Source organism: Anser cygnoides, chromosome 13, assembly GCF_040182565.1.
Source record: "Anser cygnoides isolate HZ-2024a breed goose chromosome 13, Taihu_goose_T2T_genome, whole genome shotgun sequence".
Classification (NCBI taxonomy): Eukaryota; Metazoa; Chordata; class Aves; order Anseriformes; family Anatidae; genus Anser; species Anser cygnoides.
The window spans coordinates 18,476,965-18,621,143 of record NC_089885.1 but is presented as its reverse complement, the minus strand read 5'-3'; the positions used below and the strand labels follow the sequence as shown (position 1 = coordinate 18,621,143).

Below are 144,179 nucleotides of genomic sequence, written 5' to 3'. Positions count from 1 at the left end.
GTTCCTGCACTGTGCTGGTATTACTGGTGGTAATTTCAAGCTCCACGAGAAACAAGACAACAAATCAATGTTTATCAAACATGAAAAAAGCAAAAAGAAGCAGAGTTAGTGATCAGCCTTCAAAAGTATATTAGAGACGGAGAGAATCACTAATAGTTATTTGGCAACACCAGGAAGCACAGGAAAATGCCCCCATGAAGAGCAGTGGCTGCTGTAGTACCAGCGGCAGCACCTGCGTCCTCTCTGACCTCCTCTGTCTGCGCTGGTAGGGGATTTCTGGGGCTAATCCTGGCAAGGCAGCAGCAGAGGCAGCTTGAAACTTAGTTCTCCACAAGGCTGGAACAATTAGGACAACGATAATGGCCAGAACTGGGTTTTATCACTTTAAGAGTAAATTACCACAGGGATCAGAAGTTAATAGGCAATTCAGCAGCGGATGCGTTTTGCTGTGGTTGTAGACACCCTGAGCTAGGCTTGGGAGGCAGTGCTTCATTCTTTAGTGCAAAATCACCTGTTTAGATAGCTAAATACAGTAAAGCATACAGGCAGATATCAATACCAAACAAATATGGAAGCTTGGGCTTTAGCTAGGGTGAACATATTCTCATCACCATCCACTTGTGTCACTTCCACAAAATACCAGTAAAGTACACGGGTTTGTTTTTTGATTTTAAAAATACTTTTACAGTGCTTAAGATGACATTTACTTTTTAAGTGCAGGGCTAAAGAATTCCTATCCATGCATGACTAAAGATTAAAAATTGCTGAGGATTCTTCCTCTCAGAAAAAGATAGCTATTAGAAGCCAGATTTCCAAGTCAGTTATCAGGCCAAGTAAAACACTCATCTTGGCCTTAGTAAACGTGTTACGATAAAATCAAGAAGTCCTTCAGTACTTTTGAGTTTTCAAAACTATCAGGAAAAAATCTTATTTGCCTGGTTAAAAACCCAAACTAATGCCTGCATTTGTGAAGAAAATAGAATTGTCTTTTCCTTGCAGCATTTGATGGAGGCCATATGTATCACTGCTGCAGCATTGCCCTACCTTAGGAAACAAGGAGCAAAAGGGATTTTATTACATAGGTATTAAATTACAGTTTTAGTCTGTAATAATGAATGCAGAGATGCAGAACCTGTTACTCTTAAGGCATAAGCATCCTCTAGGGATTTTAAAAAGACATGAAGAATTCCTTGGCTTGCAGGGGTAAGCGCAGCCCTGGTCAGATGGGATGGCGTTGCATTGGGGGAGCACTATGCAAACGGGTCGCTGTGCTGACAACAAATGAGACAGCTTTCCTTTTCTTGGTGCCTCCCTGCTCTCTTATGTCCCCTGCTAGTAAATCCAGGGCTGACATGTTTAAAGTAACTCAGAGCAGAAGAACAAAAATCAGTAGTTTTTATGCTGCACAACACTTAAAGAAATCCCTAACCGACTTGGTATTTACAGGAGAGTGAATCGTTAAAACTTTCAGAATTACAAATAGAGCACCTTTCCATACGGTGCTACTTTTCAAGTAACTTTCCTGTAAATCCCAAACAACCCAAGACTGATGTGTTAGCAATGCCACTAACCCTGTCCGGCGGGTGCGCGTGCTCCTCACAGAACTGCCATCAAGGACAGATGGGACCGTTCAGGATCACATACTGCAGCAGTTCACAAAACCTATGATCAGGCCTCAGGGAGCTTCATTTCATGACCTCAGATTTCCCCTTTTCTGAGAAGATTGCTTCTCTTCTGGGGCACCTAGACAGAAATTTCCCTGTACATACGTACTGTACTCCTTCAGCCATTCTGAATATCCCTCCCCACAGTTTCAAGTTTGCTCTGCATAAGCTTTGCACCTACAGACTTCTAGCAACAATAGTACGAAAATCAAAATTTCAGCCTCACCAGTAACAAGCTCCCATTTGCTGTACGTGGAGTGACCTCCCAAGTTAGCTCCCAGATCCAAATAGAGAGGCCTTTCCTTTGTTAGGAAACCTCTTGGGTTTTGCTATTCCAACACATGAACATTAATTAGATGCATTGTGTCTGGACAATATTATATCTGTGATTATTTAGCTTTTGAAAATATGACACCTTTTCAAGAAGGGCAGACTAAAATATGACTATTTGCAATATTTCTGTGTATTAGCTAACATTTACCGTACAGCAGGACGTCAGCTTTGAACACCACTATCATATTACGATGTAATGAATGGGAGAATGCACACAACTCACTCCTGAGGTTATTTCACTGCCATCTGAAGCGCGTATGGAGAGACAGGGCCCGCTCTAATTACAATATTGTAGTTTTGACTGACAGACAATATGTCTACAATCAACTCATTTGAAAGCCATGTGTTGCAACAGTTCCTTGTCCGACTCCAAAGTGCACAGAATCAAGACAAATCAATGCCTTGTTACTATACACTAATTCCAAAGGAAAAAAAAATATAAATCCTGGAAAACACATGTCTACAAAGAACAGCAACATGGGCCAAGAGATACCCCATTTTTTTGGTATCTTTTCCTAATTGTTAAAATCTATTGACTTCTAAGGCATAGCCAGAATATTAAAGAGTAATGCTTAAAAACATATATTCCCCAAACAAAACTGCTCGCTCCAAACTTCCTGAACTTCATGTTTGTTATTCTAAAGCAAAGTACATTTGAATATTAAAATTTGAAAAATTCCATTTTTGAGATCGCAAGAAAAACAACTTTGGTATTATTACACATATTTCTAATGCACACAAATATATAGCTGACACTGAAACAATGTTTTTAGTCTGACCTCACACAGGCCTGCGTAAGTATAATTATTATGCAGCATAATATGACAGAGATATCTGTCATTAGTAGAATTTCTGGAATTTTGAACATACATTTCAATAGCCTAAGTGGACCTAGCTTGGCAATTTAGCTGACCCTGGAAAAGAGTGCCTTATGTTCATCTTGTGCAATCTGTCCACTAACAGATGTACACCATTAAGATGTAAAGTGAGGTGGAGGAGGAGGGGAACAGCAGGAGAAGAGTCAGGCCATTTAGCAGAAGAGCCACGAGTTTCAGTAGGCCAGCGTGAAGGAAGCACAGTAACGTACGGATCACTCCAAACAGGTTTCATGTAAACCTGTGATAAACAAATTACTATTTTTAAAGCATTGCATTTACTTTATGTTAAATGATATGTAAACATTAAAAAAAAAATGTATCTGCACTGTGTTTATGGTGAGAGCACAAGATGGGAAGGGACTGCAATGAAATTTAGGCATTACAGGGGGTACCGCTGCTGCCGAAGGGCAGCAAATGCAGCCAGTTTACAAAGATCCCTTGGTGCGGGGGGAGCAGCCTTCCTCAGCATCACAGACCTGGCTCGCCAGGAAGCATGAAGCCTACCAGTGGCAAAGTTCTCGGATTAACGGGTTGTGTAGGTGCCACGTTCAGATGTTGGAGTTACTTCGCCATAGCAACAGACACAACCTGACATATTATAAACTCATCTTCCTTATTGCTGCAATAAATACACTCAAAGAGTTTTACCGGATTTAAGCCCTGTGTTGCCTACTGGTTTCTGTGAAATTTTCTCACCTGTGCTTATTCAGTTACTACCAGAAATGTGCAAAAGCAGACAAGACTTGCGATTAATTATTTTTGAAAATGTTGAAAGTGCCACTTACCAGGATTGTCGCAACATAAAAATATTCATCATATCTGCCCACACCAAATGTTGATATAAATTATTAATTTAAGGCAAATGTGACAATTAAGCAGATTTATTAGCCTTAATACATCATACAATTACTAAGTGACTTCTTTTTAAAGCTCATCTTGCCTTCTCTCTGCAATTAACACTTCTTTTCTTTTAGGTCCTATATTTTATTTATCGATGCATATCATTTTGAGAATGAGTTATCCAAGTTAAATTTTGTAGCGACAGCACATAATTAGTGCACAAAGTACATACAGATACATTATTAGCATCACAATAGCAGTCTCAAGGAAAAAAGTCTCTTACAAACAGAGATTTCAGTAAATCATTAACAGACAAAAAAATGATTTCCATAACTGTTGCTAACACGCACCTTTATTTGTAGTCTCAGTATATGGACCAGTAATTAACTGAGGTTGGACTGCTCTCACCTGAAAGCTCTATCTTTTGCCTCATGGCTGATACCACAGATGGAAGAATAATGGCCATATTCATATTTTCCTGCCTACCGTGTGACGTCTGCCCTGCAAATAACCCAACAGTAGTTTTCAGGATTGTCTGGTATCAAAATTATATGACTTTCATGTTTTTAGAGATACAGGAGCTAGCAATGTATGTGAAATATGGCTAGGAAATTTTAAAATCTACTTTTTAAAATAAAGAGATATAAAACATGTCTCATTGGACAAAACCAGTGTTTACCAGAAACACTGCCTATTCACTACATATTCCTTTGGGTGTTCTTTATAGAAACATATATATATATGCACACTTTTTTTTTTTTTTTTTTTTTTTGCCTTGCACATTACTTATTGCTCTGGGAGCTTTGATATTGTTTTCAGCTGAGCAAAAGGAAATGTCAGAGATAATTTTGATAAATGTGAGCTATCTCATACTTTCTGTTAACAAGTGCTTTGTGTGTCTAATAACATGCACCTGTGAAGCTGATTTTTCTTCCTCTTGCGACCTCAAAGAACTGAGCAGAGACTGTGCAGTAAAAAGAGACTATACCTACTGCTAGGTCAGTAGCATTGATGAAAAGACTTAATCAATGCAGAGATAAAATAAGGCCTTCTGACCCCCATCCCACCCCACCTGCTGTCCCTCACTTCGGCAGTGTGCTTCTTCTCAGTAATTTTCTTTGCTTGTCGTGGTTTGCCAGGTAAGTACAAACCTGGGCCCACAGGTGTTGTGCTGTGAGGAACATGCCAAGGCACAGCACTCGAGTGAGCGCATCTTGATAGCAGCTGCTAGTGATAGGTGCAAAACATTTAAATCAATATAAGCCCTTTAAACTGTACTTTTACCAGTTTTCAAAAGGAACGTACTCTCTTCAGAATAACTAAACTACTATGATAACCAATGCTTCCTTCTTCCTAACAGACCCTTACTAGGAAGTGACAAATTCTACAGCATATAATAAGCACGTGTAATAACCTGTTTGATATTTTGTGTGCTATAGTAATTTTACACTTTATTATTCCTTATAGCTAAATGCCTATATTTGTCTAAGTATGTATTTGCAAATCCAGAAAAATTCACTGTGGTTCCAATCCTCTTCGGTTTTCATCAAACATTTTTTACCATCAACTCACTACATCATTTTTTCCCTATAAGCCATTGGTATTGTTTCCCCTTGGGTGAACTGTGGGGCTTTTAAAGTTTCCTGATACAGACTGTGAAAATTTCCTAGGTCTACCTTTTTGAAGATGATTAAGAAACCGCACGTTTTTTCTTGTTTTGCATATTTGGTTCTGGTTTGGTTCTGTTGTTTGGGGGTTAAAACATTAGAAAGGAATAACTATAACCTGATCTGGAGTCTAACAAAATGAGAATATAACAATTTATTTAAAAACTCATATTTTTATGCCTACCTTCATCACAAGTGAACAGCTTCAGAGTTTCTATTTTGAAAAGGTGTTTCTTTCTTTTCTTTCTTTTTTTTTTTTTTTTTTTAATACTGTAAAGGCTGCTGTGAATCTAGGGAAGGAGTAATGAGTTTCTTTCAACCATTTGACAAATAAAAAAAAAATTGACTGTACACTGGCTAATATGAATTAAAAAAGAAAATTATAGTCAATCTGGTTTCCTGTAAAAGATTTTCTGAACTAGATCAGTAGAATCCCAACTGACAAAATATTTTTGCTTTAGACGAGACAACTTTCTCAGCTTTAAAGGAGTTCTTTAGAAAAGTTAAACATATTTGATATACATGTTCTCCCATACAGATCCTAATGTTAAAATACTTCCCAGATAAAAGAAATATATTCTGTACTATATTAATTTGCACAGACATAATGTTAGTCTATCAACCTAGGCAAAGATTCAATGCATCTGTGAAGCCTGACTGAATAGAAATCTGCTTTTTAAACCAAGTGGCTTGAAGTCAAACTTTATTTTTATTCAATGTCTGCTTCTGGAATCCTCTAAGCAAGATTGTTTTATTTCAGGAATGCTCATTTAGTCAATTATTTAGATTGAAAAGCCGTACAATGGGATATAGTCTGTGGGGATTTGTTATGTACAGATGGGTCATTTATTTATGAAATTTTTGAGCTCTGTTCCTGTTACAATATTGATGTTCTTCCCCTTTGCTCCTTCTTCTGATTTAAGTAAAATGATAGATATTGAATTGAATTAATTTACAGATTAGCCATTATAATGAAGTCTTATTTAATCATTAAGACAAGTCAAAAGAGGGGGAACGCACAGAAATCTGGCTGATGGAGTTTCTGGAGAAATATAGCTATTCAGCAGTCAAGAACAAAACTTCACTAAAGTCTCTTCCACATGTTGGCTTAAGCATTGTCTTCCTAGGTTACTTTTTCTTATGAAGGAAATGTCAGTGTCATCTGCATCACTCACTCTCCATCTCCCCCAAGCAGGTGACGCACAGTTTATAGCCTACCCTTACAGATGCATTTGATTTAGGTGCTGTAGTAAAGTGGAAGTGTCAAGGTGATTCATCTGTCTGCCACCGCTGACAGCTGTGTTACACAAAGTGCCCGTGTGGAGCACATTGATTGGGCTACAGAAGTGGGTATTCCAATATCAAAGGGAAAGGCTTTCTTTGTCATTACAAACGCAGCACTGGCTTTTGACCAGTGTAACAGAATGGCCTGCATGAATAGTTTGCTGCATATTCTGGATATGTTTCCAGGATTCTCGCCCTGTGACAGGGACCAACAGCAAACTTGCTAGAAAAAGAAATTGTGTTGCCATGACTAAATTAAAAGAGGGGAAGAAAATGTACTAACTTCTTAAAGAAAAATAAGAACACTTGAGCATTATACCCTTGATTTGTCACGTGTTAAAACAACATCCACTATTAGCTAAAAATGTTATTTATTTTTGCTACAAATCCTGCAAAAAAGCTATTTTTCTTCCAGTGTATTCCTGAAGTTCCTCAGCATTGTCCCATACTTTTATGGAAAATTATCACCCATTATCTATTTTGTGAATTGTCACCATTACTTTTACCAGACGACTACTTTTACAAGGTTCTCATATTAGTAAAACATTTCCTAGATACTGCCATTTTGCAATCTAATTCCTGTCTTTTCATCCATTCGTGAGAAATGAACCTTGCTGGCCAAGTTGAATGATAGGTATGTATACATATATGTAGTCTGAGGTGTCATTTGTAGAAGAATGAATTAGGAGAGTTAATGGCAGCACCCTATGATGATACAGTATCAACTAAAGCTATTTATCCATCATAATTCCTATCTTTATGGATTAAAAATAGTTGTATATTCAAAAGTAATCCGCCATTCAGTGCATCAGTTGTTGATGTGTCAGTAATTTATCTAAAATAGGCCATATTTTAATCACAATATCCCCAAAATATTGCAAGTTCATTTAATAGTGTGCTGTGTTTCAGGAAAACATGTTCCATTTCACAAAAAAAAAAAAAAGTTACATTCAAACTCTTCTTGGTGCCCTTGCTATTCTGAAAAAGACAAGAGACTTTGAAATTCTGTTTCAGTCTTCTACCTGTAAAACCACACTTCCCTTACATAAGGTTATAACCAAAGAAGAAACATCAACCTCAAACTGTAGGACTTACTGTGAACCATGAAATCCTAATTACTGAGCTGTTTGCCAGGAGACAAAAGGCTGGCTGACAACGCAGTATACTAATGCAGTTTGATCAGTACAGTAATATACCAGGAGCCATCAAATGATTTCAGAATACTCCTTCGGTTTTTAACTGAGAATTTTTTAACTGAGAATCAGAAGCATTAAGATACTATCTAAAGTATCTATTTCTTTCTTGACAAATGAAACCTCCTAAAACTGATGCAAAATGAGGGACAAGTGGACTGATGAAAGGACAGACCTCGCAGGACACAAGCAGGAAAGTACATGGCATAGGAAATGTTTAAGAATCTGCATGACTTTGGGAGCCAGGTCAAAAGTTTCCTCTGAATACCACACGACCTCATGGCACATCACTATAGCAGGCACCTAACATAAGTCTACTGATGTAAAAGCATTAGAGTATCTTATTACATCTCCACCATACTTGAAGAGTAATGATTAGCAAGTTCAGACAGTCTTTCTCTTCATATTTACCAGTTGTTCTACAACTTCAATCCAAAATACACCATGATTTCTTTTACCATTAAAAAAAAAGTTTGTAAACAAAAAATGTAGATGATGACTGGAAAGAAATATTTCCTACTACTATATTATAACACTCTTTTGGTAGCAGCATGAAACCTTATAAATTGTGCGTTAGCTCTTTCAATGAACATTAGATTCCATTTAAGCAATTAGAATGCTTATATCATTAATCAGAATTTGCACCTTAATGCAAATAGCAATATATAATATGATGAAAAATTCTAATGCTAAGTTAGAAAAATAAGGCTGCCATTGCATTTCTAAAACAATGCTGATCAGGAACCTGGGCATGTGCCATGCTGTGGAAATTTGATGTTGGTGTAATCCTGCATCTGACACAGTCAGCTTCCAGCATGCCTGCATCTCCATCAGTTATCTCTTAAAGTGAGTTTACACAGAAGTGAAGCTATCAGGGACATCAGAGTCAGGTTTTGCTCTCCGGACACAACAAATGACTGTGGTACCAAGGTATCCACTTGCTAGGTACCAACTAGCAGGTAGGTACCTTTCACTAGTTGGCCCTGACCAACTGGTAGATTACACTGTACTATCATGCGCTAAGATCTCATGACTGGAGTGAGACAGAACTTGCCACGGTCAATTGAGGAACCCTAACAAGTTCATGGAGGAGAAATCCATTAAAGGTTATATATATAAAAAAAAAAAAGGCAAATGAAGTCTTGGAGTTGCAAAATGCTGACAGGTGGGAAAATATTCTGGAGAAGTATCAGTCTGGGCTTGCTCATCTCATTATAAACATTGGCCTAATCTTAAGAAATGTCCTCTCATAACATGTCGTTCACTTGCCAATAACAAACCTGTTCTGAAATGAGAAAATGTTAAGGGAAATTGGAAATTTTAGTGATAAACAATGATCATGAGAAAGTTACTCTTAACTAAGAGACTCACCATCTCTGAACACTAACTTCGAAGGCAGATAAAAGGTATTTGTCCACTATTGTTAGTATTTTCACTGTGACTATTAGCCATCTTGCTGGCACTCCTCCTTGCGGTGGTTAGTTTTTTTCTGAGTGAACCCGAGCTCTTACATTAAGCACCCCTTTGTTGTTCTGGTCTTCAGGGGAAAAGCCTGGTGTTAGACCTCCAAAGATAAAGTATTTCCACAACTGCTTACAAATTAGTAGAAAAAAAAATATATTTGTTCATATCCTCTTAAAAAATATTTTCCCTGTGCAAAACCGTTTAGCCCCAACGTTTCAGGAAAACAAGCATTTCTTAGCGAGAATCCTTCTGATTTGAATTCTTACATTCAAGGCATTCTTGGACTATATCCTTTGAAGAGGCTCAGTTTCTTAACTACTGCCTATCTTTTTTATATTAAATTGTATTTTACCTTTCATTTTTTAATTTTTATTATTTTTTTTAAATGCATGAATATTCACCTATTTTGTAAAACTGGCTGTTTTTCTCTGGATGTCTTTTCCTTTACTGTTGGAGTTGTAACAATTCGTACACATATTTTTTATTTTATTCAATTTCTTACGTCCCTATAGCTTGGTTAATAAACTGTGGTTCAGAAATGAGAAATTCTAGTTTTCTCTTTTTTTAATGCAAGAAATCAAATCCAACATCTGGTGTACAGAAATAGCATGCATGTATATCTTTCATATTTTCAGTAAGGAAAGCTATTCTGATAACCATCCTTCACATAGTATGGCTGTTCAAGGAATTTAGGTAACTAAAAATCACTAAGAGAGTGAAAATATTGTATTCGTAAAAAAAATAAAAAAAGTAACTGACTTCAGTTCAGAGTGATATATTTAGACTGAAAATATATTAAAATATTTCTGAAACACTTTTCTTTAACTTATAATCCAACAACATTTCCACTGTGCAATGTGCATTGCATTGAACTTTACTCAGAATCTTTTTACAAAGCACCTTTGATTCTAAGCCACAAATTGTCATTGAGACCAGGGAAAGAAATATAATTCGAAAAGACATTGTTAGAAGTGAAAAATTACATGACACTGTATTGATACAGTATTACTAAATTCACAATTTATTATGCATTTATTTAAAGTCTTAAGCATATTTAAATTTGGCCATAAAGTTTCAGCACAAATACACTGAAGTATTATTTCTCCATGATCAAAGTACATGAAGATAATGTTTCAGTAGGCTGATTATAAATGTTATGTATTAATTCTGTAATATTTTTATAGCGACAGCATTAGGCTTGTTTTATGGAAGATGCATTGCAACTTGGCATGTGAAATGGAGATTGCACAACACACACATACACACATGCATGAAAAGAAAATTAAACTGTGATGTCTTGTTCAAAAACACATTGCCACCCCAGATGTCTTACTACAAAATCCTCTGGCCAACAAAAATAATTTCAAATAAACCGCACACAGCTTATTTGCACAGAAATTAAAAACTGATCAGAATATTACTGAAAAATTCTACAAATGTTTTTCAAACTTCATTAGTCTAATACAGTTCAGTTCTTTAGTTTTGTTCCCCAATAGTTATATGCTTATCATAATACCGTATCATAAACCATACACAGTCACTTGGAATAAGTGTACTTCATCCTGTTCTCTAGTTTGTGGGTATTTTTATATTTACATTGTTGGAATGAGAAGCATGTCCCATATTCCTCATGAGGATCTAAGGGATGCTCATGCAGTTTTTTTTCACATTATCAACAGTAGTTAAAATGAGTAAATGATAGAGGAAATGCTTCGTCAAGCTATAGAAACATGAAAGAGGTAAAAAAAATTCTTTCATGTCTGTTTTGCACATTAAAATACCTTTGTCTGTTTCAAATTTAAAGGCAAGTAATAGCCAATATATGCATTAAGTTCTCTCAGATAGAAGGCAGTACTGACTATTGGAGACCATCCATATAGACTACTGGTACTTTTCTAAGCTGAGCACTTAGGGGCCTGAATCCCTTGGGTGACTCTGAAAATGTTACACATCATCACGTCAATGCCAAATCAAACTACTGCAAATGTATATTTCATACTGTTTGCACATATATTAGACCAATCCTTTTGAGGACAGAGATGTGTTTCCTTGGATCTCTGCACTTTGCTGCGTAAATCCTCAACATTCAGCAGCACCAAAAAACTGTTTCCTTTATTTCAAACTGATATCAGAGGGACAATTTTTGCTTTGATTAAAAAACAAAAAAGCTTTAGCCTTTAAACTTGAGACTGCATTAATTACAAAAGTAAAAATTCCACTGAAGCAAAAGGTATTCTGCTTGTATACAGACTGAGTTGTAGTCAATAGAATATTTTTTACAAATCTGGAAGAACTTTAATGAGATGATACTGGTTAAAGTAAGTGACATTTTTCTAGAATTAAAAAGTAGTAAATCTGAAATTTCAGCATAAAAGAATCCACATTAAATGTCATTGAGAGGAACTCTTTGTTCAGTAATAGTTCAGTTAACTGAATGTTATAACCAAGACAGATTTTGCTTTTTTCTTAAATTATGAGAATTAGCTTTGTAAAAACACAGCTTTACTTTGATATAAGGTGCCCTTCTGAAACAGGCAATTGTGATTTAAGACTACAGTGTTGTAACTTCAAAATGAAGCTCCAACATCAATTTTTTTTTTTTAAATAAATGAAACAACTAAATAGAGCATCTCAAATCATACTGCAGGGACATCTATACTCATCTCAAAGCATACTGCAGCATTATTCATAGGAAATATTAAACAAATATTCATTTTCAATGTTTAGTGTGCAAAAGTACATTTCATCCTAACTGGTTTTGCATCTGTGTAATAGCACAATTAATATGTTTTCCATGGATTACTTCATGGAAGATAACACTTTCAAGAAAAATTAAATATGGATATAACCTTCTGGCTCAAGATGTCCCTAAACTGCAGATTGCTAGAAGTGTCTCTGGGGAAAAAGGCAGGATGTCTGTGTGCTTGCTTTGCTCTTATTCAATATTTTCAGACGAGCTCTACAATCCGGTGCTATAGTGAAAGGCTGGTCTGAGAGCAAGGCAGTGGCTGTGGACACCAGTCACTTACCTTCTCACCAAGGTGACACTGGAACATTTCTGTGCAATAGTTTTGTTCTTGAGAAAGGGAAAGGACTGAGAATGGCCTTCAGTAAAGGGACACAGATGTTTGTGTTTATTGCACCACCTGAGCTAATTAAAATTCTTACCTTTTAAAAAAAGAAAAAAAGCTTCCCATGGGAATGAAAAGTGGCTTTAAAAAATTACAGATGGGATAATGAAAAAAGATTATTTTCAAAGCAAATTATTTGGTTTAGCATTTTTGAGGAAAACAAAATATTGTTACCCTGCTGTCCAATATTTAAGGTTTCTTTGTTTGGATTAGGACATAAGGAAATCGGTTCATTAGACAAGCTTATCAACTTTGTCTGAAGTTACATGCTAGCTTTGTAGCACCTTACATTGAGCAAGTTTTTTTTGCTTAGCATTTAAGAGAGAAAAAAATGAAGAAAGTATCCTATCCATCTTGAACACTTATGGGTGATAAGCTTTGTCAGATTAACATTTCCATGATAGTACATGGTATTACTTTTGTACTAAAAAAAAGATGAAAATCTTATTAAGTATTTCACAGGTTTTACTGAGCTTTGCATTATGCAGAGGGATTTCTAAGTGGGACCTACAAGAAGATACTAGTCTCCCTTAAGAGATTTATACATACACATATTCATATTTTGGTTGGAGGTGAACCCACCCCACATTATTTATTAATTTATTTTATTTTCAAGGACTAAATTGTTTTCGTAGTGAAATAGTTAATGACTATAAATTGGAAAAAAAAAAAAAACACCCCCAAAACACTTATTTCAGTGAACTGCTATTTAAACAATATTGTCAGACAAAAGCAGAAAAAAAAAGCTTTAATCTGAATTAGTTTTAGACTCAAATACTTTTGTTGAGATAAAAGATATCTCTTCGCAGATACGTTTCTGTGTTTTCCTAACAACTAACAAATATTTTCTAAAGGTCTGAGAATTTTCCATACCATCTTGATACAATTGAATAGAAGACCCATTTAGTCTAATGAGCATTAAGATTAAATCATTTACTAACAGATCAAAGGAGATTTTAATTATGTAAACGAGTTGTTCAGAAACACAAAATGTTCCATTAAGCTTCACAATTAATACATACAATATTTATGAGTTCAGACTTTTTTCCTTGTTAAAAATTGATTGTTACATCAAAAAAAGTTTCCCTAGATGCACTGATTGAAGGAAAAATATTTTAAGTCATAAAAGTAGCAGGCATGCAAAAGATTTTACGGCCTTTTGCTTTTCTTTCTCCTCTTCTTTTTTTTCCCTTTCTTTTTTTGTTGTTGTTGCTCTGAGCGTCTTGTCACCAGATGTTCATTATGTGTACAAAAATATTGAGTTCATATAAGTAAGTACTCACAGCATGGTCGTACCATACAGAATGCATGTCACTGGGATCTCTAAATGGAAATAGTGCAAAATAAAGCACTTCTAAAAAAATAATCTTAAAAGTTTCACTGCTTTCTATTTACTAGAATATAAAACAATGGAATAAATAACATGGTGCAAACTTGAAACTGAGCTTTGGTTCACTGCTGTGTATCCCTATTATTATTTTTTTTTTTTTTCAAACAATGCCTTTTTTTTTTTTAATGGAACAACCTTAAATGTAACAAAGCATAAAGCAACTACTCCAAACAAGGGTGTCATGCTGTTCCCATATTCAGACAGACATTACCTTTGAGTGGCACAAGAAAACCCTGACATGATATATCATTAAATCACTATATTATTTTTAACAGGCAAGATTAAAATAAATGCAAAGGAAAAAAATGATGGAAAGAATGCTGATAAAATATGCAAGTAGGATTAGTTATAGAGTAATTTATTTCTACTAGAAGTTCTACTTAGGAAAGCAAATCAACAGAATGGAAGTCTGCTGACACTAAATAATCCTGAAAAGCAGAGAACAGTTGTAGGAAAACTGATTACTACTTGAGAGGGAATAAAAATACATTCAAATTCTCAAGGCCTGCAGTATGCATTAGCAAAACTTTCTACAAGATTATTTTCTACAATTAAAAGAACCTAGAAAGTACATTAAAAAAAAAAAAAGATAATGGATCTAGTAGATACACTGGGGAAAAATTCCACCCTCAGTTACACAGTGTGCTCCAATAGAGTACGATAGATTACTGCAGTTTATGAAGATGCATCTGAGAACACAGACTGCTTTTAATGTTCATCAGAGTTAGCAGCTCGGTTATTAAGGCTACTCAGAGGCACTGACAAATGTGTAAATTTGTCCTGAATAGTAAATTGCTGATGCCTCTATGTTAGATTTACAAGGAAAAAAATATTTAAATATTTTCCGAAATCTGTACCATTGTGTCAGTGAAAAATTCCAACACCTTCAATATTCTGTCTTAGCAGAGCAGCTGAAGCTTTTTTTTTTTTTTTTCCTCCATATATTAGGAACTCAGCATACTTTAGGTCTTTCACTCAATATCATGATCTTATGATTGATCTTATTTATTTTTGGTTTGTGTGCAACTTGAAGTTGATGCCAGAGTTCTTCTAATTATAACACAGTCAACATAATGACAGAAATCTTATGTCCTGGAACTCCATAAATAATTCAATGGAACTCAATAGTTTATATTCATTGCGATCCTAATATATCTGCAAACTTATGGTCATTTTTCAGGTATTTTCTATGATTTTACCTTTCTATTGAATTACAATTCTACCCCAAAACAGAGTAATTTGCAATGCTCCTATTGCTTTTGGATACAGATGGCTAGTGATAAAAAGTTGAATTCACTATCAATCTATTCACTGTCTATCAAAATAAGTGTGAACGTAAATTATCCCAATCACTTTCATGCATGGCATATGAGAAATGATAAATTTGAGTGTCTATTTTTCCTTTTGGTAGAAGAAAGGAACAACTGATAATACTTTCAGTAATTTCTCGTTACTTATTTTTCCATCCACAGTACTGTCATTTTTCAGTAAGCTCTCCTGTTCTCCAGTCTACACAGAAACAAACAAACTGTCACAACAGACAAAGCAGTAACTCTGCAGCACATTCTCCCTTTCCTCATAAAAGCAACGTAAACCCTTTGGGTGGAGGTAATGGGGGAAATGCATGTTGTAGGGTGTTTATCACATAGAGCAAATTATCACTTGTGGATTCGTATCTCCTGTATACAGGTTCTTTTCAGGAGAAAGGAAAGTGCGCTGAAGCAGAAAGGATCTGTGCCATTAAGGCAGGTGATGCTATGGGCTGGGGTCGATCCAGCTGGTGAAGATTTTCTGAGTGTACTTCAGCCGACAGTATCCAAGACACGATCCCTTTCTGCACGCTTTGTGAAACTAGGCACACGTTCATTATTCCATCGGTTTCATTTTGGTGGGCAGCATGTTACTCACAGACAAAATATGCATCTCCATCTATCTTTTGCCATATGCTCAACAATTATAAACACATTGAGTCTGGTTAAGTCAACGTAGTTAAGCATATAAGCTAGGTGGAAAAGGGTAGAAAAGGGGGAGGTTTTGAATCACTTTGGAAACATTTAAGAGATCCGAATTTCCTGCGTGTCTGGCAGACGTGAGAAAGCAGAAATGGGAAGGTTAGGTAGACGAGACTCTAACAGGCCTTTCAATTGCCTTAGGGCTGCCTAATGTACCAGAGAGACAGGACAAAATATGCCATCAGTGCTGCCTCATGGACTAGGTACGTCACCTTTGAAGTGCTGATGTTCAAAAACATGCCTTACACAGTGTTTTTCCAGTTCACAAAGAATTAAGAGGAAGCAGCTTGCAAAGTTCTTGTGAGTTTTTTTTTTTTTCGTATATATTTATAAAAGGTAGAAACAGTCTTTCTTTCAAAAGTATCACTTCATGTTTTTTGGGGACAGGTACGTCATTTTTAGAGGTATATATTATCATCTAGCAACATCCACTGTAAATGTTAATGCAAAAAAGAGCACTGATTATATACACGTCGTGGTTATTTCTACAAAGTTATGTCTTTCTCAACCCAAAAAATCACCTGAGGACTTAAATGAAGCCAAATGCCTCTTTCAGAACTTATGAATAGCATTATTCAGAAATACGGAGAGCCTCAGGAAGAGATACCACCTGATAGCAAAAGGTGTAATGGTCTTTTCTTTCAATTCAAATACCTTCTCACGTTTCTGCAGGATGCTGCAGTAGCATGCCGGCTGTATGCAGGGTACTGCTGGCCTAGGAACACCGCCAGTCTCTTCGCATCCCACATTTGGTATATGGGGACTAAAACAATGGTACACTTCCTGGTACAGAAGCAAGTGTCTCTTTCAAGCACTCACAAAACCTGCCGACAGCCCCAAACTGAAACAAAGACTATCACAGCCATCTTTCTGACAGGCCCAAAATTAATTTCCTATTTTTAATATCTATCATTTACATATTCCAGTTAAGTGTCAGAAGAAGGAAGAGATCAGAGCAAGAAATACGATGATTGTGCCTCTCTCTTGCTGCCACTGCAAGATTATTTTCTGCAATACATTGTTTAGAGCTTTTCTGTCCACTCCTAAATGACTCCAAAAAAGGGCATCCTTCACTTTTATTGCAAAATGACTCCATAGTTCAGCAGCTGACAACCACAAAAAAAAAAAGGTTTAATTTTTTCAAAAATTTAAGCCCATTAGTCCAGAAGAAATTTTGTGCCATCTCAGATGCTTGCTCTTTTTCTTTGTGAACATACTCTCCTTATATTATTAGCATATGTTATGTTATACAAACCATGTATTTGTTTTTAGTGCACTTCGTAATGAAACTGTGTTTTCTTCTTGGGGGAGCAAATACAATTAAGGGGATACGGAATTTAATAATATATAAAATATAAAAAACAATGAACATATTCTTTAATTCAAGGTCCTTCTGTAACAAAGATACTATTAAAAATTAAAATATATCAAAAGAGAAAGCATACTGAGTCTCCATCTGAGGCAAATTTAAGCGTCCAGGCCTATCAATAACCCACGGACAGCAGCTCAAACATGAAAGAAAACCTTTTTTATGCACTGAAAGCCACCTTATATAGGGGGAAATAAAAGGAACATAGCTAGAGAGACAGGAAGAGGTAAGGCTACTGTGAGGTTTTCAAAAATTACAACTGTTCAAACAAATAGGAACTGAAAGGGAACTCCTTTGAAACCTGCCAGATCACTGAATGAAAGAAGTCTTCATCCAGTTCCTATGCTGTTACTTTCAGCGGGATTAACAGACGGAGTAATGAGAATGTTTTTATGTCATTTGCTGCTCCCTAGTGGAGATAAAACATAATTTCAGAGTTAAAATAAAATTTAAAAAAAAAAAAAATCAATTGCTGGTAAATGTTGGGCTGTCTCTGTAAGTAAGGAAAACTGAGTTACTGAGGGGAAAACTTTCATTACAGCTTTATACACTGAAGAACAAAACTGAAAATCTAAGTATGGGAACATATATTTACTTATAACTATTTGGGTATTTAACTTTGCAACAGCTGACTGTTATATTAACTTATAACAGTTTAGAGTATTTAGACATTTAAAGTCATGATTTCACACGGAAAATCACCTTTCTACTTCACAGATCAAAACTTATGTTGCAAATTTACAGGTAGCATTATTTGCCTTTGCAACAGCAAAGAGCAGTGCTTAATAAACTGATGTCAGGTGACAATAACGTAATACCCCAGTTATTTCTATTGCAAACTAACTCACATGTATTTGTGAAAATGTACTTTTTGACCCCTTTCTGTAATTGTGTGGTTTGTTATCTGATTCCACGATGCCTTATTTGCTTTGGATAACTCAGGAATTACATTGGAACTAAATAAACAGAGTGGCACAGATTGTTTTGCATGCAACCAGATGAAGTAAGAGCTGTATCCAGCTATCTGTTGATGCCCTTTTGCCAATTTATTAAGTCCCCCAGTTTTTTTTTGTTTTTGTTTTTGTTTTAAACCAAAAACTTCAAACCAGCAGGATCACAGACCAAATGCAATTGCTTCGTTTTGCACTTTTAGATAGCTCTGCTGTAGGATAATTAGAATTTCAAATAAATATTTTTAAACCTGTGACAGTCAGTCACCATGGAGGAAACTGCAACAATCTGGATATAACGGAGATTCAAAGAGCTGAGAGACTGCTTGTACTGTCTATTCAATTTTAAAACTGTCCGTCTGAAAACCTGAAGTATGAAGAAAAATTTTAAAATATGTTAATACATTTTCTTCTATTCAGGGAAAAAACACACAAAGAACTCAACACTGTGATGGGGCAGAGAGAAAGCTTACTTCATAGGCAAATGACAAAAAAGCTGGGAGGTGCCTGGAAGTATACAGAAAGAGAAGTTTGGCATTTCAAATCCTGAAAAACTGTAAAGATTAACTGAGCGCTCTGCCCCCACCCCAACCCATGTAATTCAGTAAGATCTTACACCTAAGATTTGATGCCTAAATAGAAATAGTTCAGAAGACAAATACCAATCTGGGAACAAACTGATGGAACACCTGAAAGGAACATCCACAGGCAACAGATCACAAGCTGTGCATCAAAGTGCCACTCTTCCAAAAAAAAAAACCACAATTGCTGCATCTCTTCCTGTGGTGTATAAACAACAGCATGTCCTCACAACACATGAATTCTTCTTCTCTATTAGTACGGAAAAGACTTGAGCTGAAATACCACGTCCAGTTTAAGCACAAAGGAGAGCAAAGAGAATCCTCATACAATTTAGGCATTGGAGTCACAAAAAAGGGTGGGAAAAGGATCAGGATAATTTATGCAGATGTCAGCTTCGTGACTGCTTTCTTGCTCTTTTCCTCCAGACCACAAAATTTCATTCAATCATTTGTTTACAGACTATTTTCCCTGCTGTTCTGTGAAGGTAACTTGAACTCTATAGCTGTGTAGGACACAGGACAGCACAACATGCATTCCCTGTGATTTGTGGTTGATCCAGAGAGAGCAAAAAGATGTTTCATAGACTTGAGAGGTTTGCTTCGAATGTTCCACATACTTGGTAACATTCGCAGGTCTGGTTTGGAACATGTGTGCCCTGTGGAGGCCTCTCTGGATCCCTTTTTTGAAGCATACAGGTAATCTTGTTAGCTAATATCATTTTTTCCCCCTTAAGCAGAAAAAGTCTTTCAGTGACTCTGTGCATTAAAATTATTTTGAAACACTTAGAATTCCAATGGCTAGTCCATCCTATACATCAGACCACTGCAGAGTCAAACATCACTTTCTTGAATATAAATGAAAAGTTCATAATGAAATCAGTGAGAGTGATGCTTGCGTATCAAAAATGAGAATTTGGCTTCTGGTATACTGCTTCAGTTGATGAAATACACTTTAAAATCTAGACATTTAATAACCCTAAAAGCCTGCAGTACAAAATGAAAAATCACGTTGCAAATAGAAGAAACTTTTTTGCTTAACCTGCACAACTTTGTAAATGTGAATATTCCTGTACTAGGGTAGAGGCTTTCTGTTTGTTTGTTATTGTTCCTTCCATGAAATTGATTCCCTAATTTCCCTGAGTGCAGAGATGGACTTGTTTGCTTTCTCTAATCACTAAGAAAAAAAAAAACAACAATAAATTATATACAACCGGAATGCGCTTACAATCTCTTCATGCAATTGGTACAGCATATGTTCGTTTCCAGCTAATTCTTCCATTAAAATCACATCAGCGTTGCCAAGTCACCTTATTCTCATATCATATCTTTCATATAGGTTTTCCTTTTGGCAGGGAAACCATGATGTCTCATTGTAGAATGGCAGCTTTGAATGCCTCTTGAACTGTGAGAAACCTTCTAGACTGTCACCACACACACTTACTTGCTATAGAGTTACACTTCGAGGGATGACTCTCAAGCATATTAAAACTGCCCTGTCTTAAATGGTATTTAGACCACTTGATTTTCTGATGTCTTCTAAGTTAAATGACCGAAAATTCACAAGGAAAAACTAACTTGAAAATTTTGGAACTGACTCTCAAGACTGCTCAGGCATTTATCTTAAGAGTATGGCACTTAAATAGGTGGTTGGCAGTGGAACTGCTAGAAGAGGGGGGGATTAGTCCTTTTCTAGTCCTACTCACAGTTTTCTCTAATGTATTCACTATTTCCATTCTTCAAAGCTAATTTTAAAGTGTGCTGTACTGATCAAAAAAGTCATTAAGAATATCTGATAGGCAACAGTCAGTGTGAACTGTAAAATTCAGTCAAGAATTCCTCCACATGCTTTCTTTCAGTAAGGGCCAAGGGAATGGCCAAGAATTAGCCTATTTTGTATTCTCCATTATTTTGCCCATATATTACTCACAAAAAGTAAGAAATATTTATTAAATATTTCTTTCTTGGACTCTTCAGCACTTTTTAGCAATTTTGCCCTGTACAGTCACAACAAATTCAATACCTTATTTAATAATACATCCATTTTATTTATTGCCTTATAGTTTGTTTTTCCTTGGCATTTTTAGTAATTACTATATGCTGGGCGGAGGAAGTGCACAAGCAACAAGCCAGGCTTACTGTGAACACAGGTAAGTAAAACTTATTCAAGAATTCAATTAAATAAAGCAAATCTGGGAAAAAATTAAGTTAGTCATGAAAAACAGAGAAGAAATTAAGAAACAAAACAAACAAAAAACTATACAGGAGGAAGAACATAGCTGTGCAAAACTTCATTAAAAAAAAATTACATTTGTCAGTATTAAAACTTTCTAAATATTTTCCACATACAATTTTGATTTGAAAGATCAACAGTTAGCTGACAGAGAATGTTGCAGTCCTTCCCTTCCTGGAAGCAACCTACTAAATAAATGACACAAGCAGATGATTTTGATGACCTATGCCACATTTCAGCCTCCCAAAACCATGCCTGTATGCAATGAAGTTCTATTGACAACATTTATATTACCTCTAATATTACCTACTGCTGTTATATTATCTGAGTTATTATTAATTACGAATTTGTTATATATATATATGTATTTACAAACAAATGAAAAAGCAGCAACACTGTTTTCACACCTCACTGTCAGACTTGCAATATCATGCCTTCCTCCTTTTCCCTAAAACAGTTATCATTCTTAGAAGTGACAGGCATTTTTCTGTTCGAGTCCACATAATAACAAAGTATATAATATTTTGTGACCACCGATGAAATATCAATATTAAGCACAGAATTGTGTCAGTGGACCAAACAGTCCATCCTGGCTGGTAGAACTACCTGATGCCAGTCTGTAGTATTTCCTCTAATAGTGTTACCTATACTCCATTCAAAGCCAAGATAAAAATAAAGCAGACTGTTCCTTTTCTGCTCTCATCCCCTTCCTGGAGGGCAGAAAGGGTGACTTCCACATGATTTCTGTGTATCAAGGTACTTCATGTAGAATTGCATGTTCCCTGTATTTCAAAGCTATTGCTTCCTGAATCAGTAGGTGATTTCTTAGTATTCAAAAAGATACAAATGCATCTCAAGGATAAAGATCACTTTATGGGAAGGACACAAAACAACAAAAGATCTATGTGGTATTCATACAGAAGGAAACTTAACTGTTAAGTGCTATCATTAACTCTTCATGTATTTTTGCAAAGCTAAGTGTTTAAAAAAAAAAAAAAAGCTATCTTGAAAACCAGAAAACTATGTAACTCTTTTTGGAAATGAAGTGTACAGAAGCTGAACAATCTTTGCTGCTTGAACTACGAGTTGACAATAATAAAGGGCTGACTTCTCCTCCATTTTTGATCTAGCCACTAGACAGAACAAAGAGATGCACACAGTTATTGTGGGCTGCAGTCTGCACAAACCACAGATTCAGAACTGTCAGTTGGTGTCGTGTTTTTCTGCAATGATATTTTCTATAGCACGTATTATTTATATCTTACATACAAACAAACACTTTCTTTAATTGCTTTGTCCTTGCTTGAATAGTTTGTTTTTAAGCCCAATGCGTTAATGAAAAATGGAGGTTAAATTCTGAGTTTTGAACATAAATGTTTTCCTTTCAATTCAGGATCTTATGAAATTAAGAATCAGTAGATATGCATTTACAATATATACACTAATGTTAGTGTTATTTGCACCACAACATAATGGAAAATTTAAGATCAGCCTATACTGCCTCCTTACATAGGAGGCCATGGAAGTAGATATGCAGAAACATGCAGGTGAAAGGTATTTTTTATTGATTTATTTCTACAGTTTTACTAGTTGTTTCATTGGTGTATTAATTTTAATTTAAAAATATATATTTGTAGAGTGGTATAATTGAGTAGAATATGGTGGATTTTGTACTTTTACCAGTGATTTATCTCATGTGTAGTCATCAAAAGAATAGAAATGAACATTTCACAACAGAAAACTCATATTAGTTAAAGCTTAGTGGCATAACAAGCAATTCCCATTAGCAAATAAAACTGAGGAGCTGCTATATCTATAGTGAATATACCTTAAAAGGAATTATAAGCAACTGAGAATTGACAAGATTGCTCTAATGGAATGATAACAGCTATCGGGGGTAATAACCAACCAGAAAATAAGCAACTGAACTAATAGATCAATTAAACCTATAAGGAAATGTGTGGCCTCTGTCACAGTGATGTTGCAAGAGAGAGACTCTACAGAGAATCTTCCACAGTCAGGGGAAGAGCTACGTTTTTAAAAACACATGACTCTGAAATGCAAAGATAAAAAAATTGAGAAAGCAAGTATTTAACTATTTAAAGAGAAGTAGGAGTATTTTGTAGGAAGTATAAATTTCACTTTTGACCTACAGGGATTCAAAAGTCATGTTTATGGAAAAAAAGTTGTGTTGTTTTTTTTTTCCCTCCTAACAAGTATTAAATATTCTATTAAAAAAAAAAAAAAGATATGTTTGGACTAATGGGAACATTTGGTATCCTTAGTACCTTCACTAAAGAAGCCTACACCTACATGCCAACACTTGGTGTTAAGTAGCTGAACCAAACAGATCTACCAGTGTTTTATTTATTTTGTGTATTGCAAGCATATAGGCTGCAGTTTATCACAATGACGGCTAAATCTATCATCCTCTACCTGGAGCTATAATAGGAGTGCTCTCAAATCAACAAGTCTTTCCTTCAGAGTAACTGAACTGTAAATTGTCCTTGACCAGTCAGACAAACAAAAACAACCTTCCCTGTTAATCTGCTGAAGACAAACAGTTCACTGTCTTTCATCCTCAGAAGAAGGATGTCAGTGGCAATGGTGTTTTATATGTCACATCCTTCACACAATGCTATTCTGTTTTCTGGTTCAAAAGCTTAGTGAGATATTAAGAAATACAGGCATTTCGACCTCTAGAAAAGTAAATAGTCATTTTGTTTCTAGGAACATGGATTTTTTTTTTTTAATGAAAATGAGGTTTCCCATATATTTAGACTATATTACCAAAATATATATATATTTTTCCTAGTAGGTTGAGAGAACTTACAATAACATGGGCATGCCAATGCAATCTTGTATCATACACAGGGATATTTTTGTTCCTGTATAGGATCAGGAAACTAATTTCACAATATACAGTTACAGAATTATCTGGGATGACACATACACATCACTGTTGTAACTTTACAGATCAGATATATTTCTAATGAAATTACTGGAAAACATTTTTATTTAGGCTATTTCATGTGTTCCATGCAGCAACAGAGAACAGATATTTTATATCTCCTCATCACTTTCTGTAACTGATTTTGTAAGGTATTTTACCAAAAAGCATTCCTGAAAGGCTCCATTAAAGAAATGCTGACACATTATGTTACAGTATGTTACAGTATCTTGGGTTCTATCAGTCACATTTCATTACTTTTACATAACATGGCTCTATTGATGCAACCTGATGTGACATGTCACACTGCAGTGTCAGCGACAAACTTTGACTAAAAAGTTTTTGTCCTCAAAACCACTATCTTTAGATGAAACACGTAAGAAATTACTAGACATATCCCTTAAAATTAAATTATTTATTTGTGGCAATAAACATGACTTTACCACCACGCATGTATGCTCGTACTGAAAATTTCCTGCTGTATTAGTGCATACTATGTGCAGTCAAAATTGGCAGTAGTTAGAGTATTTTACAACTGGCACACATCTTTATTCAGAACATCCAGAGGTTCCTGGGTCAACAGCTTCCTATTTATTCAAATTTATATTGACTAGCTTCAGAAGGCAAAGCTGACAAAATGATTAATTAGACTTTATAACTCATTGACAGCCTGCAGTTTAATAGAATTAGTAGAGCTTAAGTTCATCTTTAAATACCATGACGGTTTTAATTTTAAAAATGTCAAAATACATTTTTCAGTCAGTGCAAAATACAAGATGACTTACTCAAAAATTACAGAAAACCAAAAAAGACTAAATAGGCACCATGTTTAATATAGGATTTTTATGATGATTAAGAGAAGTGATTCACTTTTTAATTCACATTATGAAGCAGTATGCCTTGTACAGACAGTAAGTCGACTCTGAATACGAAGGCATTTGTTTACAGTGTGAGCATGTATGCATTTTTGTGATCCTTTAAAATTATTTAAACTTGACAATTTCACCAAAACACTGATGAAATCTAAATGGTGAGGGAGAAATTAATTAAATTAGTTGTAATGGTAGCATTTTGGTCCAATAAAACCAATCCATGTGATTTTACTAGCACAATCAGATCCCTTCAGTACTGAGTGCACTTCTATAGTAGCTGTACTAGCCTCTTCCCACATACCGTCAGGTAAGCATGCAACTCATTCATTTTTATCATCTCAATTGGTACAAACTGTTCGGTGTAACTCAAACGGTAGCTAAATGTTCAGCTGGGGACACACTTGTTCATTCTTTCTGTGAGCCATTCTAACATCACACCAGCCTTTATTCCTCTTTAGGGAAATCTCTCTCTTTTACATCCTGACCTTTTCATATTCTTTCAAGAGCGAACATTTCGAGGTATAAGGCTGTAGAATTGGTGCAAACGTGAAAACTTCTCACAGATACTCTGGTCCTTACTTCTGGGCACTTTCTGAAGAGCTACAAAGATATCGCAAAAGTGACCTACAGACTTTTATATAACTTCATAGGTCCAAATATAGTAGATCATTCGACCTTCATGCTAAACCTAAGTGTTGAATTTATTATTAATTGGTTTTCATTCTCTATTTCCTCTTCTGTTTATTTTTGGGTTGTGAACACAGCTTGGCTAAAGAACAGGCATATATGCATCATGGTCATCAATTGTTTCTAGTTCATGTGCTTTCTCAGAGCATGTGTGATCATGCTGGCATGTATGACAAACTTGCAAGTAGAGGATTTCATAGAAAAATATAACTATGAATTTAATATCAACCTCAGCATAAATTTTAAGCATATAACAGTACTAATCCACAGTACTGTTTTCAGAGACATCCTGGTTTACTATACACACATACAGGATTAAGAAAAAAAATTACAGCACATGCAGATCATTTAGGTTGACATTACATATTGAAGCCCACTTAATACTTGAAGTAATGATGTCTTAAAAGGGAGATCCTGCTAGATAAATAACACAGTAAGTCTTATTTGGGCTGCATATCTATGTTAAAACTTCCTAGAATGCATGAACAATAACTCATTTTTTTTTTCAAATTATTTTGCAAATTGCAAATTATTATTATTTTTTTATTTTGTAAAGAGCTAAGAAAATGCTGTGACAGAAGACCAAACGCAATTGAAGCCACTGTCATTCAAAATGGAGAATAGAAGAATATGTTTTAGGGGATGAGTGAGTTGCATGAACAGGTATCATCCCTCTTCTCAAATCTGAATTGATAGCACATTCAATCCATGGAATTTAAAATCATCTGGGCTTTTAATACACCTGCTACAGAGAGGAAGATGCACCCAGATGTAATAAGATAGCAGTGATGTAGCCTTCCCAGTTGGGAATACTCAAAGTTTGTTACATAAATATGAATGACATGCTAGCCTTCTGTGCTGTTTGTTGTAACAAATAAGCAGAAGAAAGAGATCTGAAAATTTAAATTGATTCAGTAACGCTTGCAAACTGAATGGTCAGGGAAAGGACTGCTCTAGAGAAATGTTTTCCCTTGTCCAGAAATAAGCTGAGTAAGTATGTGATTTATTTTGTGAGAATTGATGAGCCAAGTTTCTTTCCTTTTAATTTTCTCTGCTTTCTTATATTTAGTAATTCTTAGTAGGAGTGCATTTTGAGTATAATTGCAGTTAGATTTATTCCACCCAAAAGGGAAACCATAATTGCCTAAGGTAGCACTGAAAAAAACAAATATGTCTTCCCCTAATTTTGAGCTGGTGAAGAAGGGAAGTTCAGTTTCAACGGGATGCATTGGACAGCACAGAAAAAATGCCTGAGCAATGCTGTAACTGCCAGAGGGACTTAACACCATGATGGCAGAAGCCCCCATCAGATACCAAAAGCAAACTGTACATAAAGATCTCCAGACTCCAAGAGGAAAAGGAGAGGATTAAGATGCCCACACTCTGCTTTTATTCATGTGATTAACAGACATTAGCGAAGTCAGGTTATGTCATCCAGCTCCAGAGATACAATGAGAGGAGGAGGTGGCAAACAGCAAGAACAGTCAGTTCATTCTAATGTGACAAAGTATGGCAAGACCACAGGAGAAAAGAGTGAGAAGAAGGATAAATAAAAAAGGATACTGGAGTTACTGTTAGACCATGACATTGAAAAGCCCCTATAACTACCTGAGAAGTACTAAAGAGATTGCTTTGTTCACAGAATTACAAAGTCTTGATGTATTTATACAAGCAGTGCAGCTGCTGCTCTTTACAATTCATTGAAGTCTACCTTCAATGACTGGGCATGTAGCTTAGGCACCCAGGCATAATGCATTAATACACCTGGCTAGATCACTAGTCATCAAAAATTTGACTTTTTTTTTTTCATTCTCTCTGGAAACTACTTAGAACAGAGAAACACTATTGAGCCAACACATTGTTTTTTTCATATGCTTATTCTAGACACTTTAAAATAAATTCATGGCTATTTATTTTTGATCCACATTTACAAGTTCTCAAATGGTTTAACAAAACATCTACAGAACACAGAAGGTGCTGAAGTTCTAGTTAGGCTTACTGATGTACAAAAATCAAAATCAAAGAGAAGCACTTTTAGCACCTGTCTCAATTACGTTTATCTGAAAATAGAGAATACCGCAATTTGTTTTTCTTTTTAATTTTTTGTTTAAAAATTTCAGGCAAAAGGAGAAAGTCCTTAAGACTACATGTACCATATATTTCCTTTTAGTCTTTTTTCTTTATTTTTAAATCGTGTGGTTTCTGCCTGACTTGATACCAAATTAAGTGTAAAAAAATTCAGTTTTTCATAGGAAGCTGATACTTCCCAAAATCTGCCTCTTAGTACAAATGACATTCTTGTCAGTTTTTGCAACAGTGAACAATGTCCAAGAAGACGTTCACAACACTCCAAGGCATACAACACAGTCTCTTTTTTTTTTTAATAGGAAAGTGCCATTTTGATGGGCTGCAACACAGACCTCACTGTATTTCAAATACTTTGAATATAAAACAACAATACTCCCCCCTCCCCCCCCCCCAAAAAAAAACCCAACTCCTATACAGCCATAAACAATTAGACATCAAAGAGGCAGAAAAAAATAAAGATAGTGTAATGCATACATATATGCTAGAAATCCAGGGAACAAGGTACATACGTTCAGATCACAACGTCTAACTAGAAACTAGTTTCTAAGGTGGTAGTTGTATATGTCATGAGACATACATACATGTCATTATATGAAACAGCAGGATAGCTATTTCCAACAGAAACGTATACGTTAATTCTTGAGAATTATTACATTGCATTTCTGCACAATTAATACTCCTTTCAATTCTAAGAGCCAAAGTTCTCTCTAGATATCTAAAATATTAGGGAAAAGACCCATTTCGATACTCTGACAGAAACAAAACTGAAAGCCCATAGAGCTGGAGTTTCAGGGTTTTGTTTATGAGACAAGGTATTTTCTGCAAAGTTGATGAAATTCGCTACTCATTTCAGGAACCAGAAACCATATTCTACACAGACAGAATGGAGGATGTACAGCATTTGTGATGGCTCACTTATGGGGTAATAGAAAATGGCTAGGGTATCTACGTAGCCCTTTGTCTTATGGGTTCTCAGTAAGCAACAGTGACACACACAAGGAAGTGTGCTCCCGTGAGACGAAATTAGACCTAGCAGAAATTTGCACATTGGATTTTGATCATGAACCTAGTAAGTCAAGAGGGAGCAGGGGAAATAAAGGGGCATAGGCAAGCTGTGCCTGTTAGTAGTGAAATATTTGTGTATAGATTTTACAGAAAATGCCAATAGATAGGTCTTATGGTTCTTCAGGAAGAGGTAATTTTCCACTTAAATGCATATGCATATTAAATTGTGTAGTACTGTGCAAATGAAGAAGGCAATCTATGAGGAACTTAAAGTAAGCATACTGAAGGAGATTCAAAAGAGCCAATTCAGCATATATGGTATACATGACTGATCATAGAACGATAATGAATAACAATATCCCTTTGATGTTAATTAGTTGCACTTGATAAGGCAATGCTAAGTGGGTTTACTACATTCAAGTAAGAAAAATCAAAACCTCAATAAAGCTTTCAGAATGCTAAAACCAATAAGGATTTAAAAAGCAACAAAACATTATAACTCTGCCAAGAAATCCCTAATTCATTGGATTATCTAAACTCCAAAGTAAGAGAAAAGACTTAATAAAAAAGAAGAATCAGAAATAATGAATGTACCATTTTGCCAGAAATGCTTAGGGGTTTTTGTTGTTTTTTAAACTGTGGGGAAGCAAAGAACAAGTTTGTTGGCACTGAATTCAAACGATGGACTCAAAAGTAGACACAACATAAACTTCTCTAAATTTTAACAAAATATAGATGAATGTACTAATGACAGACAGGTCAGTAACATTTAAAAAGTGAATCTATGAACTTTTTCTTATGCTCTCTCAAGACTCTTTATTGGATCTTCTCCCACCTGAGGACATATTTCATATGACAAGAACTGCGTGAATTAGGCAAGGAGTAGCACTGGTTTCTTTCCTCTCTCCAGCAATTTTTTATTTTTTTTATTTTTAATTGTGTGACTAAACACATTTTTTTGTACTCACCCCAGGACTCTTGCAACAATCAGAACACATACTGGATAATGCCAAACTTATAAGTACCAATACAATATATGATTCTGTCCCTCCACATCAAATTGTGACATTATGCTTGTTGCTTGCTATTCAAACTTTGCTTTGCAGATAGTGTCATTAATTTATTCAAGTGCTTTCTATCAAAGTCATTACTATTGTAATTGCATGCTTCAAACAGGCTGCTTTTATATGATTTTCAAAAACCTGGTTAGATAAGAGGACGTTATGATTACCATTACTAAATAATAAGGTGAGACACAAAAAGGAATAGACACAAAAGATTTAGCTCATCTTGATTGCCTGGTTGGCCCAAGAGTTCAAATTTTTCTGTAATTCATACTGGAAGCTGTGTCTGAACAGACAGCAACTTAAAAAGATTTCAGTTGCAACTACTCAATAATAGCCCAGACGTTCAGGTATGAAACTGCACATCCAGAATGCAAGGAAAACACAAGGAGTTAATACTACTAAAAAAGACTGGAATAAATGACTGGTTGGAACCATACACGAACTGATATGCTTGAATGCCATTGCAGTGTCTACTTCAGTCATCTACTTACTTAGTTAAAATATTTTTCAAAAACCACAAACTCTTCAGCATGTATGGAAAACATACATGCAGCTAGAACTAATAATGGATATTACCTGACACTAAAAAATCTGCTGCATATTAAGGCTAAAATTTTACATCTGGTTAATGATATTAGTACCTAGAAGGTTGCTTTGGCCTATTTCCCATTAGGATGAACTTATATCCTCTTGTTCTCTTCCCTATTTATACCCTAAATCTTGAATACGTAGAATTTGTACGTATAATATAAATTTGCACAGATTAGCCCTCATAAATCTAAGGAAGTGACAAAAGCCTCTTGCATAAAAGTCACACAGCACAGCACCCCAAAGCAGCTATAAAAAATTCTACTAATTTTCATGCTTTAGCTTAGTTGAGTAGACTACTGTGCCTACCAAAAAGTCTAAAATTTAGTTTACTTTTTACCTAGTAATAGCTAGTAATAACAGTAAACCACAGTTAGCATGCATTTTGAGAAATGAAGTAAAAATGAGTAACAACATTAATATTAATGTATTTTATAATCCACATAGTACTTCCCCAGATCCCAGTAGTGCATGAACAGCTTTACCCAGGAGATGCTCTTGGTCTAGCAACACACCATTCAATTCATAAACTTGCTCTCTGCTCTTTCATTTTGTTCCTTTTCTGTTTGTGTGCAGTCATGGCCAGCCAGATGTCAAAACGTTCAAAACTGAGTAATTCTGCTTTCATGTATGATCTTTAAAATTCCTGCCCCCTTTTGAAACTCAGGATTTCATTCACACTTCAACACATCTTCCTGAGGAAAGGCCAAGTAGGGGACTCCGCTGACTTATCCCTTACATTTAATGCTCTTAGAAAACATCTTGCTGCTACAGCTTTTCTGCCTTGGCAATTCTATGGTACATCAAAACTATTATTAGTAGAGAAAGGGAAAAATACACATGCAGAAATTCAAAAGCAATGTAAGCACAAAGAAGCAAAAACATGCCATAAATATTCTAACTATGGTATTGCAAAAACATTTCTGGTTTTGCTTTAAATAAGAGCTCTAGGAGAACCAAACCACTAAACCATGATATCAACCTTGACATTATGGAAAAATGCCTTGAGTCTGGTTCATTTCATAGATATATATTAGAGGATAACAAAATTAAAATGATCTTGTATATAAATAAATATGAAACTTATTGAAGAAAATCATATGTGCCTACCGTGTTTAAATTAATTTCATATAGCTCATCATATCTGCAGCAATTATGTTTGCAGCATTCAGTGGCTTAAAAATAGGAAAGCAATCTTATGCGTTTCCTATTCTAAAAAGAGGGGATCATGCTTTGATTTAGATTCGTATCATCTGATAGCCTTAACTTCATCGCTATGTAAGAAGATGGAGGAAATGATTTATTGTTGACTGTCATTCTTTCTGGAGATGAATAATCTTCTTCCTCAGTATTAAAGTGGCTTTCAGGCAAATCAATCAACCATAGATCATGTCATAAGACTGTCTTCTGATGTTAATAAAGCATTCTGTAATAAGGAGTTTTTATGTGTTGTATTTATAGACACAGAAAAACTATAATATCCTGTTTAAAAAGGGACCGTCTTGCCTGTGATACTGTTTTAAACTTAAAACACATACATACATCGTTCTTATCTTAATTCTGCAATATATACTGTGTTCAAGAGAGCAACAGTGTGCAAAAATGTTTTCTCAAAGTGATCAAGTTAGGATGACAATAGTCAACTGATGTTGCAGAGTATGAGTAATGGACATCATGTAAATTAATTACGGTATTTTACTTTGAAAATTAACATTACTACGTAACTGAAAGACCGCCTTAGGTTATAAGGCAAAAAAGACCAGTTAATGTGGAACATCTTATACAGTTGAGTCGTGCTTTAAAACTGCTTCTTCTTCAAATGTATATATCATAATGTGACAACATAATGAAATGTCAGAACTGAAGAACACACAACATTGTCATTTTTCCTACACTGCCTAGTCTGACTTTGGCACAAGCATAGGGTAATTTTCAGGTCAGGTATTCACAGAAGTGGGCAATTTAAATTATCTATGAATTCTTTCAAGTCACTGATAATTCATTACCTCCATATCTCCAATAATAAGGAAAAATGACATTTACTGCATAATTTAAATATTTAGAGGAGTGACTGAATAATGACTTAGGGTCATCAAATTTAGTTTTGTAATTGAACTAGAGAGTAAAGAATTTGAAGTACAATGAGAGAATTCTGGGAAACAGGGAAGGAATTCACTTTCTAAACCTAAAATTCTGACTTAAATTATATGCATGTGTCAAATGTTTAGACCTGCTAGCTGATCTTTGTTAATCTTAATGCTTTGGACATGACATTTTATTATCATTTCTTTAATAAAGGTTGGCTACTAAGGAACGGCTCAATAGCTCAAACAAACGATTCATCAGAACTTCCTAGGCAGCTGTCTGATCATCTCTGTTTAGTATTTGCAGTGGTGTGGATAGGGGTTTAAAGATCCAGCCATAGCATAGACATTTTCCTTTTTGGAACAGAGATGCCTCTGTATAAGGCAGGAACAATCCAGATCTAGAATGACTGACACCAGATAAAGCTGGTTAAGGTGTGACTATATTAGGATCCTAGTAGTACAAAACCAGAACTTTGAATGTCATACAGTGGAAAATCAGATACCTAAATGATTCAAAAATATTTGTGGGGACAGCGAAGTAGGCAAATAAAGTGATCTGAGTAGCTATGGCTTTTTTGCTCATAAGGAAGCAATTTCAATTTTGGTAGTTCAAAGATTAAGAGACTGCAGTGAACAAAATTGGTAGAGATGATGGACTGTTTAACAACTTGGTAGGATTCAGAGTGATTATGCCTCCATAATAAGCATCCTTATTGCTTACATTTAACCCGGTGTGCTGCAATTAATACAGACAGAGGGAAAAAAAGGTTAAAGACTTAAAATTTGCTTGTGTAAGCTAAATAATTGCTTGAATCCTTAGTGATTTCTAGGCAAGACTAAAGATTTTTGAGACAGTCAATAAAGTGCGACAAATCACTACTTTTTTTTAACTGCATCTAAATTTCTAGTTTCTGAACAATACAAAGCAGCAGTTCCTGCAGTACCTTTTACCTACCTAAAACAAATGAACATGGCAAAAACACCATGCAGCCCAACTTCTAAGAGTTATTAGAACTGATGATGCAAAACCACTATGTTAGCACAATGAGGCTTCCAAACCCTACAGACTAATTTTACTTTGAGGTTTTATTGCATTTTTCCGTTCTCTGCAAAACCTAATTTGGCTAAACATTTAATCACTATAATTTAGTTGAAATTAATGTTTGTTTGTTTTTAATCCTTGGTTCTTTGTTATTTTGTTTTTCCATTTTAATTCTAGAGATTGCAGTGAGATAGGATTTAGTGGCCTCCTATGTGTGAATTTGGGTTGAAGAAGCCAGTTAGATTAGTTATCTGGTTATACTGCTGAGTTATTTGCTATCGGATGGTGCTGAATTAGATTGCTAAAGTACAACCTTTACAATCTGTCACTTTTCCAGATCTTTTAAGTGCTGTTGATATCATCCTAGAAATTTCAATCACTAGAGTAGGAATAGCTTTGGAAATTATTGATGTCTATAATAAGGTAATATGTCACAGCAACAATGTCATTTTTGTATGGATTCCAGCCCGTGTAGATATTAAAGGAAATGAAATGGGAGATAAAGCAGTCAAAAAAGCTTTGCGAAATAATTCAGAAGTCATTGAGAACAGAGAATTTGGTCAGTCAACAAACAAAAAAGCAAAGCCAAACAACTAATTCTGGCAGCTGAAGGTTAAAGAAGGGTAAGTTAATTTCCAAAGGATATTCCACTTCTTTACCCATTTACCAAAAACCACAGAAACAGCAATATAATCATACCTAAGAACCAGAGTTCAGCAGTGTACAAGTTTTGTATACAATTTAAGAAATCCAATATTTGTACAAGTGGACATGTTCTCTTATTTGAATAATTGATATTAAATGCAAATACAGAAGATCTAAGAAGAATGAAAAATCATATAGTACCTTACAGACCAGAGTTACTGGAACTAAATCTGTCTACTAAGTCATACTTTGATATTTTTTCAACTCAAGTAAAATATTAATACCATACAGTTTGCAGTACATGCTTTCTTTAACTACATTATTATTGAATTTTACTTCAAATTACTGAAAATGCAGTAAATAAAAGGCTGACCAAAGTCCTGTCAACACAATGTTTAGGTGAAAGAACATCACCACTAAAACATAAATCAGAGCTGACTGTTCTCACCAAGTGTTGTACTTCACTTATAAAATGTATCCCCAGCCTCATACTGGGAAAGACTTCCCCCACATTTTTCTTTTAATTATTAACATTGCTATTCTTACAGTTTCATGTTTATATGGTAACAGAGAACTGTGTGTTTCCCAACAAGGTATTATCAAGGCACAGATTTTACATGAAATTAAATGGTAACTTTTCTGTGAATCCTACAAAATCCTGTTCCTTCTTCAGCCCTGCATCAGCCAGTTCCTGCCTTCCCTATTGCATGCTGCTGCATGCGTTACTGTATACAAAATCACCAAATGATCCAGGTAAAAAAAAATGGGGTAGGGTAAAAACAGTCTGCATTTCACTGAAATACACATATATATTTTTGTACATGGGGGCTATTATTTCTAGTAGGGTTCATTTGATAATCCAGTCAACAATGTGCTACCATAAACAGTTGCTTAATGTAACGGAGAAAAGGGTGGCCCTCAGCTGCAAGCCTAGGAACCCCTTGAGGCAGCTGTGCCACAGAACAACGCACCTTAGGACTTAAGGATGTTAAATCTCATTTAGACAACCACCTGATATATGAAGATACAAAAAAAAAAAACACAAAACCAACACACAAAAAACCCCATCATCACCACCAAAAAAGACCAAACACGCAAAACACTGTTAAGAGTACAAAGGACTGAAATCTTGAATTTTGTTTACATTTAATCTAGTCAAAAAAGGGCTTCTCTGTAAATTACTGAGCTAATTATAAACTGATAGAGAAATAAATTATGAGAAAATTACCCATATCGAACCAATTCTTCATTAACAAAAACAGTTACAACATGATACCTAGAAATTCTTCAGTTTATTTTGCTCTATTAAATTCCTGTTATATACATGTGTGCATATGTTTGTGTATATAATAATTAATACCCTGCAAGTAAGAATGTTATGTGGTAGTGAATAAAACTCTAAAAATTAAGACAAACCAAATCACCCTACTTGCCTTGCAAAATTTCTATTTGACTTCACTCTAGGCTCGATCTTAAATTCTAGGTTCAGCTACAGAGAAATATTCAGCTATGTCTCACAAATGACTACCTATAGTCACCATAGCAGAAAGATAAATGGCAATCACGGCAGTTGCTCAAATCAAGACTACATTAAGCTCCTTACATGGCAAAATATATATTTTTTAAGAGGGAGAGACAGCATTTTTAGTTTACTGTGACCATGTATTTTAATTCCTCTACTTGTCTGAATAGCTGGTTAACCCAGAAAAATTACAAAAGAAGCCCTAAAGACAGTGAAACTATGAACAAACATTGTATATTGTTGAAACAAAATTCAACAATATACTACTGCAAGCCAATATGTAGATATTTACCTCCAGTAACAAATTATACATAAAGTATTAAGTTCTATGTAAAACTGTGTTTATATGTATAAACATATATATAAAAATACCTCATACTTCATAAGTCATACATGTTGGACACCAAACAGGAGAACGTCCCCCCAGAAAAATGTAGCTGTCTTGTACACCATGAAGTTTGCAGAAATTTAATAATACTGGATAGCCTATTACATGTAGACTCAAATTTACACAGAATGTGTCAATGGTATTTTTACAGCAGTAATCATATATGCATTTCCAATATACTAATAATTATAGAAAGCAAGAAATAATAGAAGCTGCCCTGATACTCATACACTTCCTTTCCTTCTCTCTTACAGCGTTATTGTAATTTACCAGTTTAAAAGGTATACTCTTCATGAGCTTTACTCCTCTGCTTGTTTATAAAGGTTAAAAGCAGGACATTAAGCTCAGCTACAGATGACTGGGGAACATTGCAGTAACAGACAAAAAGAAAACAAAAATTGAACATCGATACCTAAAGATACACACCAAAAATCAATCCTCTTTCACTTAATCAAAATCAATACATATAGACACACACAGGAAGCTAAATTTATGCGCAACCCATATTTTTAGAAGTGAATATTGATATAATTTTCAATGTCTCGCATTTGTATGCCCACCCTGAAATATCTTAACTGGGCTTGGTTTCATGGAAATGATACTTTGAATTGCTGAGCACCTATCATTGAAGTCTACTTCAATGTCTACTATTCTGGTTTGGGTGTCATATTATCACACGGAGCACCACATCCCTACCTGAAAGGGACCCCTGCTAAAGACTTCATTCAGTCTTTAGCAGAACAACCTCTCCTACAAAGGCAGGCTGAGAGTGCTGGGGTTGTTCAGCCTGGTGAAGCGAAGGCCCTGGGAAGACCTTACAGTGCCTAAAGGGGGCTGCGGGAAAACTGGGGAGGGACTCTGTCCGGGGGTGTAGCGAATGGACAACAGCGAATGGTTTTAAACTAAAAGATGGTAAAGTTAGATTAGATATACAGTAAAAGAGATCTATTGACAAATGTGAAAACATGAGTCATAGCAGCCGGAGGTGCAGAGTATAGTATTGCGCAAATCAGCTTGTTAACATGTGTAGCTAAACAAGAGTTCAACCGTGAAATAAATAAATAAAGAAATCCCCAACAGCTAAAGAAGAAAACTTGAAAAATATTTTACCACCCTCTAGTGGCACAATGTGAGATGGAGATGAACAGAAATAAGGTGTTTACGTGTATTTCTTTAGCGATCAATAAGAAATTCTTAAAAAACAAAAACACATTTATTTTGTATCCTGCTGAATCATACTAGGTTGCATAAGATACAACAAGAAGAGAAAACCACACTGACTTAATTCCTACAGCCACTAGTGTAAAATGCTTCTTACTATGAGTGTGAGCTTCTTAAGAGAACTGGATTGAGATAACCTCACTGTTCAATCCTGTTGAAGACTTTTTCATTTAATATTAACCAATGAAACATGCCAAAGTTTTAAACCCCACTTTGTACTGCACTGAATGCAATCTTTATATCTCACTTAAAGTGCAGCACAAAGTTCAGTCAAGCTTATATTCTAGCAGATTTATAAATTCCGCTGATTTCAAAACTCTCTAAAAAAATCTCAGAGCTTAGAAAATTAAAACATTTAAAAATAGAAAAGAACACATATATATGTCAAAATACAGAAAAAGTATATAGACATCTGAACCTCACTGTATGTCTGCCAATCTTTCTGTCCCATCCCTAGGTCAGGCAATGGACTCACAGTATGTCCACTACAGTATCAGCTTTTAGCATGAACTTGAGATATTTAAAAGCCTTTTTTTCCCCCTCTTTTTTTTTTTTTAATTATTTTTATTTTAATAGCTGGGTGGATGGGAGCCTCAGAAACATCTTTTGATCTAACATGAAAGACTGAAAACACTGGACTATACTGATGTAAATTAACTGAACCAGTACACCTGACATCAAAGCATTTCCATCTACACTAACATTGTATTCTCATGCCAATTCTCAGTCAGAAGGTTCCAGGGAAAGGTCTTTCTAAATTGTTAATAATTGAAACACTGGCTGACCTTAGCAAATACTTTCCATAAATCACTGATACCACACTATTTTTCAGCTGACCTTTTACAATTTTTAAATGTGGCTACTCCAGCAGCTAAAATTCATCCATAACAATTCCTCATGAGAACTAGATCACTGCTAGGTAGCCATTCAGTCACCTAATGTGCATCAGACAGTTTTGGGTATTGTCTAAAAATTAGAGTTATCCTTATATATCTAATCAAACAGAAGTAAAAGTAAAATAAAAAAATATACTATGCCCCTCCTAACATCCTCAAATGCATCAGTTCTTCACTAGAACAATGAATGTTCAGATACTATGGAGCTGGGGTGAAAACCTCCAGCAGTATGGATCTCGGAAAACACAGTATAGCGTGTTGTACAAGCACCTGCTGCAAAGCTACCCATGTCCCCTAAGGCCGCCTCCTGAAGAACCAGATCAGGTGTCTGAAAAATACACTGATGATGGCATTGAAATCTTCCAGAGTGCTAAACAATATGGGACAGTACAGACAATGTTTTTTGTGGTGCTACTGCAGTTTAGTGTAGGGACCAAGAAGAAAAATGCAGCTAGAGTTGAGCTGCCTTGGTGCTACTGATGTCCAGAAACACATATAACACATAGATATTTGAGATAGTCTTGCATAAAATCTGTTTGCCCTGCAGAGTTTATTAATTTGTAATTCAGCTGTGCAAAAACATCTATATCACTTTCAACCCAGGCTGTGAAATGGACAAGAAAACAAGTCTGCACTTCTCTGGGAAAGACCGTGCTTCCTTTCCTTGCAATGTTCCAATGCCCCTGCTTCAGGGGATATTCCACTACTGCTTTCCTTCTGTTGAGACATATGACTACAAACCTGCTTTTCACACAAGTGGATAAATGTTTCATCTCAATCACAGTAAACTATGTCTGTCAGCTGCTCATTTCCTCACAGTATTTCATTGTATATTTTGTATTAAATTGTATTTTTGCATGAAATTTTCTTGCTTTACAAAGTTTCAAAAAAAAAAAACACAAAACACAAAAACAAAAAAAGCACCCTAAAACAAAATACATCTCTGAAAAAAAAAAACAAAACAAAAAAACAACAGGCAGAATCACACAGTTAATTCATCTGTATTGAGAAGCACATCAGTTATCAGGACATACCTGTAAATAGTTGACAAAGTCAGTTCTTCTGAGCCCGAGCTCTTTCTGTGAAGCTCTCTGGCCATGGCCGCTCTGGAACACAAAAGATGGTTTCTCATTCTGTGACTTTGTTATGCTCTGCTGCTCCTCCAGCAGCTCCTGCACTTTCAGGACTGGGCCTCTGCACCCTCACAGGTACCCTGCCATCGGTCCTGACTATTGCATTTCCTTATTTACAAACTATTTGTAACTCTTCCACTCATTCACTTCACCACTCTGCTCACCTACAGTGATCATTAGATAAATCTTAGATTTTTATGCCATACTTCCTTACCTTGTTAGTGTGCTCCTACTCTCCCTTTCTGGAAATTTCAGTCTTTTCTGAAATTTTCTTTCAAGGAAATTTAAATGGGTACAAGATTCTTCTGCCATATTTTTTTGCTCAATAAATTTGTCCTTGTGGAAATGACAACTATCAATTCTATCTGGCTAATACAGATGTGTTTGAGGAAAACTAAAATGTCACTATTTCCTGTTACAACAGCAGAAGATAAACATCAGCTCATTACAGATTACTTAAAGTTTGAGTCTAAACTTACTATGAATTACTTTCTAAATCTAAATGTCAATATTATACTTAGGCATATTGATTTAGACATATAAACCTATTTACCTTTCTGGGTCAGAGTTTGCGTTTGTTCTTTAAATAACTGGATACTCAAGCAAGGTAACAGTAGTAGCTTTGGATTATATAAAGAATTTGCCTCAAGTGTCCAGCTTCATTAGTAGGTGACAAAAGCCTGTTTTTTTCCCCTCGGTTTTTATGTCATGCAGCACATATGACATTTCAATACACACCCAACCATTTTTGTATTTTATATAATTCTTGAGTGTGAAATTAGACAAACTCTGAAACTCCAATTCAAAACAACACTTCAACGTGTGCTAACATCCTTGAAGATAAACAAGTTCTTCACTTTACCGGAGCTTCAGAGAGGCCCTCTCTATATTCATTTAGTTGGACAACTCTTTACATTGACAAACTCACAAAACAGAGTTCAGATTTCTTAGTTATCATTCTCTATGTAAATACTGGTTTTGCAAATTCTTATGGGATGCCTCAGTCTTTAAAAAGACATTTTTTTGGTGTGCTTTTCCCCTCCCACCTCTCACCCTCCACCTGGTTCTTTTGATGCCTCTGCTACATGTTCTTGGCTGCAGAAATGACAATATTGGAAGTTTTCTTTGAAGCCTGAGAAAACTAAACCACTTTCCTGACGCCCCCTCCCCCCCCAGACAAAGCTCACTACTAAAAAGCAACCTTACCAAAAAAAGAACATTAGCAGCGGACAGAAGGATGAGAGAACAAACTTGAAAAAACACCAGTTAGTGAATATTTTCTATGGAATACAGATCCTCACCAGCAAGTCTCCTTGGCGGAGCTGTCTGCACCCAATATAACCTCACCTCCTCTGCTGTGCTTTGGAGGCTCACACCTGCCCCCGGCTGCTCTAACACCTGGCAGTGCTGAAGGAGCTACACCCTTGACTGTTGCTGGTGGTGGAATCACACATAACGCACTTCAGTGCTTCTGGAGGGAAAGACTGGGGAGACTGCACTGGAGTATCATGGTGTATTGGGTGGAGGTGCCCAGTTTCGGCAGCGGTGTGGCTGCAGGGACTCTCTGAGGTGCCGTCTGGGCCCAGGCCGCAGCGCTAGGCCCGGCGACGACTGGAGTGTTGGAGCAGGGGCAAAACACTGCCCAGCAGTGAGAAGTGAGGGCAAAAGTGGGACAACAGCCAAGGCCAGAGAAGGAGGAGGGGAGGAAGTGCTGCAGGCCACTGAGCAGGGATTCCCCCTGCAGCCAGTGGGGAAGCAGGTGGATATTTCCTGACAGAGCCTGTGGAGAGCCCAACACAGGAGCAGGGGAAATGTGTGACGAGGAAACAGCAGGAGCAGAGAGGAGCTGGTACAGGCTGGCCCCAGCCCCCATTCCTCCTGTGCCACTTGCAGGAGAAGGAAGGCAGAGGAGGGGGAACAGTGTGACGTTGAACCTGGGAAAAGGGTGGGTAGAAGGGAAGGAGAGGAGGGTGGTTTAGTTTGTCTTTCCTTCTCACCGACTCTGTCTTAATTAGCAATAAATTAATTTTCTCCAAGTTGAGTGTGTTTTGCCCATGATGGTAATTGGTAAGCATTCTCCCTGTCTATCTTGATCCACAATCTTTTTCTTATTCTCTCCCCCTGAGTGAGAGCATAGTGGGGTGGGGGCCTGGCAGCTGGCCAAGGCCAAGCCCACCCCGCCCAGCTAGGCTTCCTCCCAGGCTTCAGCACAACACTTGCAGCATCGCCCGCCCTCTGGCCCTTCTGTACACAGGTGTTAGCAGGAGATTGCTTCTGTGAAGCAGCTTCTCTCCATCTGGATTCTTCGGATCTTCAAAATGCCCACCTTCTTCAATAGCAGGTGCCAGTACTGAGTTTTCTACTTCTTATGAAGCATATAATCCGCATTTTCTGCCCCCTGTTCCCTTAAGCAGCCCGCTTGCAATAAGGGAAGCAGTAGATGGCAGTAAGCACATGACACCAGGCTGCTACTTCTCCCTAGCCCTGCCTTCTTGCTATTCCTGCAAATAGCCTAGGCAATGAGGGATAAGGACTTCATTTTCATCCCCAGAGCACTTGTTATGACATGCTGGAGGAACTGTTATTCCAGGCAGGTCTCCGTCAATATTTATTGTATATACCTTAGTATTTATTCTCCTTTTTTCTAGAAACAGCAAATGATGAGTAAAAAATCTGCATTTGAAGAAGTAATCTGTAACAGTTCAGGTATTTTAGTTTAGCTACCCCCACGCCCAGGGCAGCACTACCCAGCATAAGTGAGCAGTGCTGAGGAATCTCTCCACATACCCTGTCTTGCAAATGTCTCAAAGGAACATTTTAATCACTGTCAACTAGTTTTCATGATCAGCTCTGCGTGTGCACTCATAGGAGACTTAACAGAATGGCACGCAGCTTCTGCTATGCAAGTAATTGCTGCTTCGCTTTGATATGTTCCTGCCCTCCTAGAGAATTTGGGTACAAACAATATTAGATATTTAGATACATACACTTCAAACAGCAGGAGCTGAATACTTGTGATGGAGCTTAAACAAAGGGAGATTGGCACTTTCCTTCTGGAAGTTCTGAGGCAAAGTAGGTTTTGTTTCCTAAATATTAGAGTGTTTTGGATTTCTTTCCCAATCAGGAAGAAAATTACAGCCTACAAGTAGTAATTAGATTTTTCCCTAGATGTCTACTCAAATTTATTTTTGATGTTTAGGTTTACAACTGACTTCAAAGCATCTTTTTTGATTGAAATAATAACCAAATAAACAGTGAGCAGTAAAAGGTGCTGTTTTGGTTTCTGTTACATATTTATGGTACCAAATAAAGTGAGTAATCTCAGAGTTGAGTGTCTCCTAAATTGCAAAATAATACCTTGAAATATATGGTCTACAGTAACCAGCAGATTATTCACAATGCTAGTGTGCATAGCTTTTCCAGGCTGGGTTGCAGAGTCCTCTTTTGCCATAAAGGTAAGAGGTCTGGAATAGCAAAAACCTGATATTAGTGATCTAAACAGCTGAGGTATTAGAACATGCTGATCAGTATAATGGTAATCCCATCCAGCTTGAACCTTGTTTTGACCTTTAGTTTAAGAGGAAAAATAGAACAGAAGTACATAGAGGTGATGGTTTTCACCCAACAGAAATCTGCTGGGGTTGAGGGTGTGGAAGGAGAGGGTTTATTTTGCAGCTTATTTAGCCTACACGATGGTATCTAGATAACAAAATCTTCCAAACCACTGAAATAGCCCCTGTGCTCTTCTGCTGAATGAATACATTTTTGCTTTCACCTTTCTTGCAGTGTGAAGAGGTAACAAGTAGTTTTTAATTTGATGTTCTACAGGCAGTATTTTTACAGAAATCAAATGAAATCTGATAGTATAAAATACAATTGTAGTGCTGTCTGGAAGCACACTGAACAATATGGGAAGGAGTGCAGATGCTGAGATGCTATATAGCTTATTTAAAGTTCTTGGCTTTGTACGTCCTAATCTGGACTAGAGAAGGTAGTAACAATTGGGACAGTAAGGTCAGGAAGAATAAAGGGCAAACCTACGATGTTGTATCCTATATAACCTATAAAAAATAACAAGAAGAAGAAACATGGCCTATTAACAATCACGTGCCCTCACCTTCTAAATATTTCAGATAATCTACAAAAGAAAGAGAATCAACGGAAGAGCATACAGAACTCTTTCAAGACTTTTCAGCAAGAATGGCTGAACAGAAAGGCCTGATCCTGTTTTTAAGCAAAATCTGCAATACTGTTTTGGACTTGGTAGCAAGCAAACCTATAAGCAGATGGCTGCATTTATAGGAGCTGTAGGAAATGTCTGCTCACATGGACAAGGATTCCTGTTGAAACTGCTCTCAGTAGTGCTGGAAGAGATGAATATATTAATTGCTTAGAAATCAGCTTCACTGGTGATATTCCACACTCAAAACTTCATTGCTTTTCAGCAGACTAGAATGGAGTCGTGTCCTTGGACAGAACAAAGCCTAAGCATCCTGATGTGAAGGAACCGCTGCTTAAAAACCTCTGCCCTGGGCTGATGGCTTGTCTGACTGTGCTCCCAAGTTCTTATGAATGTGTTCACCGTGAGTACTCTCATCAGTGGAGGAGGATATAAATGTATATCTCTGATACACTCCTGACACACTCTACATCAAATCTCCCAAGAAGAGAATGATAGCTGGGGAGTGGTCATTTACTGAGAAAGTGACAGTCATTTTGACAAGTAAACTCTATAAAGTCACAGCTCCAGGACCCAGAGGTAAAGTCAGGCATTAGCTGTCTTGAATGCACACAGATCCACATGCTCCATCAGAGACTGGCAGATTTATAATGTAACGGGCTGTCATATTAAATGGAAGGTGATTAGAAGACCTGTGTAGGGGAAGATAAGTCTTTACAGAAGGAGAGCGTATGATTTGTCCTGATGAACTCTGTGGACTTGGCCACAACAGGACGTGATTTTTTAAAGTCTATATCACTTTTATTATTGGCCCAAAATGTATGAGAAACTGCAGTTAAGGCTCAATTTGCTTAGCTAAATAAAGAAAGCTTTTTTATTTGAATACTTATCACACACAATATGAAATTGCTACATGATTCATTCAGAATTCCACAATCCTATTTTTTAATAAAAGCAATTCTTCAAAGGTAACAGTTTTCATTATAAGGAGTTGCACTCAAACTCTTAGCATGGTAGTGAACAGTGGGAAACTTTTAAACATTTAAAGAAGTGAACAGAAATCCATATGTGATCAAAGTATTATTCATCTAATTATCTACGTATTTTTTCATTAGCATTTCAGTGGTTTTATATTTTATACAAATTCTGATCAAAGTCACCCAAAACTGAACGTAGGTCTTCAAAATCCCAGCCCAATACCAATATTCATATTTAGAACACACCTCTCATATTCACTAAAAAATAATATTGATAAACATTAAAATTGTATGCATTAATCTCGTAGATATCTTTGAAAGATTTATAGGCAATTAACTCAAAAATGGAGTTATGCTCTAAACAAAGTAAAGGACATTCCTTCACTCAGGCAAATTTAAGCATACAAATTTAAAAGAGAAGTATTATTCTTCTTGTCAAATTCTTCAAATATAGTACATCATACTGTATTTTATTCATCATAAAAATGTTAGAAAAAAAGAATAATCTTTTTTGTGCACATGTCCTTATAAAAGTGATTTCTAAAATCATATGGAGACAGGTGGATTCACTAATGTAATGAATTGTTATTTGCATCATCCTGAAAATACTCAAGATTACTAATGTTACACTTAACATTTCAAACATAAACCCCTAAACCTGTCCAATGAATTATGAAATGATCCAGCAGAGGGACCCCTTCAGTTAAAAATTAAAAGCCATCCATGAACCAACACTTGAATCAAAATCTGCAAGAATTTTATTTAGGCACAGTTATAGATTGTGCCTAAACTAGTACAATCACACAAAGTGTAGGAATGTCTGATGCAAGACAGAGAAGCTTAAAACATAATTATAAATTCTCTCTTTGTGTTCCTAGATTTTCCAAAAAAAAAAAAAAAAGATGTGTAAAGTTACTTTGCTATTTAATATATTACTCTTAAGAATCCCATTTAATTACATGTTTTGGGGGCTGACTGGTACCACCATTCCCAAGTTGCTAAATAACATATGCCAGTATTACAGGTAAGAAAATCAGCTAGACAAATTTTATGTTACTAGCTGATGGTAAAGATCAAAAAATACCACTTACTTATTTAAACCATTGCCTGCCTTACAACTAAACACGACATCCATCAAAATTTGACCGTATGAAAACTATCTCCTTGAACTGAAGTAGCACAGAAGGAATGTCTGAATGTAAATAGCACCCTACAATGTTGCAGCTGAAGCGTGCTGATGACTGGTAGCAAAATACATACATTTAGAAGTACAGTTCTGCAGCAAAAACTTCCTAAATGTATTTTAATGTGACAGAAAATCTTATTAGCGAATGTATCTTTTGCAAGTTGCCATGGCAGCTCACTCACTCAGGCTGTTGTATAAACGATTAATTTTTCACATTACAGCAACTCAGCATTTTATAACCTTCTGCTTGTTATTCTTCAACTCTGTGAACTCCCATAATATTATTTCTATCTATTCATAAGTGATAAAACCTTTGTAGCGAATGCTTATTCACCCTGCAACATGACAAAATCCCATCTTGAATAACATTCATTCTAAAAAGAAATTGTAAGCTATGAAATTCTTCTAGCACAAATTCAGAAACAAAAACAGCTTATTACACTGTTTGTTCTCAGTGCTCCTCAGTGTTCTAAGATTTATTACACATGAAATAGTACTTTACAACATGGGCCATAATCTAGCTACAGTATTACATCAAGACTGAAAATTAAATCGATTTCCACCCACTACAAATTTAAACAGGTTGTATTCCTTTGATATGTACTAGTAGCACACAGAGATGGTTTTGATACACAAAATGGCTGTGGGGAAAAGCATTTTGTTTTATAATCACAATCGCAGTTTTATGAATTAGGTTATTTACACCTAAAACAGTAGTCTGGAATCAGCTAAACCCTTGGCTTTAAGGATATGCCTCTTTCATTAACAGACAAAAATCACAGTCTAGCAAATTACTGTGATTAGGCAGGAGATTGACGGAAGATTTATCTTTGATCCTATTTATTAATGAAGATAGATAGAGACCTGTTTTTGTGAATATAACAGTGATATTATTAATAGAAGAAAGAAGGAAGCTGTTTCCCTGAACGCAACTTCATAACACTTTTACTGTACCCTTTGCCTGAAAATTCATCTTCCTCATCAGGCTGTCCTGCCTCTTCCTTCCTTGTCTCACTGTCAAATCTCTCCCATTCAACTAAGTTACCTTAATTACTCAAGTTCTTTCCTCTCCAAACAGTCTTTACACTTGCATGGTCTTGCTATGAATGAATGTCAGCATTAAGTGATTGTATTTTTTAAATTTTTAATCAGTTCTGATGGACATGTGAAAATTTACCTAGAGTTAAAAAATCATTTGGGAAAATAATTTTTTTTTAATTAAGTATGCCAAGATGATGGACAAGTTTATAAATGTATTAGAATAGTAACGTGGGAAATAACAGAAAACATTTTGCAGATAATTATTTTATGGCAGGACAGCATTAGATAAGTTTTCATGATAAAATTTTCATTTCGTGTTTCAACAAGATAGCCAACTAAAGTTAAAAATAAATGCTCTTCTCTATCGATAAGCTATTTTGATCTCTGATTTTTACGTTCCTAATACTTTTTTGGGTTTTCCTTTTCCCAAGCACTAGTAGAAGGAAATGAAATCCAATTGCATCTACATCGAGGATATTTTTTTCTCCACTTAAGCAATGTGGTGATAACTATCACAATGAAGACAGATGGCAGATGCTAATTTCTACCCAACTGATATACAGTGAGTTTTTGATCACTGTGTATGGAGAGAGCTCAACAACTTGTAAGCTAGTTTGAAAGCCTCATTAGATGACCTGAATTTGCTGGGCAGAAAGCATATGGTCAGCAAAATTAGAAAGATTAGAAATATGTGATTAGTTTTCCTGTCTTCCCAAATCTGCCAGGTCTATTTGAGTAGTCCTGCAGAGGTTTCTTACCTCATACACATATACATGTAAGTAACTGTAAGCTTGAAGAACTCTAAATGTTATATATAGGAATATCTATTAACTACATGTATTAGAATCTCTACCCATGTTTCTACCTTTTGTCCGTTTACAGCACTTATTTAGTAACAGTAGTTAAATTCTTATCACCCTGGGATTACAGAAACTCCTCACAGTTCATATAAGAGCGTTACATTTCTGGAGACCACCATTAAAGAAAAGCAGAGGAAAATATAAATCCAGAACTATGGATCTAAAAAATATTTCTCATTTTTTAAAGCTTCTAGGCTGACTGAATTTCATTGCTGAACACTTCAGATTTTTCAGCAGCGTTCAGTTCTATGCCATAGAAAATGAATGCTACATCTCATTTACTAAAAACTGATCTCCCAATATATCAACATGCTCAAACACTGTATCAAATACTATGGTGGCTGTAGAACAGGTGTAACAAATTTACTTTCAAATGCACTTAAATATAGAATTCCTTTCTGCACATTTTCTCTGCTATAAAGCCGTCTCTACTATAAAGCATTTATGCTAGAACACTACTTTCTATCTCTCATCAGCAGGTGGCTTCCTTTCTCCTATGTTAAAATTTCAGGTATTTAAACAAAGGGCCTTTATGAACAATTAACATTTGCTTTAACTAGCAAATACAAAATTTAAAAATAAATTATTAATAGTGGGACAAAATTGGGGTACAAGAAGTATGAAATCTTTGAATTACAATGTCCTCACAACCTGAGAGTTTCATCTAAAATGCTGTTCCAACTCCTTTCACGTAGTTTACATAAAACACATTTATTGCTGTGAGATGGATAACAGTATATTCATACATTAGTAGAGAATCAAGACACAGTAATTTCCCCAGCCTACTCTGTACACCTTTTAATGGGATGATTTTGGTTATTGCATTGCAAGAAAAACATGGGCCAATTGGAGAGGATCTGAAGTATAGCAGAGAGACTGATTCGGGTGTTTGGGTCTGCAGGATCTCATATGCGAAGAAACTGCGGGTAAAAAAAAAGGCTGCAGGAACTGGGCTTACTCTAGACTAGAAAAGAGAAGATATGTTTCAGTCTCAAATACTTCCATTAAGAAAAAGGGAATAATCTACAAATACATAGTGGATGACCAAGAAATAATGATGAGAACAAACTGGAAGGATCTGAGAACAAGTCAGACATCATCTATCAGGAATTACAGTATTTGATCCCTCTTCTTTGGTATCAAAGTACACTACCATTCAAAGTGCCCTTCGATCATATATATTTTTTAATCATTAAAAGGCACCTTTATGTAAACAACACAAGCATCACTGCATTCCCAGCTCAGTAAGAATTTAAAAGTAAATAGATATGCATGCGTTTGCTTGGCAAAACAAAATTTTTTTGTGCTCTCCAGGTAATATTGCTCATAACTCAACTCAGTGAATAATACATATCCCAAACACTATGATAAGTAAACAGAAAGAAAGGAACAGGGAACTAGGAGTCCATGAATTAGTCCACGGATCCAATAAATTCAAAATATTTAACTCTCTGCTTTCAAATCAAAATCAGGAAATCCTGATGAGCAATCTTATGGAAAGGATATCAATTTTCTTCTTTTATTCTTTCTTTCTTTTTTTTCCCCCCGTCTATTTTACAGCTCTGGACATTCATATTTTACTACAATCTAGCTATAGGCTCCTATACAGCATCCTCTCATGTCTACATATTAGATCTTTTATTGATTGGACTGGCAGCACTAATGATTGCTATAAGTATTCTTACTAGTTAAATAAGCCAAAAGACAAAAACAATTATAGAAATGCTTCTTTCTCTTTGCAGGGTAAAAAATATTGTGAAAGCTCTAAAACAAAATCAAAAACTAACAACTGATGGCACAGGCAACAAAAAATAGGTAATTAACATTTAGTTAACCATTTAGAGAACCTAAAAAGAATGATCATGAACATGCAGCATACATGCTGTGAAGAAGAGGGAACAGGAGCTCCATTATTGTTTTTACTTGTAATATCCAAGTTGGTGGGCATCTCCAAAATCAACATCCAAAAGAAGTTCAAGATATTAAAATAATAATAAAGAGAAAATAATGAACCACCAAGTAATTGAAATAATAGTGAACCATACTGCTCTTTTTTTTTAGTGTCAATCTGTATTGGCCCATAATGTTAAAGTTTGTGCAACAAATGTTATGGATAGTACACTGCCTTGAATCCAATGACAGATTTTTTGAAAGCTCAGCTGGAAAGATGAACTTGTGATAAATTATTTGCAATGGCATTACTTGATTTTTTTTTTTTTTTAATTTCAGCAGCATTTATTTTTCCCCAAAGCAATTTCAACTATTGCCTTACATACCTTTTATTTAACTTAAAATCAATAAAGCAATGGGAATATATCCTCGGTATTCAAAAATGACATTTCTCCTTTGTTTTCAGAACACACAAACCAAACAAAAAATCAATACTTTATATTTCCACACTTTGATAAGAAGGGTAATAAAGCAACAGGCTTACAGTGCTGTATAATATTAATTACAGAGTTTTTCAAGAAAATTTGCTGAGATTTAAAATTAATTATTGGTAATCCAGCACTACAGTTCTTTATCATGTGCTACAACAGTTTTGGAGAACTTGTGCATCAGTATATAACCTAAAATACATTACACTAGGTGTAATTCTTTGTAACTTCTCCAATGAAGAATGTACTTATAAACCACATTTAAAAGATAAAACATTTTATATTTTTTTCTGTGGGAGAAAATGATGCTAGTTACATGATGAAATGCATTAATGATAAACCAATACTTCTGCAATATTCATAGAATCATATCTAACACTGAGAAGCATTCATCTGGAGTCAAATAGCGGTTGTTAGCGGGAGAGAAACTTAGGAAAAGAAGAAAGGTTATTGTGAAGGCATTAATTTTTTTTTTTTTTTTTTAGAAGAAAAACAACTTTCCAAGATAGACCTGTTTGGTGAATATTACAACACAATCAAGATCTACTTTAGAATTATTTATAAAGCGTGCTTTGATAAGAAACTTATACTACTAGAATTTTATGAATCAACTTAGAAGGCAACTTTTCATATATTGTCTTGAAAGGATTGCTTTAACATTTTCTTAACATAAATTTAATTCCAACATAAGTGTAACTCACTTGCCAATTTTATTTTCCCAATAAAACTCTGATGAATCATTAGCTGCCAATGAAATGTGCACATAAAAAAAATTAGATGCTGTAAAAGCAAAGTTATTAAACAGTGGGACTAAAAGGATAATAAGCCTAAACTGAAAATAGTTTTAGCAATATTGTTGAATGTTATTCTGTAAAATAAATGAAAGCCTTTATCAAACAACCTCCCTATTATTCATCTTAATGCATTCTCCTATGGTCTCCTGAAATAATAACTGTCTACAAATAGCACAACACAAATTACTCAGCATTATACTATGTGCTTTATCTTGATCCTCAGAGATCATTCTTACATTATAAAAAATAAGTGGTTACAGTTCCAGCTGTAATTCAATAATTTTTATTCCTTAGCTTTGCAACCATCTTGTGGGAAGTCTTTCTAACATTTCAAGGAAGTTCAAGATTTCTGGATATAATGCTTAGATATTTAAGAGTTAAGATATTTACTCATTTTACTTTTTTTTTTTTTTTTTTCTTTTTCCCCCATTTGCACAGGGTACTGTTGTACATTGCCATATGAACTCAGAGGTCAGGTACCTTTTCTTGGAGCATGTTATCATTTGATTCAAGGTCACTAACATTAACCTCAATTGTAAGTGTCTGGTGGATTCTTCATTCCTTTCCAGCGTGACATATGATTAAGAATTTTATTTTTAAGTTATTTACAGCAATTTTCATTCTTTCTCATCACTATTGGCTCTGGACATGGGGGGGGGGCGGGGGGGGGGGGAAGATAATCTTTCATGTTTACTAAAGCAGACCTCATAACAGGCCATGCTGATTTCCAGCAATTTTCTCTTGCAACATTCAGTTAACACAAGAAAGAGGCTATAGAACAAAGATGTAAAAAAGATACCTCATCCCGCTAGGCTTTTGGGTGCAATTTTAGGAAAACAAAACCAAAAACAATTATAAGTTCCAGTGAGCTTTTACAGCCTACTTCTGTGTCTGAAGATATTAACTTAAACCAAGGTATCTGGTTTAAGCTGGACCAATTTTTAGTTGCTTTAGCTTTTTTATATTAGCTTGTCCGAAAGCAGGAATGAAATTCAAAGCTGTATTTACCTTTCTTACGTGGCCATTTTAATCCAGAAGGCAACTAAATAAATAGATAAAAAAGTCAGAGATACATACCACATTCTATCACGTGTCTATTAAAACCACCTCAGCTTCTGAAGAAAAAACAAATTGTGCTTTAAAGAGCATACCACTATTACAACCCTTAAATGAGAAGCAAGGGAAGTGCCATCATATTCTGATCTACTCATGAGTGCTAACACTAAACTCTACAGAGGTCAGATACTATTTAAGGAATCAAAACTATTTGGATAAATTTTTACATAACTGTATCCTGTTGGAACATGTTCCCAACCAAACTGGAAATATGGAATGAAAATTAAGTGGAATTTTCTTTCTCGATGTCATCCTATTTTGGCATTTTCCAATTAAAGTATTTGTTATGGTAGTCCAAAATTAAATGATTAAATTAAAATTAAATAAGATTAAATTTTAAACTAGTTAGCCCCTACAGAACAGACAAGTAATGATTTCTGAAGCAATTTCTGAAATATTTACATTTAGAGAATGGAAAATTTCCTACAATCCCAAGAAACACACAGTGGTAGTAGTCAGGCACAACACAATCCTGAGGCTACATGTTGTTCAGAAAGCTGAAAGTAAAGACCTCAGGAAATGATCTTTGGTAAAGGCATTATTTAATGTAGATGTTGAAGGAAGTTCAATGGAAAACATTTATCAGAAATTTCCGCCTAGAGAGGAAGATATGCTGTTTTAGGGGAAAATACAAATATTACTCAGCAGACCAAGGGCAAAGGAAATAGGAAATGGGCTAGAGAGTTCTCTAAAATAATCTGTCACTGAAACATGAGAACATACGTGTCTGTTGACAATTCTATTTCAAAGCCTTCCACAACTCAAGATCCTTTTGCGGCACTGTGCCATTATCTGGAAGTTGGCTACTTCCATTTCAGACTTCTAAAAGGTAGGATAAAAATTTAATTTGGTTCCCATGTTGACATATCTTTTGCATGTTTATTATTTGAGCCTTTGGAATAACTCATAGGAAAACCAGGAGCTTATCACGGAAACAATACATCTTAGAAAAGCTGTAGCAGCTGACTTTGCTGCTTTTTACAGACTGCAGAGAAATGCCAATGATGCGGCCAAAATCTTTTAGGAGTCCCTCTTGATGAAAGGGCAGAGTACACCTCTGCAAAGGGTCTCACGTCTGAGCCTGCCCAGGTTTTGACAAGGGGTGGAGCACTCACTTTGGGAGCTGATATGCAGTAAAGGAAACATCTACTCCTCGTATGCAACACATAATCTGTGTGTGGGTAGAGAGAAAGATTGTGCTTTGAAATCTGCATTTTTAACCTTGAAATACTTGACTATTCAGGCACTAAATATAATGAATGGCTTAATTACAATAGTGTAATTTAGAACATGTATATTAGGGTCAGCTTCCAAAGAAATTTAGCCTCATTAATAATTTAAATTTCAGGTAATAAGGTAAAATAGCTGCTTGTTTGAGTGAAGAGAAAATACATACTTATTAACATTTAAGTAATTGTAATTTTATCGCCATACTATTGGTCAAATTAAAAGAAAAATATCTCCTCACACAGGGGAATATACTAACAACCCTTCCATCAGCTGTATCGTTCATTTTCCAGTTTAATTAAAATAAAGTCTCTCAAAGTTAAAAATAAATGTTAGAAGTCATAGCTGCTGCAATTAGAGTTGCATTATGTCTTATACACCTAAATATTACTGGAATGCCCTCAGTTTGACAGATGCTTTTGAGGCTTATCTGAAAACACGGTGGGAAAGAGGGAGAAGTACATTATATGGAATACTCATACTGCTTAATTCCAGATACCAATAATCTGAAACAAAACTCTCTGTATTCCTCAGTGGAAAAAGAGAGGCTCCTCCAGAGGGTGATTTAAGGGCAATTAAATTAGGCCTGTTGTTCTGAATTACACTCAGAAGGCTCATAAAGCTAGGCAAAGTGAGTATGTCCTACAATGTCTGCTATCAGGAACACAAAAAAGAGCAAGCCAGGAAGAAGCAATACCCTAGGTGGATAATCAGCATGACTGCAATCTTTCACTCAACTGGGTGCTTGTCTCTGTATACCTGCTCTCCCTTCTCCATTGTTCACTGTTTGTATCTTTTCCCTCACACCACTTTCTGGTTTAAATTACAGTATCATGTATTCCTGACCATAACCTTAATTTACAGTGTAGATAAATAAATGATTTCATTAAGAAAGATTCAACTAGATAGTGTACTCACATGCCTAAATGCTTACAACATTTCTGAAGTAGGCTTTAGTTTATTGTACATGAACAGAGGAAGTGGATCTTTATAAAACATCCCCTCAGTGAGAACAAAAAAAAACAGTTTAAAGTATTCTCATTCATAAAGCTTGATAACCTCAAGAACGCTAAAATGACTGTGGTTGATGCAGATAAATTTGATGGCAAGAAAAGAGGAATGTAACAGAATCAAAGAGTAGGACATAACGATAGAAGCAATTTAAGCATGATTTTGTCGAAAGGAGAAGGACAAATTACACAAATTAGTTGGGAGATATGATTACATCAGCAAACATGAAAGATGCTCTCTGTGGCTTTGTTTTTATTCCTGTAATTCATCATGCTTCCCTTGGCAATGCTGTGAGGGGTTCCCTGGGTCGCATTGCCCACTCTCTGGGGCTGGCCTGATTCTGCAGGGCACGGATGCTCTGCCTTCCAGAGGCCCTCCTGGCAGCATCCCAAAAGCACCACGCCTGCCCGTTGTGCACACTGGGGGGACTGACTGGAGGGTTGTAGTACTGGCTTATTTTCCAGCTGTCCTTTTGAAAGGCAACCTGAATGCATAAAGCAATGTGGCACTGCACGCTTTCCTCCCATGCAGAGGCAGGATACAGCAAAGCATGCCTGGAGAGTGCCTCAATAACTGCTCTAAAGCACAGATTTAGTGGAAGGAGTTAAAAAAGGGAAAAACATGAAGAAAACAATCCAGTTACCTCCAAGTTTCATGACATTTATATATATTTAGATGGTTCTATCTTTTTTTTAAGCACTGGGTATCTCAAAGCTGTGTAGGTAGTGATGACAGCTAAGTACTCAAATGCCTATGTAAAGTGAGATATCAGATTCAGATAATTTTCTCAAGAAGAGTTCGTGTAAAAATAACTACCACCTTGCTAGGCGCATCAATAAAAAGTGATCATCTTGCCTAATTCTCTTGTGCAGTAGAGATGACTTCTATTGGATCAGGTGTGAGGAATAAGTTTGGGATGAGGAAGTTTGTATTTCGCCTTGCTCTTCCTATAAATACTGCTTAGATAACTGTAAGGTTTAGGCTCCACTGTAAGAGCTACTAGCCTGGCAGTTTATTTTTAAACACTTCTTTAGTTTGACTGTTCATTGTACTGTTAATAGATATATTTTGCAACCTACTGAAAAATAGTCAATATATATATTTCTTTTTAGTCCTACAGTTAAGAAATATATCTATATTTGTTAAAATCTGAACAATTTCAGACTGCAAAAACAGCATATTAACTTTACTCACACCTGGAGCTAAACTATAAAATACTAGCAGACAAAGAAACACCTTCAGGAAACACCCAGCACAGAACAAGGTGATGCATCATTTTAAGTATCATCTTCTGCACATTCTTACCATATCTAGCATGTTTTCTGTATTCATTGGAAGAAATTCTAAGGTAGGAAACCAAGAACTGACTGACTACATGCCTATAACTCTTGGAGGACTGACCACTCCCCATTTGCAAACCATTTGCTAACACATTTACAGCTGTGCAAAGCAGGGTCCCCTTAACAGTCTGTTCTGGTGAGACCTGTGCTCCTTGATTTAAATCTGTGTGGAGTCAAATATGTTCTCCACAAATATAAAAGGTCAAAATATGCAGTGATGACAGGGTATGTGGAAAAACCGAATCCACAGATGTCCATTTTAGAGAGGAAGAAACAAAATTACTCTCAGAGCACAAACGACATGAGTAATCTCTATGCAAAATATACATGTTATATACAACTATTGTAAAATTCCAGTTAATTCCCTTTTACAAAATGCTGCTATCCTACACTGGTGCTAAATTAAACATCTTGTATTTAGCCTATACTCATTTATCTAAAATAATTTTTAAAGTATTAGATGATTCTAAATTGCCATGCTATCCCACCACTTTATATTGGACCAAACTGTTCAATACCTATTTTCACAGTTCAGCAGTATTTACCTTGCTTTTGAGTATACATGGATAAATGAAAACTTAGGGTAACTGTGTGTTCAGCAGCTGTATTTCAAAATTTGGCACAATGAGTCTTCAAACACAGATGAGGTGGGATTAGTTATTTGACTTCTATATCAATAAGATTGAACAATCTGAAGTGTGCATACATTTCAGTACAATTCAGTACAATACATTTCAGTATTTGGTTCAGAAAAGGAACAGGATTGTCTACTTCTGTTTCTCTTATGAAAATACAAAGTCTTGACATAAAACCTTTTTTACTATATGCTGGATAATTATCTTGTCGAATAATAAGACAATGTCAGTTTTGTTCCATTAACTGAAGATACGATAAATTACATGGAAAATGTCCAAGGAACAATAATATCTAGTAACATCATCCCTTGGAGGAGCTATGTTTTTTTCTGTCTCTCCCTACACTGCACATTCAGGATTTTTAGACAGAAAAAGCCCCCAGATTCATCCTACAGACTGAAATGTAAGTACCCAGAAGGGTAAATCAGCTCCATCAAAGTCTGTATGTCATATTATATTTACAACCAGATCCAACTGCATGATGATTGGTATAACATAATCTAGATCAGGCTCACTGAACAAGGTCAATGGAATGGAAGAATTTGCATCCATCTCGCTTTCCCTTACCAAAGAATATATATATGCATCTGTTATAGCAGCAGATAGTCTGGCCAATGTTTTCTCATTTTTTCCTGTATGCAAATCCAGCATATCTCAAAAATTCTGGAGTATACACTACAAATAACTCTGTGCTATAAATAATCTGCAAAAATATGCACAAACCAAACCAAAACAAAACACCACCATGTATTTTAGGGCAGCAGTCTGCTTAGCTTTGGTGAAAGCCCATGAATTCTTAAATATATGACTTACTTCCTGACTTGAGTAGTGGGCTAATTTTGCTCTATAACTCTGGAATGATTTTCAATTTAAAAAGGTCATTTTGGGATATTTTTGATCAGTACAAATAACGTAAGACCTAAAGCATAATTAAAGATGCTGCATTGCCGGTGTATTTCAAGGATCTTTCCAATTACATGTGGAGAAATTAAAAAACACAGACTAAATCAGGCTAAAAGGGTCCTCTGGAGGTCCTAGTCCACCTAGCCCAACATTCCTCTTTAAGCAGGGTCAGCTAGAATGAAATTTTAATAAAATAAGATACATAAAGACAGGACAGTAACAGCAACAATATGACCTTGCAATAAATAGTTACATAACAAATTCTCAATTAGTGACCTTTAATAATCACTGGCAAACATTTAACAAAATTTGCGACAAGACTGAATTTTTATTTTTTATTCCTATTTATTTATACTTTTATGACCACAAGAACTGTAGAAGAGAACCAACAGTCTACTTGGTTCGCAGTCTTGCAGAGGAAAACAATGAGATATCACTTGGTTCAGACTGAGGTATGGACACATATCTCTTTATGGTTTAGATCGGATACATCTCAGAACAGTCTGGTTTATTAATACTGTAGAAAATATCTAGCCGATATTTTATTTCAGATGTGGGCTGAACAGATTGTTAAGTGTTTCCAATACAGAGCGAAATGTTCTCATGTTCTTTGAAGTGCTGCAAGTCATGGATTTGGGAGTGCAAAACAGTAAATGACTCACAGGCAACCTGGTACAATAGGATTTAGTGTGCCTTTATTGTCTGATATGGAGAGATACAAACAAATGTCAAAAACCACCCCCCAGGAAAACTCAAAAGAGCAAAGCAAACTCCAGTGCAAATAATATTTCAACTTTTAGTTTAGGGGATTTAGGTATCTTAATTTTATAAAAATGTTTTTACAAATCAGGTACACAAAACTTGTATGTTATAATCCCACACTGTTTCAGTTCTAATTATTATTATTATTATTTTTTTATTATTATTATTATTTTCTGTGCCTACTCTTCACATTGTAAATATTTCTTTGGTTCATTTTGGTTGCATCAGTATCTTTAGAATTTCAAAAAAATTGGACGGTATTAAGAAGTCTGAGACATGGAAACTTGTACAACAGCTTGTATGACACTACATTAAAATGGAAAAGAACATGTGACACCGTTATCAACTTGCAATAGCTGATATAACAAACACTGAGTCTCTAGAGATACTGGGAGCATATTGAAACCACTCGTATAATACAACAAGCAAGTTGTATGTTATCGTTCATAAAAGGAGTTACTGATAGTCAAAGAAAATTGTTTAGAGCATGCAAAATAGCTCATAACAAATAATCTACAATGGCTATAAGCTTTGGTGCTTGTGAGGATATACTATTCAAGTAATTTGAAATTTAATTAGATTCTATTTTAATTTCCATTCTTGTTTTAGGAGGCATAATGAAAAAATGTCTTTGAAAACATAAGAAATTAGCCCACATTCAGCTTTTGATTGCTGACTTAATCCATACTTCTGTATGTCGCCATAACACTTTTTCATTTTATGTTCATAACTATTCAGTGAAACTTCTGGATAAACACACTGGAATGCTTTGTGAGGTGAAGATCTGATGATACATCTTTCTATTTCTTTTCACTAACTGTAGATAAACTAGTTCCTTTTTCTAAGCATTCCACTATCTTTCAATCAGACCTCACAAAAATCCTTTCCACACTACTGGTTCAAAACCTAGCCATCCCAAAGCACTCAGGACATCACTTCCCTCAACATGTCTGGCTGTAGTACTGTAACGTCTTTCAGTTTACTGTCTTTAAGCCAGTTTACCTGGGTAACCTCAATTTTATGGCTCTCTCCTCCATTGTATCCACTATTGATCAAGAACAAGCAGCTTGCAAAGGAGTCAAGAGCAAGAAGCCTATAATTCTCTTCAAACTTCATGGGTTTACAGACTTTTGCCAATGGTCAACCAGTCGGTATGACTAAAGTGAATGCAGATGATGAGAGTGATTGGCAATGAGTATCTAACTACATCACAGGGTTAGGAAGAAATACGATGAAGCTGAGCAGAGGTAGAATATGTGTAAGAAGTAATTCTACATAAGCCTTGAAAATGTCTGGAGGCTTTTTTGGAACCTGACTTCCAGTACTTCTTCAGAAATTTTGCTGTGTCCTGAAAGTCAGTGATATTTTGACAGGGGAGCATGCATTTATTATTCATCTTTTACTCAGGTATTCTGAGTTTTTCTTATTTGGTTGTTTATTCATCTTGTATGGATTACAGTCTTTCAGTAAATGTTAAGTAAGAATTTGAATATATTATGTAGTTTCCTACATATATACAGTACAAAACCTCTATTAAAGAAAGAAAAGGCTGCATGATTTTTGCAAATAGCAGATCAAAGCTGCCTGTGAAAAGCAGTGGTGACTTAATAAGAGAACTGGGATTGCTTTCCAAAGGCCACTCTTAATCCTTTCATATAAAATTAGTATATGGAAATAGAGTTAGGTCATACTTCAATTTTTTTTTTCTGTAATTAAGAAGTCTAACTTGAGTATTTGTCTAAAATTTGTCTAAAATTACTAAACACGTGACTATAAAAAGCTTAAAACCAACTTCCTTTAAGTACTAATGCATGATACACACACACAGAAAAAAAAAAGCCATGGAAATGAATGCAGCATTGCTGACACAGTTTGATGACAGATATTTTCATTTAATATACCATGTATAAATAATTAATTTTTGAACTCTGACATTACTGCACTAGAAAAGCTGCTGTGCACAAATTTAGATCTCTACATATGCATAGTGAAAGAGCTCATTTATTCAATCACATATATTTTTGAAGATTTATGTATAACGTAATAGTAGAAATGGAAAACACAGGAAATCGAAGTGCTAACCATTTTTATTCCTAGAAGCGTAAAATTTTCTGCACATAGTGAGATCAAATGCATAATGTGTACCATGATGTAACCTACTAAACATACGAAATGCTTAAACAGCAAGTTATGAATAATTACTGTTGGCTCTTGGATACTTGTTCTCACCTACACCTGTTTTTTAAATCATTAAGAACATCTCAGCAAGACTATTTTTAGTGTAAAATGTATTTAACTAGGCCTGTGGTCCTAATGCCATTCCCACAAGTTTTGAAGTTTTACCAATAAAATTCCCCATCTGAGAATTCATTGAAAGAAATAGGGTTGATTTTTTGCCTCATATTTTATAGTTAAAAACACATTTAGGTTCTCACTATAATGGGGTAAATTTTCAACTGTGAAGACCAGCAGAAATACATCTAATATACCACACTAAACAGGACAGAAAGGACAGAGAGAGTTTTTTTTCCCCATTTATGACACCTCAGCAGGACATAAAATTTAAGCAAGTAGAGCAGTCTTAACTATTCTAGAGCAAGTTAAAAATAATTTTGGATTTTGTCTTAGCATATACTCTGGAAGATAAATTGCACATTCCTTTAACAGCCTTAGGTATTTGGCTCTATGCATCCGAAGTCAGATAAAAATAATAGTAGTCCATAAAGAATACAAATGTATTTGTCTTTTCTTATTCAACAAAAGACAGAAGTGGAAGGAGACTATTTGATATAAAATTTTCTTCCTATTTTTAATGTAGAGTTTGGAACCATCTTCATGAAGAAGGGAGATACTTGAGTCCTGTATGGCTTAAATAGATACTGAAAATTATTTTGCTGATCTCTGTTATTGAATTGCTAAGAAACAATTAGTTTCCAAGAGGAATCAGTCAGTTAGAGGCCTTGTTTGAAATTATAAGAAATAAGAAGTTAGTCATTCAGAAATCTCTACATTTTCTCCCCATGTAAATATCTCAGCAATGCTTCTTTTAAATATATTTTGTTTGAAGCAGTATTTCCTAGATAAGAAATAATAATTACACTTCTTTCATCTGTTTGGTTCATCTACTCCTATAGTTAAATTGTCCTTCAGCATTTTAATTGACTGCCAGTACTGTTCATGCTGTGAGAAGCGTTAAGTCACAAGAGACTTAGAAATATAGTTATAACTGTATTTTAAGAGGTACCAATAGGGTCGTTATTATTATTATGTTGTAACAGCAAAAGAGCTAGCTTACGTTTAAATGGATTTGTTCAGTTTAGGAAACTCATTGTTTGGAAACAACCTATTTTAATGTCTTTGTGAAACATAATGCAGATGCAGGAAAACGGCAGCATGCTTATGAAACTATTACTGTGAGTCCCATGGTTCCCCTCATCTAGTTCATACTCCGCTCTGAGTTCATTATCATCACACAGAACTAATGTGCTCTGTTCTACTAAACTCACAACACAATTCACCGAACAAAAAGCTCTGTGAACAGCTCATGGCTGAGCTAATAAATCCAGCCTTTCATTTGTTCTAGTGTTTATGGTGTAAACACAACCCAACTGTCCCTTATCCTTGCATTGACAAAGGACGTTAAACATCAGTGCAACAATGACTTCTAAACCTCATCTCCATCCTCCCAATCATCTCTTTCCCTAAAATGTGCTCCTCCTTTTATGTGAGCTGTCAGGGTTTCTGTACCTCCTCCAACCTGGCCTATTTTTAAAAGCCAGACAGAAGTCTCTGTTTCATGCTTCAATAGACCTTTGTACTTAAAAAAAGTCATTGTTGCACAAACTGACTATCTCTAGAAGGCTGCACAACAGTTTCCTGACAGCTTGTTTTGAAGAATTTTCTACTTCCTCCAATTTTTTCTAAGCTCTTCAGTAGATCTATTTCTTAACCGATTATATTACTGTGTAACACAGACACCTCAAAAATACCAAGTTGCATTAGAAAGACTTACTTTCCACGAAATCTTATACAACAAATATTAATAGTGTGCTGAAGGAATACCTGGAAACAACTTAACTACTTATTGTTCATCTAGATTTATACTTTTAATTTGGAGTGATTAACCTAAAAGGTTTAGAATAGACCACTATTTCATTCTTGTCAGAGAAAAAAACACACACAAAACTTGTTTTCCAAAATGGAACACTTACTTTTTATTTTACTTACGAAAGATTATTTCTGAAAACTACGGCAAACTTTTGTATTTGTCCCAAAGACATTTGTATTATTTCAACAAACATTAACAGCCAGAATATAATTCTATATTTTAAAAAACTCCAAGTTGGTCTGACAGTGTTTCCAGTTTAAAGAATCACGCAATCCTCAAGAAGCTGTTTTTATAATCAAGGGAACAGTTATTAAGATGAAGCATCTACATATCTGTTGAAATGCACAGTAGAGATAAAATCCTATGTTTGTTTTTAGCTGTCACTGGAATGAAACCAGAGGTAAAATTTGCCTCACTGTTTTTATTTCATTTTATTCTATTTTATTTTATTCTATTTTATTTTATATTATTTTATTTTATTTATTTTATTTTATTCATTTCATTTCATTTTATTCATTTCATTTTATTCATTTCATTTCATTTATTTTATCCATCTGAAATCTGAATATCTATCTCTGGTCTTTTTCTTTGGAACCCACATAGCTCGTGACACACTATTTCCTTAAACACTACTGCCTTTGTGAAATATTTCAGTAGAACAAACACTGCAGAATGACTTGTATAAGAACCAACTCAAAACTCTGACCATTCAGTCACCACACCACCTGGGGGACTTCTGTCTACTACTACACTTAGCTTCAATCCCAGAGAACATCCCATGCCAGGAATTGAGCAGAGCTGAAAATGGAGCACAAGGAGCTTCCAGATTTAGTTCAAGAGCTCCCTAAAAAGATCCCTTAAATCTGCCTTCACAGGCACATAAAGACTTAAAACAAAGATTGTTTACAAGCTTATTAGTGCTGTTAATGCTATTATCAGTGATTCCTCCTGGTTTTCTTTGCAATACCAGGATTAAAAGAATGGGAGAAAGGGCAAAATTAACTTTCTCCAATAGGAGAAATCCTAGGAAAAGCTAGGAATATCCCCAGAATAGTCCCAGAAAATAACTTGCTCAAGGACAGAAAATGCAATGTTTTCTGCTGATGTCTAAGTTACACAAAGCCATTTAGGAATATATCAGCCTAGGAACAGACATGGCAGCGGACCCATGAAATTCTCCCCTCATCATTACGAATTTGACAGACTAGATGAATATCATATCATAAGCCTAGTAATTGGATGAATAACTACAGTAAAACCCAGTGATTTAATAAAAACTATTTCTCAGAGACTAAGAGATCTGTTCCCTGGACTATGTATTTTTCCCTATCCAACTTGGTATGGAAAGGAAAGATACTGGAGTATGACAAAGGGGAAGGGGCATGACAAACAAGGGTGGGTGAGTCCTGTGAGTACAGGACTGCTAAAAGCCTGAAAATGAGAACGAGAATCAGTTCTGATTCTGATCTGATCTTTAAGTATGTATTGAATGAGGCCCACATGAAAATTTGAAAATACGAGTCTTGCAAGTCATGAACTATGAACCCAATCCACCCCATCTGAAGGATCAGGTAATGACTGTAGTAACTAGGACTGTCATCCTGAACTCAGTTGAAATTGGATTGCTTCACCCCATAAAACAGACTAATGGTTTGAAGCAGCGAAGTTATTTCTAAAAAACCTTCTCTAATTTGCATAAAGATATTAATATTCTGAAAGAATGCCGTCTGGTACATTGGTGCGAATATAATTAACAAAATCAACATAGCGTTTACATTAGTATTTGTTTTGATATACAACAAAATGTGCTGAAGACAATGTTTTTGGAATAAACTGGTATTTGTTTTTTCATGGATGGAATGAGTTGGCCTAAAAGCTTGATTATCATTCAGGATTTTAATTACAGCCATAGCAATGAATGCTTGCAAATTTCAACAATAGCTTTCAAGTTTTTTAGTCTTAATCACTCTTCCCTCACTGTAGAGCATATATTTTTAAAAGTATTGTTAAAACAGCAATTCACCCTATAGGGCAGGAGATCCCTCAAGATCAATAAAATCTTAACCCCAAGGGGCTTGACTAGCAGATAAACTACAGCTGATGCTCAGAACCAACTAAGTTTAACTTCAAATCTCTCAAGGAAAAAATACTTCCTCTAAAATTCTATCTGCTTTAAGCTCTACAGAAGATTAATGGCTTTCTACTCCCCAAAAGCAAAAAAGCCCCTCTCATTGTCTTAGGCAAGCCCACAGAACATTTTGCAACTGGTTTCAGATCCTTTAAATGCCTTTCTCTTTTATTGCCATCTACAATAGTAATTATTTTCAGTACTGTTTGCTTTATATTAAAAACTGCTGAAGTTTAATGTTCTCCACTGAAACTACACTCATAATTAATCTTCCACCAGTTGATACATTTTAATAGCACTTACAACATTAATCTTTGGAGTCAGCTAAGTCTAATAAAATTTAAGAGGAATTCTCGCATTAGTACATCAGTGCTCCAAACTATTTTGTTTGTCATCCTTCTATTTCATTTAGCTTTGTTGATTTGAACAATGTCAATATAAATAGAAAACTAATTATAAATAATATTTCTGAAGTGAAGGAAGGAAGGATTTAAAAAAGGATGAAATCTTTCCTTTGTTAATTTTCTTTATTTTTTTTCCACTTTCAATGTGACACATTTGCTGCTGTAGTATATATTATCTGACTTTTGCATAGATCTTTATTCTTGACCTTATTATTTGCCAAAGTATGCATTTATACAATGTACATGGCTTACATCCAGGGATCTGAGAAGAAATGTTGCTTTTTTTTTTTTATACAAGAATTTTATGCTTTTTATTGTTGTTAAACCAAATAGTGCAGTTCTATATAATGAATTCAGCATAATGAAATGCCTTGAGTTTATTTTCAGTTTCTCTTTTCACTACATAAATTTCAGTCTGAAATTAGACAGAAATGTAAGACTTTCTCATTTTACTGCTGTTCTTGTACTATTTTCAATTTGTCTTATACCGGCCTGCTTTACCGTTCTTATTTAATCAAAGACTACTTTGAAGCTAGGGAGTATCTCCATAACACAACTTCCTCCTGCTAGAACATTAGGATGGTGATGGGGGTAAAACCAAAGTTTTCTTCTTGCAAGTGAACCATGCTTGGCTTAATGTTTTCCCTTCTATTTCTTTTCCTAATTATTTATTACATTTTTACTCCGAATGATATTATTGTATTTAATAATCTCAAAACCTCTATACAAGGTATCACTGATTTATAATTGGATCATTTTGAAAATGTCAGTACTCATCTGTGCTTCAGCAAATACGGACTAGTACAACCATCACAGTTCAAAGTGCTAATGCTTTTGCTAGTATTGATTACCAAAAAAGTTTCCTGTTGCCATAGGAACTCTAATCTAAAAAAAAACACATTTAGAAACCTTCTGACATTAATATTCTCTGGCCAGGAGGCTACTCAAGTCAAGTACATAAATAAGAACCCAGGAAAATCAGATTCTGTCTGTTCTTTGTCATTAATGTAAACAGGGTTAGATTCTGATAGCTGAATTTTAAAGAAAAAACTGACGGTCAGAATTTCTAGCGTTATTAAGATAAAATTATTCCCACTGAAATATAAAGCCTGCTTCTGTTAGTTACAGCCAGTATTTAAATTTGGTACCTTTCAGCCAGTTCTCGCTCTATCAGTGCGTGCACATGAAATACACGTTACGTGTGTAATATGAACTTCTCATCTTATAAAAATTACCTTTGGTCGGACTTGAGAAGGGAGCCCTTGGTAGAAATGCAAAGATAACATGTTGAATACTTGCTCTGCAGTACATAGGTTCTCAAAGCACTATATTCTCACCTTTATGAAACCCTCAATTCTCTGTCACACAGAAAGATGTCTGACAAGTATCTACCCAAATCCTACTGTAATACTATACTATGAAGTCCATTTATAATCTTTTCATTTTAGTTTAAAACATGTTCCTGAAGAAAACCCTTTTATCACGCCAGTTTTGTTAAGTCTGTGATATTTCTTTCACCATTTATTATTGAAATTGAATAGCCTACAGGTGCATCATAATGAACAGTAGCTGTACGCAATCTATCTTCAGGCTGTCCAACAAGGTGACACTGAAAGACTTTAATTTTAAGTTGGATAAAATTGTCTTTCTTACTGAGCTTTAAGGTATGAAATGGTTTGTGTTTTGACAGCTTATTTAACAGGCTTTGCTAACTTCACAGGCAATTTTATATTCAGTCATAAAGCAATGTAACTAGAGTCAACCAGTTCCAGAAGGAAGAAAATGACCGGTAAAGATCATATAAGAAATAGTAAAAATGCATTCATTGTAAAAAGAAAGAGAAAAAAATATATAAAATAAATCAAAGTTTATGCTTGCTTCACTTTTCCTTCTGCAACAGCTCTAACATTCAATGCATTTTACTGAACAGTCTTGTTACTCTAAGGCAAATATAATGATTGTATCACAATTTTCCTGCCTAATTAAATAGAAACAGCTTTCTGAGTCATATCCAAAGAGGCTCTGCAGTCTTGCTAAAACACTCTTACATGCACATGTTTGGAAAAGCTATCATTCTAAAACAGCCTTTTATTTACTCTCACCTGGCTAAACATTTCACATCTCTATCTATGTTTCTTTTTTGAGAATACCCCTTTAACTCTTAGTTCAACATTTCATACCAGCTTGAAGATCAGCCTGGAATGTTTCATTTTTTGAAAGGTTCTGTATTCTGTGTATGACTAACAGGAGTTTTGAGATTTTGAAGGGAAAAAAATAATTGACCAGCAAGACTGGTCTATAGCTAAATTAATCCAAAAAGCCTGTTTCCATTCTGCAAGAAGCACTACTAAAGAAAATACTTGTTAAAAGGAGAAGATAAACATGGAGCTATCTCAATCAGATAAACATTATATGAAAGAATAACTGTAAGTATACTAAACCACAAAATACTAGACTTAAATGTTCAGCTCTGTCCTTACTCTTCATGATGAAAAAGCTTTGTTCAAAATTCTTAAAATCTAATTTGTCTGTTATTAGCCTTTGCATTTTCATTTTCTCTCTAGTACTATTTCAGGTTTATGAGAATTTTCCCTGAATGTGTCATTTCAATATAACAATATTTTTTGTTTAAAAATGTAATTCTATGCATATGTTCTTGAAGTTGTGATGCTTTCAGTTTCATAGTACAGGGATTACTGCAAAAATATCACCAAAAAAAAGGCATAGTAATCAAAACAAATTAAAAAACTTTAATGTTATTACTGGAGACATAATTCATTTTATGCAGTGCTGGTTTAAGGAAGAACAAGGGAAAAATCATTTGTAGTGCACTTCATTTTTTGAAGCTGAGGTTCCCTACAAATTTTAAATTCTGCTTTCTATACAATGCTAATATTTTGGAACAATTTGGTAGATTAAATTGTATATTAAACACACCAGGATTTTCAAACTGGGTGGCTTTTAATCTGTTCTCCAGAATGGGAGACTCTGGAACTTAGAATACACCAAACACAACATCTACGTTTGTAGGTGGAGTTTGTAGCTACAGTACACAGAAACAATCCCATTCAAAACCAGACCAGACAGCAGAATCAGTAGTTATGCCTGCTTTTCAAACACAACTAAGTGGTTAAAGAATTCCCTGCAGGTGTGGTGACCTATTCTGTGCTGCTCTTAGCCTGATTTGGAGCTATCTTCTTAGGAAACCACTGTGTGTAATCACCAGATGTTATAATCATCAGATTACAGACTACTCTGGGGTAAACATCACTAACCTTGCTGTAGCTAGACCAATGCAAAATTGAGTGCATTAAACGGACAAGTATAGGAGCAAGGTTCACAGCTGTCATGGCACTCTTCTCAGAGAAGAGATGGAACTTTTCTGCATTTGCATTGAGATTATTAAATATCAAATACACATTTTTGGAAAGTGGGTAGAACTTTCCAAAAGCACTCCCAAGACAATTGTCCTAACCACCAAATCAGAGAATTAAACTTCTCCCTTACTCGCTTTCTCTGGCCCATCAATGATTATTTTCAATAATGGAACTGATTTAATTGGAAGGTATCTGAGTATGACTCTGATTATGGGGGTACAGTACCTTTGTAGGAGAGGACAAAGAATTCCAATCAATTACCAACTCAGGACTCTGACTAATTACTTATGGTCTTACATGATGCATCTATGAAAACAGTCTAACATGTTAACCAGCATTTACATCACAGGGAAAGAGTTCATCTGGTAAAGCTCTCTTTAGGCAGTGCTCTATCTGTATGAAAGGTGCAGTTTGCGGTCCAAGTATTTAAGAGGAATAGAATTTATCTGAAATGAGGCTGCTAACAGCTTCCAAGGAACTGCCTGCTTCACAGAAAAATGAGACAAAAAAGCAAGAAATGTTCATTAACTACTCTGAATAAACAAAGCAGGATGGAATGGCAGTTAGATGATGTTTGTTTTTTCACATATCATGATGTTTCCATATTATATAGTTTCAGAAAACAAACTATCAGGGAAATTACATTATTGACCAATTTACCAAAGATATGTTGACCTTTCTCAGCTAACCAATTCCTTTTCCAAAATTAAATCAGACTTTTTTTTTTAAAAAAAGTATGTTTATGCAGATATCACAGACAAAAAAAAACCAACAAACAAAAACATAAAAAATCCACAGATCAGATTCCAAAGCTCAAGTTCAATTAACATCTTTAGAGCAATTTCTATTTAGAAAGTTCAGCTTCATTGAACAGAATAAGACTTATTCATTAATTACCTTCAGGTATGAGAAACTTGGGAAATAACTGAGACTATTACGAAAAATTTCAAAGAAATAATACAGAATATTTCATATTACTGAGCATTAGTGTTCAAATCCCTCTGCAGCCATTGCCATACATTATGCAAATATTATAATGAACTTGTATACCAATTAGAAATTTCTTGGAAGTTTTAAGAAGAGGAAGCACGTTTAGCGAGCCCTTACACACACTCTGGTAAACCACATCTCCTTTTCCTAGCATGAGTTATTATCAAATCCAAGTAAAGAATGGTTCCTGGTTCAGTTCAGATTTGAATCACCTTGCTCACATAGTGAACACTAACATCCCTATGTAACTAAAACTGTTACATACCTGTTAGACTTCGCATGTAGCCAATACACCTTAACATCATTTATATAGATTTCAAAACATCTACATGACTAACAAAGTCACTTACAGCAAACTGAGCTCAGGAACTTCACTGTCACTATGGGGAAAGCCAGCTGACTAAGCAATATGCTGGACAGAGCACTAAGAGCTCCCCGCTAACTCAAATAGTGACTTATTCCTCTTTACCAAAGTTAAATACAAACATTCTTCCAACTCACATTTTCAAACTATGTAAGCCTGACTCAACCAATGCCTTGCTATATCAGCACTTCACACATTTTTGTATAACCTGTGCATTTTAAAATTTGCTTTAGTATCATCTAATTTCTCTATTATGCAAGAGAAAAACACTCGTCTTCAGTAGTCCCGTGAGTATTAATTATTCACTTCACTAATTTCAGTAAACACAGAAGTATGATACCTACCAGATCCAAAGTCTTGACTAAAATTAATAAAGCCTGTGGAAGAGATATTAAATGTTGCACTACTAGGCAAACGTTCTCATCAACTATACCCAAATATGCCTGCTGTGTCCAGAATTACTTGGATACCAACCATCATTACTGTGAAAGGAGAGAGCTTCAGAGAGAACTAAAAAGCTTTATGTGTCCTAAGCTTTTTTGTTCATAGTTTTTGCTTAAAAAGAGATCAAAACTAATCAAAGAGACTACAAGTCCAATAGTCGCTTGTATATCTCTTGCTTGCTAAAGTGTAGGCTTTAAAACATGGAGCCAGGAAGCAAATCGTGAAACACTAAGCTTCAGTATCTCTCACCTATCTGCAGTATATATGTCACCCTATTCCAGTTCTCTATATCATGGTACTATACTTGGAAAAATTGGTGCCTGTCTGCTTATGCAATGTGGCCTATATTAGTAAGAAAGCTTTGCAGTTAGCAATTGCTTACATTCTGGAAGAAAATCCCTAGAATATATACGTACACACACATATATGTATATATATATTTAAGGATGTAAAGAAACATAGCATTTCGATTCTAACCACAAAATCACAACATTTTATAGCTCACTTCCACATGTAAAAATACTTAAAAGGAAAACACTGAGCTAAAGAAGAATAATGTACGTCGCCAAAGCATTGTGTGGCTGTAAGTTTTTGCCTGTTCTCTTCTGCAAAAACACTTTCTCACACAGAGCAGTAGTGTTTTGAGCCATGTCATTTGAGAAATTAACAGATCAATGGATGTGCCATTAATGCTTAACATGTTAACTGGCCCATTCAATACCACACATTTCTTAAATTACATGGAGAGAAAAAAGAACAAATTCTCATTATTTGTGATTTTAAATGATGGCAGTGTATGTCTGAAAGAGTGTAAAATACTGTTGAATTTTTTGCCTTTGCTTACATGCTGTATATAGTCCTTCACAGACGCACTTAATTGACTGGAACAATTCTACTTGGCTTCAGTGATTTTATAATTTGTCATAACCATCTCACTAGCTGTTGAGGAGACAGACTTCTTCCTCATACTGCCAAAACAATTGTATGAAATACGGTTTGGTTTAATTAAAGTATAATTAATGTCTTGAATTTTAATTACTTCTGCTGTGATCTGGAGATGAAAATATTCTTCTGCCAGAATAATATGTATAATATGAAATGGACATGCTTAGTATTAATACCCACTCTTTATCAACTTCAGTAATGAGTTCCTTTGATTGAACAGGCAGCATGTGGGAAAAAAACCCTACTGCTTTTCTGCCTGTCAGAATGCAAATGTAGTTGCTGAAAACAGAATTTATTCATTTCACATGGCTTGCAAAAATATTTTTTTTTTTGAATGCTAAAGGCTATTAGATTTTCTTTTTTATGTAGTTGATGCTACTTGGAAAAATACTTCATGGTTAACAGGCAAGGAGCATTGAGTGACATGTTGACATCAAAATATTTTTGCTAAATATACGTGTTTTAAATTTTAATTCAGTTCTGGAAGGATGTGAGACAAAATTCCCTGCTGAATTAAATATAGAGCACTAGTGATCCTGTGTCAGGTTATTTGGAAAACATGGTGGAAATGTTTACTACACAAATTAAAAATTTGTGTAGTAAATTTGTGTACTTAAAACTTGTCTGTAAGATATTGTTATTGTCAGCTATGACACAGTTAGCATATGGTTCACTACTGCTGACCAGAGTTTAACAGTTGATAAAATAATGGAGCCGGAACAAACAGTTCCTTCAGTGTTTACCTGTTAACCATTAGGGAAGCCTAGTATTTTTCTTTCCTGGATTTGTTAAAGGGTAAATATTGTTAATTTAGGAGAAAAACAAACAAACTACTACCTTTCAAACATGTAAAGGGAAGGAATTTTCATAGCAAGTAACAGAAATTGAAGACAGAAAAAAAGTATAAGATCTCTCAGGGACATCATCATTTTTTCTGTTGGCAATGAAAACTTTTTTTTTTCTTTTGAAGATTCATAGTGTTTGAGAGATTTAAGAGATGCTTAATCCCTTAACATTAGTACTACATGAGATATTATTTTAGCTGTAGTAGTTACTTTTTTTTTTTTTAATTGGCTAAAATATCATGGCTCAAATTTTATTTTGTGAATGGGAAAATATGGTATTTCTGCCACTTAAAATGAGAATGTAGTATATAAAGCATTTATAACACACAGTCTCCTCAATGATCTAAAAAAAGGTGCTATTGTTGTCACCACCTTCTGATCCTCCTTCTCATGCCTGCTTGGGATTCCTCCACTTACCTCCAGAGGAGAATGTTTAACAATCAGAGCTAAGAAATCCTCAAAAGGTGACTCGAAAAATTAATTTCCTTCAGGTTCAGAACAAAATACTAGTATATGCAAAAAAATCTTACACATTCAGAAAAACAGAACTAGAAACATATGTAATAACGTATGACTTAAAATGAACAGTATAGTTATTTTAAATATTGAAATGTTTTTGAAGACAGAAAAACATCTCAATTAGTAGTAGCATCATTCAAAATCTGGCAAGCTAAGTTTTCAAATGCCAAATATTAAAATTTATTACAAATACAACAAATACAGAACTAACATTCCCCAGCATTACTTTACATTAAATCCAGATTACCTCCTGTCTTTAGAAGGAGCATTCTGTATATCTACCGTATAAATGTGTGAATTGCAAAAAGAAGATAAATATTCTTGGGCGTTTTGTTTAAAACATGATTTCTTTCAAACAATGAAATGCAAATATTACACCGAGACACATCCCATCTGCCTCAGTGTGCAAGGCTTTTCTTAGCCTTGCTCTCCTCCATTACACCTCCGATTTTCACTGTGAGTCAGAGCTGGCTCAGCTCCTCAGCAGCAAAACAGCCAAATTCAGAGTTGTTGCTCCAAAGATGAGGAGCAGGGGCTGGTATAGTAAGGGATGGGAACAGGCTAGCCAGATGCCAGAAATGTGACCCAGATAGTCCCAGAGCAGAGGAAGAAGTAATTACTGCCTTTCAGTAAGCTTTCCCAGCTCTTGGAGTCACCAAGGTATCTGCATGCACAGATAGCAGCTACAGCAATCCCGGCTTTACAGAGCCCTCCCAGGCCATCTTTCACACGGTTATTTTGCTGTCCCAAGCAACCTCAGGCTCTGTGCAGCTGATGACATTTCCTGTGTCTAAATCCGTCCATGTCCACAGAAAACCAGAACTCAACACTGCTTTCACAATTACATGAAAATGGGGAGTGACTGCATTGGAGGACACTATCTAACTCAGGGGACAGCAATTGAAGGCTTTTTTTCACTCATCCCTGACGCAGAAAGATCTTTGCTCTTTGTCCATTCTTGAGATGTCCTCTACTTTCAAACTGTTCAGCTATGAATCTCCCAGACAAAACACCACATGCTGTGCACTTGGGTATAGGTCAAGAGCTACTGAAACTGCTATAGAATCTTAAGTAGTAAATGTTAAAGGATAAAATAGCGGATGTGTTTTACATTGTACTTTAACATACATGCATTCAATTTATTATGAAAGCTGCTGAATTTGGCAGGCTTGCACTGGCTCCCATGGGACAGTAAGTCCATTTATTTTTCCATGTATTGTTCTTTATGATAATCCTCACAAATACAAAAGATCTCTCTCTTTAGACAGGCTAAGAGAAGACAAGCTTAATAAGGATTGTCACTCTCCCTTAGATCCCCAGCTGCCCAATGGGAGAAATGAAGATCCATGCATCCAGTTCCCTAACAAGCACAAACAAAATTTATGATAAGGTAGCTTGTAGTTGTTGGGTGAGTCACTCCAGCTATGTAGTAAACAGCCAATTTTAAAAATTGTAAACAAAAAGAATTAAAAAAATCTAAAAGAAAGGTTGTTCTAAACAATGCAATTTAGAACATGCCAGTCCTTGGCTACTGTTTTGGCTGCTTTATGTAGTAAGCCTTACTGGGTTAGCAGGAGATTCCCTTGACATTAAGCAAGCAGCTACAAATCTGCTGTTGAGTCCTTGACTTTCTGCATAAAGGTTGCAGCATGGTGGTAGCATTCCTTGGACTGCTGGGACCCCACAGAGGCTTGCCAAATCCAGAGCAGCTTTCAGGCTGTGTTGCTTTACAGCAAGCTCAAAATCCTGCAAGGACAAGGGTGACTTAAAAATTCCTCTGCTTAGCACTGTTTGAGTGTTAAGGTAGCTCTTAAAATTCTATTTTCATGATATCTTCCAGAGCACAATTTCAGCCAAAATAAATAAATAGATAAACAAACTTCTTTTTAAGGTTTTGTGTTTCCTGCAGAATGAAAGATACAAATCTAAGACTAAACACATACACTCTTGAATAACACGGAGGAAATATTACAATTTTGTGTGCTCACCAATATAATGCAATTATAACAAAATTATACAATATATATATTGTAATTGTAATATTGTAACTGTAATATTGTAATATATACAATATATATCGCCAATAATAATTTTAGCTTCCAACTAACAGAAATAAATTGAGAATGAAATTCAGCTGGTACTGTGTGAAGTGTCTTTAAAAGTGTGAAATCTGATCAAACTTCCTATTCTTCCTACTAACGCAGTACCTTTGCATCATAAGTCAACATTCAGCTTCAATTTCTTGTAAACAGCACCTGTAATTGAACAGACATCATGGCAGTAATCCACGTTTGGTGCCTCTTTCACTCCAGTCTGAACCATAGCACTCTCAGAATTTAGCATTAATCTTCTCTTACGTTCAGAAGGTAAGTTCTCAAAACCACTTCTCCACACACATCGCTCACACAGTTCCTTTAAAATATGGTAATGTTTATGCATATAAACACACATATAAAAATGTGTGTTATATATTATATTACATATAAAAAGAAATGTATATATATACACATGAATATTTAGGCTTGTTAAATGTAGAACAGAAAAGTCATACCATTAAAAAACTGTAGAGTTACTGGTAACACACGTAACTCCTCTTTTCATTTTGTATTATGTATGAACCCTAAAAAGCTTAATATCATGGAAGGTGAGACATTTTATTAAAAAGTGCAGACATAAACTAGATCATGAGATAGATAACAAAAGAATTTGTGTAAATATTATTTGAATCTTGTTTATTTCATAGTACTGAGTGGAAAAAGAACAAAAACATCTAAGCTTTTTTTTTTTTCTTGCTGCCAGCAAGAAAATGTTATTGGAAGCTATGATGCTTGTGGCAAATCATATCAGTCATCATTAATTTGAATGAAACTGTCAGTTCTGCAGTATTTGACGTGCATTTCCAGTTGTGGCTTATTTTCTGTGCACATTTTGACAAGTGTATCGCAGTACAACCATTTTGAAACAAAGACACAGTTTAGTAGGCAATCATACAGAGATAAGAAAACACAGCAGTAAGGTACTTGGGCTAAAAACCACTTAACACTCAAGCGGACTGCCAAAACAGATACAAATATTTCCAGAGCAGTAGAAAACATATAATAACAGAAATAGTCCTAGATTTTTTTAAGTCTGAGGATATGAACACAAGTGCTGTAATTCATTATGTATTTTTTAAGGTTTTTTTTTTTTTTTGGTGGCCAGCACTGTGCTTACTTGTAAGAAAAAAGGAAAAAAAAAAAAAAGTAAGAAATCATAGGTGATACTGAGTACTGTACATGTTAAAATGGTCTAGACTGAGGATACTTCACTGAAGCTGCCAGGCCGGATCACATAAACATATCTTAGAAGCAACGGGTGACCAACACGCAACTCATAAATTGCAAATAGCTCATGGTGCATCTCCTGTCCCAGCAGGGTGCTGTGAGACACGGACACAGCTCTGAGGCTGGTCTGCTGGGCAATCACCATCTGCTGTGAGAAGAAATTCAGCTAACAGGCTGCTGGGGCCAGCAGCACCGAGTTAGCCTCCCGTCTTTGCTAGTTCTATACTACCGTGGGACTACTTCTGCTATTGCTTCTGAATGCTGAACAAATTATCTACTCAGTTTGGGTAATGAGATAGTATTGGTATTAGCCACAGGAAGATCTGGAAAGGCAGGCTGTAGATTAGCCTGTTTTCTCTGAATCCCACCTAAAGACATCCTTTGACTGTGAACGCAAGACCTGCACTGCTTGGTCTGAGGACAAGCGTCGTGTAACTGGGTTCCAGCCTTGATCGCATTTCCCTGATGACAGCACTTCCCCATGCTCACTGTTCTCAGTGCAGGAGAAATGAAGATGACAGCATCCTAGATTTCAGGATATTCTAGAACAAAATGCATAATCATCCTTCCAATTAAAATGTCAGTAAACCACCTCCACTCACTACAAAACGCCCAGTAGTTTAACTGGGATGACGAAAATCCGCTATCAAGATGAAGGGCATTCATTCAGCTTTCTGAAGGGAAAACTTTTTTTTTTTTTTTTTCCAGATAGGCTGTGACTTGAGAACCACGAACAGCTATTTTTGGAAGGGCCTGCTGAACTGTGAACTGTTTCAGGACAGAACATATAATACCCTCGGAGGTTGCCTTCAGCATTCAACTGTGGATGAACTGGCAGGAGGTTCAGTAACACGGTGCTAGCTGACGGGTTACCATGGCAACATTCCTGCCTTCTGCCAAATTTTGGAGCCCAAGTTTAAAAGCTGATCTCAAACCAAGGTCTTTTCTAAAAACTCTCTAAGCTCCTATTTAACAAAAGCAAACACAAAATCATCTTCCCCTCAAAAAAATCCAGCCCATGTAAAAAGAGGCTGTCCTTTGCTGTTCACTTCCAGCGCTTACTCCAGCTCTTCTCACTGCACTATTGGATACTCTTATATTTAAGTGTTGTAGCTCAGCTATGAATTTGCCTGACTTAAAATAAGCATATAATATTTATATACGTCTATTCAAGCATGTAGGAGGTATAAGTGCAATTTCTTTGTCAAGTAGCAGAGTTAAAAGGTGGCTCTCTCACTGTGGCCTTTCAAAGTGTCTTTACTCACTGCCTGATGTAGTCACCCGTGAAACTTAGGAGGACTCAAAATAGAAATTTCCAAATAACCTCAGAAAAGAATTTCCGAAAATTTTTCAGTTCTCTGAAAGTTCTGTAAAGGCAGTACAAACATTGGCCTTAATTTCATGGAATTTGGGGTAGTGTGAAAAAATTATAGACCTGCTAAATATTCTTTATTGATGTAGGAGGTAAGGCAGTAATGAGTTCAGTACATAACAGGGCTTGAATTTCATTCATACACTGCAGCAATAGCACAATTCTAGCATTATATTCCAACTGTTAATGCATTTGAATTTGGGTTTCCATCTCTCAGCTCTAAGTTCTCAAACAGATCATATATATTTAAACTACATTGCAATGAACAAAACCAAAAACCCAAACTGCGACAACTCAAAAACTACAATCAGAGAAAGAATGACAGGAGATAAAGTACATAAGGATTTTTTTTTTTTCTTAAGAATGTCAATCTCTTTCCACTTTGTCTTCACAAAGGACCCAAATTTGGAATCAGCTAAAAATAAGAGCTGCAGTTTAACAATCACTGGCATTTCAGATAAGATAGATCATCATCATTTCCAAAATCCCTCTCAGTGATGGATATGCTTATGGATTTTCTCAAACTGATCACTGTCAAGCAAATGCAATAATCCCGACATCAACTGGCAAGGCATCACCAGACCAGAATTTTAATACAGATGTTCTGCCTTGCACGTCTTGCTTTTTCATGCTAGACATGAAATGCCTGCGTAGCACCTTTGCACTGTTCAGCAGCTACAAGAATCCTGCAGCACAAACCAGTGTCACATCTTAGTTCTGGTGAGTAAAAGGAAGCAGTGTGCGTTCTCTGAAGAGACACACAAATCAAAATAAATGTGATGACAAGGCTTCAAAACGTGTGCTCTACTTTATTCAGAAGGTATCTTGAAAGCAAAAATGTATCTTGCTCTTGCCTATTTTTCCTTCTCTTTCAGAACATGATGCTTCTGTATCACTAGAGTTTCTCTACAAATAACATTGCTATATCAACACTTTGTAATGGGTTACAAATAAATTCAATTCAGTCACAGTATGAACTGTGAAATCTTACCAACCATGAGAAAGTTGCCTTTAACAATTTCATGCAGTGGTATGTAAAGCTTGCACCAAAAGTTTTGGATCATTGAGATCTGTTTGCTGCAAAAGCAATGTAACGGACAAAAACCATTAACTGCAACAGGTCTGGCTGATTCACGCACAAAAAATAAATCAGGTTGCCTCACAAAATATTTTAAAGAAGTAGCTTGATAAAATATCATATTCTAGGTGGCTTATTGTACAAATAACATGGACCAGGAGGAGAGTAATTGCTTTTGGCCTTCTGCATTAAATGCATACATTGTATGTAGTTACTTTGCTAAAGCAATCTCCTTCCTAAGCTAAAAACAAAACAAAACAAACCTTTTGAACTACATAAATCATAAACCTGCCTGATTCTCTGTTGTGCTATTCTTTACACAGAGGTCTTATTTTTACTTCCTATAATTATATGTCTGCACATCTGCAAGCGTTCATTGTTAACAAATGGATTATGGCAATAAATTCAAATCTTTAGAGGAAAGTTCAAGGATGCTGTTCCACACATAAAAGCAGTAAAAAAGATTCTTTTTCAGACTCACAGCATTTCCCCTGCAGTAATTTTAAGAAATTATCCTATCTTTAATACCTTAGTTTAAACTTTAGGCACTCATAAATTCTAATGGCATACTGGCGTCCCTAAGTTTCACTGCGAGCAAGTAAGGGCTTTATAGATTCAGCTCAGCGAAGAAATGACTAAAAACCTCCCAAAATGTATTCTGAAGTTCAAGGAAAAATGTGCTTGCAGTGTCATTTTAAAAATTAATAAAAAAAAAAAAAACAGGAAGAGAAATCAGTAGAAATGTCAGCAGTTCCATTCATAGCTTTTCAAAAAATAAATTCTATCCTACCCTATGGCAGAACTCAAATTTTGGCATTTTAAAAACCTTCACTGTGTGCGATCATTTGCCAATGTCTCACTAAAAATGCCCATCAATTCTTTACAGCATCTCATTAGTGGGTATGTTTTTTGTATTTTTTTTACAAATATATGTTAGTACTGCAGAAAGGTACATTTTCCAAAAGAAAGAAGTAGCTTGTAACTTCTGAGATGATAAATAATACCTACTTCATGGTCCTTTCTGGATCATGTAAGACAGTGAAAAACATCTCAGCCCCACAACAGGTATCCTTAATATAGGCAGTTATCTACCTGAATCATTTGAATATTTGATGGAAACACATAACATTGGGAGCTTCTCCTCAGTCACAGCTAAAGCTGACTGTAAATCAGGGTGTTTACAGAATTGTGTTTCCTATTGCCTGTCTATGAAAGCACATATGCAGCCTGGCAAGCTTGAATGACAGTCTTCCATTCGACTAAAAAATGACTGAACGTTGTTTTTATAAGGTGTGAGATAAACCTAGATGAAATTGTTGGCAATAAAATTTTCTGAAATGTAAAATTAGGCAAATACACAGTATTCACAGAAAAGCTGTGTAAAATTATTGGAGTGCTGTATTCTAGGAGTAAAATTTTAGTAGCTTATCGGTTGCACTTAGCTAATCTGGTCCATTGTATTATTTAATAGTATACCAAATATCCTGTGCCCAAAATGCCTTAGACTGAAGTCATAGTACCTCATGCTAAGACCACTAACCCAAGAGTGTTTATTGCATTATTTTCTTTTGAAAATTTCTTCTACTCGGGAATATCCTTGCTATGTATTGGTTACCTAGTAAAACAGAACGGGAGAGGATTGGCTTTGACACATAAATATGGATAGGGATCATGGACACTTTTTGGTACAGTTGATATGTTGTCTATGCCAAAGTTCTTCTTTCCTGGGTGCCACACATATATGCACTTGGACAATGGTCAGGTGTCCAAGTAATAATAATGAAATAATTAATTACTGAGGTAATCTACTCTGCTTTAATGAAAGAGGAGCCACAGAGAACATAAAGGCAATTTCTATATTGTAAAGCAAAGATAGTAACGTATCACTTTTCTGAGAAATGATAAAAGATTTCTGAGAGGTTCTTAGAGCCTGATTGAAGACAATGAAGAAATACCCAGTGTATGTTATCACTGTAATTTTTAGACAAATACTGTGGCATTTTGTATTACAGACATTAAGTGATTGTGAAAGTTCTGATGGTGCTGATTATCTTCAGCTTTGAACTAATCTTTTCATAGTCAGCAGCAGCTAACACAAAAATCCCACTTTTTCAGGCAGATTGCTTTTGCTTACTAAGAATTTAATTATATCTTATCTGTAACTACACAATCTTATAGACCTGGTTTTGTAGCTATACAATACAAGCAGACAAACTAGAAATTAAAACTTGAAAAAGTAATTATGCCAAGTACTTAAAAGCGACAGGAAATATCTTATTACCTTTACTTATATGGCTAATAAAGCAGAGCAAAATATAGTCTATAGTTGTTGAACACATGGTAAGCTTATTTCTCCTCACCCAACAATATTTTCACAACTGTATACAAGTAACAAGAGCTGTACTATAATTAGCCAAGAATGCAAGGCTGACACTTACAGAATTGTCACTACATAGCTTCAGTAGAACAAATAATCACCTGAAACTGTGTATCCCTGTCATTTTAAATTACTGTACATCTGCAAAATGACATTCCATGCTATGCAATTAAGAAATAAGGGATGCCTGGCAAGATTTATGGGTTGGGGAGAAACCACTGAAACCTAATTGTTTTTTGACAGGACTGAAAAAGAACAGACCAAACTTAATGACTATACTGGTGGACCGTATCTTTTCCTGACCAAGGGATTTTAAAAAAGATTTTGTATTACCTTTGTTTGCTTTAAAAACAAACAGTTCAGGAGATTTCAATTTCAAGATTGAGACCATTTGGATTAGCTAGGTTATTAATACAACTGTGTAGATACATAACACAACATAGAACTTCCCACATAATTGTGTTCACATTCCTCTGCTAAATTGAAGAGGTGGGAAATGTGCATTTAGCCTAGAGGTAAATAACAGGAAAAACATCAAAACTGACTTTGAGAAAAATCAGGAGGATAGAGAAAATAAAAAATAAAACAAAACTGCCTGGAGCTGATAAAAAAATGAAGTAGGGAAAGGCTTTAATCACGATGAGGAAGCAAGGAGTTTAGCACTGAACTCTTTATAGGAATAACAGGACAACTGTGCACACACACAAAAAAATTAGTTTGCAATAAAAGAAAACTAACCTGTTATTAGAAAATGTTTCTTAAATGCTGTCTCCTTTACAGGGAAATGGATGCTCTTTTTCAACTACTTTAAAGGTTACTAAAGAGAACATAATGTGAGGACAATTCTGCACTGACCTGGACTTCCCATTTTAGTCCTTCCACAGGACTTTGCCTGTGGTCTTCCCATTTCAGATTATCTCATTATACATTGAGAATGTGGCTCTGCTCTATCCTTTTACACTGCTGACAGAGTACTTTAAACAGGCTTCAGCAAAGAATCTGATATTTCTTTCTTATTCCTTTTTCCAAACACGTTGTTTTAGTCCTTGAGCTGTAATGCTTTCAACTCCACGGCTCTGGGGGGGGGGCGGGGGGCCCATGCATCAATTCTAGTGTGCTTCATTCCCACTAAGCAGAGCCTGTTTGCATGGTGATGGCTTCAGGTGCCACACAAACGGTGTCCAATGGTTTGAAAAGTCTCTGAATTCTGTTGTTCAGACCCATATCCCTCCTGTCAAGTTCAGCTGGGATGTGTCCTACATCACAAAGCTCTACGTGGGTGCTATGTACTGATTCACAAAACCTAGGCTGGACAGAGAATCAGCAGCAGTTGATGAACACTAATTAAAATTTGAAGAGACTAAGAGAGACCTGAGTTTTTCCTCCTTCCATCTTTATTTTTATATCTTGCTGCCGTATATCAGTATCATGTGTGAATAATGGTCCAAACAGTTCTGTGAACAGCTACAAAAATGGCACAAAGTAAGTCCTATCCTTAAATATCAGAGCAGCACCAGCTATAACTATGTGCTCCTATATGCTGAGAATTCAAGTACTGTCTTTGTACTAAATATATACTTCTTTGTTCCACTCAAATAGAGCCAGGCAATGAACCTGCAGGGCAGTTTTCAGGTGGCAATCTCCCACTGTAAAGCCTTCCCTGAGCTTCTACAGAAGTAAAAGCTCTAATACATACAACTAAGAATGTGGCTCCTTTGCAGTTTAGCTCTCAGTCTTGCAAAATCTGACTTGTGCATCTAGCTTAAAGAGTTAACAACATAATTTCCTGAAGGATGCAAGCCTCAAAGGGGTGGGTGGTGTTTTGTCTCTATACACTTTTTACTGAAGAAGGAGGAAAATATTGTCCAGATGCTTACAATATGTTAACAGCAGAAAGTACATGTATGTACAAAGCGTACACAATACAGAAACAACACTGCATATTTAGGAATTATGGATTATCAGAGAATTCTTCTGTACTCTCATGCAATCGTGCCAAAGCATGTTTTCTGAAATTCATACTAAAACATTGTCATTAAATGTTTCAAAAATTACCTCTTCCTACTGCTGCAAATTATCTATGCAGAACTGATGGTTCATTATTTGAGATGTCAGAGAAGTAAGGAACAAACCCTTTTAAAAACATAGAAATCATAATTCCCTTAAAAACCTATCCAACTGAACTGGAACGGAAACTACAATGCTAGCAATTTCATAGGAAGCCCTCTTATCCTTGGTTAGGCATATCATCCTGAACACAGTTAATTTGCAAAAATCATCCTGTCTTTGCCACTTGTTAGCTTTGCTTATCAGTTTCTCCAGTGATGCTGCTCACAGCATCTAGGAATGGTTCTAATTCACTGAATCCAAAATTTTTAGTTGTCAGAGGTCATACAGAGAATCCTTAATTATACACTAATACAAGATTTGAGCTTGGGTTCAATTCTTAAAAATCACAAATATATAAAATATAAATACAGTTGTCAAATAAGTTTGCAGCTTGCAAACTATTAGAAGTCTTGCAACCAAATATTCTACAAACAAAACCACTCTTCTACATATACAGCTTAGAAATCAACATCTTGACAATAAAGTTTTATGAAAGCACAAAACTGCATGTATGTTCAGTGTTTATCATAGAACTGAAAACTTGAAAATTTCCTTCAGCTGAGAGTTCTACATTGCCACAGATCTCTATGTTGTTAGAAGTTGCTCTTCAGAAAATACGGTAGCCTGAAATGGTTTGTACATGGTCTGCAGAAAATAATAAGGCAACTACATTTAATTATATTACCATTTAATAAGTGGTTTATATACATTATTTAATTTCTTCAACTACATTAGATTTTAAAAGTTCATATTATCAGAGAGTTCCACAGATGCTGCATAAATATACAGTAATGAGGATATTTCCATAAATTCTGGAAACAAAGGGAGCATAGCCTATTAAAGGAGTTACTATATTCAGCTAGTTATTGTGTAAAATACCCTGGTGCAAAACAGGGGAAATCTTAGTAAAACTGTCCTTGATGATCAGGAAGTTTCTCACAGACAGACAGTAAAAATTGACTGAAAACCAGAAAGCTGGTTTGTGCATGTTAACAACTCTGAGAAATACCTTTTCTTCAGATTAATGTTCAGCACCTGAAGCATTCTAGAGGTAAATGCAACATATATTTATCGCAAAGCAAGTACTAATATCATCCTAATAACATTGTGATTGAGAGAAATACAATCGCAAGTAATTAATATGTTGTAGAGAGGCTCATGTTACCCATTATAGATTGGGGTCAATGAATGAAGGAGATTGCATCACAATTCCTTGACTCTGACTGACTACTGAATGACAATCATGGAATCAATGGCTACATCCGAAAAAAGTCCATCTGTTGAGTGCCGAGATCTTCTACTGCACTAGAGATACAGTTTTTATGCTGCAATTTTGATTTTACATTTTCTTCAATGCATTATAAGAACCAGAAAATAAAGTACCTGTGCTTTTATCTACTCTTCTCTTGCTGATTTACAGCTACTGAAATCAAACCTGTGATTGTTAATAGCACTAAGGCAGAGGATTAATTTATACCCAATGATAGAATGTTCAAGTAATTGATGTTAGATAAAGATGAAGAATATTTCCTAATTCCTTCTCTCTCCTTTTCCTCTGCTTAAAAACAAATTGCTGCTATGAATTGTTCTATTTTGAAGAAACAAGCATGTTTTATGCTTTTATATTGTAAAAATCCACTCTTCTGGGAATCGTTTCAGAGCAGGCAGATGTTCCCATGAGTGATTATATTCTATAGGTCACTAAAAATTCATCTGAATAAACATAAAATAGAAATCTGGGAATGTCTCCAAATGTTTTCCCAAGTAGCTGACTGTTTCTGGCACCCTCTATTTTTATAAGATGGGCAGAGGATAAAATTCCTCACGTTTGTTTCTAAAGGAAGAAAGAATACTCAGAATGGAGAGAAGATATGCAACATGTTAAATCATTAAGAGATACTCAGCAGACTACTTAAGTACTTTTTGTTACAAAAAGTACAGCTATAGCTCATGTTATAAAAAAGATCTCTTTTTTTCTTTTAGTACAAAAATTCTGGGTTAGTGCAATATATATATTAATATAATTTAATATGGACTATTTGCATTTACAATCTTAAAAGTAAATTGTAAGTTTCTCCACACAAATAGGTTCATCTTGCCCCAAAGGATGCCCCAAATAGGAAAGTAAAACAAAAACCAACCAAACAAAAAACCATCTTGTTAATCAAGTTTTTGGTTCTTTATATGAGAAACTGATGAGAAAAGGAAGATATAGAGCAAGCATTTGTTTCTTTGTTAGTCAGGTGGTCAGGTAGTACAGACGTCATCTTAGGAGCAATGGATGTGGACACAACAGTAGATGGTAGGTATGTATAACAGGGAAGAAACACAATATAGTTTTTAAAGCACTGCTCATCCTCAAAAAGTTGCAAATGTTGTATCTGTTTAGTGTAGCCCTGTTCAAAAAGAGTATTCTAGCTGTAGTGAATAGGTGAGTAGGAGAACATTTGTTAGCACATTAATAAACTTTCACTATTGGAAGGATTAAAATGCAGATAGTATTATGCAGATGTTTTACAGTTCTGAGAAATAGAAGAGTGGGCTGGTTCAAGTCAGATAATAATACTGAAGTTTCAGTCCAAGGTTTAGGATTCCCTAGAGATGTTTGCTTTTATTAAGAAAGATTTAAAGATACGCATGGTTGAGGACCACAGTGTAAGATGAATCACCTCAACAGTTTGACGTGTCTAAGAGTTGATGATAATAGGATTTTGACCAGGAGTTGTTGGATGCAATTTGTCATCATCATGAGTCTTTCATGATAAGAAAATCGTTTGATTTTTTTTTTTGGTCTCCATTTACAGATGTAAGCTGTTGTAAGAATCAGACTTACATGAATTGAATTTTACTGCCAGAAACGCTGAAGAGCTGGGAACTACCCCAGTTCATTATTGATTTTAAGAATACTGCCAAAAAAATTAAAATGCATTCTGGTCATCAATTTGATGATGTTATTAGCTGCATTTTTATTTTGCTTTTTAATACACAGTTTTCTTCATAAAAAAAAGCTAATATTAACAGTTATAAAAAAAGGTTTTGTGCACTGTTAATCAAAATATTGCCAGAAATAATATTCTTAAGTTAAAGAATTCTCCACTTTAGAGCTAGGTGAGAAGGCAACTATATTTCTGCAGATTGTTCCAGAAAGAAAAGAATTCTTATACTGGTATATAAAAAAAAACCAGGCAGAGTAATCTTCACCCTTTTATTACAGCTTCTTGGAGTCTACCAAGTCTGTGAAAACAACATGATTAAAGATCCTAGTAAACAAATGATTTGAATCACAAGACAGAGTTTTAGAATTTCTGTATTGTTTCCTTTAAAATATAAAATATGGTTATTTTCACAAAGACTATATATCCTAGTAATAGAGTAATGCCTTTCCTGCAAGATGTACTTGTTATTACATAAGTGAGAGGTCTGCAAGCCAGAATGATTAGACTTGTGTCAGGCAGAAAACAATGAGGTGTGTTCCAGCATACAAAAAGCAATTTCAGAAGGAATGCAATACTGAAAGGGATCAGCAAGAAGGAGTTATTAAGTGAGCAGAGTCAAATAGCTTTTCTTTTCCACTGGTTACTCACATAACATTTCTATTAACGTGAAACATAAAATTATGAAAGAAAGCATTCTAAAAAAAAATCGACCACTAACAATGATTAAGAAGCAATCACATATCAAGGCCTTTTCTGTATGTTTCAGGGGTTAGTTGAATCTTGTATTTTAAAGCAGTGGAAATCAGTAGGTATATTTTTTCCTGTGATCATTAATTCCACATCAACACTATCACAATTACAGACATCATATTTAAATTTATTTTACGTTGAAATGGTGATACCATCTGATATTCATAATATATTTCTAAGTGTTAACTGTATCAAGAAGGTATTAAAGCCATCAACTACTCAATAACAAGACGTATTATCAGTAACTTAATTTAGGAAAGTCAGTCAGCCAAAGGGCCAAATACCATCTTTCCCAAGTATTTCAATCACCTTAAATGTGGTCAAAAGCACAGTAAAATTGCTTTATGATGCCTGATGTTAAAATTGAGACCTCAAAACAATTTGATGTAAACAGCCTTTTATACTGATATAATAAACCAAGAGCAGCTGTCTGAATTTACAGTTGTGACATGCTAAACTATATTAAGTTGGATATTACTAATTAATTTCAGCAGAAGTTTAATTTCAGGAGGCTTGCTAGGCTTAATTTCTTCTACGAACAGCCCGCTAGTAGTGTATTTGCAAAATGATTTAATATATTACAACAGCTCTCTCTTTGCTATCTCAAGAATTCCTACAGTTAATGTATGCAGATGCAAGTATCTTCCTTAATCAAAAAGAGGGCTAGCTTCCATTTACATATCTCATCTGTGCACACATATCCTATCAACGATGGGTATTTCTGTTCTGCATCTACTTCTATAGTTCATCAAGAACCATTTCAGGAAATGGTGCTACCTGGCATTATCACAGAAGTACCAGAAGTTCCTGCTGACCGATACAGTACTAGAGAGCTGCTGTCTTCCGGACAGACATTATAGACTACCTGCATCTCACTCAAAGACCCCAAAACTGAGCTAGAAATGTGAAATGGAAGTTTTTATCTTAAAAACTGCTTGTCTACAGCTCCTAACGCTGGAACTCAGATTGTTACACCTATAAAAAATACTCTCAACATCATTGATGTTTGGGATGGCACAATTCACAACAAAATTCATGTTAAGAGATACAGGACTGGATCAATTACAACTATTGATGAAGTTCTGGAGGAATTTAAGACAGAATAATCTACCTTAAAACAGGAGATGCTACTCTGCATCACTCCCCCCCATCCTAGTCTGTAACAGCATTTTTCAATCATCTTTCATGGTAAACAGTCAGATTTAACGTATCATCAGGTGTCATTTTCTGTTTCTCTTTCAGTAGTCTGTATTTCTCTCTTCCCTAAGGAGTCTTTCATTAACAATTTCTGTTTCAGAATATTGTACATTATTTGTACTTTCTGGAGGTTTCGTGGTATTTGCCTACTTGCAATTTGTTGTCACTTGCAAGTATGATCACTATGTTGTTTAGTATCTTTTATGATTATTAATCGATATGTATGAAGATAAAACATTCTATATTTCAATATAAGTTCTCCAGTTCTCATTTAATTACACAATACTCTTATAAACAACACTAATGGGTTTTCCCCAGAAAATATGAAAATGCATACTTAAAATTTCTAACATTCCAAAATATTGATGCTGAGCCGGTATTTTCTAAAAAAAAAAAATGCAGAAATAACAAAAACAAATTTGTTTGCATAAGAAAGTCAGGACTTGAGTGGTTTAAAACTGTGTTTATGTGTTTTTAAATTCTGTGCTAGCATCAGAGAGTAAAAGAGCAGCCTCAAGGCATCTTGGCAGCCGACAACAGCTAGAGCCAGGCCGAACAACAAGATTGTGATGTGATTCTCTATGGCTTTTTGACAAAGTATAAACTGAGTTAATGTGTACTTCTGCAGGTGACATGACCAAAAGGATACCTGATGGTAGGCTGCTGGGAGATAGTTTGCTGAGAAGGATATTGGCGGCTTAAAGTACCTTTTCAGATGAGCTTTGACAGTGATGCTTGTAATCATAGTATTGTTAAAGTATTATGTCCTTTGCACTGTTATGGCACCACAAAGGAGAGATCAACAGTCTTGGAAAATTGATAGGAAAACTGACAACACACGGAAGAGAAACCGAAGGAAGGAAAAAGGTTGATGGTTCATTATGCTACAAAAACCAATAGTAGTAACCTCTAACTTACTTCCTTTACTTGTAAAAAAACCTGCTTGTGCCCCTGTATTGATCTAAACCCGAATGCCTGTAGATGACTCAGGCCAGCTTGTGGGGACCTGACTATGTGTCCGTGGTTGAACCAATATGTGTACTGGAAGTTAGATAAGTAATTAAGGAGAAAGACATGAAGCCTCAAACCACTCAAACACCTGCCCTGAGGCAGGTAACTTTTCCATGAATACTCAAAAACTCTGTAGTCTCTGTTGTCAGTGATTTGGAGGATGTCCATGGCCAAACATTCTAAGGATTTTTTCCTGACATATATAGCACTTTTCGTGAGACTCAGAAGCCATTTGTGGGATTAAATGCTAAAATCATCCAAGAATTACATTCTACACTGTACTGAGATGCAACTGCCTCAAGGGCCTCCCTCTCTTGAAATTAAAGACAGCATTTATTACTTTTTAAGAGACAGTGAACATGAGTCACACTCAAAAACTTGTAAGAGAAGACTGACCTTGGGCATAAGTCCTTATTCTGTCAAGGCTTTGAGATGCATGTGATAAAGACCTATACTGACAAGTGCCAAATCTAAATAATAGGCTTTGCTGAGGGTATGCCATATCCTTTCCATACTCTTTAATATCCAATGATAATAATTGGTGAATAAATAAGCTTTCTTATTATTAGTGAATAAGCAAAAAAAAAATGAAGTATTTTCAACATAAAGATACAATCAAAATCCTTTTATAGTTATGGAATATATGCCATCATATGCTGAGAATCAGTGTCTGTTTTGATACAGTTGTTACACATAATAACTGTAATTAAAAGTTCATCAACCATTCTACTACTTACATTAGGACAGTAAAGCATTATAACAGGTTCTCCAGAAGGTTCTGATGTCTCTATCCTAGAGGTTTTCAACAAAAAACCTCAAGTAACCTGGTCTGACCTCATACCTGGCCCTGTATTGTTCAGGAGGTTGGACTAGAGAGCCCCTGAAGTCCCTTCCAACCTGAATTATTCTATGTCTCTATAGCAGAAAAAGATAAGGCTATGCTTTTCTGTGACGCAGGCTATGACAGATTTACATAAAAACTATAAAAAGTGCTGTTTTGAATATCTACATAGTTCTCAATACCACATTTTCTTTATCGTGTCATGCCAGTAATTGTTTCCTTTTGATTCAGTTTATTAGTAAAATGATAGGTACTATGTCAATTCACACTTCAGAGTTAGGTTGATGGCATTTAATACAGAAATAATGCAGACACACCTGTATTTGCTAGTTTCTATTTGTAACTACTGCTTTTGCAAATTGAAAACACTACTGTCCAAAAAAAAAAAAAGGAATGCCATCTTTCTGTAATGTGGGATACATTAAAAGATAAAATAGTTTATATTTCATGGTACATAGCTACAACTACAATTGCTTGTTTTTGTTGTGTTTTTGTTTTCTGAGAGGCAACTTTTTACATGAGAGTAATGAAGACAAACTATATTTAGATCATAGCTACCTACTTAGTGCTCAAGGTTATTGCAATGGGACTAACAAATTCATTCATGCATACGTCTTGCTAATGACCTGTTCAAGTCTGTTTTCTTACACTTTCTTACTTTTCTTCAAATGCTATAGGAAATAATCTAGCAGAAGATAATGAAAGGCCAGTGAGAGAAGAACAAACTAGTAGGATACTTCAAGAATAAGCAAACAAACCTCCAAGTAAATGAATAAAAAATAAACAGACCCTTTCTTGACTTGACAGCAGATACATTAGGATTCAACTTTGCTTGTATTTCTAGGAGGTGTGACATTTGTGTGACATTCAGAGTTAACAGGGGAAAAGGAATGTTTCTTGTATTTCTAAAACGCAAGGCATATTTTTCCAAGTACTTGTTCAGTTTCCAGAAAACAACGTACAAAATATTGGCAGTCATACTGAAAACAAAACTTTACTGTCATCTTTTACTCTGCAGAACAAAATATTCCCTAGAAATGTAATTTTTATCCCTCAAAAGAAAACCAATTTCACCTTGGAAGTTTCATAAGGATTTTTTCATCTTGAATATATAAGAAGTTATTTTGAGACAAAAGTTAGAAATGAGTTCTTAGAAAGTAATAATGCATTTATTTGTTTTCTACTTTATATATGTATTTAAGGCAAAACTACAGATTGCCTTTTTATGAAAATAGTAATTCTTCTTGATAGCTGGAAGTGTTACTCTTCATAAGGGGCAGACTTGCTGTCAGAGTTGTAGCTCTAAGTTTTCTCCATAAATATTTCATGAGTTTATACATACACTATATCAAGAAAGTCTGCAGTCTTCATAAGTAGCCAGGGAAGGAGTTGAGGAAGACCACCCCAGCGCCCCTTGCTCTATACACTTCTAGCTGTTGGAAGAGATTTAGAACTTCCGCAGAAGGGAAGCGAGTTTGCAGAAGGGCCATGTTACAGCTGTACCACGTACCTGTAGACTGAAAAGATGGATGCTGCAAACTGGCAGAATGTTTACAGTAGCACTTTCTGTGTTCGTGTTGGACAGAGTAAGAATCACAGTAAACATTAATGGAAATCATACAAGATAGACGAGATTTTCTAAACTGACCAGTATATTTAACTGTTCAACAGAATGTTTAAGTAACTGTGCTATGTTTCTGTTTCTCAGATGTCTCAAATTATGCATCCAGAAAAAGTAATAACTTTGGAAAATTCTGACCCTGAGCCTTTGCCACCTTTCTTCATTATTAAGAGTTGTTGGCAATTATCTTCTCTCTCTCACCTGTCTCAGTCCCTGACAGCAAATAATAGGCAGATTTTGATGGGCTGAAATACTTGTTAACTTGGGCAATATATTCAATATTGTTGTACACACTATCAGAACAAGTAGTTCAGACTTTTTCAGACTATCAGAATTGTTTATACCAGGCATACTCACATTCTTTTGCTGGATCATGTAGAAATGCTGTGATTTCTTCCAGTTTTGGCACACAGCTTTGTAGGTGGATTGTGATCTGTAGTACAGTTTCCAGTTATTTGAGGATGCAATTGCGTTTAAATGTGTCAACACTTTCCCTTAAGTGGATCATCTGTACTATCTTTAGTAGTATCAAAAGTAACTGATTGTTTTAAGCTGATTTGCATTTGCAAACTTGCATTCACATTTTTCTTTTAAAAGAAAGTTGAACTTTCCCGCAGATTTTAAATACAGCTATTTGTTTTGCTTTGGTCATGTTCCCTTCCATTTAACTTTGACTTCTGTTAATGCTGGGGACATGATGTGCAGATGTTTCCTGGAATATCTCTTTTACAAGGGATGGACTAATGGGAGTTCTCCATTTTCAAAACAGCGTAATGAAAATAATCAACTTCTTGTTCTCTTTATCTGGCCTCATATGCAATATAAGCACATAGTCTGAATACACAAACTGCAAAATCCTGTAGAATACATTGTTTGGATAGCGAGCTTATACCTCTGTCACACAGGACTTCAGTTATCTAAGATCTGTACTTATGTTTATCTCAGTATGATGTTTTCCCCAATTGCAAGCACTGTAGAGCATACGCTATTGATACAAGCTTGTAATTAACTTTTCTAAAAAATGTAATGTCAAAATAGACATCAAGTATCTCAAGAAATATCACAAAAATATCTTAACTTTTTGTTACGAAAGTTTTGCATCAGTGAGCTTAGCACAGAAGACCTCTGGTCTAAAGCTATCCCAGGCTTTTTTTTTTTTTTTAATAAAAAAATACAGTTATTCTGGTCTGCCTCCCTTTCAGCTAAGATCTACTTCATTAACGCTTGCAAGTAACCTAGCCCTTGCAATACTGCTGGCTTCAGAGTCCACAGATGGTATCTTTCTTGAATTATTCTACAAGAAAGTTAGATGATTTATTCTTATTGTTCTTTGCTTGACTTGTTAGAACACAGAGAGATTTTTTTCTAACAGGCTTTTCATGCATGCACTGCACTACCAGCTCAAAGCAAACAGAAAAAGAATGTCATTTACCATTACCTTTTGAGAAGGGAACAAACATTACATAACTGCATGAATATATTGCACTTGCTTAAATTCTCAAAAAGAAAATACAAATAAACCCAGCTCCCCCACCCCCAAACACCAAGTTAATAATTAGGGAATCCTGCCATTTTGAAATGCATTAGCAAATTCCTTTCTTTATAGTGTTCTGTAGGCAGATGAACATGTGAGGCAGCCATAGTTAAAAGCCATTTTGGAAGATGCGATTTGAAATATGATTCATGACAGAAAGAAAATTCTCAGTTTCTTCTCAAAGGTAGCTTATGATAAAAGTATTTTTATAGTTTTCTAATTCAAAAGCCTTATTAGGTATTTACAGTTGTAATCTTACAATTATTACTAACGCCTATTTACACTTTTGCTAGTAATAGGTACCCCTCAAATTATCTAGAAGTTCAACATGTTTGCACAAATATTTTAAAATGATGCCCAGCTCCCTGGTAGATGTCAGTCTACGCTCACATTTATTTAAATTTCCTAATCTGATCGAAGATCTTCCTCAAAAGCTTACCACCCATTGAGTCAAAAGGAGGTTTTTCAGAGAATACCAACTTCTTTTCCTTCAAACTACAAGCAATCCTCCTAGGGAAGGAACAATTAGAAATCCCCCACAACTGCAGGCAGTTATACTGGGCTGTTTTGCTTCCAAATGGAAGTTTAGTTTTCTAAAAAGTGTCTCTTAATACCTGACAACTGCATTAGTTTTACATGACTGTACTGTAACCTCTAGGTAAACATCATGGTGGATGACTATCTAAATGAAAACATATGAAATGAGGAATAGTAATAATAGATATATCTTCTCACATTTAGATGTTTGAACCCAGAGATACGCCTAAAGATTTATAAAGAAATCATGAAGAAATAAACACTCAAACTGTATTCTATTTCAAGGGAACTTAGTTTTCTCACGTTTTGTTTAAGATGCTGACCTATAATTTTATAATCAGTGTGTCTCCTAAAAGGTAAGATTCCTGTTCCCTTCATATTGACAAAGACCAGAGGTTAGACATAAATGATTAGAAGCTAGTATATGGCACAAACCTGTACCATGTTTATACCACATACCTGTGGTATTAGACCTGCGTCTAATCAGGCCTGAAGTTTTGGCTTATAAAATCACTTGTGCTGTCCTAGTACAGCATATTGAAGTTTTAGCCAGAATGGCTATAAGCTGTGTGAAGAATAATCTGCTTATGCCCTACCTAAAGCATATTCCATGCTGACTCAAGCTGACTTTTTGAGCAAAACAGTCTCTTCAGGAAATGTCCAGTCTTACTTTTTAAATTTCAGCTAGATATACTACATCTGCCAAAACATGTGCTGAGTACTAGGAAAAAGAGTAATTTACAAACAGAAGTTCTATTTCTACATTCTAAGTCAAATTCAAGCAATATGTTTTTGATGATATCTGCAAAAGGGATTTAAGGAAAGGAAACCATCTGAAGCTTTGTGAGATGGTGAAAAATTACGGATTCAATATATCAGAGCTATTGCTAAGTGGAACTGTCAGAGCTGCTGGAAGACCTCAATGACCTGATTAAGATAGTAGCGAGAAACCATGTTCTCTGTCCACCTCTACAAGATTTTATCATAAATTATTTTATTAACTTGGTATATTGAGACTCTCCTTAAAACAGATCTTGGATTACCATGTAGGCAATCCTCAGGAATATATATGGATACCACTACACTGCTAAGTTCTATTACTTTTATGAAAGTGAATAGTAAAACATTCATAAGTGTAGGCTGAAATTGAAAATATATAAATATTATAGATTTTAATGCCCCCCCCCCAAAAAAACCAAATACCACCACCACCAAGAACAACAGAAAAAAACACCAAAACCCCAACCTTAAACATTTACGTCTCCAGAAAATTTCAGATTGTTAGAAAAAGCTGTCATTAAAGTAAGAAAACACCTTACTCTGACTTCTGAAGACATAATGGTCTCTCTTACCCAATGGCCAGCATTTCCATTTATCTACTCACTCCCTACAAATTCTTTAAAATCCCTGAAGTTTGGGAGCATCTTCTTTATTAATTTAGATTCTCAACAAGCTTAAACTGAAACCCCTTATTAAACCACAAATCAGCTTTATATACCTTCTTCTTAAAATAATTTCTTAGAAGTTGAACAAGTTTTATCATTTCTATCCATTCCTATAAAACTTAAAATGTAGTATTTTAAAACTATGTTCCATTAACAATACTTACAGCCTGGTATTCTAATGCAGAAATCCTTCTTTCATTTTATTCTCAAGTAAATATTACTTAGGAACCCAGTTTGTCTTAGTGAAGATTGTTAAACAAAGTATTATTTCTATAGGGGGACAGCACCAGTTTGGGAAGTCCACATGTGACAATGCATCCATTTTTGCTGTTGTGTAAATCACAGTACTGGAGGCAGGTCTCTCAAATATCATCTTTTCTCAACTTCTTCCTTTCTGCCTTTCATGGCCAACTCTTTCTCATAATTTTTATTTAGTATAAAGTCTTTTCTTCCCCTCTGTGTATCTAAATAGCATAATTTATTTAAATTATTTTACAGTTCCTGCCTTGTCCTGTAATTTATCTCACATCTACCCAAAGAAAAGTCTGAAGAAGACGTGTAAGATATACGGGAGAGGGTTACCCTTCTTTAATGCTGAATCCTGCTTTACTGACTATTACAGCTTTTTTTTTTTTTGCTTCTGCACATTGCTTACAGTCATATAGATCATCAATAGCACACTGTGGAGAATGTAACACAAGAAATAAAACCCAGCCTATCCGTTTAATTATTTTCAATTTGCATGCAAAAACACTCTGTGTACATTATTTCAAAATACACATGGAACAGTTCTCACAGCCCCATCCATTAACAAACGGATGAGGATGAATATAAGAAATCTATTAAATTTGCTGAAAACATGCTGCAGTGTACACTGTCAAAAGAAAGGTGTTTTTTTTTAAAAAAAATCACACTCTTTTCATCGTCCGTGAGAAATTAAGAGCAGGATGACAAAGGGTGTTTACACAGGCACTTAGCCAGGAAACTGTGTTTTCCACAGATACAGTCATTCCGGGAGCACATCTCCGATTTTATGAGCTCCCTCCCTCTGTTCTCTCTCTCCCTGCAATCACATCGAGAAATATATCTGTAGGTGAAAAAATACATAGTTCTGCACAACATATTGAAATGCTGCTTCTTTCCTTTAGGTAAGTGCTACCACACTGAGGCCATTTGTAGGAATTTTACACAGCAAGATAAACACATGCAAGCCTCTTAAGGAAACACATGAACTGCAGGACAGTTTCACAGTGAATCATTACCAAAAATCTGTGTAAGGAGTCCATAAAAGAATTCTCTCTAAATCTTCTGTGAAATGCAGCATTGCTTATTAGCAGTGGAAAACCTCGTGAGATAGAAAGTCTTGTCACTTTATTTGTGTGTGCTTTCCTGCATCTTAAGTTGCAGCTTAAGATCCCTTAGGATCATGTGAGGCTAGGTTATATATTAGAGAGCTGTGCTATAGTGCTGTGAGTGTGTAAGCCTAGCAGCTGGGTACTGTTATGGTTGCTGCTTTCCTGTGCTAAGCTGATTTACTTGTTTAAGGTCTGACCTCATCATCCTGTCAGTATGGATTCCCACCTATACAGTTAGCAGCAGCTTAGCATCGGCTTGAAGAGCTTGCAGTATATTAATCAGAAGAGAGAGAGAGAGAGAGAGAGAGAGAGAGCAAGCTACCGGTATTTGTTCTTTTGTTGTCTTTTCTTAAGAAGAGGAGTTGAAATACAAGAGATAAAGAATCTGTTTCCTTTCTAAAAGAATAGGCTTTTGTATATATATACATTTTTTTTTTTTCCTGGGAAAAATGTCAGTATCTGGAAAGAAAGAGTTTGATGTGAAGCAGATCCTGAGGCTCCGCTGGAGGTGGTTCAGTCACCCCTCGCAAGGCTCCGCAGGCACGGGGGGCTGCCATCAGCAGGAAGGATATGAACACAGAGGGACACCGGTTCAGAACAGGTTGAAGAACCACTCTCGGGACAGAAATGGGCTGAAGAAAAACAGCAGTCCTGTCCACCACAATATACTGGCACCTGTGCCAGGTCCAACCCCGGTGCACCACCGATCTATTCAAGCCTGGCATCAACAAAACCTCATAGAACAGCTTCGATCAAATGAAGATATTCCCAAAACAAGCACAGAGGAAAACTGTGTCAAAGAAGATTCAAACAAAACCCCACAGGAGTTGCAGATGATCACAGAGGAAAATTCAGATGAATCTGCAGAGAGGTAGGACTTTTAAAGTCTGCACTTCAAAAGCCATACTTCTATCCAAGTCATTCCCTAAAACTGTCTTTGTTTTTAACCAGAGCTCCTTACCGCATTAACCTCACTTTGTATATGTGCACACCCACACTCACATTAAAAAGCAAGAAGGAACACTGTCATGAAATTTTGCTCTTTGCTTAAGATACGTCATGTCAGAACTTCCATAAAAATAAAATCTGCCAGCTTGTCAAATTTTCTCTATTGCAGTTTACAACATATTAATTTTTTGTCTTGATTTATTCTGTGTAAGAACAATGGAAAAAATGAGCCTTCTGAAATACTGTCCTCATTCTGACTTTATCAATGGGTGCAACTTTGACAAATGGGAACTGCTGGAGGTACACAGTCTGTGTGGTTGCCATCAGTTTGTCAAATTTTTCACTGCCTTTTTTACTGTCTCTTTGACAAGTATAATTAACCCTGAACTAAGTGGAAAGGGAGCATCATTACTTGCTTTTTTAAGGGTTTATTTGAAATCACATTACTTTCACAGTTTGTTTAGCACAGTAAGAGACATACTTTCTGCAAGGTCAGGTAAGAAATATGACAGCTATGACACCTTAAAGGTGTAAGAACAAGGAGTGATCTATTTTTAAGATGTTAATATAGAGAAGAAAATACTAGTACAAGTTATTTCACTAAGCATGCCATTTAATTTTTGTATGATGTTTTTGAAATTGATGTCAGTATTATTAGCTTATAGAACAACAATTTTACCTCACCTTTACCCCACCTTGGACTCAAATTATGCATTTATAATGTGATCATTTGCACCATTTTATAAGATTGTCATCAAGTGTTTGGGAATATTTTTGGATATTTACACTGTACTTAAATACAAATCCATCTTATTTGAAGTTATAGTTTCTCAGTAAAACAAAGCTGACAGCTTGTGTATTTTTAGCAGTTGTTATATTTCAAGTTGTACATCTGGTATAGGGAACATCTGCAGACTGAAAAAATGCATTACAAAATGTCATTTTGAAAACAGTACTAGTAGTCATGTATACTATGTAAATTCATTATGAAATAAAATCAGTGAGGTAGGAATGTGATAGTTGCATATGCTTCCTAATGTACTGATTTGTAATGGGTAAAACCCCTACTCTAAGTGCAATTTGTTTCAAAAGACAGTACACATTTCCTGGAAAAAAAAAAAAAAAAGTAACTTTAGGCACACCTCAGAAAGGCAATTTTATTTGAAAAAAATTAAGGAACTCTTAATAATCAAGATAACTATTTTCTGGTGAAGGAGGTAAAAGGAAAAGGAAAAAAAAAAGGATAATGAATTCAGTTTGGAAGGTATTAAGGCACTGCCCTCTAAAATAAGATGTGTCATTTTCTCCAGCTATATATAAACTTTCTGCTAAGACCTCATGAAATTTCGTGCCTTTGTATTCAAATTTAAGTTCTCTTGAGCAGTTTAAATGTGCAGCTTTTAGAAAAGGTTTGTGAGTGTATATATCTCATGAAGTATTGCTATATTTAAGTGTATTTTCTCTAAGTTATCAATGAAAGCTTTTTATGCATGTTCTAGGTTAAAGCTAATTTTAAAATACACTTTAAAAGTCTGATTTTTTAAGGCATTGTTTAGGAAGCAAATCATGACTACAAGTTTCGCTATAATTAAAACTTTACTTCAATGAATTAAAAAAGATCATTAAAGACACTACAACATAGTTCCAATTTCTTAAATATGTACCAAGTGAAATCACTAAGTAAATCATCTATCTTTCTCTTTGGCTATAGCATTAATGTGCTAATTGCTTCGAAGTGAAATACTGAGAAGAAATAAAGAGAAGCCTTACACCTTCAGTAAAATTGCTGGACGTATTTTCATCTCTTTAACAATGTCTCATCTTGCACTTTTGAAACCTTCCTTTTAAATTAGTTTGTGCCTCTTTTTTCTTCAGAAGTTCCAGATAGTGACAACTGATTGGAATCAATGAGATCTTCTGGTAATTAACACCTCTAAAAAATCAGGCACTTGCAGTATCCCCTAACTCTTACACTGCTAAAGCCATGCTTAAGGAACTGCAATTATTGCATCCATATGCTCCTTTGCATTCATACCTGAGGATACCAAAGACAACCTCATAGAAATTTTCCATACCTGAGGATACCAAAGACAACCTCATAGAAATTTTCCTTTTATTCTGCACAAGGAATCATACCTTCTGAGTGGTGTCGGTAAACCAGCGACTTTACCTCTGCCTGTAGAAGTTCCATTTCTAGCTGTACTCTAAAGGAGGACAAACTTTAACACAGGCAGATAGTGAGAGGACAAGCAGGAAAAGTTGTAAACTAAAAGAGGGGAGATTTAGATTAGACATTAGGAAGAAATTCTTCACTCAGAGGGTGGTGAGGCACTGGCCCAGGCTACCCAGGTTGGTGCTCCATCTGGGGCAGTGCCCAAGGCCAGGCTGGGTGGGATTTGGGTAGCCTGGGCTGGCGGGAGGGGTCCCTGCCCAGGGCAGGGGGTTGGAACGAGATGGGCATTAAGGTCCTTTCCGACCCAAATCAGTCTGTGTTCTATCAAACTGAACATATTGCTACATGCCACTTAGACATTAAAGAGTGGGAAAGGACATGAAATCAGACCAATACCTCAACCTTAAGCAAGCTTAGATTCTGTTTGATGGTTGACAAAAACTATATCCTTATGTGCAATACACAAACACATGCTTGTGCACATAAGTTGGTCCTGATGTACATGGAAACAAATATTAAGGAGGAGTATCTTCTTAATTGAGGCAATACTGGTGAGGCCGCACCAGTACAGAGTAGAGCAGGACAGTCACTTCCCTCAACCTCCCTATGCTGTGCCTGATGCACCACATGATATGGTTGGCCTTTTGGGCTGCCAGCGCACACTGTTCACTCATATTCATTTTACTGCCAACCAGAACACCCAGATCCCTTTCTGCAGGTCTGCACTCCAGCCTCTCTTACCCCAGTCAGTACAGACATCTAGATTTACCCTGTCCCAGGTGCAGGATCCAGCACTTGCTTTTGTTAAATTTCATGTGGTTGGCGACTAACCAGCCCTGCAATTTGTCAAGAGCTCTCTGCAAGGCCTCCTAGCCTTGAGGGAGTCAACAGCTCCTCTCTATCTAGTGTTGTCTGCAAATTTACTCAGTATACCTTCAAGTCCTGCATACAAGTCTTTTATGAAAACACTGAAGAGAACTGGAGAAAATGGAGCCCATGGAACCCCACTTGGGACTGGCTGCCAGCCCAGTATAGCTCCATTTTCTCTACCCCTTTGAGCCCAACCCTTCAGTCAATTGTTCACCCATCATATCATGGACTTGTCTAGCTGTATGCTGGACGTTTTATCCAGACAAATACTGTGAGAGGTGAAAATGAATAAATCCTTGTACAGTATCTGACCCTAATTTCTTGGCCATATGATGACTTTTTTGTGTGTGTTGTTAGCTAATGTGGCACAGACCAAAGGCACATACCATCATGTTTTCTTCTGCTGAACACCTTTTTGGGAAGAGTCATTAAACCACACATTCATTGTGCCCTCTTCAGTTTTTAACTAATACTCAGTGAAATGATACTCAGCTTAGTTTTTCAACATGAAAGACCACTTCTAAAAAAGAGGAGAGGTGATAATTTCCCTAGTGAAAACAGAACATATGAATTATTCTGTGAAACCACTGGTCAAAGCAAATTGAGAGGGTTTTGTTTGTTTGTTTGTCGTATTAAGTGCCCAATTCCGAGTATCCTAACTAATAAGCAGTCCTACCACTGATTCATGAGAATGACTGATAATGAATGACAATGCACCTATTAAGTGAAAGGACTATGATGTATCCTTTGCAGAAAAGATGATAAAGTGCTACATTCAGAGTAGTACACCATTACACTATTTTCCCCTCATGAGTTAGAATTCAGGCTCATAAACTATCTCTGATGCCTAAGGCAAAAGTTTAGAAATGATTATTCCTAATGTCGCACAGCAGTAGCTTGTATTTTTAAATGAAATCTTAATTGGTCTGATTTTATTTCATGCTTTCAATTCCAGCATTTTGATGGAAAGTTTTCAAAAATCTGAACTTTACCACATAATAGGTTTGCAAACATAATAAAGAATACTGGCCATCTAGTCAGAGGGCATGTCAATCCCTCTATGCTGAAGTGAGGTCAACAATATTTAAGTGCTTCCTTGCTTATTTGTATTACAGTTCAAGATCATTAGTTTCTTGATCTTTTCCCATGGAGTTACATACATACATACATATATATATATATATATAAACACATTGCTCCCCTTATTTTTTGTAGTCTGAAGAGCTGCAATTCTTGCAATATTTTTTTCAGAATTCCTATGCTAGAGAACTATGACCATTTTCATTGTTCTCAATGCTGACACTTTCCAATACTTCTAGTATTGTGGTATGTTCTGGTTAAAACTTGATAATTCTGGCATATAAGGCAGGATTACATACATGTCATTCCAGCTAAAAAAACTGTTTGAATATCCTGTCTAGTGTTTTTTTTTTTGTGTGTGTGTGTGAAAAACATGGTGTTATTGTTCATGCCTAGCTTGTGATTTATGTGAGCCTCCTGACCCTGCACCAAAAACCTGTTCCTAACCATCTGTACACTTTTGCAGTTATTTGTTCCTAAATATAGTACTTACCAGAAATAATTTTCACCTTATTTTTAATCAGATAATGTCTCCAATTTACCGAGTTAATACTCACTTTCAATTCTATTCTGCAATGTGTTTGCAGCTTGCCTCAGTTTGGCATGGTCTTCAATTGTAATAAAGTTCCGATGATCTTTCTGTTTATTCCTTCCTCCCTCCAAGACACTTAGAAAATTCATGGAAAATCACAGTGGAACCTTAGTGGAAAGTTCCTTAGGAGGCCAGTTTGACTTAGCCTCTTATTTACCACTGAACCATTGATAACTACTATACAAGTATGATTTCAAAGCAGTTTTGCACCTGCTCCACAATAGTTTATTCCAAACAGTACCTCAGGATGAACTTTGTAGTATCTGATATGAGACAACAACAAAGAATATCTCATGTTCAAGATACTAATGACAGCTACTTCTATTTCTTTTCTCCATATTGCCTAATACAGCCTATTAATGAAGGATTTCAACTTATTTTAACATTTTATTCTTGACAAATTCTTGTTGCCTGCTAGTCTTCTCTTTCACTTTTAAGTGCTTAGAAATAATACTTATGTTACTTTTAAACTGAAGAATTTGTCAATAAGTAAAAACTAGGAAAAGAAATGATGCTTCTGTCCTGTGGAGAATTTTGCAGTTTCTTTAATACTTTTAGCCATACATATTCAGCAATATACTTTAAAAAGATGATTTTTTGCCAGTCTGCTATGGATAGACAAAATGCTTCCTTATAACCTCAGTGAAAAGCAAAAACTAATGGTCTGCTAAAGATGACCTTTAACTAAAAGTCAAAATATGAATTTGAAAATGGGGACATTTGAAATGGTTTATTTAAGATATTGTAGCTGATCTCCTCTCAGAAGTGATGGTTAGACAGCTCATGTGGCATTTCAATATTTTAGTGCAGCGGAAGAGAAGTTTAGAGCTGGGGGATGAGGATGATATTCTTGGCAATGATGTTTGAAGAACACCCCACTGGTATCAATGAGATGCTGCATCTGCTGGTGCCAGATATTATTTCGGTTCTACTTATGAACTAAGAAATGGCGCATGGAGCACATGGGATAATTAATGAAACCAAGCTGAATAGTATATTACTGTAACTCACAACTGAAGAGTTTCCTTTGATATCTAATGTTTGCTAAAAGTAGTAAATTAGTGAAGTTCTAGCAAGCGGCATCTCATGCAGGCTTAGTTACAAAGAGCAGATTTGCCTTTTTCCCAGAAATTGCTAATTTGCAAAAGAAGAATAGGACTTTTCAGGCCATGGGGGAATGTAATGAGCAGTAACAAATGAAGTCATTTGGACTGAACAAATACTATTGCCTCATATAGGATCTCTTGGTACAGGAATTAGAATCAATATGCCTCAAAGGCTTCCTCAGCAGATATTCCTGCTTTCTCCTTCTACTATGACATCTTTTGAGGAACTTGGAACACAGGCTTATATTTGACATGCATAGCTTTCAAACATGAATTATTATGGGCAAAAGAAAAATATCATTTAATAGTAATTCAAGAAACTATGACAATTCTATCCATTTCAAAACAATTTCTTTATGATTCAATTATCTTCTCATTTCCACTCCATGCAGCTTGCTCTCAGCAAATACAGCTGTTAAATTACTTCTTGAAGAGTTATTACTGCTCTTAAAATCACTTCTTAATGTCTCCAGAAAAAAAGTTAAGCAGATGATTAAACACATGTGACCAATGCAGATCAGATTTTACAGTGCAACAGTTCTGTTGCATACTGAACATATACAATTGTGAAATCAACAGGAAATTGTTGAAGCATTATTTGAAAAGGGGAGAGAGTTTGCTTGATTTGAAAGCCATAGACAGAAATTTGAAAGAAATGAACAATTTATTTTCATAGTTTTTTTTGTGGCTGAATTGTTTACTTTGAACTATTTGAAATACTGTAGTAAGGAACACTACTAAAATCTTTCATAGTTAAAGAAATACAGGGATTTGCTTGTTGTAGTTAAAAAGCCATATTTAGCCCAACACATACCAATTCACTCAAGTAAAAGAAAAATCATACTGTATTTAAAGAATCGCTGTATGAGGTGGTATGATAAAGAATACAGCTTGTATATAATACCTGTAGGTATGCAGGCTAAATAAATACAAAAGTGAAGCTGAAGGATTGTCCAGATTCAGAGAAGAGCTAAAGGGAAGTATAGGAAGTATAGGAAGTAAACTAAAAAATGATCTCTAAAACAAATCCATAGCAAAGTTTTCTCCTCTGTGAAATCATCCCCCACCTCAGTGACTCTATCCTCAAATATACTGGCAGAACTTCCCACTCAGCTCTGAAAACAAATCTTCTCCCAGTGCCTTTCCTTCTCCCCTTTTCAGAGGAAATGCTTAATAGTGAAAACTCAATTAAAAGCTAACTAAAATAGATAAAACAAGAACTTATGGCCTGACTCTTTCCAACAATTCTGCCTGTCCAATAATTAATAGCATAAATCATCTTGCACTTCATTCTAGTAACTGTTTTTATTCTATAAGATGAGAAAGGATAATTCACTAAAACTCTTGTCTCCTGCTCACAGGTAATAGAAAGATAATTAAAATAATGTAAAGGAATACCCCACCTTGTAGCCACTATATTCGAGGTTAAAATATATGATCTGGTGTTACAATTTAAAAAATGTTTTGTCAAGAAATAGGGCATTGCATTGTCATGCTGGGTTCTACAGTTATGCAAAGATATCTTATTTAGAAATGAAACAGTACAAAAACAGAACACTATTAATTGTTTTCTTCACTGTTTTCTCAACTAAAACCCATTTAGGCTAAACAAACATATTTGTTGGAAAAGAACTTAATGTCTGATATCTCATTCTTTCTTTGGTTCTGCTACACATATTTCAAAAATATTTGGACAAGAATCTAGAGATCTTACCCATGTATTAAAACTTGATTTAACCAAAATCAAGCTCTCAGTCTGCCTCAAACTTTTAAAACACATGACTTTGTGACTAGCTGCACTAGGAACTCAAAATCAATATCATGCGTTCTACCTCAGATTTGTTTCTTCCGTCTTACATAAACTCGCTTAGAAATCACTTAGCCTCTTGGTATCACAATTTGCTTGTATTAAAGATGGCATTTGATACCTATTCTCTTAGGAACACCGTAATAACTGATCAGTCTTTTCAAGCACCATAATTTGTCTAAAAACTGTTACTAAAATGCATACTGCAATGTGTGTATATTAAGATTGATGCATTACAGTATGCAGTTCTCGTGATAATATCACACACAGCATACAGTTCTCATGATAATATCACAAAAATCAGACCACTAGTTTAACTAGATATTTTCTGTTACAACAGGTGGTAGTGACCACCAGTATAGTTATAATTAAATGTTTTGAACAGCAAACTTAAAGGGAATACATTTGATAAAGTGGAGAGCCACTGCTACCATTTGCTATGCTTCAGTTTACCTGATAAATTAGAAGTCAAGAGGAAGGGATGCATTCTTGCAAGACGAGAATTTTCAAAGCCTGTTCATTTTAACAGAAATTGAGAAAATGAACAACCTTTTTGAACTGGGAAAATATACCTTGATTTAAATGGAAATCATGAGCAAACCACTAAGAAATCCTAGGACTTGGAGAAAAGCTATTTTAAGCTATTACATATGGTTTGGGTTGCTAGGGAAACCTCTTTTACAGTGTTCATTTAGCACAGATGCTCAGGAAAGCTCTGTGGCTCCTTGTCATACCATTTCAGAACGTGAAGAAATAGAGATGAGCATATACACACATGCAGACAAAAATATCGCTGTAAATTTATCTTAGTCATGTTCTGTATCTTTGGTGGAAGTTAGTTTTTTTCCATTTTTGCCATGACCGCTGTGATAAAGCAAAAGCTTTGTAATTAAAAATCTCTGTTTCCATACTGAGGATGTTTGTGGAAACATTACCTTCAGCTTTGATCCATTCTGGTTCATATTTTAGATAGTTGGCTATTTAGGGCAAAGGATTTGCCTGCACCATATACATTGTGAAAATACAAGGAGTAAGTCTGGTGACACCATTTCTGGCCCACCCTTTTGACCATAGGGCAGATGTGACTTGCCAAAACACATATTATAATCAGCTTTACTGCCACAGTAAAGCAGGATTTACTGCCACAGCGTTTGGCATGCTCCCTTTACCTCTTTAGACCTCAGGTGTGTGATAGCCTGGAAGCAGCTGCAGTCTGCCACAATCAGAGGCTCACAGGCCACTGTGTTGAGCAGGCAGGAGACTCAGATCTTTTCTACTAGCACCTCTTTCTTCCAGGGTGTGCATTAACTAGACAAACACAGCCCCAAGCAAAGGCAGAGCACTTGGATCCGTATCCACGATCTAGACAAATATCTTTCACCTCCTGCCCAGGTGGTCAGGTAAGAGAGGTGATATAGGGAGTCAACAATATGGGAAATTTGAATGGAGCTTTGGAAGGAAAGAGCAGCAAAAATATAAATCTATAGCTATGCTTTTACCTTCTGACTTTTCTATCTTTCTTTTGTAGTGGCCTGAGTTACTGTTCCTCCAGTGACCTACTGCTTGTGTGTGCCAACAGTACTAAGCTCTCAGTGACCTTAATACAGGTCAGACATTTGTATGGTTTTAGCATCACCAAAATTTGTTTAGACTTGGTTGGAAAGAGGCAGAAATTGATTCTTGCTACAAAGTAATTTAATCAGAGAAAGGAAAACCATCAGTTATTTTGGACATCACACTACAGCTTTCTGCAGAAAGTCCTCTATTTTGTCCAAGACTCTGGAGAATTCTGTACTTCTTTTCTGAGTCATAAACTGTAATTCAAAACATATGTAAATATTGAACTAAGATTGTTTGAAGAGTTTTAAATCAAACATGCATATTGTAGCATTAATACTTTGTTAAAAGCATATAAAGACTGAAATGCTTGTTCCAAGTCATGATTTTGACTTTCACGTAGGACATTCACTGAAGATTGCTTACCATACATCTGGCTGTCATTCAACTTACAGAAAACTACACGTAAGGACAGGAATTCCTTTCTATGCGATGACTTAAAAAGAAATCCTGCAATTCTACATGCTAGTATTGTGGCATAGGATGGACTTTTGATCTCTCTGTCCGAGATGCTTGACCTAGTAAAATTATCTGGCAGGACAGCCAACTCAGTCTCTTGACAAATCTTGTCATAGTGGATTTACAAGCAGTGTAAGACAGCTTCCTGGGAAGTTACAGCCTTGCGGTCATGAAGGAGCCAGACTCTTCAATCACAACACAATGAAGCAGTGAGAAAAGCACAGAAAGGAACAAGGATGTAAGTCAGGACTGATTTTTTTGTCCTCATTTGTTTTTTCATTCACTTAAATGATCCCAAATTCATCTATAAAAGAAATTTAGACCAGTTTAATTCTACAACAGACCAATAAAGTTTCTCAGCATGAAGCTCCCATGAGATGCCACAGATGTGCCAGATGTGCCTCTTACTTCCTCTTTAGAGGAATTCAATATGTAGCTCAATTACTAGTTAGCAGTTTAAATTAAAGCTTCCTCACACCGTTTCACTTAGCATTACAGTGAATTCAAAACTGAATTTAGCACCATTAGTAGAAGAACCAAGTTAGGACTGGAGGACAGTGTGGCCTGTTAAGATCACACTGTGTAAAGACCAAGAGCACTAAGGCATGGATCTATTTACTAGCAATCTACTGAACTGCTTTTATTCTTCATCTGGGATCTGGAAGTATTGCCTTATATATTTTGAACAGTACTTCAGTCTGATACCTTGTCTGTCCATTTTCCACGGTGTTTTCTTTTAAGTCCATACAATTCCTAAAAATCCTTTATTGTGCCCTGTATATCAAATAATTATATGAAATGTCTATTATTTCACTTTCAATGACTATTGCTATGACATTTCATAAATCAGTTGATTGTAAAAACCACAATTTAAAAAAATCTTTTCTAGTAAGTGACTTTCAGACAATACCATATTTTAAAATAATTTTGAAAAATAACAGTAGAAAAGTGGAATTCTTGATTTCTAGACTCCTAAGTTTCTCATCTGTTAATTTCTTCAGTAAACTGTTGCAGAGTTTTCCTATACCCCAAATACTCTTTCTCAAATACAAGACCAATTTCTAGCAGATTATTTGGCTCAAAAGAGGAAAGACTTGCAATATATTAAGGTGATCTGTAAACTCACATCAAGATAGAAAGGCAAGCACATTGTGTTTTCTCATGTTTACTTGGTGTGATCTTCTTTCCTATGATCTAGGGGATCATCATGTATTCCTATTCATCATGTATTCCTATGTAAGAGAAGCAGAAGTCCTGCTATTGTTTACTTTGAATCTAAATAGCTAAAAGTAGGAAAGAAAAAGATGCAAAAAAAATGAAAAGGTCATGGTAAGCACAAGAATAGAGTCCCTTCGCCTTTGATAAAGTCCAAAAAAGAAGTGAGAAGCACGTGTTAATGTAGTATAGTATTGGTTTAGGTTTTCATATATCCAAGATGTCTTAAAAATCTCACAGCAGTATCTGTATCTGATTAGCTGCAAAGTTCAAAGTAATGAGGGCAAGGATTGAGAATTAGTTATTCTCCGGCCTTCCAAAATTCTGTTTGCTGGGATCGGAAACACTTCACATTCACTTTTTTTATATCTGCATTTTATCCACATGTTCTAAGCTCCCCCTTTGTTTTATTTTTGCTAAAAGCAATGAGAGGGGATAGCATAAAGCATGTCTTCTTCCCCAAAATATGTTCCATCAGGGGTCTTTCTGAAAGGTGCTTAATGAAGTAAGAAACATGGACCTAATTAGTTTCATCTGGCCTTCGTTGTGCTTGGATTTAAACAAAATTTGTTGCCCTTGGCTTGTAATTTTTTTTTATGTCCTCTATAAATAAAAATGCCACCAGCTCATGTCCAGAATTTAGTCATTACTTTTCATTTTGTACATTTTGACAACTTGAGATAATGCCTTCTAGTCACATCATTTTTTGTCGTTTTGTGGAAGATGCTATTAAATTACCTAAAAATATTATCACTAGCTACATGAAATTTGAGCAAGAAGTAAACAGCCTGACTGAATTTCTCGTCCAATGCCAATACATTTGGCATTATCAGAACAGAGGTTAATTTTAATATGGTAATATATATATACTCATGTATTTTTACCTGAAACATTTCACTTGGTTAATAATCTCTATTACATAATGGAAATATACACAATGTTAATTCTCCTGGAGGATAATGATCTTGAATGATGATTTGAGATAGCATTAATTTAAATGATTTGCCTGAGACAGTCACTTCGTCTTTGAATATAGACATATATCCATTATAATAAAACACTCATGGATGTACCCCCAATGTGTTCTCCAGACTGATTAGATATTGGTACAGCTTCAATTTTTATGAAAGTATCTCATGCTATGGAAATAGGTGTTCTTAAGTCACACCATTATAATATTTATAGTAAAGCTTCATATTCAGATTAATCTGAATCAGGAAGCAAATCATTAGTTTGAAAATCCCTACTATATTACAAATTTTGACACTGGCAGATCATTGTGATAAAATCCCTAGTTAAACTGTGTTATCCAATGGCTATCAAATAACAGAAGGAAGAGTTGTCGACTTTTGCTTCTACAGTCCTTTCAGTGAATTGAATAATTTGCACTGTCTCACTAGAAACCTCCATGGTCAGCTTATTGCACTCTGGGCGTCTCAGAGCTGTGGATTTTGCTCCCAGCAGAGCTGCACTCCTTCATAGTCTGGTTGGGAAGGCAGCATGGGTGCTGTGAGCAAAACCAGAGGGCAATGGGACACACTGCATGGCTTTGCCCAAACTGTCGTTCTGTGGGAAGAGAAGTGGAGGCCAGTTGGCTCCTTATTTTAATGTCTGTGGAAACTTCTGAATGGTTCTGCAAAAAGTTGCTGAAAATTTTTCAAAACTGAACCCCAAAACTCAGGAACAAAATCTCATAAACACACATTTATACCTGTAATTGCAAACGGAAGGAGTTATTTTAACTAATTCTAACTGAGAAGAGTGGCATGTTTCTATTAAAACTTGCAATAAAAAATTATTTAAAACAGCCTGTTTTTAGAGCTCCAAGTTCTAAACTGGGATTGTCAGGACGAAGTTTCGATTTAGATGGGTTAGAAGTCAGCAGTCTCTCTATTAACTTAAGTAATTATAACATTGCAGTTGCTTATTTCTTCCTTTGCTACATCATTTTCTGTTATTCGTTGCACGTTAATGTTACTACAGTCATCAACATGGTACAATCTTCCACATTCTTTTGGATCAAAGTTTTTGACCCATACCCTAAAAATCTAATGCAATATTTAGCTGTTATATTTACAAACAGCAAATAATAAAGGACACAATTGCAGTAGAAATATTAAGACAGAAGTTTGGACAACTACTGATTGGCATATTATCAGCAAGCACTTAGTACAGGTGCATTGACTTTAGCATTCTTTTATGCTTTGTTCAGAAATGGCTTCCTAACCAAAATACTTTTCTTATTTATTTCTCAGCCAGCTGATGTAGGGTATCTCTAACAGTTGCTGGGTTCCTATGATTTGGCATAGGAAAATAGCATCTCTCAGTCTCCAGCCCCACAACATCGCCCAATAGAGAGAGAGTCAGAGCTCAAGCAGCTGACTAGGAAAGAGTCTGCCTATGTGGGGGTTGACTGCAGTTTTCTTGAATAAGCAGAAACAAATGAGTGAAAAAAAAATGATGAGTTGCATTGTAAATATTGCTGCACAAACAAACTGAATTGATGAAGTTGCAGTTTTGTCTAATGCCTTGTCACTACTAAAGCACATCTAATAAACCTCAGAACAGACATCACATCAGTGTTTTAAACTGTGATAAAGTCCTTAGGATGTCTTGTGTTTCTTATTAATGTCTCTAACTGGTATCTAGTTTGCTGTTGATGGCTGGTGTGACCTACCATTCAGAATAAGAGTGACCCAAAATCAAAAGCTGAAAGTGACACTGATAACCAAACTGGATTCCACAAATTTTAGAGCAGGTACATCCAACAAATATCTAACAGCGAAGTGGTCACCATAAAAATATAAATAATAGCCTTATAAAGAACAACAAATTCAAATATTTCATTTCATCACCTGTTTTTTCATGCAATATTATGCATCTAAGCTTCCTAATGGTCAAGTTTTGTTTCTGGTCTTTGGCCATAGGCACACATAATGAGGCACTTTAAGATCATACTGAATTTAAAAAAGGACACAGCAATTAAATAGCAAGTATGTTTTATCATGTTATAATTAAATAATGATGAAAAGTGAATTTATCATTTATAAACTGATTAATGAATAGTGCCATATTGATTAATGAAGAGTACTTTATGAAGACAGAAAATTAACATAATTCAAAAATTTAAAGAACTGTAGAAGACAGGCCTGGAATGAGCCACAAAACTTGTCACATCCATTCCCCTGATCAAAGGAAAGATGAAGTTTTCCCTCCACACCACCATTTCTGAGTAACAGCTTTTTTGGGATCCATTACAATCTAGCTGTTACCTCAACTGTCTTTTCTCGTCCTGTATTTCAGTCAGATAATTACTCATGTGAAAGTGTAAGCACGTTTTTGAAAAGTAAAAATTTGCATGAAGTTCGATAACGCCAAAAGCAAAGATGGCGCCTTCAGTTTTTAAATTCTGTTCCCCAAAAGTTTCCAACTTGCTATCATATACCAATGTGATGTTTATACCCTATTTCTATCATGTACTTATCTGTAATAAAAATACAGAACAGCATCAGAGGCAGAATTCACCTGCAATGCATTCAGAACATTCTCCTTTGAAAGCGAATCCCCAATAAATTTTTGAGAGCGCCTATACAAGTTGTTCATATCTCTTACATTTATTACACTTAAAACATGCCATCCAAGCTTGATTTTGAAAATGTCATGTGAAATACCGTCAAAAGTCATCCAAAAGTCAACATGATTTCTGACACCTAATGTTTTTCTCCCAGTAAGCTTTGTTATCTTGTCAGTAAAAAACTGCTATGACATGATTCGTTCTGAACAGCCATGCTGGCTGGTATTTATTTCCTTGTTACCACCTAGATAGTTAACATTTTTTTGATTACTTTTTCAAGTTTTCAGTTTATACGGTCTGCTTGACAATTTAATTTTACTTCTTTTAAGGAATAGCACCGTATTTTCATTATCCTTCACAAATCCTTATGGGAAAACTCTGAATTTATTTCAATTGTCTCTCTACCCAAGAAGAAATTCATACAGCTCAGTTACTTAGAAATCATTTAAGTATTGATTTACCTCCGTTCTCTCCAGGCTAATCCGAGTTCTTAAGTTCTTAGCGTTAATAACGTTAACATCTCAGAATCCTAGTCAACACTAACACAAAGATGGCATTAAGCAACTTGAGTTTCTGGTTCTTCAAAACTGTTTAGTAATATTTTTCTCTCCTGACTAACTGGAAATAGTTCCTTATTCATCATAGGACTATATATACTTCTGGAAATGTTATTACTATAAATATTATTAATAGACCTCAGATCTTGTTTGTTTAAACTTGTACCCATTTTATAGAAAACAACCAATTCTCTATCTTCTACATGCTTCTGAGTAGGTTTACATGAACCTTGAGTTCTCTTAATGTGTCGAGTTCTCCTAGAACAAGATACGACAAGTAGACATATTCAAACTAACACCTCTGCAGATAGCTTGCCTATCTTTGTGCTACAGTCCATAGCATCTCTGATTTTACTTCAACATGAAAGCATCAGACTCAGTATTTTTACTGATTTCTTTCTTCAAGGTACTTTAACCTCTGTCTTCTATATAGTTCACTGCATTTTTTTGCTCCCCAGTGCTATATTTTGAAGCTCAATATTTGAGCTGTCTGCATATCAATGATAGTCATACATGGAGGGAAATAAACAAATATAATAAGAAATGAGAAAAAAAAAGTATCCAGGACTGAACAAAATGATTAGACTTTAAGCTTGTAAATCTTTGCAACACGAAAATGACTGCTCTGCTCACAAATGCATACACACTATAGGAAATTATTTACTTCTAGAAACTGGCCCTGTCCATTTGCAATAGGGATGGGTAAGTATTACTCTGGTTGAGTTCTGCAAACATCACGGATAAGCAAGATGTAATATATATTTACAGTACTAAAGGTGGATATAACAAATCTCACACAAAATGTTTTTTAAAAAATAATTTTCAGGAAAGTGTGAAAGAAAGCTTAAGATGTTAATAGCAAAGCACAAATGTTACAGAGTATGTATTTGGCATTAAATAGCTGCTGCAAAACTAATGAGCATATAATCCAATTTTGCAGCTTCTTCATTTTCAATGAAGCATTGAAGAAAAACAAACAAAAAGTATAGTCATTAAACTCACTGAGACAAATTAATTTTTGTAAGCTCTAAACTACAAAGGATACACATTATAGGTGAACTTGGTTTGCCCCTTTTTTCTTTTTTTTTTTTTTTTTAAAACAACAACAACAACAAAACAACAAAGAAACGTTTGAAATTGTAACAAGGCTTCAAAAGAAAGCTAGAATATATTAAGATATTTGTCAATATCAATATAATCTGAGATTATCCAGAGAAAAATACATGTACACAAACTGGGCACATGTGCAATGCGTTTGAGGGTTTGAAATGCATCAGATCTGCTGTTCCCACATATGCATACACCTCAGGACTGATATACCTCAGTTATACCAGAAATCATGCATCTGTGCAGACTGTCAATGATCTTACACATCCAGTGAGTCTGGCAGAGCCAAGCTGCAGTGACTACACTGTACTCAGGTGCACCTGAAATGCATCAAATGCACTGGGCATCTGAAGGCTTTCGACATACCAGTGCTTCAAAGATGCCATATTGCAAATGGGCTGTGGGATGTCAGTAATTGCAATACAAAAATCCAAAGACCTTTGAATTGTCGGATTTTAAGATGGAAAAAAATATATATACCTGGAAAAACGTAGACATACAATGGTCACACCGATGCTGATTTTGTTTTGTACCATTCAGAAAGGCACTGATATTCAGTAACTCTCCCATAATGCAGAGGAGACAGAAAACTCTACTGGTCTCAATTCAGGATTACATATAATTTGATTTCTAATTATTCCCCTTGAATCCTGATTAGCTATTTAATGATGTATGATCTTTGAAAGTATACGATCTAATTTATCTCTATTTTCTGATTATATTACTGATTCACCCAATTTTAATTTCTGTATTTTTTAAACCAAATGTTCCATTGTAACATAATCTAATACTCTGCTAGATTTTAATACTTTAATTTCATGAAGAGATTTTATCGCTCCTAATGACTTATGAATATGCATTAACAGTATCAAAGACAATCAATATATTTAGTCAACCAGCTTCCACTATTTCCTAACTGGTCTTGTGATTTAAAAAAGAGGTGCTATAGGTTTTAATAATATATACTATTGTAAACTGAGAAAACATTTTTCTAAAAAAATTTAACTAAAATAACGTCACAGATTGCAGCATTTTCAAGATATGTGATACAGATGTATATCAACAAATGCATTACTATGTTACTACGAACAGATTAATATAAAAATATATACTTCTCTAAGAAGGTATCAAAAAGATTTCAGTCTGCATCATGATCCATATTAAAAGGCAGTACGGAATGATGTTTTAGAAGAACAGAAATCTTGTACAAATATCCATAAAAATTATATAAGTGGGATAGCTAAGAGGATTCCAGAATAGAAGGAGTATAATTATAACGTACGTTTCCATGAAAAGGTAAGAAATTAGTTCTTTATTTGCATTCAGGTTCTAAAGGCAATATAATTTTCTGATTTCATCAGCTTTTTGTTTGGTAGTTTGTCTACAATTATATGGTAGTTTAAATTGTATTATGATTCCTTACCATTTAGTAATATAATTTTAAAGTTTAAAGTACGAAGAGAAATAGAAATAAGACCTAAAGACATACAACATCCAAAATTTAATACCTCAAGATATTTTAAATATTAGTATCACAGGAAAATGAGTTTGTTTTTCCATGTGTCCTGTCTGTGCATGATTAGCAGGCCGCATTTATCACACAGCAATGCTGTACAAACAGTGCACCTGGACACATATCCTGGATATGAAGCAGAAAACTGAGGAGCACAACCTCAGTAAAACATTTTTTTTTTCATTGACCCTAGAATTTACAAGCAGTCTACAAATGAAAACTTGCAAACACCAAACGGAAACAAATGGAAGAAGGCATAATAAGAGGAGAATCATATGAGCTTTATAATTTTAAACATTTCTGTAATGCTATTTGAACTTAAATTATGTAAAGAACATAATCAGCGCTTACAACACTGCAGCCATCACACTGCCTCTTTCCCTTACAGGCTATCAACAACCAGCAGCTCACTGCTTGGAATGAACACCAATGGCTCTGATGAGTATTTCCACTCCACAAACCATGCAGAGCAAACTTTCCGCAAAATGGAAAGCTACCTGCAGCAGAAGCAGTTGTGTGATGTTCTTCTCATAGTTGGAGACCAAAAGATTCCAGCTCACAGGTACACATTCCACTTTTGTTTACATGGCTTCAAAGCCTGAAATTTCCAAACACTAGGAAAAGGTATGCCTACCCTGTCTTTTATGAATAAACAGCTACTATAATTAGGACATCAACTAAGACTGGAATAAAATGATGCAATCAGTTTTGTATTCATTATTTCAAATAAAATGAGAGTCAAATATGACCCACAGATGCTGCCATCTTCCTTTCTTGTTGCTGTCAAACTACAGCGAGGTCAGTGAAGATAAACTGCCCAAACAAGCACTATGGAAGAAAGTTAGTTTATTAATTACCTTTTAACTTTATTGCTCACTACTGTATGATTCAAATTCTATGCTGAAGGAAACGTTTCTATTGCACACACCATTTATTATATACTAATAGTGAACTTCGTGCTTGCTATTGAGATTATGAAGTAATTTGCAGTCCTCCTAAAATGGTTCTATTTCAAGGTTGGTTCTCAGTGCAGTGTCCGATTATTTTGCTGCCATGTTTACTAATGATGTGCGTGAAGCAAAACAAGAGGAGATCAAGATGGAGGGAGTAGACCCGGATGCCCTGAAAGCTTTGGTTCGCTATGCCTACACAGGTAATTCTTCCTGCGTTACCCACATCACAGGTGTAAAGGAAGATATAAACTATTCAATGAATACATAATTTTCACTTCTTCCATTTTATACTAGTACATAAATAAATGCGTAGGTCATGCATTCAAGATGTAAGACTTTCTCTAGAGAAGATGAATAAATACTACTGTTTTACTAAAATAATCCATGTTTTGAAGGAAGATAAGTATGGATACGTGATGCTACAATAACTTGTTCTAGAAGATAAAAAAAAAAGATGTGACAAATGCATATAGGGTATCATCTTTCTCTAACTAGATGTAAATCATTTTAGGAATTTTTACGAGAGAAGAACATATTTTGCCTGTTGCTCACCCCATAAGGTGACACAGGGAAGGGTAGTATGAACTTTCATGTCATGGGAAGCTATAGAAATGGCCTGCCTGGTTGACACCTATTTGGCTCACTCAAGGTTCTTGAGCAGAAACAATCAGAAGACAACAGGGATATGGTATCAACGATGAGTAGAACAACTGTTGCCATAAGAAAGTGCCACCATATTCTAAATATATTTACTTATCTTTTCTTGAAAAATTAATGAGATTTTACCCTAATGAAATTCAAATGTTGTATTTTAAAATACCAGAACACTGCATATATATATACATTCCCTACTTTCTTTTCCCCCAGTTTTTTAACATTTACCCCAATATTGCTGGATCCAAAATGGTTGAGCCACATAGCCAAAAAGATGAAGTCAGAAAACCGTGAAATTCCTCTCATACTCTATACTGAACAGGGAAAAATGCTGTAGATCATAAACGCTGTGTTACTATACAGCTTTTGAATGGAATAACAATTTGAATATGAAAACATATGAAGACAGGGAGGTTGGAAGACATACCATAGGTATATTTTTGAATCATAGGATGGTTTGTATTGGAAGGGACCTTTAAAGATCATCTAGTTTCAACCCCCTGCCACTGCCAGGGATGGCACCCATATATCAGTATTTGTACAGGAATTTAAAAGGAGTTAGAATAATTATAATAGTAATGTTTAAATTCAAACAAGGAGCCCATTATATGTGCTATAGTGGTATTAGCATAAATGTTAAAAATAGGAGACTTCACTTGCTAGGTCAGGCAGTTTATAAATCTTGACTTGTGTAAAGAGACAAATCTCGAGAAAGATAAGCCATCTGCAACCCAGATTGGAAACAGAAGTTTCTATACACAAAATAGACCCTTTATGTGTTTGTGCGTACAAACAAGGGGATAAACACAGGCAGGAGGGAATTCTGTACAACTTGCATAAAGCCATGATGTTACGGCATTGAATTAGCATATATTACCCAAGGAAATAGATGAGTAGAAGCACAAGAAAGCTGAGAGGTGGGATGCTTATTATCCACATGTATCTAGAAATCATCCCACTTGATTAAATTTCAACTCTTTCAGTTTACTTAAGTAAAAAACCAAACCAAAACAAAACAAAAAATATACAAGAACAAAAGCAAATTTGCTACAAAAGCAAATGCCAGACTATAAAATCTATGAAATACTGAAAATTTGCTCATGAAATGAGGATTCCCTCTTTCATACAAGTACATTATATTGCAACCTTTATTTACAAGAACATGTAATGTTTTTGCTATATGCTCTCATTCGGTAATCACACTGGTATAGTGAAAACCAAATGCAAACATTGCCTGCTTTGGCACCATGCCAGACCTTCCTCATTTCTTGCAGAAATTGGAATGTATTATTCAAGTTACAAAGCAAGGGGCATCAGGAAGAGATGGGACTGTGATAAAAACTGCTATGGAAAACTGACTTTTCTACTGCCTCTGTCACAGATTTTCAAATAATAGTAACCAAGCCTCTAAAATGAAGGCTACTTTCTTTCAAGATAATGAAATATAAATGTGACTTTCAGAGGAGATGAGAGCTATAACATTCAGAATTGTTTACATATTCTACTGGAATAAATCAGAACAGAACTTTGGACAAGAAACCTCTTGTAGTTCTACTCTGATGTTAATTTTGACTATAATCTCTCTGCACCATCCTTCTCCATCTGTTAAATGGAGATGGTATGTATCATCCCTTCACAGAGGAAGCTGGAAGAGAAATTAATGCTTCTGAGGCAATTGGAATGATAGAACATTTTGGGAAAAAAAAAAGTTTCATTAAAAAAGTCATTAAAAAATCAGTTCATTTTTTCAGAGTAGGCTTTTAATGCTGTGTATCAATTGGGGAATTAAAGTATCCACCAAGCATCAAGAATGTAAGATCTTTTTAAATGAACAACTTCCAATCTATGAACGTAACAAAATTCTCACATCATATAATCATCTCATTAAAATTTTAATGCACAATATATGACAGAAAAAATCAGGTTTCCCTCATGCACTTACTGTTGGCATTTCCTAGCTATAACTATTGATACTAAAGTTCTTATGTGCAATTAAAACTTATGGTACATTTTTCATTAATTTACATGTGAATTTTGGGAAAAGTTTTTCTCTAATCACATCGTTATCTTTGTTTCAATGTTTTTTCATGTAAAATCAGATCTAACACTGTTAAAAATTTTCCAATCGTTATATTCAAAATTCACCAAATCCTTTAGGTCTGTTAAGACAGGTTTAAAGATTCCTTCAGTAAAAAAGGAAAATGAGTCTGTGAATCACAGGGCACTTTTCAAATTTTTTTTTTCAGAGAAGCAAAAAAAGTAGAAACCAAGAAGCTTAAAGTTACAAAGAAAATGACTGAAAACTTGTATTTTTTCCCTACATGTAAATTGCACAGGTATTCTAGAGTTAAAAGAAGACACTATAGAAAGTTTGCTAGCTGCAGCTTGTCTTCTCCAGCTATCCCAGGTCATTGAGGTATGCTGCAACTTCCTCATGAAGCAGCTTCATCCTTCCAACTGCCTGGGGATTCGCTCTTTTGGAGATGCACAGGGCTGCACAGAGCTCCTGAAGGTGGCACACACATACACTATGGTAAGACAAATAACCTAGCTGCTTTACGACTATAATGTTAACAGAGAGCATGAATACTCTCCTGGAAAACATATGGGCTTTGGTGAAGCATAGCCAGCTGAGGTTTGGGGCTGCTCTGCTCTCCAAGAGTGATACAGTCAGTGGCTGCGCTCCTCCTGCTCTGGCAGGGTCAGCTCTGCACAGTCCCTGACCCGAGGACATCTCTGCTCACCTCAGCCTCCAAAGAGAAATTTAAGAACTGTGACTACTACAGAATTATTGGAGGGAGAGAAGGGCACGCTGAGGAAACCAAATGTTCAGTTCTGTTTCCTGTTTCAGAATTTTGCCATACTTATTGAACTTAAATTTGCAGTATGATTTTCATGTATTTCTTCCAAAAAACCCATGCCTTAGTATGGATAATGTCAAGAGAAAAACAGCAACGGCGCATTTATATGTTTTTAATTCAATACAAAGAAAAATCTAAAGCTGATTTCAAGGTGAGGTACACAAAAAAAGCCAAAATAAAGAATGCGTGGGAAAGATCTGGAACGCTAAAAAGAAGCACATCCCTGACTGGAGCATAATCTCCTCTAGCTCAAAGCAAGAAATGAATATTCAGAGCGTGGGAAACAGAGAAGCAAGATAGCTTGCTGTGAAACCAAATCAAGGGATAAATATTCAGGGCAACAAGATGTGCTATAGCATCTTTAAACACAAAAAGAATGGCAACTGCTACAGCTAAATAGATATAAAAAGAACTACTCGTTAGGAGACACATGGCAGATTTATGCTTGAAATATTAGCGTAGTATGTCAAAACCAGTTTAGAGGCTTCGTAATGCTGAGAGCATTCCAGCAAGAGATCGCGCGCTTCCACATGCTGAAATAAGTGAGAGTGGCATGTGCAGAATGAGGGCACCAGTTGTGCTCCTTCCTGTCATACTAATGAATGGTTTGTTTAGCAGCTATCTAGATTCCTTTTATATTTTAAAGCTGGAAAAAGGGCATTTAAGATAGAGGTTCACTCAGCCTCTACATAATAGCATTGTCCCTGCTGCTCCATACCATTATAAGCTCTGAGCCCAAACCAGAAACTTCTCCCTTCTGCTGCCTCTTTTGTTCCACCAGCCCCAGCCATGCGGATATCAACCTTAACCACTTAAAATCCACAGATTTCTGCAAAAATGAGATAAAATCATATGGTTATTAATGTCAGATATCGAGAAGACCTTTTTTAATAAGATTTTTTTTTTTTTTAGTTCTTTGAAACCCCCAGTCTTCCCCAGAAATTAGACTTTTACTATTTTTTAAGTCTGTGTGTTAAAGAAATGACAGTTGGGTCTTTAAGAACACTGTCTAAATGTGAAGGACCCTGGTGAGACTCAACAGTACTGTGCATATAGGCTTTACACAGCCTTCCTGAAAACAGCTGGGAGCATTTCCACCTCTAGAACCACCTCCCGCATCTTGTGTTCAGCACAGATTGAGGATGCTGCAATGAAAGAGGACCTTGCATTGTCATAAAACCACCTATCACGTTTGCAGCTGCTAACAATTACACAGAAGAGGAAATTCTGCACCTCTTTGAAATAAGCTTAAAGAAAAATTTCTTTCAACCCCCTGAACTGATTCTCAAAAGACTCTAGAAAACGAGAGATTGTAACAATGCACACACAAGGTGTTGTAGAAGAGGATAAAGGAAACATTCTGGTTTGATTCATGCCAACCTCAACCACCTGAAAATGTGTACCTTAGGGGAAAGACTATAAAGACCGTGTAAATATAGAGACCATCCCAACAAACTGGTAACATTTAAACATTTTCAGAAGAAAATCAGCTATAAACACCACATCCATTCAATGAAAACAAACACAATGGAAGCCTTCCCTTTCAATTACTTCAGCCATTGATGGAAAGTATTAACAGTTTCCTGCCTAGGATCTTTTCATGCAGATAGAGCTTGTTCTGATAAACATCTTGTGCTATATTTGTAACTAAACGTGAACTGGCCTTCCTGTTCCTATTCTCTGAATGTCACAAAATATTAAAGCAGGATGTGCATAACAGAGTAAAGTCAACATACCCTTTAATCACTGATACTTCTATATGTACATTCTTAATTCTCTTGAGAAGAATTACAGAAAACTGAGACTACTGAAAATAAATAATACAAACATCAGTTACTAAAATTTCTTCATCTGCCCTACTTCAATGTGGTTTCCAAATAAGATGCATCTCTTCCAGGTACATAGATGGAAATTAGTATTTCAAATATATACATAAATTCCAAGATGCAGTTCTCTGTAACTTAAAAAAAATCTTTTTTTCTTTGGAATTAACACAAGCAAACATACTTCATACTGAATTATGATGACTGAGACTATATTTCAGTATCAATTCTAATATTGCTTTACTGGACTATACAATGTAATATTTTTTATGAAAAACAATTCTTTGATTTTATATTCATGTCTGTTTCTGGAGTTGGCAATTTTTCTCACCAACAGACTAGAGTGAGACCCCTTTCTCAGGACTTGTCCAGTTTTCAATTGCCGTAAAAGTACTGTTAGAAAAGCAAGTTTAATTTCCCTAAATTTTCTGCTGCAGACAGTGAAGACCTGTCAACACCTGGAACAGCGCGTCAGAAAAGAACTGCAAGGTTTGAACACGATTCAAAACTTGGAAATCTGATTGTAACACAAGCTATACAAACTAGTTAATTTGAAAGCCCACTTGCCATTCTTAAGATATACTGTATATCTTCAAATTGTGTTGCTATTAAGCTGAAGTATTAAGATCACATTGATGGACAAAACCGCCAGTAGCAAAACCGTATGGGACATACTGACAAGAAGCCTGACAGATGCAGCTGTAAGCATGGTGGTGGTGACAATGATCATTGTTCTTCAGTTCTACAACAGGAAGGTAGAAAAGAAAAAACAAAATTTCCCCTTAAATGATAGAAGGGAATTCAATGATCATTATGTATTACATGAATATGTATTACATTTCCCTATACCCTAGTGCAAAAAATACAGTATAAATATACAGAAATACAGTACATGCAAAGCCTTAACATTATGTAAGGAAAGGTTACTTCAAGGTGTGAAAATCATGGCTGTACTGAAGCCTATTGTTTTTCTTTTCAGGAACACTTCACAGAAGTTATTAAAAACCAGGAATTTCTTTTACTCCCTGCTAATGAGATTGCAAAGCTCCTGTCTAGCGATGACATCAATGTTCCCGATGAAGAAGCCATATTCCAGGCGCTAATGATGTGGGTGAGGCATGATTTGCAAAACCGACAACGAGACCTAGGAATGCTTCTTTCTTATATTAGGCTGCCTCTACTTCCACCTCAGGTACGGAAGTGAGGGGCTAACAGGGGATTTAACTAGCAACTGAAACACTTGCCTCAAGCATCAGTTAGGCAGAAAAAAAAATCTGTACAAAAGTGCTGGTTTGGGCTTATTTTTTTTAAAAAATATTATTATTTTGTTAACTCTATAGGTATGTTTATTATTTGTGAAAAGAGATAAAAACAAGTTGTACAATAGAAATGTAATTATTGGGCTCACAACTGCCTTTATAAACATAGCAGTCTAATGGTATCGCAAAAATAGAGTGTTTCTTTCCTGGGGAGCATTTTGTCCTCTAATAACACAGCAATTTGATACCATGGGAAGACATTTATTTAGACTTACCAAACTGCAGGACTGATAAGACACAATACTTATCTCTTATTATGGCAAAAAGTGAACAAAAACAATGGGGTCTAGATTATTCCTGACTATTCTGAGCATTGGCATTACTTGTCCTTTCAGACTGTAAGAGACAGTTCATCAAATAAGTGGCAGAGATGGACATACTGTTTTAGAGCAAGCTGACACTGTTGGATCTGTGTCACAGGGGACTATCTTATCAGAAAAACAGGAGTAGGAACAATACTGTCAGGAATCTACCTTTATTTTATTGACTAGTGAAGCTGCAAGTAATCAACTTCGGGTTAAGCATCAAAATACCATATATATTTATTCTTAAATGTACACCTTGTTTAATATATTCTAATATTAACAGAGATGTCTAGTATTAGGTTTGCTTACACTCACATCAAAAGGTCATTTACATTCATAAGGAGAAGTTTGCATTTGCAATTTTAAACTTTTCTAAAAGTTAGAAGAATGTTTTTGGAAAAAAATAAAGCAAAAGACTCACATCTAAACATTTATTTATTTAGTTAGTTACTACCCTTATGTTGTTTTACTTGCATTAAAGCAGAATTTACAGCAAAGCTTGGGTGAGAGGTGAACTGAAAATGAGTGTTCGTAGGTACAAATGCTTTAATTGCTAAAGTACATAAAACTTGTAATGATTTAGATATAAGATCATCACTTCTCATTTCTTAGTTACTAGCCGATCTAGAAAATAGTCCAATGTTTGCAGACGACCTAGAGTGTCAGAAACTTCTTATGGAGGCTATGAAATACCACCTTCTACCAGAAAGACGGTCCATGATGCAGAGCCCTCGAACTAAGCCTAGAAAGTCTACAGTGGGTGCACTTTATGCTGTAGGAGGTATGGATGCTACTAAAGGTAAGTTTGGATATCTGTTTAATTGTGTTAATTAATTGTATTACAGACACACAGGGAATATATAACAATCTTTGAAAGATTCCTGTTAGGAAAGCAGCAATATAAGGATGAAAAAGAGGAAAATAATACAGAAAACAATCTTGCATTTTAGATGTTCTTCCTTCTTGCAACAATCATGTTTCTCGATGATATACGTACAGCTTGAAGTTCAGACTAAAGAAGTTTGATTTGAACGGTGATTTAAAAATTCAGAGTTTTCTAAGAATTTTTGCATGCAGCTTGGCTTTACAAATCAGTAGAAAAAATAACATTCAAAATATTTCAAGAAATATTTAATGTCATTCTAGTGTGCTCCATTTTTTGACAAAAGTTAGAAGGCTGGAAAAAATCTTTAGGGAAAAGTAAAACCAAAAAGCATTACTGAACTTTTAGCAGCTCTAAACTAAAGTTATCAATATTTTAAAATAAATTTTAAATTGAAAACATTTGCACTTTTTCACAAGTGCAAAATACGTGCATCTTTTTTCAGAACTGTATATAGAATTTTCTTCAAGTTTGTAGTTGAAAGTTAAACGTTATAAATGTATTCAATTTTTTATGATTTGATTTTCACAACTGCAACCAGTTTACAACTTTACAAATGACACTATTCTATATACTAGGAAGTATATTAAATTATTTTCTATAGGAATCCACTGCTTGGAGCCAAAGAACTGTAATTAGTTTAAAGTCTAGCGACTTGCTGAACAGTATTACTTTTAGCTGTGTGAGTTTACTATTAATAGACTCACAAAGAAGCTAATCCATTTCACGGTTTGGAAAAAGTTGCTGATGACTAATGTTTCCTATACAAGACATCTTGCAGTGCTACCTTACTATCCCATGCAATTAAATTAAATACAAAATACACATTCATCACCATCACAACATGAAAACATTCATTCTTATGACAGTTTACCAAAATGAAGTTAAGCCATACCAACTAGTGTAGTTTAATTAGCAATACTGATTATTTATGAACTATATAAATCAACCAAGAACTCAAAGTTATCTTTAAACTAACTTAACTATTCTTAGAAATAAGAATAAAATTTTCTAATAGGTCTTCCCAGTAAAGGTTATACAAAGAAAGGGCTGTTTCAGTCAACATCTCTACTTCCTGTTGGTGCCTCTTTTACTTATTACCTTGGAATAAAGCCAATTGTTTGAACTTTTGCCTTTTGATGGTTAAGAACAGCACTTCCTCTCCTCCCTGCTGTCCTCTATATTTCTGACTCATACCTTGAGCCTGTGCTGGATTGCAAGATAAAGGAAACAGCACCTAAGAGACTATGAAGCACTAGAAGAACATCTCTGAGAAGGGAGTAACTACCACCTCTGGCAATACTGTGCCTTCTGTGATAAAGAAAAGAACTCTCTGAGAGTGCCAAGTTTGGCTTTGTGCTTATCTCAGGTGGTATATGAAGTCAAACCTCAACTTCAAATGATCAAGAGAAGATCAAAGAACCACTCTTGGGCTAGTATTTTGAAAAACGTAAATGTGCCTAAACCACATTACCTTTCAAAACCTACTTTCAAACCTCTGTAAAAATTACAGCCTACAGGGTATGAACACACTGTACACCTTAATGTATTTTTCCTGCCTTTTTTTTTTTTCGTTACGTGAGCTATTTCTTTGATTTCTTTTGAAGCTGAGAACTTTGGGGCACTCACGTATTAGCATAAAATAAATGAGACGGAATCAAAGCAAAGAAGAGCAAACAGACTACCAAAATGGAAAAAACATAACAACAAAACAAAACAACAAACAGTAAAATTCAGTTGTGCAGAATGAAAGAAGACAGGAGAGGGAAAAAGTGGATTTTTTTTCTTTTATTGCTGGTAGATCTGATAGTTTCTTTCCCAGTCTATGCATCTGGAAAAGCATGTAGAGGGGAGAAAAAAAAAAAGATATTGAGATAAGCTCTTACTTCACTAAGCTCGTTGAATATAGCAGATGACCTATAGCAGGTTCTACTTGTGAAAACGTCTCTAAAGCAAATGCTACCTTTCTTCTCTGCATTATTGCATGGTTGTTTTGCTGTTAGAAACCATTTATCCACAAACTGCCTATTGTAATTCTCAAAACACTACCTCTAGTCTCAAATCCCAGTCAAGGAACAGGCAGGAAATCATCTCTGTTTTTCTCATCTGGTTGCCTTCAGCTGAACTGAAGCTGAGCTCCAGTGTGTACTGTGTGTGCAACTGGTAATTGCCTCTTCCTACCTCAGTCGTTGCTCAGCCATCTCCTTGTTGTGCTAAATCAACTCTCACAGGACCAATTACGGCTGCAGAGTGACTGTCAGGAGCCAGCACATGTAAAAGTGTCAGTATTAAATGGCAGGGAGTTAGGGCCTTATGAATAGCTGCAGTAAAAACATTACTAGAAGTTCAGTGACCTGGAAGAATTGAAAATACAGCTTCTGTGTTACAGCAGACAAGCATTTTTTGCACGGCTGCTGCAAAGGTGAACCTCAAGGAAGCTACCTATGGGAAACAAGTGCATACTCACACAGAAGTCAGCCTTCTGCCTGTCTCCGTTGTGAAAAGGAAAACATCCAAGCTATTCATGAAGATACATGCCTAAGTACTAAGACAGACAGATTCATGGATACGTTTAGTTTTTGATAGCACTAATGGTTTAAGCACATGCCTAAAGAGTATATAGTTGTGAGGTACCATACTAATAAAAAATTAAAACAAACAAACAAAAACCAACTATCCTCATGGTAATTAAATGACTAACAGATTTACCTTATATTCAAATTTCCAGTGTTAAAAAATTAGCTGGCATGTAATTCTGCCTCTTCTTGCCCCTGGTTATTCCCATATGTTTGACAATTATATATGCATGGAATTAATGCAGCTTTCTCACTAGGTTCACACTTTGTAACTGAAGTTCTCAGTAAAAGATGCAGTAAAAGTCCACACACAGAATTTCAATCTTTTAAAGCTGAATAATATTTTGAGATGGACCAGCTACTGACTACTGGATACTGATCAGTTCATGGCTGTCTTGTATTGTATAATACTTATGTCTTCAACAGGCACAACTACAATTGAAAAATATGACCTTAGGACTAATAGTTGGATACAAATTGGTACCATGAATGGTAGACGATTACAGTTTGGAGTTGCAGTAATTGACAACAAGCTCTATATTGTGGGAGGAAGAGATGGTCTGAAAACTTCTAATATTGTTGAATGTTTCAACCCTGTCACCAAAGTTTGGACTATAATGCCTCCTATGTCAACACACAGACATGGCTTAGGTAAGAGGTGCTGCTTCTTTGTAAATACTTTGGATCACGTACAAGTGATTTCAATTTACACAAATGCTGCTGACATAACTTTCAAAGCATTCAGTAACATGCAGCAACATGTGTAGAAGGTATTTTTCAAAGACAGAGTTGCCCTTTGCCATAATTTTATGACAGTGACATTTATTAGTGTTCACCCAACTTGCACTGGACTTCCAGAGATAATTTTGTTTTTAGAAAATTCCAAATATAAGCAATGGCGAAAATGATTGACTCTTCTAATTCAGTGGTTAAGATATCTGCTTGCAATACAGTAACAGCCTGATTTATAGTTTTGGAAAATTATGACTAAGTTAAGCCCATGGGTACCTAACACCTCTGAAAATCAGGTCAGATAATTACTCACATTGAAGAAAACGTTGCTGTAAGGAAGTAAGTGCAACTTCACTAATTTTAATGTTGTAATTACAAGAGTTTTAAAGAGCTCTGCCACAGCTAGGTATCTATGGGTCTTTACTGCCCAGTAATCCTTAATATTATTCACAGTGAATGAAATATATGAAATCTCAAGTGCATTGCTGGAACAATGAAAAATAAGGACAAGTTTAACATTAAGGAGACTATGGGAGGGAATATGACAATTTCTGAATGATTTATTTGCACAGATCTTATGAGAAAGGCCAGCTTTATTTATGTTAATAGGAAAAGGTATTGGCTCAAAATCATTATAGTAAGTTCAAATGACATCATAGAATATTTTTATTTTAATGAATAACACAAAAAGACTGATCCAGTTATTCGATAAACCTTAGTTTGTGGCCTATAGTACCTTCTCCACTACTTAGGGGATAAATTACAGTGTTGAGTTCTTTCCAGCTAGTCTGTCAAATTAACAAAAACAAATAGGACTAAGTAGTAAATGGAAAAAAGACAAAACAGACTTTAGTCTTTATAATTACCAGCTGCAGGGGCATAATTCTACCCAACAAGCAGGTTGCGGAAGTAAAATGAGTGCCCAGAGTTAGCCTTCTAACTATGTATCAGCTCGATTTGCAAAGCTGCCTTGCGCTTATAGGTCCTATTGGTTTCACTGTGATTTTGTGGCGTAGCACATTTGAAAAAAAAAAATCTGGCCATGTATACTTAAGGCTGAAACATTGGATTCAGACAACTTTTAAGCAGACAGATTCAAACATTTTGCCTTACCTAACAAAGCAAGGAAACATCAGCAACAGCAGCAGCTTAGCAAAGGGAAGGCACCAAATCCCTTCTTGCTGAGAAAAGGGCAGTAACACAGGATATATCCACAGAGAGCTTTGCAGGGAGAGCCAAGTTCACTCTCCTGTCCCTCAAGGGCAACAAATACAAGCCTACTCTTATCACAAAGTGCATTCCACTTAGAGGCATTAAAATGTTATGGTACTGTAGCCCGTAAGGCCAGCCAGCTACCCACCCACTCAGGCTTCATGCTGGCAGGATTACAGATCTTCAGCTCAGAGTAAAGGATATGTAGTTGTGTTGGACAATTTTTTTTTTTTTCATTGCCTGGCTCAATCTTTGTTTTTCTTTGATAGAATAGCATTATTTCTCATGTAGGGGCTCAAACTTCATTCAGAACAAGCTCAACAGAACTGGAAGAGAGAAAATTCTGAGAACATCAGAACTAAAACAACTTTCTTCTGATCTTTAGGCAAAAGATAATGCTTATTCTGAAAAATACTGTATATAAAGTATTTTGTTTATCCTTATTTATTCCGCTAAATGACAAGGCTGCTTTTAGATAGTTTAATACCAGCTGAAATTGCTTATCTGTATACAGGGAATTAAAGTATGAAGTTAATACTTTATTGATCACTGTAATTATTAGATACTGTAATCCGTTCCTAATTCTATCTTCTAAGGAGTAGCAATGCTTGAAGGACCAATGTATGCTGTTGGTGGCCATGATGGATGGAGTTACCTTAATACTGTAGAAAGATGGGACCCTCAAGCACGGCAATGGAATTACGTTGCTAGCATGTCAACACCCAGAAGCACTGTAGGGGTTGCAGCATTAAATAGCAAGTATGTCAAAAGGAAAAACTGTTGTTTTCTTTGCTTCCTGCCTTGGAAATCCAATTTCTTATATTTTCCTTTCACTCTTAAAGTAATTAAACACCTCAAGAAAACAAAGAGAAAATGTAATGCACAAAAATAAGAAAAAGCTTTTCCTCTGTTTTGTGGTAAATTGTTTTCAAACTTTCAGTCACGTTATAAACACGTTTCAGCCACTTCAAGTTCCAGCAATTTGAGCATATGACAGATGCACAACAGAATTTTTCCTGGGATATAAATTATGGGAGATATTGATCACAGAATCACAGAATTGTAGGGGTTGGAAGGGACCTCGAAAGATCATCAGGTCCAACCCCCCTGCCAAAGCAGGTTCCCTAGAGCAGGCTGCCCAGGTAGGCGTCCAGACGGGCCTTGAATATCTCCAGAGAAGGAGATTCAACAACCTCACTGGACAGCCTGTTCCAGTGCTCCATCAACTATCTTGAAAAAATATTCCAAGTTTAATTTTACATTTTTAAATCAATATGTCTAAGGAAGCACCATTTGAAAGAACTTTAACTTCTTCAGCAAATTAGACTGGTGCTGGAAATACTAAAGCCTGATAAAAAGGCCCCCATTTGGTATGTTGGAAAGCATGACTTGAGCCAACCTTCCTTCTTAATGAACTCTGGGGAAGGAAGCCTCTTAGCAGTGACAGTTCGTAGGGGCTGGGAACATTACAGACAGTTGTAGGCAGAAAACTGCACTTATTCTGAAACCTTATCACTGGCTCGCCTGTTCACTACATGAATGCTGGTGACTTATGAAAGAGAAAGAGTAGAAATAAAGATGTTAGCAAGCAGATATTTGCAAATGTAAATCTTCACATACAAACCAGGATTTTTGCATTCAAACAGGACATGATTTTAAACATTAACTAAAAATTCTGAGGCAGAACTGTCTGTTCAAGTCCCTGTTGTATCTCAGAGGAAATGTTCTCAGCATAAACTTCACCAGAAACTCCTGTTGCTACCTTCCACAGGGACGTGCAGGAAACCACTTTGTCAAAGAGGAAATCCAGCCCGATCCTGACTCTGTTCTCAATCAGCCTGATACATGCTGTCTCCAGCCCAGCTTAAATCACGTCTGTTAGTCTAGTGATGTAATCTCTGGCATACCAGGGGAAGCTGAGATCAAATGTCCATCATTCAGCGCTATTGCTGTGGTCTAACTGAGCAGAATGCTTCTCTTTTTCCTGTTCCCCTAAGTCAACGCCATATTTTTTCTATTCAATCCCACCAGAAAAGACTTAGAATTTCAGTGGAGCAACATTTCTGACCAATAAATGGTCTACTGAAAGCATTAGTCAATAAAGGAATATTTGTTCATCTTCTCGGAGAATGGAAAAAGATTTTTTTTTAGATCTTTAGATGTTTCTGGGTACTTTAGGGAAAACAAAAAGTCCCAACCAATCTGCTCATATAGTCAGTGATTTCCTCTCTCTGTGAAAGCTGTGTAAACAAGGAGACAGCATCTAAGGGCCCGATGTTAAAAGAAAATAAATCAAGTTCTCAAGTTTTTTTTTTATGGGCCAAGCAACAAACTGTACAAGAGAACTCAAGTCTGTGTTCAATTCACAAATGTTAGAAGAGAGGGCTAAAAATTTTGTATTGCTGTAAAAGTCAAGCTTTTTCTTGCTGAAATTGTACATCAGAGCAATCTAAAATTTCTCCCAGTCACTGGAACTAGAGTCACACAACTCAAGCACAATTCAACTGATTGGCTTTGGGTGACATACTCTGGACAAGCTGAAGTATTCCCTAGATCTCTAATTAGTTGCACTAAGCAAACTCAATTTCATGGCATTAAGTAACAGCCAGGGTGTGAAAGCAACCTAAGAAATTGGCACACTCAATATCGAAACACATCTACTATTACATCCAGTATGCGTGCTATCACAGTCTAGAGACATCCAGCTAGTTTGAAATAAAAATAAATAAATAAAAAATTTTAAAAATTCAGACTTTGTAAAATTCTTTGACAAAAAGCCACAACCTGGTTCTTAATGGTGAATTTACACCATTTATTCTTATGTGTTGTCTCAACAACAGCTGGCTTGAATCTTGAGTTGTTTGCTACGTGCCTTTACGCTAAACAGACAGGAGGACATATCTGTATGGTAAATTCTGTTCCACAGATTTTCTTAAATACAAGCACTGAAGAAAATATATTTGATATATTTTTACATATGTTTTTGATATATATGAAATTACTGATTTTTTTAATGTATTAATAGTAGAGGAAAATTGCTTAATGCCATACTGAGATATCAAATACTTTGTAACCTTACATTTCAAATATATGTAGCACCTTTCTATTAAATTCCATCTACAGCTTAACAGTTAAATAAGTTGATATGATATGCATTTTTTAATCTTCCAGTGTGACTGCTTGAAACTATATTGCAAAATTAAGAAAATAACTTTTCATGCAGCATGCAAAACTCACTGTGCAAAGAAAGTTACTAGAGCATAGTGGTCGGAGAGCAAATAGTGGGCAACATGGGAATTTTAAAGTGGTCTGAATGAAGTTTACAAATGTAATTTTTATTAAAATGACCAAAATTTTTGATTTTCCTGTGGATAATTGTCCCAGACTATATGCTGTTGGTGGACGAGATGGGAGCTCCTGCTTAAAATCAATGGAATGTTTTGATCCGCACACGAACAAGTGGAGTCTATGTGCTTCAATGTCAAAGCGAAGAGGGGGTGTTGGTGTTGCAACATACAATGGCTTTTTATATGCTGTGGGAGGTCATGATGCACCTGCTTCCAACCACTGTTCTAGACTTTCTGACTGTGTAGAAAGGTAAGCATTTGTATTTATTTATTTTACATTCCAGGAAGTATAAAATAATTTATTGCAGCAAGTGAAATCTCTTCAAAATCTGAGTGTTATGCTTGCAAAACATATTATGCTTTTAAGAATAATATTTTGAGCAGAAGAACTGATTTCCATTAACCCCCAGATGCAAATTCCTCCTTGCTCTCCCTTCTATCTGAAAAAATATTTACAGAGAAATTAAAAAAAATACACTGAAATTTGCTTCTTCAACTTTGCTGACTGAGTTGCTGCTGTGCTATCATTCCCTCAGGCTTCATTTATGTTCAAAACAGTGATTGTTTAATCTGATAGAAATGTAGTCTGTTACCATGAAGTGAAAATACAGGCACGTTTAGTGAGCTTGAAGATCCCTCTAGTGGCTAAATAAAATAGTTGATCAAGTTACTCATAATTCTCCACACTAGTTCGTAGTGTAGCTAAACAACAAAACAGGAGAAAAGTACTTATCCGTTACATAAATCTGAAATATCATAATGCATTTCCACAACATATTTTTCTCATTTTTATCATAAAAAATTCTAGGTATGACCCTAAAACAGATGCTTGGACAACGGTGGCCCCCTTGAGTGTGCCTCGGGATGCTGTTGGAATTTGTCCTCTGGGGGACAGATTATATGCTGTTGGGGGTTATGACGGCCACACATACCTGGATACTGTGGAGTCCTATGATGCTCAAAATAATGAGTGGACAGAGGTAATTAAATATAGAAAGAACTCTATCTGAATAATGGACAAAGCAAAAGTTATTATGTTGCAAAATTATTACTGGTTTTGTGAAAAGTGGCATATATTAGGATGCAGTAATACCGTAGTTTAGCAGGTATAACATATTGCTTGCCTCTCCTGTTAAGTAACTGTATAGAAGTTTTCAGATACAACAATGTAGGTAATAATGCACAGGGTAAATAAACCAGGTTATACAAATCATTTTGTAACAGAGGCTGGAATGCCTTTGTCAGCAATGCCCTCTACTGGGCATACTTTCAAGTTTTCTTATTTATGACCATCACCATTGAGATAAGAGAAAACATTAAAACTGGCAAGATCCTTCTGTACCTATGAAGTCCATAGTTTAGGGTCAAAGGATATGAAAGTCTTCTACAACAGCTAAAAGAAACACCACCAGCCTATGCTCCAATAGCCCTCAGCAGCTGCAAAAAGTTTTTTTCCACAACCTCAAATTGTTTCCACAGTTCCAGTTAAATCTAATTTTCTTGCAGTACATTAGCTTGAATAAAGAAATTGTTTTCCTTTTACTCTACAAGTAATTTCTTCTAGTCCTGCCCGTAACAGTCTACTCAAAATGTTTATTTATTTTATTTTTTAAAGGAAGTTCCTGTCAATATTGGAAGGGCTGGAGCATGCGTTGTTGTTGTGAAGCTGCCCTGATGACTACAATATTGTGAAACTAAACCCTGAGTGAAGTTTCATGAAGACTGAGTCAGGAAGAGAAGCAACATTTCCAGAAGGACTCTACACATCTTTGCAGCCCTCTGTTATAGAGAATATTTATCTTGGGGCCATTCTGCTATTAAAGTACAAAACCAGAGTCTTCCTGCATTGCAAAAATCAGAGAATTCTGCAAGTTAACTATTTTTTATGCCTAATACTTAAAAATTCAATAATATGTTTAAATGGTTGAGTTTTGTTACAAAAGTTTATCTGTTATTTATAAAACGCAGTAGTAAAGTGATACATGGATGTATAAGATTTCATAAAACTTTCTCTTCTATGTTAGCAGTAATGTTAATGTTTATAAAAAGAGTTTTTATATTTTAAGGAAATGGAAATGAATAAAAGAGAAACACCTTCAACAGAATTGCACAGAAGGAAATACTGGTCCATAAATATCATTGGCAACAGAATATTCTCTGTAGAAGAAACTTCACTTCTACATTCAGAAATTAGATTACTAAATTAACTTTGAAACAATTATATAATAGATCAAAGAGAAGCATAGAATTTGTTGGCTATTCAACTACTAATATGACAAAATATCCCCTTTTAGCAGATATTCAGTTGAATTGTGCAAGTTAAGAATTAGTAGGCCTAAGGTATCTCTGTTTTCTTAAGCATGTGCCGACAGGAAGAACTCTCATCAAAACACAATGCTAATATAATTACAATCATTTTCACCGTGCATTCGTATGTGATATTTTAAATCCAATCTCAGTATGTCAGGTTATTCATGGATTTGTCTTTGCCCACTAACCATCTGTTAGTATTATGTTAAACTAATTTGGCTATTCTTGGAATAATCACCATGCATTACATTTTTTTTTTTTAAATCATATAATTACATTCCTTGAATATATCTTACAAAATAAAAATTTTATATCATATTGATATGACAATCTTTGACCTCAGCTGAAGATTAACAGCTTTCTATAAAGTACAGTGGAAATATGGTAAGAAAAACACGTGCACTGTGTAACAGTATACACCGTTAATATAAACATGTTTATGTTTAATCTGAAATTATGAAGGAATATTCCACATGCATGAGGTTTTCTTTTTGTGTGCCAATTTTTAATGAAAGTCTTGATTTTTTTTATTTTATTTTTTGGCTGTAATTTCATTTCTGGTCGTTTCAAAAGCTGAAAGTGTATTTTAGAAAAGGAATGTATGTAACATTCTATGCTGTAAAGCACACTATTTGGACAGTATCTACTTTAGTGTCCGTTATGTTGTCATTTTGTCAGTATTGGAAAATTCAGGACAGAAACGAAAATTCTCTGAAGATGCTGACTAAACTTCCTGAATATTGGTTTTTTTTTTTTTTTTCAGAATTCAGCAATATGGTGTTTTAAAAAATGTATAGTATTTATCCTACTGAACACTTCTAAAAAGAAAAACTCGTATACATATTTATAAAAAGAAAAAACATTTTTAACTTAAAAACAATTAGAATTATGTTTATATAAAGCATGCTACATCCAAATAAACGTAATTTTCTCTGCTAAGAAAATTTAGACTATATTTTAACTATGCTTTTTTTCATTTTACATCTTCAAGAACACAAAACATAGAAGTCATCTTTTTCTAGACCAAAGGCAAAAAAGATTCTGTCTTAAGTCTCCTTACTACATCTGGTCCACAGAAACTACAATTTAAATCTTCTTAGATGGAAGGTAAGAGCTAGAAGTTACTTTTTTCTTCCTCTGAGTCAAAAATAGCTACCACCACGATTGGTAGCTTGTGCGTAGTTCATGACTTTTTTGAATTTGTAACTGATTCACAGGGGGTGAGGTGGGTGGGGGATGGATGGACATGACATTATCAATCCCCTCCAAAAGCAACCCAAGGAGACAAACAGGTGGGAGACAAGCCCTAAAATAACTAGTGGGTCACTAGTTGGAGAATTCACATCAGATGGGAAAGGGATTTTCATGTGCCAGCAAAATCACTACTCCGAAGGAAACACAAGTGGGCTGGCAGTGACTCTGTGTAGTGACACAAGGCAGGTGAATGTTACACATCACTGTTTCCAGTAACCAGTGTAACCTCATTTATTCTTGCCTTGTTTGGAAAGCACTGATAGTGTGTATTTTAGAATTTCAAAAATGAGCACAAATTATACAAAGCATGTGCAACTTATGTCAAAACATGTGCAATGGGCACATCAAAGTTGAGTACTTTAAACTAGCAATACAAATGGGTCTCTCTCATAAAGCCTTCACATGTAATTTGAAGTTTGGGGTAAAAGAATACACAAAATATCAAGTAAGACAGAGCATGAATGAGTCCTCAGGTAATAGACTGGTTTATAAAATACCAATATATATCTAAAAACCTAATGAAGTCTATTGTAAGGAATGAAAATGAAGACCTGAGCATCAAAGAGGTCAGTATTGAAGAAAAGAAGCTGTGGGTGAGCATCTTAACACAAACTCATGGGGCCAACCTCTGAGAGTTGCATGGCTTGCCTGCAGATTTTATTAAAAGATGTATCAGTAAACAAGGTCTGAGACACGTAGGAAAAAAACCAGGCATAAACATTCCCCTTAAACTAATCTTTAAATATGCTACCATTTCCATAGTTTAATAATGTCTCAAAAAGAGTGTTAGAAGAAAATTACATTTTCTATAGACCTTTACTGTCTCTAGAGACATTGTCTGTATTTTAAAAATAGAATAGGTTTCTATATTTAAAAAAATAGAATAGAAAGCATGTAGCATTCATTTAGCTTGTAGCACACAGCTACATTTATCAGTTTGATAAATTCAATAGCTATTCCTACAATGAACCAGAATTACTGAAACAGTATGCTAATATTTGTAGGCATGTGACGTGATGAGATGATCTCAATATTTTTTTTTTTTTTTTTTGAACATAGTCTAATCACTTCTATGACAAGGCTGTGGTAACTAGCATGCTTTCTAAATTTTAAATTTAAGACTATCTCATTATACTAACAACACAAAGACAAATACAGGTGAGGGGAAAGGGGGAAGCATGGGAAAGGTATGAAACAGAAAAGTCAGAGAGCAATTTGAATGTAACAACATGGTGAGCTTGGAGAAGAATAGAGTCAAAAAATATATTCAAAATATATAATTCTGCATCTCCCTCTCCTTGAATGAAAACTCAAGTTTCAAGCCTTGTCTGAAGAGAAGATACTGAGAAGCTTGTTGTGAAGGCACCATGGAAAGCTGAAGGGATGAAGAATCTGTTTTTTTTTTTTACACTGTGTACTTTTATGTGCACCTATACAACTGGGAATCATGTTGCACACAGGCCTGCAATCACGTTTGGAGCTGCTGATAGAAGAATTCAGTTCAACTTGTATAGAATAAGGGCAATATAACACACATCCTGAATTATTTTCAAAACAATTAATTTTAGTATTACATGATGACAAAGATTATAATGACCTTAAAATCCTAAGTGGTAAATATAAAAAAATAAGTCAAAGTTTGAACAAATACTTGAATTCAAGCAATAAAATGGGACAAATTAATTTTCTAGAGAAAGTAGTTCCTCAGTGTTTTTAGTACTAAAGTTTTAGTTCTTTTCTTCCATAGTGTTTGTACAGCAGTGGAAAGTCATGTGAAAGGAAGCTAGCAATTAGCAAGAGGAAATTGGAAACTTAACAGGAAGATGGAAGAAAAACAAACTGGAGAGAATTTGGAGACGTCTAGACATTATTAGGTGAGAGGGAACATTAGAGATACTCTGATGAGGTGTCATCCCTTCACATTTCCTCTGTTTCTCCAGCCATGAGTAGGTGTAATAGTTATGTAGCATCTTTGCTTATTAGGCACCCTGACAGCTGCAAGCAAAGCTGGCTTGCCAGCAAGGCACAGGAAGGAGCCCTCCTCTCTAGCCTCAGAACTTGTCCAGCTCTGCGCCTTTTACCATGACTCTCACTGGTAGAATGATTATTTGTACCATTTCTGTTTTGCACCAATCATTGCTTGTTTGTTTTTTAAAGCTCTGGCCCTTAAAACATATTTTTGCTACTTGGACCAGGTGATAACATCTACATGAACTGAAGCAGCAACATATTTTATATATTGCAATATATGGGAAGCAGGGATGCTATTTACTATGTTAAATCAGTTCTGGGAAAGACCGAAGATTCATCTTATCCACTATCATTCACTATCTCTATCAACCTGTAGCAGATATTTAAGTAAAGAACCAGCTAGCACATAAAAGTCTCCTCCTTGAAACAACTTCTCGGTTTATAACAGTCAGGCATATGGACACCTCCTTAATTACTAAACATCATCATGCTTTACAGTTACTGATGAACCTACCTTCGTTAATTTACTGGAAATTTGCTCTCAATGAATTCTGCAGTGTAATTGTAGGCATCGTAAAGAAAGGTTTGTGTGTTTAGTTCAAACCTGCTACTGAGAACGTTTTCCAAAATTCTGTTTACCTAAGAGAGTCTGTTCAATCTATCTTGGTTAGTTAATTAGTAACATTACTTTAGTAATACTGCTACTTCCAGTAATGTAACTGTATTACTGAAACATTCATCTTCATAATAAATCTATAGGGTAGGAAAGCAGTGCTATACTACTTAGCACTGCTATTTATTTCTGGCACAGAAACGAACAAACAAACAAACATGATTTCCCTGATGACACACAGGAAAAAATACAGTAAAGGAAAGATTTGGGCCCAGTTATTCCAACATCAGTGTTAGCAGTCAGCCAGTCTGTTTTTCAGCCAGACAGTACCTTCACTAATCCAGCAAGATGCACAGAACTTTGAAGCTTACTTGAGCTACCTAGTCAACTACTCATGCTGCCATCTCCTTTTTTCTGCCTTCCTGTTTAAGAAACTTACAAATCCATCTTTTCTACTGTATGTGCTGAATTGGTTAAAGAGTGACAAAAAATCCTTTAACACGAAAGGAAACAATTGACTATGCATGCTTGGAAGGAGTGGGCAGGCCGATTTCCTCCAAGGGAATCAAGGGAGATGGCGAGGCTAACTCTACCTCTTTCTACATGCCTATTTGTGCACATGGCTATTACATGACTTTTTTCTTCCCAGCTGACCCTAGACTCATTCAGCGATGGGTGTAATTTAGGCAGCATTCCCTGATCCATTGGAGAGGCAGTCTCTCAAACCCATTAAAAATGGTCCAGGTTTGGAAAGTTCTACTGTTTAAACCAAGCTAAATCACTTTGCTCTGTGTGGGGTGCGAGGGGGGCTGGTGTGGGGTGGGGGGAGTTTGTGTCTGTGTGTGTGTGTGTCAGTCGGATGGTGTCAGGCTGCAGAGCCTGGGGACTGCTGACAGAAATGCCGACAAGGGTTGGAGGCTACATACAGCCACCCTTTGAAGGACACGGCCGTAGCTGCTAAAGAACATGTACTCAAGCATGAGTCCCAGCGTAAAATACTCACATTTTCTACTTCATTAGATGTAGACATAAAAAAATAAAAAAATAAAAAAAAATACAGAAAAGTAAACAAACAAAAAAGCAACCTTGGCACCTAGATGGTGTAATAAATCAGAGTGCCTTTGAATTGTCAGATGAATGTTCTGTTACCAGGTTATTGCTTTATCTTCTGTTCCACAGATGAACCTAGCAATTTTCTGGGAGAAGGAGACTGTCCCTTTCTGTGAACAAATCTCGCAACAGAAGTTGAGAATTTTCCAGTAAATTACAACAACTGGTAAAAGTCACAACAATCAGGAGAACTCCATCTAACTTTAACGCAAGTCATCTCATACTGAAAACTCCTCTGTTTCCCTTGCTTTGAGAATGAGCACATCCCTCTGAACAATTATATGACTAGTATATATGTATATTATCAAAATAACACTGGAAAGGCCTTGGTCTCTAAACAAGTTTTCTCTTCTCTTCTGGAAATATACCTTTCCTTTGAACTGCACGATTTCCTATGTATACTGTTTACAGTTAGTGTGTATTTGAAGCTGTCTGAGATTTTCATTTTAAGTGTTTTCTGTTTTTAGTCTTGGTTTTCTGTAACACTTATAAAACTGCACCCCTTTAGCCACATCATTTTCAACCTTTAAAGCATCATAAGCACCTCTATATTCTATTGCAAAACAGAATATTACAGAAATATTGCATTTTCCCTCTGATGTACTGCCAAATATATTGCCCAGAAAACATTTTGTGATGCTAAAAGCAACACAGAAGATATGAAGAAAAATATCATAGGCAAAAATAGAGGATCATTTTTCATTTCTTGCATAAAATAGTCTCAACTGATCAGTGCTACATGTCTTAGAATTGCAGTAACCAAAGGTGGAATAGCCTACAACCAAAATGCATTGAAACTGTATCAGCGTTCCTGGAATTTGTGTAGTAACATGTGATTTTATCAACAAGGTCATATCCTACTTTCTTCATAGGATATTCTCGTTGCATGTTTGAAATAGCCCCAACGCTGCTTGCCAGTGCTTTTTCCAGTCAGCGAAAGCTCGGCCCTGCCGCAGCGCAGCCCCCCCCAGCAGCCCGGGCCTTCCGCCTCCGCACGCCAGCACAAGATGGCGCCATGCGATCGTTGTTAGCGCGCGTCTCTCGCTGAGGGCTGTGACGCCGGCTGGCAGCAATAGTCACCTGTCGCATTTAAATCAACTCTTCCCTATCTCACAATGTCAAGAGCCCACCACAGCTTTTAGTGAGACTGTTTGCCGTTTACACACTGTCACCAGGTGCACGCAAGCACACGTGCTTCCGACCTCTTTAAGAACAAATCAAAGTTAAAAATTTACAGCAAAGCAGCCTTCATCAGCATTCCTGGCGCAGCAGTCACCCTGTGCCTGTCCTCAGGTTCTGGCACACACAGACAATTGCTGGGTTTTTGTTTGTTTGTTCATTTGTTTCTCTTGTTGAGCAGAGATCATGAATGCCACTTGTTTAGTCGCAAAGGCTCAACATGAAAAGCAAATGACAGACATGGACAGACTGACGAGGAGCCCCTTAGCCCACATCAACTAGTCAGTTAGCCCACGCTGCCTTCCCCTAACTAACCCCAGACATATTTAAGATGCCCTGAAATGGGCTATATACAGTTCTGCCTTTTCTAAAAGTGAGGTGTTTTCTAAACCAATACAAGTCCATGAATATCAAGACCATAAATGTAACTTACAAGTTATTGTTTTCTTCTCCTTTTCTACGTTTTCCCACATCTTAATATTTGGAGAAAACAATGTGCTTTGTGTAAAAAATAGGGATTTCACAACAAATGAAATCCTAACACCTCTTTCTGGAGGGTATGATGCAGGGTATCCCAAACCTCTCCCTCCTTCGTAGCAGTGAGCAAGGAGTCTGCACCCAGATATTGGATGCAACTTTTCCGGGATTCCCCAATAGTCTCGTCTTACCTCTCTTTAAAACCACTCAGCTGAAACTTGCTTTTATATTTCAAGTTACTTCTCACTATCACCTAGAATTAATGTACATTTCGATTATATCACTCCTGGAATTCAGAAAGGTTCTGAATGTAAAACATTTCAAAAATACACAGCTTATGAATATATATTTTAGAAAAGAAATACCAGTTTAAAGTCAGCTTCATATGGTTGTACTCAAGATAGCTCTAAATACAGCAACATCGTTAAATGAGAAAAATATAATTGTTTATGGCGGGGAACACTAAGTATAATACCACTCAAAAGCTTCCCTTTACTCTGCCATTCTTAAATCAAAGGGATAACTATTCTTTACTGACTGACTTGTCCTGTCAACTCAAGATAATTCTGGGAATTTTGACTGTGTTCTATGTAGGAAAAACAAAACAAAACAAACACCTGTAAATATATAGATACTCTGTTGTGAACACCTGTATTGTATGGCAAAGTTTGCTTTTTCTTTTTTAGTATTCCCACCCCACCTGAGGGTCTTGATTTCTGAGGATACAAGCAGTGAAAATGGAAGGAGATCTAAAAACCAAATGGATTCAATAGCTCAGCTTCCCAAACTGCTCAACCTCCAACTCGTCGCTTATAAAAGATAGAGCCACTGGTTACATTAACCATTACATATACCACTGGTTACATTAACAGTCTGTCTTTCCTTCCCTCTCTTCAACAGCCAGGACCCTTCCAGTTTCTTCCAAAATTTGGAAGCATTATTTCCCTAGAGAACAGCTAAGCTATTCTACCCATTATCTGCTCTTCTATTCTCACCAACTCAGTACATACAAATATCCTGCCTTCAAATTCCCTAAACGTCTACACGTAAATTGCCTGGCTTTCTTACCTTTGAATTTCCTTCCAAAGATTTAGCTCAGTAGTTATGTGACAGTACTTAGATGTAAAAATGCGCAAGATGAAATACCAGTTGTAAATAAAGCAGTCCAAGTAGAAACAGTTTAAATTTTAGGCTCTCAAATGTAAGTTCATCTTTTGTAAAGTAAAGATAAAATCAGCACTTTTAGATGAAAAAAGCCTATGTGTACAGCTACCGAACAACTGATGATAATTGAAAAAACACTTTCTGTCCAAGACATTTCTGATAAGAATTGATTATCAAAGACCTCATTAGTTTCTTTCACTGTATACAGTTTGTATTGAACAATAGTAAATAAAAAGTCTTGTGATGATTGTGTCTTTACAACTTCAAGTATTACACTGATACTTGGGAAAACGTGCTTGTCAGATTCACAGTTGGGAAAAACAGTTCCCCATATAAAGAAAAAATCATTTTAATCACACTTGGTAATCAGATTCTTTTGTGAAAAAGGGCCTGCAGCTGGTAGATGGAATCAAACACACTTTAAAAATAAAGAAAAATCACTGTGGCATGTTTTTTCCCAAGCAACATTGTACACACTTCATTAACAAAATTCTATAAAAATTAGGAGATTGAAGAGAACAGGTCAGGCGCCAAAACAGACACTGAAGAATAAAACAAAAAGGAAACTCAAGGGAATAGATTAGAAGAACTGAGGAACCTGTCAAACTTCATTTCATCTTTTAAATACAATAAAATATAGTATAAATTCTAATTTGATGATTTACTACACTGAAATAAAAGGACCATGAAGCAAAGCAAAAGCAATGAAGAGTATTCAAAAGTATTAATTACAGACATTTTTCCTGCTTTCTTCCTGCCAACTAAGTAAGACCAGAAAGCAATCTGGTATTTGGAACTTGTTTCCCTCTATATTTAGTATCCAGGAGATAAAAATTGTGTGTGTATTTCAATTACTTGGCATGCAGAGATAGCAAAGAAATTAAAATTCATAGCTATTAAATACTAAGAGATTTTTATTTCATTTAGCAACAGAGGATTTAAGGGCCTTAACTGATACTCAGTTAAAAAAAAAAAAACAAAAAAACAACTCAACAAACCCCCTGGAGAGATAGACTTCTCTTTACTTTTAGGCATCAGGCTCATCCTCTGTGAATCTTGCTTTACATATACTTTGTCTGCTAGCTGCCTTGTATTTGTTGTGTTTTGTTCACAGTCAAGCCATTTTTTTTCTTCACTAGGTTGTCATCATAAAGTACTTATAATTCTCTCAGGACTGTCAAGTTTGTTCAGCCCTCTAGCAGCAGATATAATGCAAGTTTCATTGCGTATGTTGGCATCTTGTCATAAACGTACTGTAGCTGGAGATGAAAGTAAACTTTTCCTATGGTTATTTCAGGAATATTGTTTGGAAACTGATTGAATAATTGCCACCATCTTGAAAGGTTTATAGACCCATAATTTATTTGTATATATTATTTGTTTATTTTTAAATCTTCCCAAGGAAACAACCTTGAAATGTCTTTATATACTTTGAACACTTACTTTTCCTTATAGTAACTACTAAGGCAACTCACTACTGGTAGGGCAACCTCCTGCTGAGGCAAACCCCTGGAAGATACTTTAAAGATAAAAAGTTAACCAGGAATCAAATTATTGTCTCTCTGTTACTAAATTTGCTAGCAGAATTGCTCATTATTTAGATACACAAGATGCCCCAAAAGAGTCTCGACACAAATTCTCATTTGAAGACAGTTGTGGGGGTATAAACACAGAATTCTGTAGTGCTGTGATAGATATTAATTGATAATTATAAATAAAAAGCTGTTGATTTGAGCATGCAACGAAGTCCTTGTTTTTCAATGCTATAGTTACAGGCTTCCAAAATAAACAGTTGAGTAAATCAGAACCCAAATAAAATTCTGCATTCAGAATCTTTCTCTGTTACTTCCCGGGTGCACATTTAGGAGATGCATCAGCTACATCAAACACTGTACTTGATCACAATGAATGAGCAATAGCACAATGTGACACGTGTTAATACCTCCAGAAGTATAAAAAGAAATGTCTTAAAAGCACTTTTGTACACCACATGAGTTGCTAGAATCAGGATTTAAGTAGTCATTGCAAGTATCTAAGAACTATTTAAAAATAAAAATATACTTTCTTTACAGTATATTAAAGTAGTTCATCTTTTCCACTACTAAAAGTTTGTTTGAATTTCTATTATAAACTGATTAAGGTAATATAAACTCAAGCCACATAGTTCATGAAGAAAAATCTGAACTATATATATCATGCTGTGCCTTACCGTTGTTGTAAAGATAAGTTATTTTCTAAGTTTCATGACTTATGGAAAGTATAGATATACTTCATAAATCCACTGTTTCATTTTAAAATAAAATACCTGGCAGATGTGTATTCTAATATGGTAAGCTGATTTTTTCCTTCAGCCTACTGCCAGTCCCATCACTAGACATTGCAGAAGTAAAATAAGGGATTTATTTAATTTTATTTCTCAGTTATTTATAATCTATTACACTAAAAAAATAAACTTTTTATCATTATGATTGGAATGGATTACAGACGAAAACTCTGCTCCCATAGGTACAGAGCATAGATACATGGCTTATGTTTCTACACCACTTTGTAGGTGTTAATTATAACCAGTATTAAAATGTGCTATCTTTACTTTGTGAAAAGGTTGTATATCTTTTTCTCTATAAATTAGCTGGTAAGATATAAGAGGGTTGTTTGGAATCTGTGATTGTGAACCCAGGTCATGACTACTGAGGCCTTGTGTTTGGGTGGTGCAGGCTTATTCTTTAGCCTAGGAGCTGTAATTTCTGTGTATTATAGAATACTATTTTCTGTAATTTGTATATTTTTGAAACTGTATATTTTCATTACACTGTAAATATGTAAAATCAGTATGTTAATGAAGTTTCACATTTACTTGGGAAAGTTAACTTAAGACAGTAGTTTCGTATTCAAGCTTTTAAACCATTAACTGAACCAAGCAGAGCTCAGCCGTTGTGGAAGTTTCTAACTGAACTGAAACCAAATACAAAATACGCTAAAGAAGAACAACTTTCTTTAAAGTAGTCACATACTAAGAACAAGTGCATGCAGCTTGGGTATGGTGTCATTTATGAGAGTCTGCCTCATGGAAAATTGAGCATGTGTTAACACAATGATCTCCTCTGTCCTTAGCCAGACTTTCCTCCCAAACATGATAAACTGTATCAACAAACCACTCTTCCAATACCAGTGTTGAAAGACCTGCTATTTTTATTAGAGCCCCTACCAATAATGATGTCTATGTAAAATGAGGCTTAATGAAAGAAAAAGGGAGGAACCAATGAAGCAAAATTAATGAACTGAAGCAAATGGACTCAAGGTGATAAATTACCTGTGTAAAGCGTACATACATAACTGTACTTATTTCTTGTAGCCACATAAATGTCAGTGACTACCTGGCACATTTTACACTTTATCATTAATTTTACATTTTCAGCATTTCTTTTTGAGAATTTCCTCCCTGTCCATTGAATTTTAAACACTCTTGAGCTAAACATATAACATAGTTTTTATATGGACATGGAAGAGATATAAATGTTTTAGAATCTTAACAAAAGGGTAAGTCGACATAGTTCAATTTCCTGATTTTTTTAAAATTAGTGTATTTGTTTTCTGATATTTTCTTTGATTTCAGGAAGTTCT

At 35.5% G+C, this 144,179-nt stretch overlaps 1 protein-coding gene across 2 annotated transcripts; it reads left to right on the top strand.

Annotated features, from left to right (window-relative positions):
- The first annotated feature begins 52,391 nt into the window (after positions 1–52,391).
- Positions 52,392–133,750, top strand: KLHL4 (kelch like family member 4). 2 transcript variants are annotated; one of them, XM_048077449.2, is made up of 12 exons: positions 52,392–52,538; positions 95,654–96,068; positions 114,204–114,377; positions 114,832–114,968; positions 117,759–117,955; positions 121,086–121,298; positions 122,343–122,529; positions 125,616–125,840; positions 127,730–127,892; positions 130,518–130,730; positions 131,289–131,460; positions 132,096–133,750. In XM_048077449.2, the coding sequence occupies exons 1-12, from the start codon at positions 52,421–52,423 to the stop codon at positions 132,153–132,155; spliced, it is 2,274 nt and encodes a 757-aa protein (XP_047933406.2). In that variant the 5' UTR covers positions 52,392–52,420; the 3' UTR covers positions 132,156–133,750. The 2 variants fall into 2 exon arrangements, with proteins under 2 accessions (XP_047933406.2, XP_047933411.2); XM_048077454.2 differs by lacking the exon at positions 95,654–96,068 and having other exon boundaries at positions 52,401–52,538; positions 132,096–133,745.
- Positions 133,751–144,179: the final 10,429 nt, after the last annotated feature.

Coding starts and splice junctions, on each gene's coding strand:
- KLHL4 (XM_048077449.2), top strand. CDS start 52,421: ATGAGAACATACGTGTCTGTTGACAATTCTATTTCAAAGCCTTCCACA. Junction 96,069..114,203: donor TCAGATGAATCTGCAGAGAG/GTAGGACTTTTA, acceptor TTTCCCTTACAG/GCTATCAACAACCAGCAGCT. Junction 131,461..132,095: donor AAAATAATGAGTGGACAGAG/GTAATTAAATAT, acceptor TATTTTTTAAAG/GAAGTTCCTGTCAATATTGG.